This window comes from Musa acuminata, chromosome BXJ1-3, assembly GCF_036884655.1.
Source record: "Musa acuminata AAA Group cultivar baxijiao chromosome BXJ1-3, Cavendish_Baxijiao_AAA, whole genome shotgun sequence".
In the NCBI taxonomy this organism is placed as follows: domain Eukaryota; kingdom Viridiplantae; phylum Streptophyta; class Magnoliopsida; order Zingiberales; family Musaceae; genus Musa; species Musa acuminata.
The window spans coordinates 37,237,880-37,366,984 of NC_088329.1; the positions used below are offsets into that span (position 1 = coordinate 37,237,880).

At 36.3% G+C, this 129,105-nt stretch overlaps 11 protein-coding genes, 2 long non-coding RNA genes, 2 other non-coding genes and 2 pseudogenes across 28 annotated transcripts; 9 read left to right on the forward strand and 8 right to left on the reverse strand.

Annotated features, from left to right (window-relative positions):
- Positions 1-1,696: 1,696 nt before the first annotated feature.
- LOC103979620 (D-3-phosphoglycerate dehydrogenase 1, chloroplastic-like) lies at positions 1,697-3,538 on the forward strand (annotated as a pseudogene).
- A 281-nt stretch (positions 3,539-3,819) lies between these two features.
- TRNAP-AGG (transfer RNA proline (anticodon AGG)) lies at positions 3,820-3,891 on the forward strand. Its single transcript has one exon. It is a non-coding gene; the product is annotated as a tRNA-Pro (tRNA).
- Positions 3,892-4,050: 159 nt separating this feature from the next.
- On the forward strand, positions 4,051-4,122 carry TRNAP-AGG (transfer RNA proline (anticodon AGG)). Its single transcript has one exon. It is a non-coding gene; the product is annotated as a tRNA-Pro (tRNA).
- A 698-nt stretch (positions 4,123-4,820) lies between these two features.
- On the reverse strand, positions 4,821-13,195 carry LOC135627457 (adenine phosphoribosyltransferase 4-like). Of its 4 annotated transcripts, none has more exons than XM_065133574.1 (8): positions 12,703-13,193; positions 12,487-12,597; positions 11,746-11,838; positions 8,900-9,049; positions 7,291-7,349; positions 6,070-6,138; positions 5,899-5,935; positions 4,821-5,070 (listed from the first exon to the last, which is right to left on the reverse strand). In XM_065133574.1, exons 1-6 carry the CDS (start codon positions 12,788-12,790, stop codon positions 6,082-6,084), a joined length of 558 nt encoding a protein of 185 aa, XP_064989646.1. In that variant the 5' UTR covers positions 12,791-13,193; the 3' UTR covers positions 4,821-5,070; positions 5,899-5,935; positions 6,070-6,081. The 4 variants fall into 4 exon arrangements, with proteins under 4 accessions (XP_064989646.1, XP_064989640.1, XP_064989637.1 ...); XM_065133568.1 differs by lacking the exon at positions 5,899-5,935 and having other exon boundaries at positions 12,703-12,893; positions 13,022-13,188; XM_065133565.1 differs by lacking the exon at positions 5,899-5,935 and having other exon boundaries at positions 12,703-13,188.
- Positions 13,196-17,831: 4,636 nt separating this feature from the next.
- On the reverse strand, positions 17,832-18,435 carry LOC135637581 (uncharacterized). Its single transcript, XR_010496331.1, has 2 exons — positions 18,213-18,435; positions 17,832-18,131 (listed from the first exon to the last, which is right to left on the reverse strand). It is a non-coding gene; the product is annotated as an uncharacterized LOC135637581 (long non-coding RNA).
- A 1,961-nt stretch (positions 18,436-20,396) lies between these two features.
- Positions 20,397-24,335, forward strand: LOC103979342 (pentatricopeptide repeat-containing protein At1g62914, mitochondrial). 7 transcript variants are annotated; one of them, XM_065133621.1, is made up of 5 exons: positions 20,397-22,178; positions 22,376-22,702; positions 22,794-22,864; positions 23,428-23,493; positions 23,617-24,335. In XM_065133621.1, the coding sequence occupies exons 1-2, from the start codon at positions 20,447-20,449 to the stop codon at positions 22,384-22,386; spliced, it is 1,743 nt and encodes a 580-aa protein (XP_064989693.1). In that variant the 5' UTR covers positions 20,397-20,446; the 3' UTR covers positions 22,387-22,702; positions 22,794-22,864; positions 23,428-23,493; positions 23,617-24,335. The 7 variants fall into 7 exon arrangements, with proteins under 7 accessions (XP_064989693.1, XP_018679505.2, XP_018679504.2 ...); XM_018823960.2 differs by having other exon boundaries at positions 20,397-22,702; positions 22,950-23,493; XM_018823959.2 differs by having other exon boundaries at positions 20,397-22,702; positions 23,196-23,493.
- A 3,041-nt stretch (positions 24,336-27,376) lies between these two features.
- Positions 27,377-35,380, reverse strand: LOC103979619 (uncharacterized). Of its 2 annotated transcripts, none has more exons than XM_065150207.1 (3): positions 34,849-35,380; positions 28,568-28,755; positions 27,377-28,017 (listed from the first exon to the last, which is right to left on the reverse strand). In XM_065150207.1, the coding sequence occupies exons 1-3, from the start codon at positions 35,246-35,248 to the stop codon at positions 27,556-27,558; spliced, it is 1,050 nt and encodes a 349-aa protein (XP_065006279.1). In that variant the 5' UTR covers positions 35,249-35,380; the 3' UTR covers positions 27,377-27,555. The 2 variants fall into 2 exon arrangements, with proteins under 2 accessions (XP_065006279.1, XP_018678788.2); XM_018823243.2 differs by having other exon boundaries at positions 27,377-28,047.
- Positions 35,381-36,836: 1,456 nt separating this feature from the next.
- LOC103979341 (probable glycosyltransferase At5g20260) lies at positions 36,837-38,716 on the reverse strand. Of its 2 annotated transcripts, XM_018822783.2 has the most exons (4): positions 38,426-38,716; positions 38,205-38,350; positions 37,706-38,060; positions 36,838-37,629 (listed from the first exon to the last, which is right to left on the reverse strand). In XM_018822783.2, exons 1-4 carry the CDS (start codon positions 38,654-38,656, stop codon positions 36,967-36,969), a joined length of 1,395 nt encoding a protein of 464 aa, XP_018678328.2. In that variant the 5' UTR covers positions 38,657-38,716; the 3' UTR covers positions 36,838-36,966. The 2 variants fall into 2 exon arrangements, with proteins under 2 accessions (XP_018678327.2, XP_018678328.2); XM_018822782.2 differs by lacking the exon at positions 38,426-38,716 and having other exon boundaries at positions 36,837-37,629; positions 38,181-38,340.
- Positions 38,717-39,743: 1,027 nt separating this feature from the next.
- On the forward strand, positions 39,744-46,854 carry LOC135627501 (synaptotagmin-5-like). 3 transcript variants are annotated; one of them, XM_065133633.1, is made up of 14 exons: positions 39,744-39,861; positions 39,937-40,062; positions 41,214-41,318; positions 41,408-41,458; positions 41,585-41,705; positions 43,233-43,354; positions 44,080-44,181; positions 44,256-44,330; positions 44,416-44,495; positions 44,589-44,733; positions 44,811-45,041; positions 45,779-46,078; positions 46,155-46,268; positions 46,473-46,854. In XM_065133633.1, exons 2-14 carry the CDS (start codon positions 39,958-39,960, stop codon positions 46,614-46,616), a joined length of 1,695 nt encoding a protein of 564 aa, XP_064989705.1. In that variant the 5' UTR covers positions 39,744-39,861; positions 39,937-39,957; the 3' UTR covers positions 46,617-46,854. The 3 variants fall into 3 exon arrangements, with proteins under 3 accessions (XP_064989705.1, XP_064989701.1, XP_064989711.1); XM_065133629.1 differs by having other exon boundaries at positions 39,745-39,861; positions 44,589-44,739; XM_065133639.1 differs by lacking the exon at positions 39,744-39,861 and adding an exon at positions 40,146-40,528 and having other exon boundaries at positions 39,935-40,062; positions 44,589-44,739.
- A 166-nt stretch (positions 46,855-47,020) lies between these two features.
- LOC135627527 (VQ motif-containing protein 11-like) lies at positions 47,021-48,665 on the reverse strand. Its single transcript, XM_065133656.1, has one exon. It carries the CDS (start codon positions 48,090-48,092, stop codon positions 47,337-47,339), a length of 756 nt encoding a protein of 251 aa, XP_064989728.1. The 5' UTR covers positions 48,093-48,665; the 3' UTR covers positions 47,021-47,336.
- Positions 48,666-50,760: 2,095 nt separating this feature from the next.
- Positions 50,761-62,754, forward strand: LOC135627549 (uncharacterized vacuolar membrane protein YML018C-like). The gene is made up of 8 exons (XM_065133673.1): positions 50,761-51,165; positions 52,532-52,939; positions 53,795-54,012; positions 54,345-54,415; positions 54,512-54,613; positions 56,336-56,453; positions 56,527-56,662; positions 62,252-62,754. Exons 1-8 carry the CDS (start codon positions 51,082-51,084, stop codon positions 62,312-62,314), a joined length of 1,200 nt encoding a protein of 399 aa, XP_064989745.1. The 5' UTR covers positions 50,761-51,081; the 3' UTR covers positions 62,315-62,754.
- A 2,706-nt stretch (positions 62,755-65,460) lies between these two features.
- LOC135587017 (pyrophosphate-energized vacuolar membrane proton pump-like) lies at positions 65,461-71,197 on the forward strand (annotated as a pseudogene).
- A 721-nt stretch (positions 71,198-71,918) lies between these two features.
- On the reverse strand, positions 71,919-75,331 carry LOC135627540 (heparanase-like protein 3). The gene is made up of 9 exons (XM_065133667.1): positions 74,726-75,331; positions 74,047-74,083; positions 73,782-73,965; positions 73,539-73,687; positions 73,093-73,326; positions 72,818-73,007; positions 72,611-72,736; positions 72,369-72,468; positions 71,919-72,283 (listed from the first exon to the last, which is right to left on the reverse strand). Exons 1-9 carry the CDS (start codon positions 75,038-75,040, stop codon positions 71,972-71,974), a joined length of 1,647 nt encoding a protein of 548 aa, XP_064989739.1. The 5' UTR covers positions 75,041-75,331; the 3' UTR covers positions 71,919-71,971.
- A 17,723-nt stretch (positions 75,332-93,054) lies between these two features.
- On the forward strand, positions 93,055-93,943 carry LOC135627557 (uncharacterized). The gene has a single exon (XM_065133681.1). The coding sequence runs from the start codon at positions 93,088-93,090 to the stop codon at positions 93,676-93,678; it is 591 nt and encodes a 196-aa protein (XP_064989753.1). The 5' UTR covers positions 93,055-93,087; the 3' UTR covers positions 93,679-93,943.
- Positions 93,944-98,120: 4,177 nt separating this feature from the next.
- Positions 98,121-101,920, reverse strand: LOC103979616 (uncharacterized). Its single transcript, XM_065152105.1, has 8 exons — positions 101,821-101,920; positions 100,357-100,559; positions 100,086-100,267; positions 99,718-100,002; positions 99,592-99,650; positions 99,399-99,435; positions 99,201-99,272; positions 98,121-99,018 (listed from the first exon to the last, which is right to left on the reverse strand). The coding sequence occupies exons 1-8, from the start codon at positions 101,918-101,920 to the stop codon at positions 98,319-98,321; spliced, it is 1,638 nt and encodes a 545-aa protein (XP_065008177.1). The 3' UTR covers positions 98,121-98,318.
- A 4,585-nt stretch (positions 101,921-106,505) lies between these two features.
- On the forward strand, positions 106,506-109,504 carry LOC103979334 (uncharacterized). The gene is made up of 3 exons (XR_671248.3): positions 106,506-106,675; positions 108,199-108,243; positions 109,020-109,504. It is a non-coding gene; the product is annotated as an uncharacterized LOC103979334 (long non-coding RNA).
- On the reverse strand, positions 106,909-107,506 carry LOC135637591 (transcription factor ILI5-like). Its single transcript, XM_065150216.1, has 2 exons — positions 107,275-107,506; positions 106,909-107,183 (listed from the first exon to the last, which is right to left on the reverse strand). Exons 1-2 carry the CDS (start codon positions 107,374-107,376, stop codon positions 107,028-107,030), a joined length of 258 nt encoding a protein of 85 aa, XP_065006288.1. The 5' UTR covers positions 107,377-107,506; the 3' UTR covers positions 106,909-107,027.
- Positions 109,505-129,105: the final 19,601 nt, after the last annotated feature.

Sequence of the window (129,105 nt, forward strand, 5' to 3'; positions counted from 1 at the left end):
AAATAAAATAATAAAATTGAACGAATTAAAGATCGAGGAGATGAGAAAAATAGTTCTTGACATTTTTTATAATGATTTAATATTTTTAATGTTATACACATTCTATAATAGTTTAGAAGACATCATCATTTTTTATGTCAATTATATATATTAACCTAGAAAAAATATGTATAGTAAAACACGCGGACGGTGGTGGAGAGAGTCGATAGTAGTACTATGCACAAGCAAGAGATATGGAAAAGAAAAAAAAAAGAGAAGAATAAAAATAGAATTACAAGGATTGTAAATAATAAAACATTATTTTATTAAATTTTTAAGAGGTTTTGAATAATAAAGAAGTTGTGAATAATAAGAAAAAGACTCTAAATAAAAAAAAAACGCCTTCGAAAACTGAAAAATGAAAACATCAAGAAGGGAATCCCTACCCTACCCTTTTTAAGGTGAGAGTTGAATTCATGTTTATTTTTTTCCTTTCCATTCACTTTTTTTTGCCTATTCATCTATTTTGTTCCCATTTTTTTATATATATATTTCGAATAAAGGGAGGGGGTCTTATTGGGTGGATTTCTCAATTTTAAATGCCACTGATTCCATTTTTATGTTAGAAATTTTTATGTTATGGTCAACTAATAGGGTTCCATTTTCTAAATAGCATCAATTGGAGGATGTAAGCCAATAAAGATGTATAGAATAGTAGTAGAATTGGCTGAAAGAAGTTTTAAAGGACTACGCTTTTGAGTGTAGGAAAGAAGTCTAGAAATCTTGAAAGGATCGATGCACCCCAAGCGGAGGAGAGATGGCGAAGGGGCTTCCGATATCTTGATCACAAGAGAAGACTTCGATTTCCTTTCTTGTAAGAGCTTCTCAAGCTGCCGTCTTCAAATGCTGATAAGGGGGGGTTTAATCAAGGGTTTCAGAGTTCTTCGATCGTGAGCCGCGAACGTGGGGTTCCGATTTGGTAAGGCACTTTCTTTAAGCACTAGATCGTTTCGTTGCTCCAATCAGAAGTTTAAGAGAAAGGCGCTAACGGCGGTTATGAACTGATCGCTTTGTCCAATTCGTTCGGAGAGAAGAGCGGAAAAAGAACCAGTTTTTCAGCAGATTACGTGTTCACCGAAATGTCGAGGAACATATGACGCAGTAGGTGACTTGGAAATTCCTCCTTTTCCACTACAAATACCACTCTAAAGTACACTGATCGAAATAACTTCTCCTTACATAACCAAGATTGATCGAGGATCATGGCGCTTTTGGCTTCTCTTTAATTTAAAGTGTAACACCCTTGATTAGTCCCACATCGAAAGTGGGCAGGATTAAGATTGACTTATAAGGGTCTGATGAGTGTATTACTATCAACTTCAGCTTAAGCATTTTGGTCAGTGGTTTAGGCCAAACGAAGTTGATAGGCTAGTTAGCCCATCAGGCTCGGGTCATGATATTTGGTATCAGAGCCGACCTAGCATTTGGGCATGGTGAGGGGGCTTGAATAGAAAAGGGTTATCCGTAGACGGAGTCAGAGGACTCGTCACGGCGTGGAGCCCATCAGGCTAGGTTTAGACTAAACGAAGTTGATAGGCTAGTTAACTCATCAGGCTCGAGTCATGATATAAAGCCTTCGATTCAACTTGCTTCCTCAAAGGCATTATGGTTTCCAACTTCAGCTTTCATATCTTAGCATAGTTTGACCAATTCTGACATGGATGGTCGAGTTGGATTGGGATCATCTGAGGGCATAGGGAGTGGGGGAATGAATGATGCACCACTACACATTCCATGTTTCCTCATTGATGATGCCAGCATGTCTACCGGTGCTTCATTGAGACCATGCTGCCACTTCTCGACATTGGAGAGGTGGCTGGGGGAGAGAAAAGATTCCTGGGAGGTGGTGGTTGCATACCGAGTACGTTCTACAATTTTTTGCTGCTGGATTGTCAGTTTTTATTATTTTTTCTTTTATTTTTGGATTCAGTTGCTGGCAATACAACCACAAGATATGGTGCTTTCTTGTGCCATTTTGGTGGCACTAGCCATGATGATGCAAAGCCAAAAACCCTGGTTTAGCTGTTATAGACCTCGAGTAACATCATTTCTCCACTTATCCTTTTTTTTAATTGATGATTTCATCTTCGTCAGCTAATATAAAATTTTTCACTTATTTTCCTTCTCGACATGCCAGGATAAGTGGCAACATAGATCATTTGGTTTGACCGCACCCATTGGATTGTTCCCGAGAAGCATATAAGATGTCAATAGTCATTCATAGTCATGCTTTAGAGGAAATTGCTGCCATAACATCTGAAAGTTAAGAATGACTAATCGTTCATTTTTTTCTTTTGTTATTGCTTGGTTTGATTTTATGTTGTGCATCAATCCTCGTGATCTTCTGATCATTAGGCAGTTGGATTCACTTGAACAAAATGTCCTTTAGAAAATAGTTCCATTCTGGAATATTCTACAGCTCTACAATATTCCTATGATGTGAACCATAAACCATATTTAACAACTGTACTAGCTTGTGGTCCCTTTCCTTTGTGTAGTTTTTTTTAAGATCCGTGATATATTCGTGTATAGGTACTTATAGAGCTTGCACGATATGTTGTGCTGGCAGAAAAACTTGGTCAGCTAGCTGTTCAACTCATGCCATGAGGCAGTGGTGTGAAATCACTGAGGGTGGCATATGCATCTGCTAGAGTTCCTGACAATCTTGATACAAGGTTGATGAATGCTATGATCACCAAGGGTCAGATAGAGCCGATTTCCAGTGCTTTTGTGAATCTTATATATGCTGATTTCAGAGCAAAACAAAGAGGTCCCCGAATGACAGAAGAGAATCATCTTGGATGGTTCCCCTGCGGACCATCTGGAGTTCGTGCAAGTTGACGTTGCCAAAGTGGAGTCTTAATTTCCAATTTCCATGCCAGAAATTGGAGAAATAAGAGTGGGAGGGAGGGTAAAGGATGACACTTACCATCTAACAAAGGTCGGATCATTTCGGGTGGTTGTAAGCTTTGAAGGGAGCTTGATTCCGTGCAGACAGGTTGATCGTCCAGGGATGATTGGAGCCACTGGGAGCAACTTGGCCGAGCAAAACATGACTGTGAGCTCTGCGACTGTTGGGAGGATTGCTCCTCGACAGCACGCAGTCATGGTTATCGGAGTTGACGCGGAACCAAACAGAGAGACTCTTAAGAAGATTGGTGATGATGTACTCATCATTGAAGAGTTTGCCCACCTGCAACTTTAGAACCACTCTTAACTTTTGTCTCAGCTGGCACCAAAAGAATACTCACTGATAATTCGAGTTTCTCGATGCAAAATTTGAATTATTGCTAGAGACATTAGCCTATTTTCTTGTGAAACATACTCTTTTTTTATTGTACGCTTTACAACATTGTTTTGTGCTCTACAAATGCTTGTACTCCGGTATCGAAAAACATGATAACAATGTCTAAATGTAGTCTATTGAGTTGCGAGAATTGATTGCATTCTGTAAATGGTTTTCAAGAATCTTTAAGAGGGGTTACTTTGTGGCTGCTTACTCGATCTGTTATTGTGCCAGACAAACATTGTCTGTTTATAGCTTTTGGCTTTTGGTGCTGAGATTTCTAGCTTTTTTGTTTTTTCCTACAGTGCCAATCAGAACTCGAAAATTAGATAAAGATTATATTTCAGGTTTATACAAATATGTTCGACTCACATATTATCCATTTAATTGAGTGCCCCGAAAAATATCGTATTCACAACCATAGATCTGCGGAATATGAAATGTAGTCAGTTTTAGAAATATATAAATCTTATTATAGACTTCAATCAACTACCGGGCATTTGGTCTAGTGGTATGATTCTCGCTTAGGGTGCGAGAGGTCCCGAGTTCAATTCTCGGAATGCCCCATTTATAAATATTTGTTTTAAATTTTTTAGAACAAAAATTATATTTCATTTCATCACTCTTCCTGCTTTTCATGTAATAATTAAAATAATTTCTTTGCAATGGAATGCGATCATATGTTTAAAGAATCAATTATATGCTTAAAAGAATCGATCACAAGCGGGCATTTGGTCTAGTGGTATGATTCTCGCTTAGGGTGCGAGAGGTCCCGAGTTCAATTCTCGGAATGCCCCATTTATTCATATTTGTTTTAAATTTTTTAGAACAAAAACACATTATATTTCATTTCATCACCATTCCTGCTTTTCATGTAATAATTAAAATAATTTCTTTGGAATGGAATGCTATCATATGCTTAAAGGAGAATGGCAGAGACGAGAGGAGGTTGGGATGTGGCGATGTCGATGACATTTGAGGTTCTCGAGGCATACGGCGTCTGTTCCTTCTCACTCTTGGTGTGGGGGTTGGTTCATAGAACTTGATTCCTCCTGTTCTACATACTTTTACTGATGAGTTACAAGCAAACTCAATTTCTGATTCCAGATATGAAGTTTCAGAGATCCGTATATGCTACATAACATTTACTGCTTAAATACTCTGTCAAGATTTACAATTGAAGCAATCCAAAATCACGGGAAAAGCCGATAATTTTCTGGTCTTAATTCAAAGCCATTTATTCAGAATAAGCATCTCTAAATGCAATGAAGCACCTTAGTGTCATAACTTCAACTCAAATCTCAGTTCATGTAATGGCACAGTTCTGATACAAATCTATCAGCAAGGACATTAGACCCAGTAAATAATTCACTCGACAAGAACTTTTCCTCGACCCAACTGAATATAAGCTGGTTATTCAAGAGATTTTTTGCATGTGGTATCGTCGTCGTATGTATGTTTATTTCAAAATTTTAATGATCCATGTGTGCAGGTGTATGTAAATCCAATTTCTTTGACTGAAAAAGACGGTAGCAATTGAAACGGAACATGCCCGTATTCAATCTCATTTCTTTAACTGAACTCTACAGTGTTCACAGAGAATCCGACTACTGAATCTAGAAAGCGACCTACAACTAGTCTTACCATGCTTCATCAAACCTCGGCTGCTTGCCAGTAATGATTTTATCTCCCTTGCAGCCTTGGATTACAAGCTTGTATGTAAATGTCTCCCGACTGACATCTTCCTGAAACAACACAAACAGAAAAAAAATATTAGAAAAATTTAAACAGATACAAAGTGAAGAAAAACAAAGAAATCGGTATATCGGCGATGATACAGGAAAAGTTCGCTTCCCTGAATGCTAGAATGCGTAGGCGGATATGAGATCACATAACATAATTTTCCTATGTTAGTTTCTTAAATTTTGAACAAAGTATCGTGCAATGTTTTAAAACCTTCTTGAATCATTGCCTACATCATTATGCCAAAAAAATTTTGCCCAGTGAGAAGGATAAATTTTATAAGGATTGATATTCACAAAACATCCAAGTATAAACAACTCTACCTCAATCATGACCTAAAATGTCAATCAGTGACTGAGTATCAGGACTCGTATGCAGATATTGACAGAAACTTATATATGTCCATGATTTACAAGTATTGATGCTTGCAGAATATTCCATAAGACAGGACAGAATCCATCTAAATTACCATATTTTTGTGTTTTTGCACATATATCTCTATATCCAGCTGATCATAGATATGAATCAATATGATTGGTGATGTTGGTTAATATCAAATTTGTTGGAAGTTCCTGTCTAGTTTAAAGACTAAGAGGACAGAGTTAATCAACTTAAACAATCAGATGTTTAAATATCAACCAAATACAGGCTTGTGAGCATGTCTGGGCTATCTTTTACAATCGAAAGGGGGCAAACCCAATGCACGAGGCTCTTCCTAATAGAAGATACAGGGTGGGTCGATAAAGGCGGCCTTAACTCTATATATAGTATTTAAAGATGCTATTTCCATCACAAACATTGATCTCCAATTTGTAAAGAAACAGCCTAACCATTGAACCAAGGCCCGCATGCCCTCTGTCTTGAAATCTATAATGGCAAAAAAATCAAATAATAGTAGATACTAGATAGAATGTTGATAGACATAAAAACATCCATATTAATTGAAACTTCAGATAAAAGTGAAGGTATAATCAAAGGCCAACATAGAAAATGTAGCAAACCTGGATGGCATTTTATTGTCGGCAATCAACAACTACATACACCGGTTTACCATGTAGCCAGCAACCACCCTTAAAGTAAGTGGAATAGTTAAGAAAGCAACTCAAACATATAAGAAACTAGAAAAATTAGTCCCAGAAAAATTTCCTACAGCAAGAATATTATGAAGATGATGCAATCCCTCTTTTGCTTTATTAAGAAAAAAAAAACTAATATATCCATGTGAAATGATCAAAGTGGATAGATGAACCAACATTTCTACAACAGGCAATCTTCTTTGCCCAATGAGCACCAAGTAAAATGTGGCAATACTAGAAGCACAACATTTAAAGCATAAAGTCAAAGGTGACAGACAGTGCCATATTTCATTGGCCTTTTGCTTTCTTTGTGTCTACAAGAGCTTGTTATTTACTTCTTTATACCAGAACTTGGCAGTTGTTCCTTGTTTTAGGCACTAGTTCAAACCTAGAAAATAATAAAATGTTCTCAATGTTTGCATGCACAAAATTAAAACCAATAAGTAAAATTGTTTTAGGTTTTGTTTTACCAAATTTCCTTGACTAGGAAACTGAAACCAGCTTTATAGGTTTATTGTCTAGTTGACAGTTTAAAGACAAAATTATTACATTAGAATCATTCATATTTATTTGTTTCCCATGACCGAGCCTGTCTGATGGAAAAGACATTGATAATGAGAGAAGCTACCAATAGTATGCAACCCTAGATGGTCCAGATTGACAAACCCAAAATCTAGATTAAAATTATTTTTTTTCTAAAGGGTTGAACGTGAATAGAACAGTCTCTGTAATGAACAGAAAGCAGAACATCAAGATTAGACCATGTTTACTGGGATTAGATAACTGTACAAACCATAAGAAAATGAGTAAATCACTTAACAATTTCAAGAAGCATACTTTCCCTGACACTAATATTTGGCAAAATGGTTATTTCTTGAGTTAATTTTAGTAAATAAGATCAAATGATTATCACATTTAGATGGTTCAACTTTATAATAATTTTAATACATTAAGTTCCAGGAACCAAGTTAGGCACAGGAGTAAAACTCACAAATTTCACCAATAATATATGTAAATTGGAAACAAGAACTGAGAACAACCAAAATAAATATACAATCTTAGGTTTACTTCCTAGTTTACCTCTTAATGACTTGCATAGAAAGAAGGATCCAGAGTAACATGCAACATATCATATGGAGAGTGTACCTTAAATTTTGGTAACCCAATCAGACATGCGCATTCAATCACATCAGCTCCAACACGTTCTAGAAATGCAAATTGTTACAAGCACATAAGAATGTGATTAGTCTATACCAGTGAGTTGTGAAAGGAAAGACATTGACAACCACGTGCATAACAGTTAACCTGAGAAAAGTTCCACAGGAAAAGAACCATTTGCAGCAAACAATAAACATCAATAATAACATTTTTGCTTCACACAATAACTTAATCCTTATCCTTGATAAAAAGATTGACTCCAACTTCTTTCCTACTATTCCATCTCCAACGACCCTAATTTTTCTCCAGTATCCATGACTTTCACAGTACAGTCGAACTCTTCAGAGATCCACCACAAAGTAATTATTTTCAAAAATAAACATATCCTGTATAAAGCAGAAAAACTTTGAGAAGCCAATTATTATATTTAACTTGAAGTTGTCAAAAAAACGAAAGACTTGAAGTTGTCATTATGAAGAAGAGAAATAACAAAAAAATTTATAAATTTGCAAGAAGATATGGTCCTAATCACCTTGACTATCGAGTCTATTATTGAAGTTGTGCACACGTAACAACTACTTTTGTCATTAAATATCCTATAGCAAAGGCACAGGAGCCACATCAACCTAGTGAGCACTTTAGCACTTGGTTTGCATGTCTTATAAGAAAATTTTACCATAATTATCTAGTTGGGATGTTTTTTATTTCCTACGTTCCTCTTATTTCTTTAATAACTCTAAAATTTTCTATTTAACATTAAATTCATGTCTTTTGCACTGAAGAATGAGAATACAACAGTTCTTATTGCTATGTCATCCTTAAAACCAAAAGAATTACAAAATTCTGCAAGCACATTGAAGTTCCTGCCACAGGATTTGGTGGCTATAGTTAAATTCACTTGGTCACTAGTTCAGTTTGCCAATCCTATGTGACAGAATATGCAGCAATTTCCATTATTAGACACAAGACATGTTGTCAAAATATTAAACATGAACATATAGAAAATAAGGGTGTCTCAGACTAGAAAAAGAGGAATGAAGAACTTCCTTAAGTTGTACAGGATGGGATGAAGTTTCTTAATTTGCTACAATATTCACTTTTGCACTAAAATTAGCACATAAAATCCTGTAACCATCAAAGCTCTAATAGCTGTAAAACTCTCACCATGTGGTGCCGTAAAGCACAAAAACAAGTTTCTGAGTGTTGCTTTGGTAGTTGACTCAAACTTCAGTGACTACAATTACCAACATGCTTTAAGAACATATACCTAGAGGAAAATTTTGATGATAGGACCATCGTGAAGAAATTCAAAGTTCAACCAAGAAAAATCTTGTCAAAATTGATAGAGCTTACATACAACAAGAACTGATTTATCCACCAACCTTAGTAAACTACAATGAAATTAATACCTATGGAATATCAGTAGGAGAATTGGATTCATACCAGCGATTTGGTGGTGAAAACGGTAAGGAAGCCACAAATAAAATTTAATCAATAAGGTAAATTATGTTTTTTCCTGTAATTTTTTAAATGCATTCAAGTGATATGCACAAGTAATTTGACACATTGTGTGTACAAGGTTCTAAAGAAACAATACCTAGAAGTTTTATTGCAGCACATAGAGTCCCCCCAGTAGCAACCAAATCATCAATGACAATTACACGCTCCCCTCGGTTAACAGAACCAAGGTGCATTTCCAAAGAGTCAGTGCCATATTCCAACACATATGATTCTGAAATAACCTCACCTGCACATTCTCATGAAAAAGAAATTAGAGACGGTTAATGATCTGCGGTAGTGAAAATGCACATGATGAATATAACATGTTACTCTTTTGATGCATAGTCTTTTAGATAAGAAGATGCCAATAGATTATAGATAATATATTAATATAGAAAAAACATAAATAAATATATAAAAAGACATATCATGAGAAGCATCAAGGCCATAATAGTTCTCATGGTTAACTTCAATGTTGTAGATGAAATAGTTGTCAGTCTTTTTGTGTTACCATGCAAAATTCAATCTATTTCATTTATTTAGCTCAAAGGTTAACCTTTCACAGGCCAGAAGACTCCACATAAGATGGGCCAAATGAATCCCATACACCAATGATTTTTTTGTTGGTCCTATACACCAATGAATCCCAATGTCTAATCAGCATCCATCATCTGGGCAAATGCCTTCCGATGACATGATGATCCTTATCATCACACTACATAGTTATGCTACTGATTTAATGGCAATCAGAACCTACATGATATGGCAACGAGGCCCAATCCCGATTAAATTGAAAATGCAGGATGACCTTCTTCCTAAATGGGAAACATTTAAAATCCAAATTGAGTTAGAAGGAAACAAATGAAACCAAACTTTAGTTAAAACTAACATAGGGTTAATTTTACTCTCAAGAGGGTTGAGCTCTTTGGTAGTGGTGTTCAAGTCCTACCTAGTATAAATATTATTGTCTAGAAAGTTTCTAGAATCCGATTTAGAATAAATCGATGTCAAAAATTTTCAGTAAATATTTAGCTGCTAAATATTTATCTAGTTAATCTTATATGATAAGAATTCGAAAATCCTACAATAGGGAATTTGAGAAAAATACAAGATTAACTTTTAAACATCCAACTTCTATGATTATAAACCTCTATTTAATCCTACCTAGAAATACGAGAGGGTAGATTAAGAGTCTATAAACAAAGGTATCACGAGCCCTTAAAGCAAACCCAACATAAGATATCAATAATATTATTGCTAAAGTTTCTATCTCTTCTCTTTCTTTATTCTCCTCTTCTGCCTTCTCTCTCTATATTTTCTTCCTCTTTTTTCCTTTGATGGTTCTCTTGGACAATACCTTCTTCCTTAGTGCAAAGGATGCCTTTATTGTGGGAACTAATCTTCATTGAGAGACCAAGTTCCCTTCAAGTGAAAGAAGAGAGCAACAGGCTCGAACAATTAATATATAACAATCGTTTACTACCTATAAATTTGTGTGGTATTGTTAATATTTATTTACTAATAATGATATCGTAATTATATTTCAACAAATTAGATTTATTATTTTAGAGTTGCAATCTTTTGTTTCACATTCCATTAACAATTTACATTTATGGTTTTTGTTAAAACGTTAGATGTTATATAAATAAGAAATTAAAATAATCTTTTAACAAATGACACTTCCTACTTTTTAAATTTCAGATTATATTTTTTCTTGTGTTTTGTTACCTTTATGATCTTGTAAAACAGGTTAAATTTAAACTTATATTGTTGGATGATGTTAATTTTGACAAAACTCATTGATCCTATCGCCCTCAATCACGATAAAAATCTTGCAAACTATGCATGTAACTAACAATTAAACTATGCATCCATTTATTAGATAATCTTAAAAACTTTGAGATATCTAGAATTTAAGAAATTAAACCTATAATTGACACTTTCAGCATATTTTCTTTTAATAGATGTTCACCTACTACTGATGACAAAAGTGAATAGATGATTTCAGGATTAGTGACTTAATCATCAGTTATTACGCAAATTATTTGACTATTATCTAATTTTTATGATTAAATTATCATCATCTTTCAAGTATACGTAATCTAACATGGTGATTACCTATTTGTGATGAAAAGATGTGCAGATAAGATTACCATAAGACTAATCATTTTTCCTCACTCACCACATGAAGTATTGGACTATCAACTAGGCTTGTTGGTGCCTCGGAACAGTTATCATCTTTCTAGAATGCTTAATCTAATTCTTCTTTCTATTATCTTAAACCCAATTCTTTTATGTGTGTGTGTATATATATAGCTTAATTAATGAAAATGATTTTTTTGCAAATGAATTAGGGACCTGTGACTTGTTGCAATTAAAATTTTGAAGCAAATTAAACTAGGTTTATTCATAATTAATACAATAGATCATATGCTCCATTCTGTTGGTTGGGGATTTGTGCTAAGTCCCATGTAGTTCACTTCCATACTCTCAGTTGCATTTCTTCCTCAACCTGAAGTATTTTTTGCCTGAATGGCTAGATTGCTAGATTGACAGCTCAGATGCAAGTCAGTATGTTAAAAAAAAAAAATTCAGTATGCTAAAATTTCTATTAAAAAAAGATAGAATCTTAAGTGGGCATATCCTGCCAACTGTTTGATAAAAACTAATATAGTCCAAAATCCTGCTCATAATGTTATTCGACAAATTATTCATGACTTGAAGTCAAAGTCGCGACAATTCATAGGGATAGGATATCCAAAATGGAATCTTGTTCACTGTGAAGAATGTAGGAAATCATGGATATTGTAACAATAAGAGGTACTCTTTAGCTGTGAAAACTGCCCTTTCATGTAAAATAAGATCCACCAGAAGCAGTTAATTCACAAGTGAGATGGTTAAGTCAGATCATGCAGAGAAAGAGAGCAGAGTAACAACAAGTACCTGGCAACTTCTTGGGTTTACGCAATGGTACAAACTTTGCGCCAAGCGCTAAAGCAAGTGGTGTGCCAAATATGAATCCTCTAGCTTCAACTCCTAATAAAAGAGAATGACTTAATAATTTTGGTCAAAACTATTACCAACAAAAGAAAAAAAATCATATCCACAAATCTTAATCAGACATGCAAGATTGAAGAAAGTAACATTCAGCTAAAAATACCAAAAAATGTATAGAATTAACATTTCATGATATATTGGATGAAGAAATTATTTAAAATTCCATCACTCTAACTTCCCAAACTCACTCAATCTATCTCGATCTCACTTTCAAATCTTACTTTGATTTTAAGGAATTTGAGCTTCAAACTCAGGTATATATATATATATATATACCTGGTTCGAACTCCCAACATGAACTTCAAACTCCACATCTCTCATGGCAGTATAGCTAGTCAGTACAAGCACTGGCCAGATTGCATCCACAACATGCAGTCTCTAGGTGTGCTCAGCGGTTAGGAAACAAGGTTTTACCTCACCAGTTTGCAAGCATTATCCAAACAAAAAATGTCATTCCAACCAAAGCAAAATTATAACATTTGTTCGTAAATGAATCAAGAATTCTACAGCAAATCTACCAAACGTAGCTATTAAAAGATTCTATCGACTCCGAAATCCAGAAACCAGATCATTTAACCAAAACAAGCAAAAAGGTATAGGGAGAAACAGAACACACTAATTACATACCAGCAACTGCGGAGATGTTCATGTCCCTGTAGCGATCAACGAAGATCTCCACGGCATCCTTGAACACCTTGGGCCGCAGCAGCAAGGTCGTGATATCATTGAACATGATCCCTGCTTCGATCAACCACAAGCATTGGCCAAAAGGGGAAAACAGAACACACGAAACCGAAACCAAACAGAGAAAAGACAGAAGCAAAGAAAAGCAAGAAGAAGAACCTGGCTTGGGGAAGTGGGGAACCACACGGATGGCAGCCTTGATGGCCTGCAACCGCGGGTCTACTCCTCCGTTCTCCTCCTCCACCATGATGACCTCTTTCTCCCCTCCTCCTTCCTCGGCCTACCTTTGTTTTCCCACCTTCGATCTCCACCCGCGCGAGTGCAGCTGCTGCCGATACCGGGCCTCGAGGCTGTAGTAGGCAATAAATAGGAACGTGGGAGGGGTTACTGCTGCCACTGTCGTCCACTGACTGCTGCCGTCGCAGCTTTGAGGTTGTTTTCGGCAATAATTACGAATGCGGAGAGACAGGAGTTATACCGCCCACTGACCGCTGTCGCACCCAACTCTGTCGTCTCCCTCTCTCTCTCCTTCGACCTTTATGCAGTTCCCGAACTCGTCTCTGCTTCTTCTTCGGGACTTGGGAGAGATCGAAGAGGGATGGAGCGGAAAAGAAAGCAAAAGAATGAAGTGGGAGGAGATGCGAATCGGCTTTTTGGGATTCAGAGGATTTGGGCCAACGCGGGCACGACCGAGTGAGAGGATCCCCGCGATTTTTTGGGTGGGCCCTGCTGTAGCGTTGTGCTGCTACCGCTGTGGCTCACGGTGGAAACCAGAGTGGGAGGGGTAATCGCGTATCACGTATGGGTAAAAGAAATAAGTGTCTGTGTCAGTCTGTGTCGAGAACAGGACAGTGCTATTTAGGTTGACTATATTGTCAATAAATAGAAAATAAAAAGAAATATTTGTTTTAGAGGTCATGTCATGACATCTCGGGAGTCATGGCAGTGAAGGGGGTGATTATGATGAACTAAATAGGAATTGATGATGAGTCATTTCTTAAATTGAGATCTTGGTTAATATTTGGACTAATTATAAATTATCTTTTATAATTCATTATTTTTAGTATATTATTTTTTATATTTTTAAAAATTACATTGAGATCCTTATAAGTATATTAATCCTTTATTTTTTAATTTTTAATTATATAAAATTATATATTTTTTTAATTATATTTAAAAGTTTTAATATATAAGTATCCTAAATATAATTTTTTAAAGTGTAAGGACTGAAATACCAAAGGTAGCTAATTATAAGGAATAATCTATAATCAGCCCCTGATATTTATTATTAGATTTTTATTAGGTCTAAAGAATTTTAATTTTTGGCTCACGGAGAAGATGATTAAAATAAATAATAATGAGAGAAGTTAAATTTCTTTTTTTGAAATTTTTACAGTAGGGAATTCATCATATCAACAAATGGATACTTCAAATAATAATGATAATTATAAGATAAACACTTTCCAAGAAGGACAGAGGAGAGTGTTTCTTCTATCTCATTTTGGATAATATTCCTATTTTGATGTTGATTCTGCTTATATGTTTAGCAAGGCAGCTGAACTTTGATCATATAATGCAACATATGTAATATACACCACCACCTATACCTGCCATCATCTTCACCACCTTAACATCAATCATGACATATGTATCACATGTTCTACTACATGTCAAGCCCTAAGATCCTTAACACAAGATCTAGCAAAAGATCTTCCCATACATCCATGAAACATGATCTCATAAACTAATAAACATGTCTAAGGAAACAAGCAAAACACCTATGAGAACTTGAATATTATTTCTTACCTTCCTCAAATAGTTTTTGAACATCCAAAGTGTTAATGTAAGCTAAGTTATTATTATTTTTGAATATATATATATATATATATATATATATATATATATATATATAATTCTGAGAGAGGATTTCTTGTATTTGTGATAATAAATCTTGATGATTTATTGATAATCTCTCAATTACGTCCTCATGTTTCTCTAGTGTTTTACAAAGTACCGACATAATTTTAATTGTATGATGCAAATGTCAATAGCACTGAACCCCACCATCACCATCACCACCACCACCACCACCACCACCACAATCTGAACCTCAAAGGCTAGTATTGCCACCCATTTCATTGTTAATATTATGCACCACTACGCCCACCACACTCTCCTTGGCCTACTTTTCTCCCTTCACTCCATCTCCTCTACCATCTTAGCATCTATCAAAGCCTATGTATCATAGATTTTACCATGTCTCAAGTCCTCAAATCCTTGAGGCAATCATTGAAATCTGATAAAAGACAGATCTCATAGATCAACCAACATACCTAAGGAAACATATTAAAAAGTACACAATAAATAACATGATAGACTTCCATATCTTATCATACATATTAAACATAGTGCATAAGCATACATATCATGCAATTATATGAAATCTATTTACCTTGAACCCACATTAATCCAATTAAGCTCAATTTCATCAATTGACCATCCCCATCCAACACCACCATGTAATTGTTGCAGGCTTACTACGTGAATCAGTGGCTGACACAGGTCCACGCCATCGGCGAAGAAGACAAAGGGTGAGCAGGGGCGTCGGGGCCCTACGATCCGCATCGTACGGGCCATGATCGAGAGTTTTTGTCCCGGAATCGGCCGCTGGTTGGTGACGGTGGTGGTGGTGGCGTGCAGACTCGCAGTCGCCAGAAGGAGATGCGCGAGATCTCGCGCTTTCTTGGTGGGTTATGGTTGTCAACATCGCCGGCAGCTTCTGGTTTCGAGCTCCCATTACTTCACGAAAGATCCCAGAGATCTTTTGGGGGCCATGGAGGAGGACGAGGTCGTCGCCTCGCACCATGGCGGCCTCTGATTGCGCTGCATGAAGCCACACTAATGACCCCTTTTAACTGCTGCATGTGGCGGCAGCAGGCGCCGTTTGATGGGTGCAGGTGGATGGTTGACTATTGATGGAGCAGGCGGTAGGCTGTTTGAGATCGCAAGGACGTATGAAAAGTCGACACCGGGACACTTTAGAGGGCCCACCACTCTTACGACCGATTTAGATGTGAATCTTGACGAAAGAAACATCATCATCATCGTTACTGTTGTAAGTAATGAGTGAGTGAGTGAGGATGGGATTTCATCTTTCTGTCTTACTATCCAAATAGTCAAACTTATAACCAACTCAGTGATCTGATATCCTTATATTTGGATCATAACATCAACTAAAATGCAACTATGGCTATTTTATGTCACTTTTCTGTAGTATACCTATTAATGGAGCATTATAAATTGTATTATTATTTTTGGTATCATCAAGATAAATATGAGACTCCTTATGTACTTCTCGGGCGAAAGAATGAGAAAAAAATATTTCAATAAATATTTTACAGGTAATGTAAAATACAAAGATATATTTTATAAGTTTTGAACGTAATACGACAAAATATCCGAGACGATCAAAAGTCTTTATAAGTGCCCACATAATACTATGGAACAAGATAAGAAAATAGTGCTAGATAATATCTCAAAAGACCTATATAATCATGTGTGTTGAAATAACTGGTTATATGAATAATTTATTTTTTAGCAGCTTTGTTGTTATGATTTCACATAATCTAAATGTAGAAACTAGAAAGTATAAATAACTATAAAAGTTAATTAAAATAAGATTGTTAAACTTATTATATGTGTCATGCATCAATAAAACTAAAAGACATTGATAAATAAAAATATTATAACCAATATATTATGTATAGATTTATCCATGATATAGTTGCCACATGGTGAGCTTCAGTCGAATATTCCTTTCGCATTTGTCTAGATAGGAATGTATCTACATGAATCATGGAATGTTGCATTGGTTGAAGCCCATGGCAATGTGGTTGATGTGGTTCCCAATAAGCCCAAGTGAGGGAAGAGTTAGTCACTGATAAGAGAAAAGTCTTGGCCGATGAGTGTGTATACGTGTAAGAGCTTTGTTCATAAAAGCGTGAGTTCTACTTCTGGTAGAGGCAACAAAAGATTAGTTATTTGTATGATTTTTAACTCATAAAAGGCAAAAGAAAAATACCTATTAGTATTAAGGTGATGAGATTAATGATTCTCTTTTGGATCAAGTAGCGTATTAACAATCTGTGTCGAGCGAATTACAATATCACTAACTTAATTAGAATTATCGTTGGAATTACCTAAATCGTGAAGCACTCTTGCGCTAATATCACATGTTTAGCTGAGATTATTTAAGTTAAGAGATACTCTTGCTTTATCCATCCACAAAAAGTCAGCATAATTATAACATCACTAAGGTCTCATAAAATATATAAAAAATAAATTAATTAGTTCGAAAGTAAACAGTGGACGTGAAGACAGTTTTATAAGCAATTCAGCAAATACAGAGAAAAAATAATAATAATAAAAATTTTAAAGAGCAAACAAACAATTACAAATATACAAACGATTACTCATCGATTATCGGATGTGATAACAAATTTTACTTAACGTGAGAATCTATGAAATCCAATCATGACATAACAATCAAGTAGCATATCAATTAGTTGCTTATTAAAATCAAATGAACTGTTCCATACACACACACATATATATATATATATATATATATATATATATATATATATATATATATATATATATATATATATATATATATATATATATATAGACATCTTGTTTTAGATGAATTATTTTTTCGTCATTCATATTTGTAAAGAAATATAGTTTAAGAAAAAACCCTTTAGAAATTAAGAATTAATTTTAATTTAATTACCATATATTATTTAGAGTTTGAGTTGTAGAAAAGAAGAAAATTAGATATGTAGATGTTAGAAGAGACTTCTTTGGAGAGAAGAGCCGACGACAACACAAACTACCAGAAAACAAGAACGAGCATGATGCACGTGACGGTGTGCAGTCTCGAGAGAGTTTGCGGTGGCGTTCGTCTTCCCCACCTCGTCACCTGACCTAGTGAGGATGATTGGGAAAGCTAACTGAAGTTTCAGCTAAGCAAGAGATAAAAGCTCCATCAGCTGCACTTACTGTTAGTCCCGTATCATCAACATCATCATCACATGCACTCGCAACATGAAACACATCGGCTGGCACTATATTTAATGGTTTCTTCTACCATCATTTTAAAGTCTGCCCAGGTAATTTCATGTACTGCACTCAGATCTATCGCCCATTGTTTATCCTCAACCAGAAATCGAGAGAGAGAGAGAGAGAGAGAGATGGAGATGGGGAGTCGATGAACACCATGAGGATTAAGGAAGAAGCTACCGATTAAAATGGCTGCTGATGAACAGTAGTAATGAAAAGGTAATAAGAATGTGGCGGTCAAGAATTGCACGCGCGATCTACCAGAAGCATTTGAGCATGCTGATGAGGAAGTGGAACAGGTAGTTCTCATCGTCGAGTAGCTCGTCGCGGACGAGTCGCTGCAGGCCGGGGTTCCTCGGCAGCGCGTCGCTGTGGTAGAGTATCGTCGTCACCGACACCGCCGGCCGGCTCACCAACAGCCCCACCAGCCTCACCAGCGACTTGACAAGCAGTGGCGTCAACGACTGCATGTTCCCAACCATGCAAACCCATTACATGCATCCACAGCGAAGAAGAGAAGGGGGGAGAGAGAAGCGGATACATACCATGGTGTGCTGGTTGAGGCAGGAAGGATCGATAGGGGAAGAAGAGAAGTTAATTGGATACCACTTCAACTGCTGGTCCAAACTATATAGTCAAACCTGGGAACCAAGAAAGTTTGGTGCCATGGAATGTGGCCAATTGTTTACTTGGTACGAAACCTGGAAATCTAAAGGTGAAAGTACCGATTACAGCCTCGAGGAGATGGAAAGGCGGGGTGGGATTTGTGGGCGCGGCGACGGAGGAAGCAATCAACGGTGGCAAACAGGTGGCGCCTCCTACGACGGGCGCCCATTGTGCCTTTGGCTTCGCTCTCAACCGTCCTCCCCCTTTTTCGCCGTTGCGAGGACTTGCTTTGCACGCATGTGTTTTGCGGGTGTGGCCGCTTTTTGATTCGTGTTCGTTTGTGTGATTGGTCGTTGGGTCGAATTTGAGCACTCCAATTAGTTTAATCAAAATCAAATATTAATGTAGAATTAGAAGTGATGGACCAAAAACTTTGATCGAGATTGAACCGGTCAATCAGATCGAAAAAATTAGGAATCGGACACTCGATTGGTTCGGTCTCAATTTTTTGGTTATCATTAAAGATGCATGGATAGAGCATCAAGACGTTTTTATAATAAAAATGAAAAGATAAATAATTTAAAATATTCATTACTTTTATAAAATTTTTACTCCTTTTTTTCACTATTAGTGACTATTGTTCTGTTGTTTATTATAAAATGCTAAGTAAAATCTCTAACTTTTTTTTTCCCGTAGAGCCCTTTACTTTGAAGAATATCTTAACAATGTCTATACTTTTTAAAAAGACAATGTTAATGTTGAAAAATTTCACATAGAATTATATCAAATAAAAAATAATTTAATTTGAATAAATACTTTAATCGTACATTGTATTATTTTTGTTTCACGTTTACTAAACGACGTGACATGTGTTATACGATCTTTCATCTCCAATCGTTTTTTATTCTATCATCGTTATCATTATCGTTATGTACTCCACATCATGCATTCGAGGGTGTATATGTTAACTTTATATGTCATTGTGTTTAGGGTCGAGTTCAGTTGCCCACAAGCATTGAGTTTTACGTTGATAACACCAACTCTTTTGAGCTTCTAATTTCGTTACTGCATCAATAAGGGTTCTTAGGTTAAAAGTGTTTACTATTTATAGGGTTCCAAAACTACATGGATAGTCAACATTATTTACAATAGAGCTTCGAGTGTAGTTTTATGAAAAAAATTATTAGAAATTTTGAAATTTTGGTTTATTATGTAACCAGGGTTCTAAGGTTATATTGGTGTTTTAATTTTATTTTTTTAATAATTATAAAAAATTATAAAATATTCATTTAATGTTTTTCCACGTTTGAACTTCTAAATAGGTCAACAATATATGTAGAAAATTTGGTCTAGAAAAAAAAATCCTAATAGTTAATGTACAATTTTTGAAAAAAATAAAAAATAAATAATATCACATAGATGCATTGTTCAAAATAATCTTAAATTTTTAGACAAGCTTTAAATAGGATACTTATAGACATAAGTCATTGATTTTTCATCTTAAATTTTTTTTAGTATTTTTATGAATTTTTGAGCATCTAAACTACATGTCACTTTTCAATTTTTGCCTTGTTTCTTTTATTTCTAAAAATTATAATTCATCCATATAATTTTTTTATATTTAAGCTTCTAAAGAGATCCATAATATACTTAAAAAATTTGGCTTTTGAGAAAAATATTTCCTTATAAGTGATACTCTATTATTGAGGAAAAATAAAAAATAGTGCATGGCATAGATGTACTATTCAAAATGATCTCAAATTTTTAGAAAAGCTAACAAAGTTTAATATATTTATGTGCGTTGAAATATTATCCGAAACATAAATTTTTTATTTTATATGATATTTCGAGTTATTTAATAACCTTTTACTATTTTGTAAATAAAATTGGATTTTGTTTTCACCTTTTAGTTTTATGTAGTTTTGAATGATTTAAGTTGGTCGAAACAAGCATAAAAAAAAGATAAAATAAATAAAAGAGGCAGTAAAATAAAGTTTGTTATTTCGAACGGTAAAGTTATAATATATGTAAAAAAATATTATTTAAGAAAATATAAAATTGATTTTATTACGTCGTGTATATAATGACTTGTTTATAACCAAAATTAATGTGAATCTTTTCCACGTATCCAAGTACCGAAACCTCTCATGGTTTGCCGATCCCACCAAACCCTATGCTGCTCTTACCATGGCGAAGAGCTCACCACGCCGTCGCCATTAACCGCTTCTCCGTCTCCCCCTCGGTCAATCCCCCGTCGCCTGCCGCTCCCGTCCACCCCTCCCCTCCCTCCTTCGAATCCTGTCTCATGTCCCTCGTCGGCTCCGGTATGATCGACGGCGCCGTCGCCCTCCTCACCGAATCAGTTTCCGCGCCCTCCTCCAATCCGCCGCCGACCCGTTCCTTCAACCTCGTCCTCTGTGCCCTGAATAAGTCCCGCCGATTCGATCTCGCCATCCCCCTCTTCCGCTCCATGTGCCAGTCGGGCGTGCCTCCCGACGTCCTGACCCTCACCGTACTGATGAATTGCCACTGCGAATCCGGTCGCCTGGATCTAGCATGCCAAGTGTTCGATCAGTTCGAGTTCTGGAAGTGTTCGCCCAATGTGATCTCTTGCAACACTTTGATCAAAGCTTACTGCAAGAAAGGTCGGATCTTTGATGCGTTGCGTTTTCTAAATGCGATGCGGGAGACTGGGCCAAGACCAAACGATCGGACATATTCAATTTTGATAGCTTCTGCCTGTGGGTCTTCGAACTCTTCGCTGGGTTTGCGGTTGATTGGCGAAATGTTGGGAATTGGGTTGGTTCCAAGTGCGGCAGCATACAACTGTGCGCTCGCTGGGCTTTGTAAAGAGGGACGAATGAAAGGTTCGAGGATCCTTTATGCCAGAATGACTAAGTTGGGGATTAAGGGAAATGCAGTGTCATTTACTGGTTTTATCAGTGGGTTGTGCCGGGAGGGGAAAATAGAAGAAGCAAAAATAGTTTTTATAGAGATGTCTGAGATGGGGATACGTCCGAATGTTATGACGTATACTGCCTTAATTCATGGGCTGTGTTCTCATGGGCAGATTGATGATGCAAAAAAAACTATGCGATACATGGTCCACCTTGGTGTTGCCCCTAATGTGGTTACATACACTGCAGTGCTAGGAGAACTCTGTAAAAAAGGGAGAGTAGAAGAGGCATCGAGACTGCTAGATGAAATGGGTCAACAAGGAATAGATCCTAATGAGTTTACTTACTGTACGTTGTTGGATGGGTTATGTAAATCAGGGAAACTTGAAGAAGCAATGCAGTTCTTTCGCAGATTACAAGGGCAAGGGTTTGGGGATAATATTGTTGCTTATAATACTTTAATATCTGGATTTTGCAAAAAAGGTTTTGTGGATGAAGCTAGTAGACTACTTGATGAGATCATGCAGAAGGGCTCCAAGCCTGATGTGATTATGTATAACACCTTGATTGATGGCTTCTGTAAGGTTGGAAAAACTGACACTGCATACAACTTATTATCTGACATGGAAAGACAGGGTCTAAGAGCAAATGTTGTTACTTATAATACCCTAATGGCTGGTTTAGTTAAGGTGGGAGATCTTGTACGTGTTTTGCATCTGGCAGAAGAGATGGCTGGTAAACAAATAGAACCTGATGTCATCAGTTATAGCATACTTTTGAATGGGATGTGTCGTGCAGGAAGGTTCCAGGATGCAGAAAATATTCTGCATCATGTGGAAGATAATGAGACAGAACCTGATGCAATAATGTATTTATGCATGCTTCATTCATACAGTAAGCGTATGCAATTACAGAGAGCAAAAAGTATAATTTTGAGGATGAGAAAAAGGGGGTTTCAAGCAAATTTCATAGTTTATTCTATAATTCTGCAGGGATTTTGCATAAGAGGTGAGATTGAGGAAGCAATTATGCTGCTTCATGGAATTGTTTTGAGTGGCACTGCTCCATCTACTGTTATTGTATCTCTCTTTCTTGAGTATGTTTGTCGGTTTGGTCAACTTGACAAATTCTTAGACTTGTTGCCAGTCACAGCTGATAAGGATGGGTTCAATTTTATGGTCTGATGCTTACTTTTCACCGTTCAGGTGCCATATGACATGTAGTTCTTTGGAGTACAGCAGCCAGATGAAATTCACATCATACCCTCTTTTATTAAATTATGAGAGATGTTACGAACAGCAGTTTCTTCAGTTCCTGCATTTATTTCAGGCTATTCTGGCTAGAAGACCATTATTCACCCACTGGGACAGATAATTTATCGCTCTTAAAGAACCACCCTTTTCCCCTTTGTCATCCTGCAGTTTATGGAGTACTTAGAGCAAACATGTTAATATGCAAGGCATGTGAGGAGGTTCTAGGTGATTGTTTTACGTGCATTATTAGATCTTGGAGCTTATTTTGTTGGTATGAAGGTATAGTCTTTATGCATTTCCCATATAAAATTAATGGCCATAATTATATTTCCTAGTTTTGTTAATAAAATTCAGTCTGATTATTGGACAGTCTGTAGGTACCTGCCCACAGTTTCTCTCAGCTCACTCTCACAAGAGTCCAATTAAGGTGACAACTTTCTGGTATGTTCATGATTGTTAAATTTCAATTTCGATGGTCCCATTTTGTTCTGTTGTTTTTTGCATTCTAATATAGGTTAATCTGCAGAATTGTTAGGTTAATGGTGCAATTTTATTGCAACTTTTTAAACCTTGTAAGAATGTGTGACTTCCTCAAGTCCAAGGTAGCTTCTACGATAAAGAATCAGATCAGCTATCGCAACATGTGATGATAGCTTGCAATATGACTGCTATTTTTAGTCCTCGTCTTTCAAAGTTAGTTGGCAGTATTAAACTCCAGTTTTCGTATTATATCTATCTGCCACATTGATTAGCTGGTTCCTCGATGATGCAGTTGCAGCAGATGACTCATCCTACAAAAAAAAATTGTTTTGTTTTGGAATGATCTTTATCAAATACTCAAGTTGAAGACAATCAGAAATTTCGATTTTATGCTTATCTACTCATTCAAAAAATTATCACCAAGTCTGATGGAAGTTGTATATGATGATAATACAAGTTGACGAGTGAATACTATGCCCAAAAATCATTATTCATGTCTTTCAGCATTTCCTTTTGTGATCTAGGGCATCGGCGGAGCAGTAAGTGCTGAGACTTTGTTGCAGCTAAAGATGCCGACTATGATTGTGCAGGTTGTGACTCATGTACTAATCAATTGCATTATTTGTATATATATACTCATTACTCCAATGTGAAGTTCCTTCTTTCTATGTTACAAGCTACAAGTCCTGACTCCCAAGTGAATATCTATACAGGGAAGCAAAGACAGTTTGTGTCCACTGGATAAGCTGGAAAGCACCCTCAAGAAATTGAAATGTTCCATATGAGTTGTATGTGATTTAATGGTGGTTAACACGCACTCAAAACTGGAAAGAAGTACCAGCAGTCTGCTGAATTGAATCAGGATGAAGCTGAACGATTTGTGAATATATCTATACAGGAAAGCATATATAGTTTGTCCCCGCTGGAAAAGCTGGAAAGCACCCTCAAGAACATGAAATGTTCCATATGAGTTGTATGTGAATTAATGGTGGTTTAGGCACTCAAAATCCGAAAGAAGTTGCAGCAGTCTCCTGAACTGAATCAGGACAAAGCTGAACAAAGAGTTTTGAAGACGATGGATGACTTTGTCAACAAGTCTATCGTAGAACAGAGTTGATATGTGAAAGCATATGTAACTCTGAAGGTTGATACTTAAAACACCATCAACTCTCTGACTTAATTATAGGATCATCAGTATGGTGCCTGTTGCAAGGGTGTGGCCCTGTAGTTTCCACCTTCTTGTTCTGGATTCTTCTCTGATATTTAGTTAACTTAGCTTGAAGATTTTGTAGACAGATTTTGTTTTCTTGACATTTTATGATTCTGACCTGGTGGCGGCCTAAATTGCAAATCAAATTCTGTTGTATATGTTTGAACCTCTCTTAACTATCAAATCAGTTGTGCAGTTTCCACATTTATTTGCTCTGCTTTATATTTTATTGAGAAACTTTAACCTTCAATTGACTTTTGGTTTGAGAATGAATAACCAGATTTTGCATACCGCAGGCATCCATTGTGTAGATCATCATTCGAGTTTGATTGATTATATGAGAATTGGTTCAGATGCATTAGCCATCTTCTCAATTCCTCCCAGATAGTTGACCACCCACAGTTTTGGACCAAAAGTTAAAAAAATAATTTTTGGTCCTTGATTGGTGAACTTTTTAAACTTTCTGCTTGAGTTTGCTCTGAGGGAAATGATGATATGTTTGGGCTACAGCGTTAGATTTGGTTGCCATCACTCTGGCGGCATTCATCAGGTCAAGGTTTGTACTCTTTCAGGACAGCCCTGAACAAAGCTGACCAACTGATTCTGGTTGACTGCTGCAACTATCTTCATGCATATCATAAAATAAAACTAGAGAGAGAGATGCTACCTTTAAAGTGGACTAATTACATATTATTTTATTTAATTAGTTATCTTTAGTATTTTAATTTTTATATTTTAAAAAATTACATTAGTATCTGTATTATTAAGAAGATGAAACATCTAATTATATTTATCCTAATGGCGTTAGTTTTACTATTAAAAATATAAAAATAAATGATAAAAGATAATCTTAATGTTTTAATTAATGGTGGCAGACGACGACATTTCTAGGAGTGTGGGTGATTGTTATGGATGAGAAGAATGACAATAAGAGGTAAGGGTCGCTCGATAACTATATTGACGTGATGTAAATACAGAGTAGTTCTCGCCTCTCGTTGTCATTCTTCTTATCCACACAACTACTCACGGCACTTAGTAGCATCACAACTAATTGGAACGTTAAAATTATCTTTTTATCTTTTGTTTTAATGTTTTCATTGGTAAGACCGATAACGTTAAGATAAATGAACCTAGATATTTTATTTTCGTAACTATAAGGATGTTAATATAATTTTTAAAATATAAAAATCGAGTGTACATTTCTAATGTATAAAGGGGAGAAAAAAAGATTTGAATGAATATATAGTTACGAAATACTTTAGGTATTTAATAAATAATATATAAAGATTATATTTTAAATATGCATTAATGTAAGTTTTGTTAGATAAAATTATATCTCAAGAGATTATTGAATATTTTATGATAAATTTATTATTTTAATTTTTAAATATTTATTTAAAAAATACATATTTATTTTAAAAATATTTAAATAAATAAATGTAATGTTATATAAAATTTTATAAATATGTTTTTAAAAATAAATAAATTAATTTTTATTTTATAAAAATATATATCATGTTAATTTTTCACTAAATCATTTTGACAATCTTAGCATTTTAGATAAAGTCATAAGCATACAATCAAAATTTAAAAAATTATATTAACATCATACAAATGCTGAAATGTTAATGTTGAAATATTATATTTGAGCATTTTTCAATGCAGCATTCAAGTCAAATACGGTTTTAAAAAAAATATCAAACATAATTTACATTTAAAATATGCATTGAGCCCTCCGTGCATATTTCAACTACGTTTCCAAATGCACACACAGAGAAGTATAGTCTTCCCTAATCGCTTCAAGAGATACACAAGTTGGACCTTTATATTGCTATTTTATGTAAAAAGACTACAACTATTGAAATCTAATTTTGTTGTTGTGTTCAATGCAACTACACAAAAGTTCAAGTGGAATGAAGTTCTAGAATAAGAAATGACAAGACAAGTTCGAGATGCTCAGTTTGATCCAATATGATCCAATTTTCAAGCTAGACTATTAAGGTGGTGATAGGGCATATTTTGGCCCTAGACCACAAACATCACAAACTAGCGGTCATGAATGCAACATCGTATGCTACCGGAACCATGAGGTGCACGCCATCGCAACCATGGGTGCACGTCACGTCAAGTTTCAACCATACAACTATGTGACCTAACCACCCCGAGAGCTTGGGGTGGTGTCGTCTGCTTTGTTACGGTGTCGTCTGACACTGCAGAGGCACACCCTCCCTCCCTCCAGATATGCCATCTTGTCAGAGGGGATATCCCGCCCCCAGGAGGGTCAGCGGCCAGGGGGAACGAGGGCGCAACAGACTCTCGCACGCAGGTGTATATATCTCCAGCCGATCCCAAGGAAAGGGAGGGGAAATCCACACCCATCTAACTTGATCGTCGAAGGGACAAAGTCGGGATCCACCCGACGAAGGCCGTTTTGTAGGGAAGAGATCGTCATCGAGCCGCGAGAGCCTTCACCCCGAAGTCGTCTCTCAACACGTAGAGGAGGGCACATCTATCCTAGCGACGAGAGGACACATCTTCCCTCAAACCGAAACTATAATCGGTTGTGTCCCGTAAGATCCCTTCGAGATAGAGAGAGAGAGAGAGAGATGGTTATCAGCACACACAAAGAGGAGGTCCCTTTTATTATGACATTTGGACCCTAATCGACTATAGCCATCAAGGATTTACCCATCTGGTATTATCAAATATTCCTCGTATGAGGAACCTAAGATTGATTGTCTGGAAGGTGGTTTGGGATTGAATTGAATGAATTTGCAGGGCAAGTCTATATCGATAAGTGGATGTGAAAGTCCTGAAACCCACATTGATAATTCAAGAAAAGAGCATAACACCGAGTGCAAAACCTTGGAATGCAACATGGGACATGTTTGCTAACCAACTTGGGATGAGGATATTGATGTAACAATCAAATAATAATAATGGAGCTTTTGATGAACTGAATTGGTCAGGATTCCATGAAGAAACACTAGTAGACCTGATCAAGCAAGAGTATCTAATGTTATCATTAACGAGATGTAATTTCTACCACCTGCTTTCAATTTGGATACTGTCACACAGGGCACTGAAACTAGGGATATCAAAGTTGCTGTAACATAAAACGAAGTGGTGATGCAGATCTGAATGTTACGTGCAGAAGAACACCTACACTTACCTGAGTATATTTGGTGAACTAAATGTAGTCTGCAACGTGAAGATAATTTAAAATAACATCAGAGTTGAGTGCAAGAAGTATGTGATCAAACTAAAGCTAATCTGATAAAAGAATAACTAGTTACAGAAAAATATACAGTAATGAACTTTGTGTAAAAGTTCTTATGAAAGCTTAGCAGCAGTATGAGCATGAAAATTTTCTTTATGAAGAGAAAAAAAAAAAGAAAAGGAAAATTATGTACGAAGTGGAAACTCTCAGTAATTTTGTCAACTAAAGAATTTTTAGACTTACCAAGTCTGAATCTTCAACCGCCTGCCAATCACCATATTCCTCATCTGAGGGCATCTTTGATTTCGTCATTTCTAAATTTGCTGTGTTTTCCTCACCGGAAGAAACATGTTTCCTTCTCAAGGAACAAGGCGAATGCACCACCTGTTCCGCTGCCAAGAAAGAGTCCATGTGATTCACCATCACAAAAACATTACCCTCACTGGCGTCAACTGAAACATCATTGAATCCAAGTCTTGTTGCATCGGTAGGAGTGTCTTTTGCATCGGGTACCTCACACCACTGATATATGCTTTGTTGTGATCCTGTCCTGGTGATCGATGCATCTTCCCATGTTTCGTTAATGTCCTCTTGCTGGATGCTGACACATGTTTCACTTTTCAACGAGGATATGCTCTCCAAGTAGAGGTTCTGCCATCGAGTAACTGACCCACTGTGTCTCTCCTTTTCCATTGTGCAAAATGAGTCAAAAATCTGTGATGAGTGCAGTAAGATAATAGAAAGGAAATACACCAAAGGCCCAAAACTAACAAGTAATTTGTTACAATATGGTGCTTGTCATGGAGCATTTATTAGGGAAAACCAAGGTGGACAGTAGGAGATGTCTATCGCTAAGCTAAGTTCAAGAATTTAAGCATTCACAAAATAGGTCATTCAGAAAAGGAGCAAATTCTTGCTTGGAAGGGTGTGTCAATAATCCCATTCATCCTTTTCTCAGGAGCCCAAAGAAATCAAATTATCAAAGTACAAGCATGTTTGTCTAAATATCTAAAGAATATATCATCAGGTCAGTGACAATTGTGAAAAATTAGGCAGTCAGTTGAAGTCAGCTAGGCATATCACACAGAGGAATGACCTTGTAAACTGGGAAGAGGACAAGGCTGTTAACAATACATGGTTGGACTAATGTATCAGCAACTGTAAAAATGTAACAGTTGAACCGCCATTCAAAAACTAATATAATTTCATCTGTATTATGAATTAAATCTCTTACCCGATGAGTTGCTAACAGTTCAGAGTCATGTTTGCTCAGCTTGGGATGCAATAATGCAAAGTATATCCTCCAAAAGGATTCCTCACTCATGTAGGTGGGACAAAGGCTTATTCGAAGAGATAATAAATCAGGAATGCAGTCCTCAACAGCAGAAACATGCTCTCTTTGAGTGTGAGACATATGAAACTCTGCAAAATTTGAACAACTTCAGTTATCACTTTCGTTGGTAGTCAACCAGCAAACAAAAACATCAGCATTGTTAATAAGCAGAAGTAGATAGGTAATGATTTTTGCAGTTATAGCAAATTGTTTCTTTCCATCTTTTGTAGTCAAGTAAGCTACTACATCCCTTATGCAGTTTCTGTACATCCTGGAATACTTTGAAGTCTTGGATATGAGCACTAAAAATAAATAATATTGCAAAGTTTTTGAACATGTGAAAAAAAAATATTTAATGAAGAGACTAAATTTAAATTAAGATGGGATCAATTGAAGAATGTATTAAGAGGAAAAATATCTTAGAATCTAGTATAGTTTCTCAACAATAGTAAACATGAGCGGCGATTTTGAGTTCAGCCTTTACATGATCCATATGATTTTGATAGTTTATTTTTGAAACCCAAGTCACTGCTATGTTAAATACGTTTAAATGTTACCATCTATAGCTTTTTTTTAACAAAGAACTATGATATGCTATTATATTTCCAAGAAAAAAGAATACTTGAAAGAAAAATGTATTATTTAGAATATTGATATATGCTGAACATAAGTCCTAGGAGAAAAAGAAAATGATCTTCTAGTTTTGGATCCCCAGATACTAAATTAAAGGTGGAATTGAAGAATGATGTTAATAAAATGTATATTTTATAGATAAGTATGAACTGCTCAGGCTTTGTTGCCTTACCAAGACTTGGAACCTAAATGCAAATGGCATACTGCAATCAACAATAATTTAATTTGTCATCATACAAGGTAGCATGTGCTTCCAAACAACATTATTAACTTCCTTCTGATTGGGTTACCAAAGTAGGAGCATATTTTTTCCTAAGTTTAATGGTAATTTTCTAGCTTGAGCCCAGTCCATCCAAAACTACAACTCAAATTGAAATTTATATTTTTCCTACTGATCCTCATTTTCAACGTTTCCTTTACAACATTGCAGTGCATCCTAGGCATACAGGAAATGATGATGGAAAAGTAACTGACAACAAGTGATGTTAGAATTTTTTTTTTCTAATCCCCCCCTTCAGTGCCTCCTTTCCTAGGATGTCAGAGAAACTGAAATGATACCTTTATGCCTACAAGAAGTCAGGGGTAATCAGTTAGCAGTGAGAAGATGGCCAGAAACATCAACCACCAATAACACAAAATAACAGTGGATTTTTTATTTTCCTTTTCTTTCCGCATTATCTTTAATCTATGGCCTCTTTTGTTGTTACCAAGATACCTATAGTGGAATTTCACTGGCGTGTTGAGCAACCATCAAATGTCATACCCCTAGTGATGTAGAACAAAGTAGAGAGAAGTAGAGAGAAAGCAAGAGAGCAAGATAGGAAGAGAGAAGTGAGATTAGAGAGGAGAGTAAGGGACTAGAAGGGTAAGAAGATGCAAGGTTTTCATTTAAATCTTAAGTGTTTGATCCATTGACAAGCCCCACTATTTCTGGGGTTTAAGAGTCTTAATAAAATCAATGTAGGCAATGTTTCCCAAGAGTTACCTCCTAGGGAACTTGCATGCCCTTTAAAAATCCAAAATGTGACTTCCAGAAAACCTAAATAGCTTTAAGAAAATTTAACACAACTAAGAAGAAAAATAGTGCACTTAATACAAATGTAGAGTCTCAAGGTTCACATTTAGAAAGAACAAAAAGCTCTTTAATTTTTCATACAACTCTTGGAGTTTCTAAGCCAATTAATTGATGGCGTTTTTGTTGATTTCTTTGCCTAGAATAAACTCTTCTGAAATCCTTTATAAAAATAGATGGTTCTCCATCATTCTCTCTTGATGGAAAGAACATGACCCCGAAGAGTGATAATCCAACAAGTTTAGTGCAAAGTCATGAAGTTTCTCCAAAATAATCCGAGTGGCATCAGAAGTTGGACAATCATACCACTTGAAAAGAAAGTGTTTCATGATGCTAGTAGTAGACAAAACAGGGTAGTCATCAAAGACATGGTTCATATTACCGTTCTGTACCGGTGTACTGACCAGTTATCAGTATGATACATACCGAGCTATATCGAGTTGTACCGAGTGACCGACACATAGTATACTAGGGTGTACCGATGTACCGCCCATACTGGTCTTCTGTCGGACTAATATGTACCACCCGTACCGAGTGGTACGTTTCGGTACGTCAAACCTTGATCAAGGATGGTCTCTACGTCATCCATGTGTTGTAAGAGACTGTGCTTTACGAGGATTGTCACATGCAAGATCACTAGTAGATAGAGGAGGAAGCTCAAAAGTACCATAATATGGAATTAAATCCTTCATATTGAAAATTGAACTAATATTTAAGACGAAAGGCAAATGAAGCACACATGCATTAAATCCCAGTTTTTGGATAATAGGGAAAGGACAAATAGCTCGGGCATACAACTTCTTGTATGAGTTTTTGGGGAATCTCTTAAGGCAAATGTGAACCAAGATATAATTACTAATTTGGAACTCTTGACTCCTACAATGTGCATTAGCAGTAAGTTTGTAACTTTTATTACTTAGAGTAATTTTACGTTGAATCTCAACATACAAATCATGGATATGTTGCGCGAAGGAGTGGGCTAGTTCTAAGGCATAATAATCAAGTGGAAGGGGTGCAAGGTCAATGGGTGTGTGAGGAGTCTAGCCGATTGATTGAGTTACTGTATGCATACTTTGTCGTGGATACGGTTAAGTCTTAATTCTTTAGTTTCTCTCAACTAAACATCTAAGAAGATTTCCCAATGAACGATTAACAACCTCAGTTTAACCATCAGTCTAGAGGTGAAAGGCTGAAGAGAATTTCAATATTGTGCCAAGTAGTTTTCACAAGTTCTTCAAAAATAGTTAACAATTTTCACATCCCTATTGGACATTATGGTTGAGGGTAATCCATGTAGCTTAATCACTTCTCGAAAGAACAATTTAGCAATGTGTCAAGCATCGTTGGTCTTATTACATGGGATAAAGTGAGTCATTTTTTAAATTAATCAATAATAATCAAAATAGAGTCATAGTCACGGGTTGTTTTAGGAAGTCCAAAGACAATCTAAATCCACATCTTGTCATGGTGAGTATGGAATGGGTACTGGGGTATATAGGTCAGTATTGTGTTTGCGAGTTTTGGCAAATTGACAAGTGCGACACTGCCCAAGCGACATCTCGTTTTAAGAAAGATGAGTAAAATCTATCCTCGACTAATGCAATGGCCATGTCTCGACCTAGGTGACCTGCTAATCCACTTGCATGCATTTCCCAAACAAATCTCAAAGGCAGGATCGGGGAACACACAATTTAGTAGACCAAAAAAAAATAATCATCCCTAACAGTGAAGTTCATATATTCACAATAGTTTCCATCTTGGATTTCTTGATAAATGTGGCTAAAGTCTATACATTAGATATATTCTTCTTTTGATCGCTCGAATCCTATGACCTTGAAACTCATGGTAGATAAGATCGTAGAAACTCAACTAAGGGCATCGACAACCTTGTTTTGAGTATCAGAATAATGCTTAATTATAAAAAAATATTTATTGAGGAACTTAATCCACTTGGCATATTGAGCATTCAAAACAAGATAAACTCTTGTGGTAAAATATGATATCGTCAATACCTAAGACATTGCATATTTGTGTAGAGTTCTCTAATGCAGGTAGAATAATGTTGTCTTATATAATTGAGTTTCTCATTGAAAAAGGCGATAGGCTGACCCTCTTGACTTGAAATCTTCATATGCTTATAGCAAAGGCATCACAAATGACCTCAAAGAGTTTACTAACGTCAAGGTGCCTAAGAACAAGAGCAATGGTCATTCTTATTTTGATGTCAGCAAAGGCTTTGGTAGCATTCAAGGTCGAAGAAAACTCACCCTTTTTTTTTTTCACTTTTGGGCTTTTTTTTTACAACTTTCAAAGTTTTAAATTTTAATGCTACTATAGTTGTAGTTAAAGGAGAGAGAGAGGTTGATAAATAGGGAAAAAAAAGAAAACAAGGGGAGAAGAAGCAACGAAAAGCACTATCTAACGAAATATACTTTTTTCAACAAAAATATTAGTGAAGTTATCAAAAATTACGTTAGAAGTATTCTACCAAGATCTAAATATTATACCAATTCCATGACAATCGCCCCAAAGTCTAACTCCACATGCAAGGGATTGACGTTAGAAGTATAAGGATATGTGAGTGGCCTCACTATTGATTGAAGCTTTTGCTATTAATTGAGGCTCAATGGAGTACAGGACAAGTTTCCTGATGTGTTTTGATACCAAACTCATGTAGAACAAGGTAGAGAAATAGACAGAGAGTAAGAGAGGAGTGAGATTAGAAATTAAAGATTAGAGATGAGAGAAAGAGACTAGAAGAAAGAAAATGCAATTCTTTTTTATTCAAATCTGAAATGTTTGATCCATTGACAAGCCCCACTATTTATAGGGGTTTAAGAGCCTTAATACAATCAATGTAAGCAATGATTCCCCAAGAGGAACCTCCTAGGGAACTTACAAACCTTTTAGATACCCAAAATGTGAATGATAGAAAATCTAAATAATTTTAAGATAATTTATTACAGCTGAGAAGAAAAAGAGTGCATTTAATACAAAAGTAGAGTCCTAAGGTTATCACCTAGAAAGAGTAAAATTCTCTTCAATTTTTAATACAAATCTTGGAGTTTCTCGGCCAACTAATTAATGACTTTTTTTTCTAATTTCTTTGCCTAGAATAAAGTCTTCCGAAATCTTTTATAAAGCAAGATGGTTCTCCATCACCTAGACTGTATGATATAAATCTCAATCACTGAAGGAAAATAAAAAAAATAAGGAAAACAATCGTGCCAAAATGTTTGTTATAGTTAAGATGTAATGATTATAAATTGAAAAAGAATTAAATTGATCAACACACCTTAAAGTCCACATATCTGAAACATCAAACACAAACACCTAGATTCCCCTCACACAAAAAGTTGATAGATAGAATCTAACTAGGATCAAGATTACATTGAAATAATAAAGACTGGATTTTATTGGTTTCAATTTCAACTTTCAATGTTTCAAATACTTCCAAAGATATTAATCTTGTGAAGTTGTCTCCTGTTCAAGACATAAACAAGTAAATTAAGTGTGATCTTTAAATGTTATTATTTTCAAGTGTTTCAGGGTAGTATTAGATGTTTAGAAAAGATACATGAGTTTCTTATGGCCAAAATCATTTTCTTTAATGAAGAAATTAAGTTATTTTTTATACTTGATAAAATCAAAGAATTTAAGTCATTTCTTGACCTACATTTTGCTTTTTGGTTTAGGATATTCTCATCCTAAATATGTTTGAGAACAACCTTTTTATTTACATAGTTTATCATTAGCTTACAGTGGATAACCTAGGGCTACCATAGTCATGCCGCTAGTATGTCGGGCATGATCAAGGACACATAAAAGTATTACAAAATAATCCATCTCATGAGTGAACTGCAACATTAAATTTTACAAACAACATGAAAGCCATGACAGAAAGTTATCAATTAGGATCTTCCAATTGAGCAGATCTGATTTCTAAGATATAGTGGTCTATCCATCAAGAGAAGAATAAGTTTAACTTATAGGTTAATATAGACAACAATGCTGATATATTTTAATCATATCCATACATCAGACAAGAAGGTAACTATAGTTACAATGAAAAAGTGATTTTTCCTAATTAAACATGTCTTTAACCCTAAAAGAAAATAACAGCAAAATTTATTTCTGAGGTAACCTAGACTAACTGGAAGATCATTACCTTTGTGCAGTTCTGTACTAATATTGGCAAGCCAATAAAATTTCACCTCTTAGTCACCAACAAAAGTTGGTAGTTGATGAAGACTGCCGCAAACACACTCATAGTGGTAAGATTGTAACTAATAGAGAAAGCTGAAAGGAAGAATGTCCTATCTAACACATCAAACTAATGATTCATGAACATAATGTTGAATGGGAAACCTCGCAATAGTCAAGAATTCAAGGAAGACAGAGAATCACACGTAAGATTGTGATCAAACGACATGATAACATATCGGAATCAATACATAGACGAAGATAGGGAATTCACCTTCATCCACAGACACCGGGAAGTCCAGCCACAACTCTGGGCGCTTGATAATATGGCCAACGAATTCCAGGACCTCCGCCGACACCCTAATGGTCCTCACCCCACCCGCCCGATCAGTGGATCTCCGGTCCCGATCGGGTGAGCTCCGGGAGAGGCGAGAGGGGTCGCTGCGGAAAACGCCTCCGTCCTCGCCGAGGTCGCTTAGGATCCCGGACAGGGCCCTCGCGGAGGGCCGCGGCTTCTGCGGCGGCGGTGGCGGCGTGGCGGGGCGGGGCGATGACGGGGGGGATTCCTGCCGAGGCGGGGGCGCTATGGGGCCGAGGAAACAGGCGATGTCGAGGACGCAGCGGCCGAGCTCTGAGAGGTCATCTTTCACGCCACGGAAACCACGCGCCGCCATCGTTAGGGTTTCGTTAGGGTTTCGACCTTGGTAGGGGAGCAGAAGAATAAAAGAGGAGGAGGAGGAGGAGGAGGAGGAGGAGGCGGCGGCGGAGGCGGAATACAACGGAGAGTAAGAGAACGAAATATAAAGCTTAGCTTATGGAGTTCCAGTGAACTATAACTACTTGCTCGGAACGGGAGTCTTAATTGAAACCGGGTAGATCACGTGGATCTTGGACCTTGAATCAGAACAGGGTTTATCAAAAAGAGCATTTGTATTGGTCCTTAGCTATTTTCCGCATTGAACGTGGGTCCTACGTTAATTATTTCCTGAACCCTGTCTTGTTATGACGCATTGGCCCAATCTAAATGAATGAGATTATGATATATATTTTTATGTTTACTGGTTTGTTGTATTAGTTGTTGTAAAAGCCTAAATTAGATCTACATCTTATATTTTGAAGGGTGAACAAATTGATAAAGGAGTATTTTAAATGTATATAGTATATCATAAATGCATAAGACATAGTGGTTAGATTATGCTAATTACGCTCTTTCCTATGAAAAGAAATTAAGATGATTGAGAATAATTAAATAATTAAGATGCTAATTATGATCTCGTATAACAACTATACGTGAATATGTGGATACTTAGAAAAATAAATTAAGATACATGACATCATTGAGAGACTATAAATATTCTTTATCTCCTCTTTATTTCTAAATTAATGTTCATGTCATTGTAGTTTTTGGATCCGACGATTATATGCTTACATATTATATAAAATTTTTGTGAGAACTATCAAAACATACACATCATAAATTTAGATATATATTATTATTTAATTTTAAAGTTTAACATTAAAATCTTTTATATAATAAAATATTATAACTTTTATGCTTACAAATAGTTTGATACAACCTAGATCTAAAGAAGAGTTTTCCATCTATATTCATTACTCAATGGCAAAATGTGCAATGGCATATGTTAAATCAAAACTTAAGAAAAGATAAGTGTCTGTGTAGAAGTTTTTTTCTTTTACAAAGATAATTAAACTAATTGATATCTTTATAAATTTATAAAACGAGGTTTTGGAAGCTTCAACCCTTATAAGCGGTTATTGTACATCATTATTATATTAAAAAATTATCTAAAAATATATTGTTATTTAATTTTTTTTAAATATGATATTAAAAATAACATAAAATTTCAACTTTGTTTATTAAATGATTTTTTAAAAATTCTAACGAGACAAATATATATTGGCACACGAAAAAAACTAGGTTTTAGGAGCTTTGTTATTTTAAAATGAAAGTAATCCTGAAATTATTAGTAAAATCTTTTCCATATATATATATATGTGTGTGTGTGTGAGAGAGAGAGAGAGAGAGAGAGAGAGAGAGAGAGAGAGAGATAGATAGAAAAGAGTATTGTGTGTGTGTGTGTGTGAGAGAGAGAGAGATATATATATATATATATATATATATCTATATATATATATATATATATATATATATATATATATATATATATATATATATATATATATATAAGAGTATTGTATTACATGAACAGTACATGTCATTTAGCTAGGAAATTTATTTAAATATAATCAGAGGACCTTAATTAAAAGATACGTATAAAATTTCCAAAATTCACAACTAAAGTTCATATCATGCTGACTCGAGGAAGAACTAATTGCCTCGAATTATTTCTTCACCAAACTGTGTGCCATATCAATAAGGAAGCCTCACATTTAGCCTTCTCAGCCATATCGAATGAAGCACCATATGGATCATATCATATCTCTTCGCCGGCTGATTCACCACAAAATGCCGCTGCACCTGCGTCACCCTCTTCTGCAACTTCTTGTACCGACTCTCCGGGATCGCTCTCAGTATCGCCTTGATCTCCGCTATCTTCTCCACCGGTATCTGCACAGAGAACTTTCTCCAATCAAGCACATCAGAGAAGGGAAGTGGATAGTCCACAGAGATCGTGACAGGCACACATCCCACGAAGATGGACTCCACGATCCTTGGGCTCGCCACCTCGTACCCGCTGGGGCAGAGGCAGAACTTGCTCTTGCTCATCAGCTCGTCGTAGTTGACTCCCTCGGGTAGATACTCGTGCACCACCACCTCCTCATCCTTCCCTTCCCAATGGTGGAGCAGCATCTCTCTGATGTATCCATGCGAGCCACCAGCGAAGAACGCGAGGATCGTCTTTTCACTGTGGAGCTGGTTTGCAGCTGGCTGCGAGAGCTCGCCGCCGGGGAGATGCACTTCCGGCAGCGTCACGTCCTTTCCCAGCTTGAATCCTTCAGATGTGTTCGCGTTACAGATCACCCGGATGGAGTTCTCGTAAAGGTCAGAGTTCGCATCCGAGAGGTGTGGAGCCTAAATGATCCCATCAGGAAATAGGGTTTGCAGTTACCCACATTACAACATCTCAAGTGGGTGTTCGAAGGCTTACCCAGTCATGGCAGGAGACCATGAAATGGTCGGCACCGAGGCTTCTGTTCCAGTAAGGGTACCTATCAGCTACGACGGCGACGTAGTCCGCTATCAGTCGTTTCAGGGGTCCCCGGTAATCGGTGACGTTAGGTTTGTAGAGGAAGTGCACGATGTTGACTACGCTGAAGGGGAGGAAGAAGACGTGCGCATCGGCGGGATGGCGAGCTACGAAGGGGTTGCGCTCGCGCTCCATCTCGATGATGAAGTGGCCTTCGATGGCGTAGATATTCTTGCTCGGCCCGTCATGGACGATGGGCGGCTCTCCTTCCTTGTATATCCACACCTTGAACCTCTTCTCCATCTCAATGTAACTCCTGCGTCACAGTCGTATCATCAGAGAAGACATCTTCATCGATCTATTAATCTACTTTATCTTCTTCTTGTCTTGCACTAGCAAAACAAAAGCTACGATGGAATTGCGTCTCTACGCCTACAAGCATCAACTGCAATCGCTCAACTGGTGGAAGGCATAAGCATTGCGGTACACAGCTCCTCTGGGTATCCAATCCTGGGCTTCGCTGGAAGTGCGATTGCGAGATAACGCTGCCCTCTTAATGGCCGCTCGAGCCTTGGCAAGACCTTCTTCTACAGTCCCCAGTTTGACCTGTCCATGGCAGCTGGTTGATCACCTGAACTTACATCAGATCATAGATAGTATACAGTGTTTGATTACACTTACTCTGTGAGCAAGTTCAGGTTTCCTGATGCCGAGCACTTGGTGCTCCACGTGATCAGTTACAGAGCTGGAACTCAAGGATGACACTGAGAGAGGTTCATGGGCGTTACCTAAAGGTGCAAGGAAGCTGTGGAAATTGTAGAACAGAGCTTGATCGAAGAAAGCGAGAGATGTGAGCAGAAACAGGAGGAGAGAAAGAGGAGCGAAGTAGGAGAGATAGTTCATGGTATCCATTGATGTTGGTCAGCTCCTGATGGATCGGCATACATCGCTCTTGCTAGATCCCAGTCTTCGAGTATGGATCATGTCGGCTAAAGCCATTGTATGTTAACCACGTGCTCACGTTTTGCGTGTACGCAAAAAGGGATTCATTGGCCAGCTTATCCCATTCTCGATTACAGCGACAAGATTTATGCCTTTTTTTTTGCCACGACTCTCACGTCGCAGAAATCTTGGGAGAATGGGAGTCTCTCTTCCAATTCTCAAGCTATCTTATGGCGAATGGTGCAAATCGCGAGGCATATCCGCGTGTGCGATCACATGGAGCGTCAAAGAGTTACAGTAGCTGGTAAGTGCAGGTCGAGGGAGAGTAGAGACCAAACAAGGAGAGTAGAGTTTCCATTCTCTCTCTTATGGCGCATGATGCAAATCGCTAGGCATATCCCAGTGTGTGGAATCAGATGTTGAGTAATAGAGTTAGAGAAGAGACTGAACAAGGAGAGGAGTGTTTCCACTCTCTTGTTTCTCATGAAAAGGAAGTACAAAAGTTCAGTTTTGACAGAGAAAGATGGCGGAAGACTGACTGGTTGATTGATGTGACTTGGTTCTGATCTGACTTGGGCTAGCTCGACTATTCTGTGTCTATGCATATGATATCAATGTTGGGTGAGGTTTTTTGATGTGATCTTGATGGGTTTCCAACGTAGTCACTTCAATAATTAAGTCACTCTCAAAATGATTTAGGTTAAATTGAAAATGAGATAGGCCAAATGTTTTTCTATCATGTTGATGCTGACATGGCATGATTGATGGCTGGGATTTTTTTTTCTTTTGTCTGACTATTATGCCACTTATAAAGCTCTAATTGAAGATGGATAATTTTCTTATCAAATTTTAATTAATATTTATATAGACCATACTATATAATTATTATATTTTTTAAATAAAATTATCATATATTTTTTATTTTTCGATTTTAGTTATATATTTTAATTTATTCGTTTCTATAAAAATACAAAAAAAGAAATAAGTAATATTTTTTAAATGTCGTTTGGGGAAACGCCGGAAACGAACAAAGAAACGCTCGTGCGTTTCACAGAAACATTCGCTAGTCGCTTTTTGGTCTATCGAAGCTGGCGAACGTTCTCGCTACCACAGTATCATTACGTCGTAATCGAGGGAAGGCGGTTCTCTGTGGCGACCAATTCGAACTAGAAAAGGCAAGTTAGGTCTCGTTTCTCCTCGCCATCGTCAATCCCATCTCAACCTTTCTTGCTCTGCTTCGGTGTTTGCAGTAGACTGAGTCCCAGAGAAGGATGTCCTTCTTCGTCGGGATCGTCCTAGGGATTGCGTTTGGGCTTGGGCTGGTGATCGCTTTTGCTCGATCGGAGACCTCGCGGTCCAAGCGCCGCCGCGAGTTGGTGATTCCTTTCCCTTTCCCTTGTTGTCTGGGTTCCATTTGTTCTAATTTCTACACCGCCTTGCTTTTCCTGTGCTTCTGCAGGTTGGTGATTGTTGTTATGCTTTTCCCCTCTTCTAATGCTACCTGATCGTGTAATGTTTCTTTGATCATCGTTTAGGATCAACCGTAATTACAGATGCTCCATCTGTGACCAATTTCATTGGTTGGTGAAGGATGTTCATCGTGTCGTATTCAATTATCGTAACATGGTGCCTTGACTAGGTGATCAAGGAACCAAGCGAGCTCTGTAAATACAAGTGTCTCCGTTGAGTTACAGTTATAGCTTGTCAAGTTGTACATAGTAAGGGATTTTGATGCCGTAATGGTAACATGCACTTGGGATTCTGATGATGTTAGTGACAGGATCATCGTTGCACTGCATTGGGGATTGTGGTGGCCATGCATGAGGCTTCCGCCAACACAAGGTTTATATAGAGTCAAAGCACACAGTCCATTTGTATCGGAAATATATAACTGAATATTACTTGCGATGTCCTTAAAGTTTGTTATAAATGAGTGATTTTTCTTTTATACATAAGTGTCCTCTGTCAACTAATGTAGTATAAACTAAGGTCTTCTTGGGCCTCGGATCAAACAATAATAGTTTTTCACTACAAGAACAATAATCTGTTACGATGTCTTACTACAATCATTTGATTAAACTATATCGTTGATCTGGTGCTAATTTTTTGAAGTTATTTAACTGAAAATTTTCTGGGAAGTGTTGCCTCAAGTATGTTCAGCTTACTCATTTTCAGTGAAAGAATCTGTAATTCTAATTTAGGTGTCGGTATAATACTCGATAACATAGTGATTATATCAGTTTACTTATATCACATTCATTTTTTTTCTTTGATTTGAAACTCTATTACTTTGGCCTTGGACATATAGGAGTAAGTTAATGTTTCTGGAACTTCTTTAGTTGTTTCCGCTTATATGAATAAAAAAGTTGTTGCAAGTTTCTCCTTGAAGATTTTGTGTTATGAATAAACCATATAGTAATTTTTAATGTCTCAAAGCCTATAATTTTGGGAGCTTGTTATACTGTTCAGTTGTGCATATATATTTTCTAATCCTACATAATTAGCAAAACATTTATTTTTGGTGAAGGCTGCTTCAGTAGCGAGCTTTAGCAAGATGTCATTTCAAGATTCAAGGAAGATTTTTCCAGCTGCATTTTATCCATCATGGGTAATTTTCTCACATCGTCAGAAGGTAATTAAATTATGTTTTGTTTATATGCTTTACTCTTTGACTTGTGAAACTTTGGTTGAATGGATAATGATACTGTGTTATTCTTTCAGTTAAAATGGCTTAACCATGAGCTGATTAAAATCTGGCCTTATGTCAATGAGGTTCTGTGCTTTTTTCTCTACAGCATCTCATTGTCATTGATAGTTTTCAGTTGGTTTTCTTGGCTGGAGACTGTCCTGCTCTTAACTGGATAACTTCCACCTTGTTTCATTATGTGGTTGCTGCAGGCTGCATCTGAGATTATTCGGACTTCTATTGAGCCAGTTCTTGAACAATATAAATCAGCCATCTTATCATCATTCAAGTTTTCAAAACTAAATCTTGGAACTGTTGCTCCCCAGTTTACAGGTGGTGCCTTGTGAATACTTGTTTGAAAAATCATGCAATTTTTCGATAGATTTTATATCTGGTTGGATGATCACCTCATTAATCATGATTTTCAGAAGCCTTATATATACTGACCAAAGATATCCTGCAGCATTGAAGCAGAATCTACATGGCAATGAATGCATATTAAACTTAAATTGTATTCAAGCAATTATAACCAACCATTGGTCCTTTTACATGATATGTTTTTCTTATTCTTCAAGCTGTATATTGGAGTTACAGAAGATTATATAATGTTGTTCCGACTTATTACTTCACTTACAAAATTATTATCCACTTCCATTGCAGAACTTTGTCAATTGTTTTATTTATAGTTGACATTGTTAATATTGTGACTGATTCAAGCCGATTTATCCCATGAAAGAGGTATTTGGAAATTGCTTATTGGAAGTGTGTAATGACTTGTATATCCATATCATATTGTACACATCCAATCTCATACTTTATGGAGTTGCATATATTTCTGTTACTTTAATCCCAGATGTTCTCACTCGATCCTCTGGACCTCTAGGATCTCTTATAGATTGTGTGATAAATAGATGGAACTATTACAGATAGTTACAACTAATCAAGCAATGGAATTAAAACCCAGTCTGTGCTATATACTGGTATAAAAATGGTATATCACTATAGTAACGTAGATTCCTTTCTGAAATATCAGGTTGTGTTGGTACGGTTAGTCTAAATCATGTAAGTCAGTGTACAAATCACTCTTTTAATAAAGCTGTCTATATAGCTGAATGCATCACTAAACTGAAACATGTTGATTATATATTATAGAAATTAGAAACTCTATCTAAATATGTTTAATCGTTGAATGTCTAATATAAACAGTATAACAGACAATTTTATGAATGTATTTGCTGAATACGGATGGTGTAGAAATCCATTGGGAAAGTCAATAAGGATTTGAGCATAGGCTTTACTGCTGTCAGTAAGGTGTCATCACCATATTGCAGAAAACCTTACTTTTCTTTCTCTTTGTATCTTTCTAGGGTCATAGACATGTGAATAACAAACACAACAGATATTCTGGAAGTATTCTTCTTTTATAAAGTCTATGTGGATACTTACTGAAGAGATGAAATTGTTCAGTATAGAATGCGCTCCATGAATTATGAGATGCAGAGTTTAAGAATGCATATTTATTTAAAATTGTAAGAATTCTGGAGTATGCTGGTTGAAATGAGTGCGGAAGCGAGATATAACATTGCACCAAACAAGTAAGAAGTTGACAACAGTTAATTCAAATGAGACCAACATAAGTAACATTCCTGACAAGATTCTTAGGGTGGCTGTAAACAAGAGTCATTAAGTTTTACAAGAGTCGGGAGCAGAAAAGCAAACATGAGGGATAACCATAAAGGGAATAAGCTTTTAGATGGCATCAAAGTGTACTTTCTCAATAAATGTTTTTTTTCTCTTATACTTCTATAGTTGATTGTGGTTAGTTAACAGACTCATATATGATTATGTCATTCTTCGTAGGAGTTACAATAATCGAAGATGATGGGTGTGGGATTACCATGGAGTTGGACTTGAATTGGGATGGTAATCCAAACATTGTTCTTGATATTCGAACAAAACTTGGTGTTGTGCTTCCTGTACAGGTGATTCTTTTCATATATTCTATACAGGAAGTGTAGATATTCTGTTGTTCGAAGAAATTAGTACATCAAAGGCTCAAAGAACTCTTTTGTTTGAGTCAGCTGGTTGGTTATTTATGATCCGTTTCTCTCCAATGTAATCATGATCAGTGACATCCATATTTATCTGAAAAGTGCACACATAAAAAGCCTAATGGTTTCTTGTACTTGTATAAAAGAGTAAGGCAATATAGTTCCATGATCAAAACTTACCATCATGTTTTATCCTCTATATTCTGCTTTTGATATATGGTTCTTTATTTGCCAATGACGATTGAGACCTGTGAGACTGGTTGGAGTGGATTGATGAGGTCAAAAATTGAGTTGAGAATATATTTTTAAGATTTAAAATAAACCATTATAAAAATACTAAATTAAAAAACATAAAATATGGATAACATTTTCTGTCAATCATTTTAACACAAGTAATAAATATCATGTACTCATGGATCACAAGATCGATTTGAAATGCGGATTGACTACAGAACATATGTTAAATTGTTTTTCTTCTGTAATATGTGTGTTAAAATGTCTGAAGCCTGAGGAGCTATAATATATTATTGCTAGTGTCTCCTGTTATTCTGTGAGTTAGATTATTATGCTTGTGAGTTTTCTTGTTTAATATTTTCAAAGAGTGGAATCATTAAATTTTCTAGTGATGAATCCTAACTAACCAATCTTCATTGTAGGTAAAAGATATTAGCTTCACAGGGGTTTTCCGTGTAATATTTAAACCGCTCACCGAACACTTTCCCTGCTTTGGAGCTGTTTCTTATTCTTTGAGAGATAAGGTACAATATTTATCCTTAGTTACTTGTTACTGGTATACTATTTGCAGAATAAATATATAATACTTTGGTTGTAGAAAAAACTGGATTTCACGCTAAAGGTTATTGGTGGAGAAATATCAACAATTCCTGGAATTTCTGATGCTATTGAGGTTCCAGAGTTCCCCACCCTATTCACATTCTCAATTTCCTTTATACATAGTTGTTCTTTTACTTGTAATGCTTTGGTTAATTCAGGAAACAATTCATGATGCAATTGAAGACTCTATATCATGGCCAGTGCGTAAAGTTGTTCCAATAATACCTGGGGATTACAGGTAGTATAATTTTTTCCATGATTTTAGCAAAAACTATGGTCTGGTTATATTTCAGAGTTAATCAAAGGTTTTTTTTTCCTATATGTTATCTAGTGACCTAGAACTGAGACCAGTTGGAATATTGGAAGTAAAGCTTGTGCAAGCTAGAAATTTGACAAACAAAGACATAATTGGAAAATCTGATCCATTTGCTGTTCTGTATATACGTCCAATACGTGCTAGAATGAAGATAAGCAAAGTAATAGTAAGTCTTCCTACAACTTATTTTAAATTTTGAAGCTTTTTTGTTCTCTATTAATGTTATGACTCTGACAGAGCAATGATTTGAATCCTATCTGGAATGAGCACTTCGAATTTGTGGTTGAAGATGTACCCACACAAAATTTGGTAGTAAAGATTTATGATGATGACGGGGTCAGGCCACCTGAACTAATTGGTTGTGCTCGAGTCAGATTGAAGGACCTTCAACCTGGTAAAGTAGAAGATATTTGGTTGAAGCTTGTCAAAGATTTGGAAGTGCAAAGAGACAAAAAAGACCGGGGTCAGGTCCGTTGGCCACTTTAATTATAGATCATTTGAAAGTTCATGTTGCTCTATCGTAGAACTCCATAATTATGACATTCTTTGTACTTGGACAGTTAAGTACAATACATCATTGAGAAGTGTAGGTATTATGCAATTTACTCTGAAGTCAACTAATTTGTAGGGTGATTAAGAATAAATAAAAGGAATAATTAGTAGTGTTGTCAGGTTTACATTCTACTGCACAAATCCTTTCCTATCGTGCTATAGTTTGTACTCTTCCACAACTTGGACAATTATGGTGAACTTTATATTGCTTATTATATTTTTCCAGATGTACCCTTAAGTTCATTTTTTTTTACAAAAGAAGAAAATTAGTACTATCATGTTTTTTTTACTTCTTTTACTATCGCAAAATTTTACATATATTGAATGTTGGAAATCAAGGAAACAGCAATTGGACCTTGTTATGTACCTGGCTATGTGCTACTTATTATGGAGTGGAATTATATATTGAGGGTAATCTTCACTTTGTTAAGCCTCATGATACTCCATCTACTATTTGCCTGTTTATGTGAAGAGTTATGTCACTAGTTCATTTTCATCTGCAGTACTAGATCATAACATCCTTTTTTAAATAACTATTGGAAAAAAATCTTTTAAATAACTAGCCAGACTGAGGCCATCAATGTAATACTAAAGTGTATATTTTTTTTCCTGAAATCTTAATGTCTATCTGATTTTGTGACTTCTTAATACAGGTTCACCTTGAGCTTCTATACTGCCCATATGACATGGAGGATGAGATTGTCAATCCTTTTGCTCATCAGCTCTCTATGACTTCTTTGGAGAAGGCTCTCAAATCTGGGAAGAGTAGAACTAAGGCCAGTCAAATTCACAGGACACCAACAAACAGGAAGCGAGATGTTATTTTGAGAGGAGTACTTTCTGTTACTGTCATTTCTGCAAATAACTTGCCTGCCATGGATATGAGTGGAAAGTCGGACCCATATGTTGTGCTTAGTATGAAAAAAATGAGCACAATCAACAACAAAACAAGAGTAACTTCCTGGACTATAAGATTTGATTCTTTTGTTTCTTTCAAGTTTGGCTTCATAATTATATGACAAAATGCAGGTTGTGAATGAAAGTTTGAATCCAATATGGGACCAGACATTTGACTTTGTCGTGGAAGATGGGCTGCATGACATGCTAATCTTGGAAGTTTGGGATCATGACACATTTGGCAAGGTACCTTCTTTCATCGATTAATAAATATTGCCGTTACAGAGGATATGATGAAAACTAAGAACAGGTTCTTTTAGTTGCATCTTGGATTTAGTATTTCACTAACTTGGAAACTTCTAAATGACATGGAGGTTCTCGTCTGTTTTTTGGCATTTGTACAGTAGAGTCATTAACCAATCATTTTATTGATCATTCTGGTGATCTCAGGATTATATTGGCAGATGTATTCTGACATTGACAAAGGTAATAGTGGAAAAAGAATATAGCGATAGTTTCCCTTTGGAGGGGGCAAAATCTGGAAGACTCAATTTGCATTTCAAGTGGACGCCACTGCCAATCTACCGAGCTTAGATGGAAAAGGCATTGCTACAATCTCCTGCTGAAGGTCTAAAGCATTATTTTCTACAACCAATCGTCAGGTAAAATCCACTGTAAATCTCATTTTGTTCTGTTATCTTATTCTTTTGATGTCGTCTTTGCTATAAACAGTTTGTGTGTGACCATGCTAGAGCATCGAATGATAGATATCTATCATTGTTCATTCAATAATTCATATGCATCATAGACTTCAACTCAGCAGTTTTGGTTACTATACTTCGATCCATAAATAACATTTCCTAGTCCATTACAAATGTGATGGAAGTATTCATAATCTTGTAACGTATAGACTTAGTGATGTTCAGTATAGAACATCTTTATAGGATTCAACTAAGTTGCACTGTGACCAGCTAATTGTGGACGAGTTTATGATTACTTTGCCTCTTCATATAAAGTTTAATTCATGTGATTCCTTGTCGGATTCGGATCCAGATAAAAAATGAATCTACCCCGAAACCCACCAGGTAACACCGGCCCATATTGTTTCGTTAGATCATAATTTGGGCATTTTCCCCTCAAAGCCAAGTCAGCCCGAATTACCCAAACAGCAAGACTCAGCACACATCTTAAGGCAACGTAGCACAACTATTGACGTGATTCCTTCTGTGACTTCTGTTGCACTTGGAACAGTCGTGAAGATCACGAAACTTGGATGACAGCAACGATAAGAATAAGAAAAAAAAAAAGGGGCAATCACTCCGAGGAAGAAACGGAGTTCTTAGGAGAATGGAGAGGGAACAATGGGAGAAGCTTTGGTGGATCGCCGTTGTTACTCCTAGGAGAAGGGTGCAGATAGAACCCCTTCTCTGCGATCGCTCTATCTTCCTCTTCATCTTTGGTGGCAGTGGTTGGAGTCGCAGAAGAGGCGAGCAAGCAAGAGTCAATGGTGGATATCGGAGATAGCAGGAGCCCTACCTCGTCTCCGTTCTGCCGACTTAGTGTTGTATTGGAACAGTGGTGATGATGAGGTCGGTAGCAACGAGTCGTCGTGCTGGCGCGGTAGAGAGAATGGCCAATGTCGATCTCGAGTTTGGTGGAGGCCCGCCTCCTCTCCTGAAGCTTCTGCCTCTTGGACCGCACGTTCCGAGCGGCGGCGGGACTCGCGACAGGCAGCTTGTGGACGGAGGAGTAGTTTCCAGCGGGGCCGGTCAGCCTCTGCACCAAGGCTCGGAAGTTGGCCGGGTCGGCGTGCACGTAGGTCGTGTTATCGCCGGCGCTGCCAGTGACGGCGGCGGAGGAGCAAGAGAGCGCATCGGCGTCTAACTTGTCGGTGCTGCTGTTGTTGTTCCCGCTGCCAGGAAAGAGAGCAGCCATGGAAGGTGGTAAAGAGAAGCAGAAAGAGATCAAGGCATGAGAAGGAGAAGGGCTGAGAAGCAGCGCGTGTGGAAGAAAGGAGACGGTGGTTTGCTTTATACTGTAGCCCGGAAAGCTGCAGTAATATCTGCACATTGCTCCTCTCCGTTTCCTTCAATTCACATCTTTATGTGCATATATATCTTGTCTCTTTCATCCCACTCCCTGACGGACAATAAGTCTACAGTATTAAGAGAGAGATGGTACTGCTGAGACTGCTCACAAGGAGAGGGATATGAAGAAGCCATTTCCCTTTCCATTCCCTGAAGGCACGTTTTTCGATGAGACGCAGCGACTGTCTCTCATCTCTGCAGTTTGCAGACTCCCTCGCCGAAGCTGGCGTTGCGTGAGGAAAAGAAGAGGCCTTTTGTTTCGTGGCTTAGAGTGATCAGTTGCTCCGCCCGCAACACGGTAGACGGTTTTAATCGTCTCCGGGAGCGGAGATGATTCGCGTTTCGATACGTGGAGCGGCACTGTTTGATAGAAAATGCTGGTGGCTGATTGCTGTGGTTCAGCCGAAGGTTAGGCCGGCCGGATGGGTGTCGCTTATGTAGCGTCAGTTCGAAAAGGTGGACTTTGAGCTCTTCTCATGCCGCGAGGTATAGTGCATGCTGTCTCGTAACCTGTCGATATCTGATTCGTCCTGAATGTGGGACCAACCCATGCGGCTTCTACGTGTTTCTGAGGTAGTGTTTGATGATCAATATTGGACAAGAGTATGAACTTGATATTGACTATTTTATTTATGTTGATGATACTCGATATAAGTAACTAATGAATTCATAAACATAATGACAAGGGAGGCAGTGTTGGTCTCAAATGAATTCATAAACATACTCGATATCTTGGATCAATATCAAGGTGAAATATCTATCATGATCCATCAGTGATATCCGGCGATCAAGTGATCTTAGTTGGACAATGTATGATAAGAAGTAGAACATGTCCATATAGCATGAAAAAAAGGCCCTAATGTGCCATGATAGGGCATTTTTATAGCAACATTTATATGTTTTAATTACTATCATTAACGATAAATTTAAAGGCATATTTCCTTTGGATTTGTATTTTGAGAATTTTGTAATGATCTTTCAGAGAAATTCTGTTAGGTCGATCAATCATTTTTTTCTTTCTTTCCACAACCTCTAAAACATATGATTGGAATTGTTGTACTAATATTTTTTTTTTCTTTTCTCCAAAAATTCCTCCATTGATATTTACATCATTAGCTTTAGATAAGACTTAGGAGATGTTAAATTACATATTAAATCATATTAAATCGGTCAATTAACTATCGTTGTTCTAAAGAGAGAACATAAGCTAGGTTTTTTGGTCTTACTATAAACATCTAAAAATGCATGTTATGCAATGCTCCAATGAAAAATGTATATTACTTGAGAAAAAAGTCTATCACATGAAAAATAACAATTTTACTCTTCAAAAGGGTAATTTTTTATACTTTCAAGGGGAAATTCTTTAACATTTACCTTTCTCCCATAATGCTTTTCTACCTTCTCCAACATGATGAAATGTTTCCAAATGTTAGGTGGGGATGGAATAACATCTACTTGTGGTTAGGTTGCCATCCATGAATTAGGTGTTGCTCTCCATCAAGTGTCATGTAATGTGAACCCCACTTGGATGGCATTTGTGTCTCCCTCCCATCACATTGGCTCTTCATATTCCCAAGACAGGTAATTGCAATAAGATTAACACCTTTTACGTGAAAAAAAAGAGGAGAAAATCTTCTTCTACCTAATTCTAATTTGCAATGAGTCCATCACCCTTCACAAGGAGGAAAAAAAAAAAGGAGGGATAAGAAGAAATACAAAACTACTTACCTTCTTAATAGATAATGCTAATTAAGCATATCCAATAACTTATTATCTTAAAGAAAAAGTTCTAATGCACAAGACTTCATCAATGAGTAGTAGTATTATATCTGATATATGTATAATATCTTATTCTTCTAAATTTATGTTTGGCAAATATGTATTAGAAACTTATGCTGATTTGACCGTTAATTAAAGCTCTATTTTCCATCAATACTCTTTAAAAAGCATGTTATAATCGTAAAAATATCAAGAGGGTTTTATGTGTTTATAATTATATTATTTTCTAATTCAAATTAGCTATTAGCAACCTAATTAGTAGTGATTAATCTAAGTTTTTAATATTAAACTAATATAAGAGATATATATATTCTATTAGTTTAATATTAAAAACTTAGATTAATCACTACTAATTAGGTTATTAATAGCTAATTTGAGTTAGAAAATAATATAGATATAAACACATAAAACCCTCTTGATATATATATATATATATATATATATATATATATATATATATATATATATATATATATATATATATATATTTGCCAAACATAAATTTAGAAAAATAAAATATTATTCACATATAGTAGTATATTAATTTTTGAGGAGATCATAAAGTCCTTAGATGGAGAAATTATTATGGCACATCATATATAATTTCACATTCGAAGTGATTAGAGATATGGATTTAATGGGGATATTATCATTAATATGAACTTATATATTGGAATGACATGGTTTTAGGCGAAGCCAAGAAAGTTGGATGAGAAGATATATGGAAATCTTATTTAAATTCCGCCACACCGACGCACAAACCGCACTCGCTATTTGGACGATACGTCCTCGTCAATAGCCACTGCGTTCGCAGGTGGGCGCTTACCGAAAGGAAGCCACCAAAATGGTCGGTGCCGTGTCTGAATCCGAGACAGGTAGCGAATCGCCCACCTTACTCGGCAACCTAACGCCTCTTCTTCCTCGTTCCCGCATTTGTTGCCTGGATCCCGTCCCCGCTTCTCTCCCTCCTCCTCTTGCCGACACGAGGAGTATAGAAGGAAGAAGAGAAGAGGAAACTGGGACGTCTTCTTCTTCTTCTTCTTCTTCCTACTCCTCTGGTCTAGGAGGGCATGGGGACGGATCGGACCTGTATTGGCGGGAACATGCGAGATCTTGATGAGCAGACGGGATCCAATCTCTAATAGAGTGTGGTGGGCTTAATTTCCTGCGCCGGATCGGAGGAAGAGGAGGGAATGGCGACCTGGAGGTATAAGGCTGGTTTGTTTCTCATTCTTGCGGTGGTCGTCATCTGGGTCGCCTCCGCCGAAGTCACCCAGGTCTAACCTAAACTCCTCTTATTGGTTTGGTTACTAAATAAAATCGGTTCATTATTGGATCTGTCTTCTCAAATGTAGTGCTGAAAATTGGTAAAAGATATCACGAATTCATTTGGCTTAAAATTGATTATGACATTCTGTCCTTTGAATTTCTATCTTACAAATTTTTTTTCCTTTGCTGTGTATTTAATTATCGAGATTACTTTAGAAAATGTCTCTTAGATTCTCGGAAATTTTGAGGTAACATGTCTTTTGTTTCGAGGGAAGTGAGATTTTAGGCATGGTGAGCTATTTTAATTGAATTTCTAGTTATTTATGCAAAACACCACAAGCATGAATCGCAATGCACACGGTTTTGCACTTATTTTATTATTTCTTTATCTCTTTTTACTACTTTTGCATGTGTTGTTCTCTATTAGTTGGTAAGATGATGCTCTTTCAGATCCTTCTTTTGAGGCCTATTGTCAATTTTTAATTAATTAGACATTGTGGCTAACTAATAGGTGATATTTCACTACGTTTTGCTCATGTTTTTTTAATCTTTTGACCTCTTCTTCTTATTATTTTTTCTTGTGTCTGGTCCCTAGAACTAACTATCTTCTGTCCATTATTAGTACTATTAATTAGAAATCAAGGCTAATTATATATGTGATATTCTTACTGGATGTGTCCGTTACAGAAGAGAGATTGGCTGTTTATATTATTTGGGTACATAGATGGAGAAAAGATCTCTTCTATTGCTTTCTCTTCCAAAACTTCTAAAACTCCTTTTCTCTTCCTTCCTTGGCGATGCTGTGCTTCTGTCAGGGGTTTGATTACATCGTATCGAGTGAAAATTTTAAAGGAGATGATTATAGTGTCTTGAGAGAGAACTAATGAGCACCCATGCAACTTTATGGGGCATGTTTCTGTTAAAAGTTGACATACCTCAACCAAATGCAATCTTTCTAACCCTTATTTGTTATCATCATCTAGTATTGCTTGTTATTTTCAGCAGCAATTGCCAGCTAACCAGAATATATAACTGAATGAACAAGTAACAACTTTGTTTGTTGATAATAAATAGTTACTAGAGAAAATGAGTACTAATGACTGCTTGGTTCCTCCCGTTCCTCATCTGATTTGTTTATATTGTAAATGCACTTCAGACATGACTACCATCTTGATTTTTGTAGTAAAGTACATTGTTATCTATTGTTAATGACGGTTAAGGGGGATAAATATTAAGCTAGTTTGTGAGCCAAATAATGCGTTTAATTGAGTGCATGTAGCAGTCCTAATATCTGGCTTACTTTGTGAACTTTTTTATGGAACTAAAATCAGTTTCCTCTTATAACATCTAACTTTCATGAACGCTGTGATACAGGGTATATTTACAGACTACAAACAACCTTTTGCCATCACTTACTTGGGAGCCTCCCTTATGGTTATATATCTACCAGTAGCTTTCGTAAAAGATTGGTTATGTAATCTATTGAGAAAGAATTCTTCTAAAAGTGCTAGAAGTCCACAAACTGTCAACAACCCAGGACCTGGAATTAATTCTCCTGTAAAACATCATGACGTTCAGAAGTTGGTGGAAATGGAATCACAAGTACTTTTAACTAAGAAAGACAGTGACCTTGATCTTTCTGCACAAGAGGAGGAACACTCCCTCATTTCCAAAATTAGAGATGAAATTGATTCTGAAGTTTTGAAGGAAAAAAGATCATTCACTGCTAAGGAGATTGCAACATATGCATTTTATCTTGCTCCTATTTGGTTTGTCACAGAGGTGAGGTTCAACCATTGTTTTCGTATATTCCTACCATGTCATATTCTGCTCCTAATGATTCATATGGTTAATAACAATATGTTTATATCACTTGTTATTCTGCTCCTGATGATTCATATGCTTAATAACAATATGTTTGTCCTGATGATTTCTCAAACTATAAATGGTCTTGAAAGTTTTACTTGTACTTTTATTTTTCAAAAATTTTAAGACTGCATATGGTCCTCCAGAATTCTAACATTTGCTGTATATTTCTTTCACTTTTCTTTCTGCATCATCCTAATATTAGTTTCTACAAAACTCATGTTTTTTGTTTCTTTATGCTATAACTATATTTGTTAATTTTTTTGTAACTTAAGGAAAATATCTCAATTTGATGTTAATGAAGCACTTGTATTTTTCTTTTCTTCTGGATATGAAGCTATCTTTGAATAGGTTACAAATAATTCTCAGTATTTTCTTTTCCTTATGGACAATGTTGTCTAACCACATGTCAATGCGCATATTCAGGATTTGCATGGGATAGTTAATGAAGATTTGGACTTTTTGCAAGAATACAGGCATGGTTGAAATTTTTGAATATTGAAAATAACATAAGGACTGTATGAGTACACCTATACAAGTATGCCTTTCCCTTATTCAAGTCAAGGGGTGTTCAAGCATGTCCTAAAACATAGCTAATTCTTTGAATGCTTTTCTGTTGCTTTTACTGGTTTCATAAGATTTTTCTTATATTATTATTCAAAGCAATTTTAGGATGTCACACTAGGTAAGAAGAACACCATTATTTAAAACATAGCTTCTTGTTATTAATCTCAGATCATTATTCATTTTTCTTTTATTGCATGGATGCAGTACTTATCAAATGCAGCACTTGCAAGGACCAGTGTGGCAAGTACGACTGTGTTATCTTCAACTTCAGGACTCTTTACTCTTTTTGCTGGTGTTCTTCTACGGCAAGACACCTTAAACATGGCCAAAGTTGTTGCTGTTTTTGTTAGCATGGCTGGTGTTGTAATGACAACTCTTGGCAAGACTTGGGCGACAGATGAGTCACAAATAAGCTCCACTAGGTACAATTTGTTGCGTATGTGTTGTTTCCTTTTGTGTTTGACTTGGGATAAACCTATTTGTTTACATGTATCTTTAAAGTATTAACTCAAAACATTAAGCTTGATTTGCAAGAGGGCCTTATGATAACTTTCCTTTTTCAATTTTACTACTTCATGCATTACATCATTACATAATATGGACACTATACACTGATAATGGATCCTGAACTCCTATCCTCTTGACTGCACACAACAAGCACCTTAACCACTAAGATGTGCTTTTTATCATAAATCTTATCTGAAGTGTATGGTAGCCTTTATTTCTGACCTGATACAAACTCTAATGTTTGCAGTAATGGAAAGCGATCACTTGTTGGGGATCTTTTTGGTCTTCTTTCAGCAATGACATATGGTCTATTTACTGGTTCGATGACATCTCTGATTCTTATTATTATTTTGGTATAAGCACTAACACTATGAATTGCCAACTAAAGTTAAATATATAACATGAACATTGCAGTGCTTCTTAAGAAGTTTGCAGGAGAGGAAGGAGAAGGAGTTGATGTTCAAAAGCTGTTTGGATATGTTGGACTGTTTACACTTGTATCTTTGTGGTGGCTTGGTAAAGACATTCTTAAGCTCTTCTACAATTTTAATTTTATATTACATGCTATAAGATTAAGCAGTTAGCTTTAGTTGCCAAATTGATGAATCTTTTAGCTGCTCTAACAAACTATATTAAAAGAAGTAGAAATATATTTGTTTCCAGGTCTGCTCTTAATTTTTATATTTATTTTAAGATACATATTAATCATATTCTCACTATCTTCTATTAAATCTTCTGTCTGTCTTTTGCTTTTTTTTCCCCTTGATAATTTCAATCTGTTGCTTTTGGAACTGATATGTTTTCTTATTTATATATGAGCTGGTTTGTATACTAGAATTATTGATAAATAATACTTGATGCCATATCTATATATATCTTCATTTACTTGGTTTAGTTTTAGATGGTTTATCTTTTGCATAATATTGCACATATTCCTTAAAAAGAATGGGAAAAAATTGATACAATTATCATGCCATGTGTACTGATACAATTATGGAATATGATCTTTCAACAATAAGCATGACTTGTATATGCTTACACAGATACAATTTTCATATTCAGATACATGTTTCAAATTTGATTGTAAATATTATACTTATATATAAAGTTATCTGTTTCCATAGTCTGAAATCCGTTTGTAAAAGAAGAGCCACAATGAGGAATTTAACTTTAAGATCTGACACTCTCTTAGTAGTTAGTAATAGATCTCTCCAAGTACTATATCGGCTAGTATGTGCCGGTTCAGCTGGGCTCTAGAACTGGTCTATATTAAATTTTAAACCTTCATCACACTTAAAAAGTAATACTTCTTTGCTTTATCCTACATGCACTAACTCTTGCAACTGCATTGGTTTCAAGTGACTGTGTATGCTGGTCATTTATGTTCTGTGTTACCTAACATTAAAAAGTTACTTTTCTTAATATAAGAGAAATCTTATGGCAGTTAAATTGAAACAGCTTATCGAAGATGAACCATGACTTTAGGTCTTTAACACTGAAGTATTCATTTTCTTAAGACTTGGAGAGAAAAAAAAAAGGTTCAGTAGGATATGTGATTCAATGAATTAAGCTAGAAATGGGCACCTTTATCCAAGTCTGATTGGGAGCCTTCCACACATATATTAATAAATTGGGCTCAACCTGGCCAACTTTGCCAAAGGAAGGATCCATATTGTGTGGGTATGGTTCAGACTCAACTATATAATCATCATTCCCTAGATTGATCTCATCATGACCACCTAGGTTGGGGACACATTTCCAGTCCTGTGGAATGCCCATTAATTATGATTGGTTCCCATGAATGAACTGGAAATGTTTGCGCATTGGATTAGGGACACATGTTGCATAACAAGGTTAAATCATGAACCCTATGGCTATGAACTGGAAAAGTTTCTCACTTAAGAAAAGCCAGAGAAAGGCTAATGGCACCATAGAATTGCAGAACATGCATATTGACCTGCTATTAGATTGGCTTGTTTTGGGTTCTGTATCATTATAGGCCTACGCATGACTTCAAATACATTGGTTTATGAAAGGTTCATATGCACACCATCCTTTTCTCATGTTACCATGATTCGAATTTGGCAAAGATTACCCTACCATTAAAACATAAATATATTAGTTTTCTTTTCGTTTCTGTAAAGAGTGATATAGTGTATTCTTAATAACCATGCTTTGGGCTATCCATTAACTTGCTGGAGGACATTTGAACATAGTTGTTGTTTTTTTCCTTTGCAGTCTGGCCATTAACTGCATTAGGAATTGAACCCAAGTTTACAATACCTCACTCTGCTAAAATGGAAGAAGTAGTGCTTGCTAATGGCTTTGTTGGAAGTGTACTCTCAGACTACTTCTGGTATGTGTCAAACAAATTGCAGATTAATTGAATGCTTGGAATTTGTATTTGATTTAGAATACTTTCTATGCAGGGCATTATGTGTTGTTTGGACTACTCCATTGGTAGCCACCTTGGGCATGTCGCTTACTATACCACTTGCCATGGTAGCTGATATGCTTGTTCACGGTCGTCACTATTCAGCAATCTATATCCTTGGTTCAGTTCAGGTAATCTAACTTAATGGAAGTTGTTTTCTCTTGATTTTTTCAATCATTGATCATAAGAACATGCATCTTTGCAGACTTTAATTGTCTTATTAGGCAAATGCATTTTGCATTGACTTGGATAGTGAATTGCATTCTGGTTGTTAGGAAATCATAGGGCTTACCAAGGAATAATCGTTTCCAAAGATGTGTTCTTAATATAATTAGAACAATATAGAAAATAATTGTGATTCAAGTATTTTGGTTAGAAATTCTCTAAGAGGAGGGAAGGAGAGTTCACTGTTGAAATAGACCACAACACAGACAGGTTGTCAAGAACTACATGCCCTCTCTTTCATCTGTTCTTGTCATTTTTAATTCTTTTCTCATCTCTTACAATTCATATCGACAGACAGATTCCTGATGGTTGCCTATGGCTTTAAATTTCAATTATAGAAGGCTAGTGTTTTCATAAAAGGGATACAGTTTTTTTCCTAAGGAAACCATATGAAGGGATACACTGTTTTTTTCCTAAGGAAACCATATGAAGGGATACACTTTTTTTTTCCTAAGGAAACCATAAAAGGGAGACACTGTTTTCATAAAAGGGACACACTGTTTTTTAATTCTTTTCTCATCTCTTACAATTCATATTGACGGACAGATCGCTGATGGTTGCCTATGGCTTTAAATTTCAATTATAGAAGGCTAGTGTTTTCATAGAAGGGATACACTGTTTTTTTCCTAAGGAAACCATATGAAGCCATCTAACATCATCCTCCACCTTGGCTTCTATTGTCAGGATAATCAAAATTTGTAATGCAAATGTCATACCTGAATGTGAGATAGCTAATCTTGTGTCGGTCACTTGTCCAAATGTGTAAAAAATTGATTTATTTTTTTTATTTTTGTTATAAGATACATCATAGCTTAGCCTATGTCTTTATTCTTCTATACTCCTGATGAACCAAATTTCTCCATTCCCATTTTCTCATGACAATACTGTAAATATTGGTTCAATATCTGTTTTGCTGGCTGGTCGGATCGTCTGTTACCGGTTTATAGACCCATACTATTCGATATTGTTGAATAAAATAATAAAAAAATAAAAGGAAGTATACCTACTAGTATCAAACTATATATTTAATAATAATAAAATAAATGAATAATATTCTTTGGCATCACATATACATTGTGTTGTACAATTGTGTACCATTATAATTAGCATCTCCGTTTTTACTATACTTGTCTGTCTTTACATGTGACTTGAGACCTATCATAGTTTTCCCATATTCAAAAAAGATCATAACCCTTCAATTAATAAAGATCTGTATGCTTAAAATTTCAAAGTAACAGTTACAAAACTTACACTACATCTTCAATAAAAAATCAACGTCAAAACAGTCTGCCCTCTTGTCTCTCTCTTTCTTTATCTCCCTCCCTCTCTCTATCCTCCCTCTTTCTCAGCTCGTAGGAAGAAGGCTATTTTGGTGGTTGCAATCAAGGTTCCTAATCTTGACCATACTAGTTGGTATGTGCTGGTATTTATTAGACCAAGTACCATTATTGAAGCATATATTATTTTTTTCAACAATATCAAGTGATATAGGTCATCATACTACGTAATATACTAGCACCATATCAGTTTGATAGATGATCAGAATTGATACCGACCAAGAATTAAATCCTTGGCTGTAACTGTCACGCCCCCCGAATTTAATTCTTATTTAGGAGGTGTGAACCTAATTCAAGATTGATAATATTTAATTCAACAAACAATCCAGGATCCAATCACACATTTGAGGTCACTAAGAAAAACATTCAAGTCATTTACCTCTACAATCCACAATTCACAAAACCTGTGCAGTTTATAATCATACATCATGTTACTAGATGATTCTTAAAATCCAAAAGCAACTTAACTAAACCATAACTATATTATAAATCCATAAGCGCGGCAATTAATGTAATCACAAAACCAACATGTACTACATGTTTATATCAGTACACAGTTTAGACTTAACATTTCCAAAATCCTGACGTAAGAGGTACTTTTCAAATATTTGTAAGATACATCAATCTAGATTTGTCATTGATATTTCATTACACCCAAAAAGAACTTATACAACATCAACATATCAAGTACAAAATATTTGCCCCAAAATCTTCTAGTCTTCCACTGCCTCAACCCAATTTACACATTTTAGTGAGCGATAAGCTATCCTGAAAAATTTATATAGCAACGGGGTGAGCATATAAAGCTCAGCAAATGACTAACATATCCATAGCAAAGAGGACAGTTTTCAAACAAATGAGGTATCAAAATACAAAGCAGAGATACAAGATGAAACAGTAGCGTGTTTTGTTTGAATGCAGAATTACAATATCATATCGTTCGAAGCACGTTTTATTCATACAATCGAGGAAAGGTAATTGGAGCATATCATTGGCATAAGGAGCATATCGATGACATATGGTAGTTTTCAAGGTATAACAAAGACTTATAACATTACGGAAATATATCAAAGAACAAAACATGAATAGAAGCTCAAATGTCACATGACGATGCATTCATTTCATTCTTATCCAAAGCATGCATAGAAACATAGCCAAAGCTTTGGATATCATATCAAACACATAGAAGGTGAAGTGAGATCATAATATAATATGGTCCATCCATTTCTGAATGACCAACAAACATAAGTCTCTCACGTCTGGGAGCTCCATCCACCCACGTCTGAGTGAAGTCATAGGGGGCCGGCAGAAGCACATGCGGAACAATTAAATGTACATATGCCTTACGAGTCAATACGATACAAACATGATCTTTCACAAATGTATTCAGATTTGAAAGGAAGCAAAAGCAAGAGCATACAAGGATTTCAAGAAATCACATATAGCTCAATTGAAATAAGAAAGTTAGGTGAATTCAATGGCCAACGAAATGAAACTGGAAGAGACACATTTCGAAAACAAATGCGGAACAATGGGATGCATGTGCCGAATCATTACGATGCAAACATGAACTTTAGATGATAGCTGTAGATATACAAATAAATAAAGGACTAAAGTATACAGGAATTTAAGGTAATAATGTAAAGCTTAACTGAAGTAAGAGTTTTTGCCAAAATCGATTTCCAAAGGGAAGTAACAAGGAAAGCCGAAATCGACCAAAGCTCGATTCTGGCAGAATTTGATAGGAACATTGTATGAACTATTTGGATAACCAATTATGCTCCAATTTATACAAAATAGGTGTCATTAGAAAGCTTTGTCAATCTAGTTTTATGCAAATCAAGTTTTACAAGATTTGGAATTTACAACCGGGAGTTACAGATAATTTCGTAGCGAAAGGTCTGAAAATATTAGCTCTGTTTTACTGAATCCATAGGGTCGATGAAAGCAGATGTTTCAGTTAGCAATTCTAATCCAAAAATTTCAAATCAGGTATATACAGAAAGCATTTTGAGTCTATCTTCGAATAAATCATACTTTGTATGAATCTGAGTTCACAGCAGAAAGTTATAAGTAGTTAAGCAACAAGAGGTCAGAAATTTCAGTCCCTGTTTTGCAGAATCTGTAGGGTTAATTTAGACAGAAGTCTTAGTAGGCATTTAAACTCCAAATCATTCGATCTTTATATCAAAATAAAGATTTTCTTGTCTACTTTCAAATGGAATAGGTTTTGTCTAAATCAGAGTTTATTACAAAATGTTATGACCGAAACATTGCATAGAGGTCAGATTACCGAAAAATTACAGATTCCTAGCTTTATATCAAAACGAAAGATGGTCTGGTTCTCAGTTGAAATCTTTCAAATTTTGCAGAATAAAAATGGAAACAGAGATTAAGGTTACTGTGGGATGGGGTTAGAACACTTGCCTTAAAATTATTTGAATCCCAAATGTGAGAAAATTGATGAAAAACCTCAAGCTCTTCTTCTTCTTCTTCTACTTCTTCTTCTTCTTCTTCTTCTTCTTCCCTTCTCTTCTCAAACTCACGTTGGCTGCAACTCTTCAGGTTTGTTTTCTTTAACCTTTCATCTAATTATTTGGGTTTTGGCTAATGCAAAAGTTGCAATGTGTCATGCATGCATGAAAAGGGCTAGGTGTCATCTTTAGAGTGAACATAAGTGGCACCCTTAGGTTAGCTAGTGACACATGTCCACTATATATATATATTTTTTAACTTAAATCTGAATCTTTCATAAATTATATCAAACTTCTAATATTTACTCTTAGGTCCCTAGCCATAAACTTTTAATATAATATCATTTAATATAAAATAATCATTAAATAATCCTTATTTTTACAAATAAATCTTTTACGAAATTTTTAAAAAAATGGGGGATGTTACAGTAACAGCCTAAAACCATCCTTTGCTCCCCCACATTCTTAAGCTAATCTAGGCCTTGAGTTTTCATACTCAAGGTTGTGAAGAATTTCGTGGCCACCACTAGTTTTGCATTCCTCACACGGTCATCCATTGTCTCCATCTGGTGTCCGTTCTTAAACTCGTCGATTTGATTTGACCTTGGCATAGCCTATATGCCTATGGCCCATGTGAAGCCCACCACTGTCAACACTATGAAGCTTTTGCACTTAAAAGAATAGGCTGTGGTGTGCAGTTTTTGTTTTTGTAAGTCAGCTTTAATATTCTAGGTCTCTCCATAATATAGGTCCCCTTTACTGTTCTTATTGCTTTGATATCAGATATTGGGTAATTTTATGAATCAATTAGGACCTAATCCTACTCATAGAAGCATATGTCACACTATAAGGACAATAGTAAAACTGTAAAAGTAATCAAGGACTGTAATAACATGATGCATGCGATTTGTGTGGTTCACTTTGGAAATCTACATCTTTGAAGGAGCAAATATCAACATCTAAGAATAAAAAATGCAAAGCTTTTCCAAGATTTAATAGGAAATAGCACTAATTATAATTACTTTTTGCTTCAAGAAATTATAGCTCATAAAAGGAATCAAGTGCAGGTCGGACCGGTACGAGATGAAATAGGCCAGTATTAGTAGATATTAATTGCTTTATTGTTTTTCAGTGATATCGGTCAATTCAGGTTGATATGTTACTTGTTTAACCGTTTTGCCAAAACCAATATCGCACAGAAATTTAAATTCTTAGCCATAAGTGGAACCGTGTATGCTGCAAAAGACCGGTAGAAAACTATAGAGTCTCTTTTTCTCTCTCTTCTCGTGGCACCAAAAAGAGCTCTTAGCACATATTCTTACCAATGTTTGATCTCTCTCTATCTCTCATGGCACCAAAAACAACTCTTAACTATTATGACCCATAGCTACTTTTCCTTTATGCAAAGGTGTACATTATTTTTTCTGTTCTCATAAACCAAAGGCCTACATCTTCCTTTTGACTTGGAAGAGTCCAAGATCCAAACGAAAAACAGCCTGATCTGCTGGTGCAAGGCCACCTGTGAGAACCATTTGCCTTAGGAGGAAGTTATATCATGAAAAGAACTCTGCATCTATGTTCTATTTCATTTATATATGGAATTCAAGCATGTCCACATTTCATCCTCAAGCAAATGGATTTGCTAACCTTGAGATATTGTTGGTCCCGTTGTTCTTGTTTGCAGGTATTTGCTGGGTTTGTAATAGCTAATTTGTCGAACCGTTTGTCTCGATTATTTGGCTTCTAGCATCAACAAACAATTTGCAGTACAGTGATTCTTTTATACAAGAATTCTTTACATTCATATTGGAAGTTGATCAACCTCAGAGACATGCTGGGCATTAGTGGAAATTCGACTCATGTGAGTAGATCTCTGTGAGAGATGGTGGGCTCATCATGTTTTGCCCTAGGTGCTCTGTAGATTCGATAATTGATTAGCTGCTTCCGATACATCTTTTTTTATTTGTATCTGTTGTAAAATGTCTTGTCAAATGTGCATAGTTTTCCAGTTTGTCAGCTGTTAGCCACGGTCTGACTGCAATGGTTCGAGGGACACTGTGTGTGAGTGCACCAATTTACCAATTCTTGCTAGAGGAATATTTAAGAGTTCCAAGATTGTTTAAATCAACACTTTATGCAGTTTACCAATTGGTTTATTATATCTTTATTCATTAACGGTAGTGCTCATATTACCTGATCCTATTATTGATTGACCGGCTAATTTGGTCTAAAACTTAGAACTGGGTCTGTATGACTAGATGAACATGCAATTTCATTTGCATTTGCTTTTTCATCAAGTCTTTCAAACTTGAAGATGTCTGATGTTAAGGGCAGTTTCTTGATGCAGCAGCGAATATATTAATTGGAAATCAGGTAAGCACTGCAACGCTACTTTCTGTCAACTTGTGCATGCATTCCGAACTATTATATTCTTACAGGAAGCATATCTTTTCTTTGGATTGCCAATTGCTATTACATAGAAGAATGTTCCAATCAGCCTGTTGTCGACATCATGAGGTTGTATTGGAGGAGGCAGCAAATTCCCATGAAGACCCAAATCGAAGGTAAGGTCCAAACCTTTTAGTTATACAAATCGAAAGAAATAATTCTCTTTTATTTTAAATCATTTCATTTACAAGTTTTATGATGCATGTATTTAGCCATTGATTGACATTGACATATAAGTCATGCTATAATGTTAAATTGATGACAATTTCATCTCTATGGCTATGGAAATCCTTCATCTGTTCCATTCAAGTTACAATATTCTTTTCATATCTTGATCTCCCTCCTAATTGTATGATCTCTAGTACCTTCAGAATGAACTCAACTAGGACCAATTGAGGGACTTCCTACACTGAATTCCCAAGTGGAAATGCTACTAAAATGAAATGAATCTGCTACAGTCCTACTATTTCTCTCTTTAAATATATCATTTTGAGCGCTCAACAAAGATGAGGATTGAGAGGCACTCTCTCCTTCTCCTTTCCCTCCCTCACCATGTAGATAGAGAAGATAGCAATGACAAAGGTCATCACCACAAGTGAAGGCCACAATCCAACTAAAAGTGCTCATCCAACCAAAACTGGAGCCCCCACATCCTCCCCTTTCCATGTCCACCACTCTCCCTACTCTACTGGTTGAGGCTGAGTCCATGGAATCAATACAAGAAAAATAAAATAAAAATCTCCAAGAGAGAACACAATACCAGTAGCTTTGTCCACATTCACATTCATTTGTTTCTTATGATACTATCAGTGAATCAAATTTCATGAAATCCAAATTAATTGAAACCACAGAAGATTACAGTTTTGATCCCACAGTCCAATGTGATTAATCTAATTGTCTGACCAACAATTTAGGATTGGCTGAGTTATAGTTCATTTATGACTAGATGTTATCCTTTATTAATTTGTATCACCTATTAATATATTTTTCCCTCTCCTGCATCTTGTTTTTTAATTTTTTTTCAAGAATCTATTATCTACCAAGTTAGCATTTTTATAACTATAATGAGTTTTTTATGATATGTTTTAAAAAAATTATTTATTTTTCATCTATTTGAGAGGTGATATAGCTTTGTTTTGTTTTGCGAGAAGACGTAAATGAACTATTTTAACTAGTAAAGTTTTGATTTCTACTCCGAGGTATAAAATATCTTAAGATCATCTTAATTACTATCCCCATTCCTAACAAACATAATTTTGGTTGTCTAATAATTAATAACTGATATTTTAATAATAAATTGTTTTATTACATTTTTTGAATTTCTACTAAAGGAAACCACATTTTGACAATAATTTGGTAATATGTTATTAATTCTTTATTAACAAAAGGATAATCAATTTTTTTTTATCAACAGTTAATAATAAACTTCCAATATTTTTTATCTTGCTCCATGTATTCCAATGAATATATCAGAGGACAATTTATCAATATGTCCTAATAAATATACTAGAGGTCAAAATATTTATAAAAGCTTAACAACAACTTAATGTTACTTTATATAACTTTAATAGATAAATTTACTCCCATATTTAAGTCATATTAAAGATGATAGTATCTCATTATTACAAAATCGAACGTGAGAAGTGTGTGAAACAACCACTCAAATGCTATCATCTTTTATCTAAGATTGTCAATAATAATGTGCTGAAATTAGTGTTTAGGCTAATCAAAGACATGGACTATTTTTTGCCAAAATTACATATATATGTATATATCCTAAAAAATGTCATCTATCCGTCTTTATAGATTATGATAATTGAAACTTCAACTAACAATAATAGCCTTCAAATCTATTATATATATATATACATATAATATAACTTTTTTTAGGTATTTCTCTAAATTTATTTTTAAGAAACAAAAAATAAAATAATAGGTGAAGTAAAAAAGAAAATTTTGAATATCAAACTCATTGATGATTACGATTAGTAATGATAAATTTGAGTTCATTGGAGGTATGCATGAGAATGGTAAATGTAAATGATATATATATATATATATATATATATATATATATATATATATAATATTTAAATATTTTAAGGAATATATATATGCTATATTAAATTTGTAGGGGCAAATATCTTAACATGTAAAACCACAATGGTTATATTTTTGGCTTGATATTGCAAAAAGGACCTCTAACATTATGTTTTTACATTGTAGTCCTTGTGCTCTCTCCCCTCGCTCTTATAAGCAGCGGCGTGGAGTCGCGGAAACGGCATTCCACTACGAAGGGAGCGAGGCGAGCACGAAAGCCTCTAAACCCTTGCTTGGCCGCCGCCGTCCGGTGAGGATTAGCGCCGATAGGTGCGGCGATACTGACAGGTCTCTTGACCGAGATCTTGATCCCGGTGGCTGCCGTGGTGCAGTGGCTGCTGGTCTCCAAGGTGAAGCTCTCCTAGGAGAGGCCCGGGAGTAACAAGAACGGGGTGTCCGACTACCTCATTGAGGAGGAGGAAGGGCTCAATGACCACAACGTCGTCGTGAAGTGCGCCGAGATCCAGAGCGCAATCTCGGAAGGTGAGAAATTGGGCATCTTTAGATAGTTGGTCTTGGTTTTGCCAAAAGCAGGAAGGTTTTGTAGAAAGAAACTCCTAAAGGGAAAAAAAAATACCGGATCATTTTGAATATGAAGTTAATATTTTACTTCAACTGTCATTCTTTTTGAAAGAGCGATTCGTTTTTGGCTTAATGATTTTGTTTTCACTTACTTAAGAAGTGTCATAAATAAACTGTAGACTATGTTTTTCTTCTTAATCAATATCGAGAAATATTTTTGGGAACATATATTTGATCATGCTATTTTAATGCACTTTTATACATTTTTTGCTGCTTGTTTTTGTGAAAAAAGAGGATAAATTTTGAGGGTTAAAACTTTAGTTTGGACGTTTATGTGGCTATAATGTTTCATTATGCAATTTTGTGGCTGTAATACTTGAGATGAGTTTGAATGGGAGAAATAGCTTCAATTGCTCTCATATTGTTCCTTCGTATAATACTAACACTGTAGCTTTATAATTTCTTCAAACTTTATAAAGAGTTTTTATGTAACCCCCGATTAGTCCTACATCGAAAGTGGATAAGACTAAGACTGACTTATAAAGGTTTGATGAGTATATCACTATCAACTTGAGTTTAAAACATTTTGACCAGTGGCCTAGGCCAAATGAAATTAACAAGTTAGTTAACCCATTAGGCCTAGGTCGTGATATTTGATATTAGAGCTGACCTAATATTTTGGTATAATGAGGGAGCTCAAGTAGGAAAGAACTACCTGTGAATGGAGTTAAAGGACTCGTCATGACTTGGAGTTACCACTGGGCTATGCCTCACATACATCATACTAGGGTTTGATTGGGCTATCCCGATTAGTCCCACAACGAAGATGAGTAAAACAAATATTGACTTATAAGGGTTTGATGAGTATACCACTATCAACTTCAGCTTAAGTATTTTGATCAGTGGTCTAGACCAACCGAAATTGATAGGTCAGTTAATCCATCAAGCCAAAGTCGTGACATTTTGTATGCTATTTTTTGATGTTGGAAGGTGAGTTTTATCTTCTTAAAACCGATTCACATGCTCACAACTGCTTGGCTATCTTAGAAGGTGCTCTTTCGTCGGTCTTCATTATGCTTATATGCTTATGTTTACCTTTTGGAACGATTCTTTTTTAATGCAAATTTGGTACTTCTTGTCGATAACACAATTTGTTAGGTTACAAGGACGATGAGAATTGGGAAGATTCACTTTGTTGTTTAATCTTTTGTATGGTTTTACCCATTAAAAAGCACCCAGAGTCAACATTGGGAACAAAAGGAGCAACACAGAGCATGTTAGAGCTTGATTTCGAAATGTCCATCTTTGTAAATGATGCAATTCACATGTCTTAATTTTCTTAGCTAAGTGTCACAATTTCATGACAGTCAATGGAATTTACAGCAAAGGAATTCTAGAAACTTATGCTATTTGATCTCTTACTTGCCAAAAAGGATATTAATATTCACCATTTTTCTTCAAGAGATTATCTCAACATATATCATTTATGTCTCCCATTAATTATATGGAATTCACCTTCACTTTTGAAAGTGTAGCTGCCTTCTATAGATACTTTGTTTATGACAATATTAAATTTATTCCTGACAATGTTAAACTTTTCAGAGCAAATTGCTCAATGTGAACAATTGATAATTGTTTTTGGTGTGTTATCTATAAAATGTTTATCTTGCATATTGGCAGGCATATTAGATGAAAATGGTGTGTTAAATTTTTTTTATTATAGTTATTCGTGGAATGGTTAGTATCAATCGTTAGAGGCAATCATAATTACCAGTTATATAAATATCATCGTTTATTGGAAACAAACTTACAGTTAGCACTCATTAACTACACAAATTTTCTGACTCTGATTCAGTTGATTATTTTCTTGCTGCACCTGAATGTCAACCATAACACATTGGTAGACATGATACTTTGCAGCTGGGATTTGCTTAAATCTTTTCTTCTTATTATTATTTCTGCATCTTAGTCTTTTCTGTTTTGATCACCTTAAGAAATTGCAAATACTATATACACTGAATGCTGATCTCCTATGGATGGTAATCTGATATAAAACTCCCTATGCATGTGAACAGGAGCAACTTCATTCCTTTTCACTGAATACCAGTACGTTGGAATCTTCATGGTTGCTTTTGCAGTTCTGATCTTCCTCTTTCTTGGTTCTGTGGAAGGCTTTAGCACAAAAGCCCAGCCATGCACCTATAGCAAGGATAAGTATTGCAAGCCAGCACTTGCAAATGCTGGCTTCAGTACCATCTCCTTCTTGCTTGGCGCAACAACTTCCCTGGTTTCTGGTTTTCTTGGGATGAAAATTGCGACCTTCGCGAATGCAAGAACAACTCTAGAAGCTCAGAAGGGTGTTGGAAAAGCTTTCATCACTGCTTTCTGGTCCGGTGCAGTCATGGGCTTCTTGTTGGCAGCAAATGGCTTGTTGGTTCTTTACATTGCAATCAACTTATTCAAATTATATTATGGTGATGACTGGGAAGGCCTTTTTGAGTCTATAATTGGTTATGGTCTTGGTGGGTCTTCCATGGCACTTTTTGGGAGAGTTAGGGGGTGGAATTTACACAAAAGCTGCTGATGTTGGTGCTGACCTTGTTGGTAAGGTCGAGAGGAACATTCCTGAAGATGACCCTAGGAATCCAGCTGTAAGTTCCTCTAGTTTTTATGAAAATGCATGTTTTCTTCCTATGTGCCTTTGTGATAAATCACTAGATTTTTTTTTTGGGGGGGTGGGGGGGTTCAAACCTCGTGCTTTTATCTTGTGCTAACATTTTGGCATTATCTGCTAGATATTCCAGATTGATATATCCTGTTCATATAAATGTCTTCTCTTCCTCTTTGAACTTATAGATATATCTTATAGGTGATCGCTGATAATGTTGGAGACGCTGTTGGGGATATTGCTGGGATGGGATCTGATCTTTTTGAATCATATGCTGAATCATCATGTGCTGCCCTTGTTGTTGCCTCAATATCTTCGTTTGGAGTCAACCATGAGTTTACTGCAATGTGCTATCCTTTGCTCGTTAGCTCCATGGGCATCATAGTTTGTTTAGTAACTACTCTCTTTGCAACTGATTTTTTCGAGATAAAGTCTGTAAAGGAGATTGAGGCTGCTCTAAAGAAGCAGCTTATAGTCTCTACTGCACTTATGACAGTTGGTATTGCAATCATCAGTTGGATTACTCTCCCTTCGACATTCACAATTTTCAGTTTTGGTGACCAGAAGCAGGTCAAAAACTGGTTAGTATCATGTTCCTTTTATTTCACTGAATGGTGAGATTTTAAGGCGGTCTAATCATCAGAGACATTCAGGGAGTTGTTTTTCTGTGTTGCAATTGGATTATGGGCTGGCCTGGTTATTGGGTTTGTCACCGAATACTATACAAGCAATGCATATAGGTAAGAAATTGGTTTTTCTATATTTCTTAACATGAGCTACCATGATCTGGCTTTTATAGAATGTGCCCTGTTCTTACTATTTTTGCAGTCCTGTTCAAGATGTTGCTGATTCCTGCCGAACTGGGGCCGCTACTAATGTCATTTTTGGACTGGCTTTAGGATATAATTCTGTCATTATCCCAATTTTTGCCATTGCTGTCAGCATATTTGTTAGTTTTAGTCTTGCGGCCATGTATGGTATTGCTGTTGCTGCTTTAGGCATGCTGAGCACTATTGCTACTGGTCTGGCCATTGACGCATATGGGCCCATCAGTGACAATGCTGGAGGCATTGCTGAGATGGCTGGAATGAGCCACAGAATTCGGGAGAGAACAGATGCACTTGATGCTGGAGGCAACACCACTGCAGCCATAGGAAAGGTATCATAATTTTATTGCTAAAATAGTTTTCTGCATTCTATTAACTATGTTGGAGCTGCTAGAAGCTTAGGGAGGTAACCTGTGCCTAGGATGTAGTGACCAGAACCTTGGTACAATGTATATTTATTTTATTTTAGATGGGTTGATGCACACTCTGGTTAAAGATGATGTTTACGTTGCTATGTTAATTTAGAAATTTGTTTGTAACTGCTGATGCAGATAGCAACAGTGGTAAAACTGCAACCCACAAATTTCAGTGCTGTTTGTGTTGGCTTTTTTTTGCCATGTAGAACACTACTTGGGAAAATATGTTGAGAAAAAGCTACTTTTACAAATTTTTAAAGGCTATTTGCCAAAAGTCATTCTAGATTTAGAAGAAGTCATCTGTTCCAGGGATGATGCTTGTACTATTTTAGTTGATATTCTAGGTTTATCTATTGGTTGCATGTCAGAAAGGTTCTGTTGCAACTGCAACTGCAATTGTTTGATTGTCATTATTGCTTGCTATTAAGATTGTATTCGGATCGTTACTAATTTTATTCATCTTGAGTCTTGTTTATAATTTTCATTCATATTTTAATGCCTTCTCCCAGGGCTTTGCCATTGGTTCAGCTGCCTTGGTGTCTCTTGCACTCTTTGGTGCTTTTGTCAGTCGAGCAGCTATTTCCACTGTATATGTTCGTTCTAACACCAAAGGTGTTCATTGGGTTGATTGTTGGTGCAATGCTTCCTTACTGGTTCTCAGCTATGACCATGAAGAGTGTCGGCAGTGCAGCTCTGAAGATGGTGGAGGAGGTCTGAAGGCAGTTCAACACTATACCGGGGCTTATGGATGGCACTGCTAAGCCTGATTATGCCACCTGTGTCAAGATCTCCACTGATGCCTCAATCAAGGAGATGATTCCACCTGGTGCTCTGGTGATGCTTACACCTCTGATTGTTGGAGCTTTCTTTGGCGTGGAAACCCTATCTGGGGTTCTTGCTGGGTCTCTTGTTTCTGGTGTTCAGGTAAGTAAGAATTTGCTTGCTGATGTGACCAGTAGAATTTGTGGCTGAAGGTAATGGTCGTTCTTTGTCACAGATTGCTATCTCTGCATCTAATACTGGTGGTGCATGGGACAATGCTAAGAAGTACAGCGAGGTAAAGCCACTCTTCCTTTCTCATGTTTTCTTTTGCATGCTACTGTGTTCCTGAGGCCTGATTTTTCCATACATTCATGATCCTTTCTTATTTAAAATAATGATAAATTGCAAGATAGCAAAATTGTACTTGCTTAAACTTTGGTTTACATGAGGTTAGGTGTCTTAAATTTCTCATAGTTCCACATCAGAATCTGTAGTTACCTAACACAATTATTCAAACTGCTAATTTTGGATGGCGTTGGTAGGCTGGGGCATCAGACCATGCTAGGAGCCTCGGCCCTAAGGGATCTGCTCCTCACAAGGCTGCTGTTATTGGTGACACCATCGGGGACCCTCTCAAGGATACATCCGGGCCATCACTTAACATCCTTATCAAGCTAATGGCTGTGGAATCTCTGGTGTTTGCACCATTCGTTGCAACTCATGGAGGTCTCCTGTTCAAGATCTTCTAACTTGATGGCAGTGAGGAAACTCAAGGATCATTGTTCTTTACACTGCTCAAATCTCCATCGATCTCAATATTTGATCAGTAATTGCAACTTGTTATTTATTTTTCTTTTGTTTTTCCTGTCATATTTTCTATTCATCTGTCATTAGTTGATGTTATATAGGTCAGCATCCATGGACCCATTGTGGGCAAGGAGGTCGACAAAATTTTCTTATGTTTGAAGATGACAATCATTGTGGTGAATTGACTGTTGTCACTCTTGTGAGATTAAGAAATTTTACCATACATCTTTGTGTTTGAAGTTTGTTGGCACTCCTGCTGGATCTACTACTAATTTACTTGTCAAAATTGAAAAATTGTGTGATTGTGGAAGCAAAAGTAAACATAAGGCAAGCAGAGATTTGTTTCATCCTGTAGTTTGTGAAAAAGTTAGATGCAAGGACTAGTGGAAGACAGAAAAGAAATCCAGATGCAGGAAGATGGAGGATTGTGTTAGGTCATGATAATCAAATCTCATAAACATATGACGACCCAAAATAGTTAAGATTTATGATTTTGTTGTTATTGTTGTATAGAAGGGGGCAATGAAAGGTTGATTTTTGTGTATGAAATTAGTTATCATATTCTTTATAATTCTAGTTGAAGGCAGACCTTAGGAATATAATAAGGTTATTATGTTACTTGCATTTCTAGTTTATTTTGAGATCTTGATGTGTCAATCATGATTTTAAATAAAATAATCATCTCTAATTTCAGCTTTAATCCTTAGCAAGTTCTTCAATAATTAGACAATTTTGGTTTACTTCCTTTATTTCACTTATTATTTGATCAAACATTCTCAGAAAAAGAACCACAACCAATCATGCATGAATGGACTACTTTGTAGTCCATCCTCCATGAATTGAGCAGCACAATATTACCTACAAGCCGGAGCATGGAAATAAGGAATGTGGGCAAAGACAATGGAGAATGGGTCAACTGTGATGGGCTCTGATGCTGCAACTTTCACAGGTTCAAGCTCTGGAATATGGCCATCTGAGTCCACAGCCAAGATGTGGCCATTCAACAGCATGGTCTGGCTGTGGATGTCCCCATCCTTGGCTGTCAAGTGGTACTCCTCCCTTGTGGATTCAGCTGACTTCAGAGCAGAGTAAGCAGTCTTGGTGGTGACAAAAACTTCAGTGGTGGTGTTGCCACTGAGATTGATCAACAGCAGTGTGATCCCTTTCTGCCAATGTTGTTTGAAGCAAATGCATCAAGGCCAAGTTTTGAAGAGGCAATGAAACAGTTGTGACATGGTGTCGTCTACTCACAGATTCTTTGGCACAGTGTGAATAAGCCCTTGTCATTCTGCTTCCAGTGAAGTTTGTCCACAGAACTTGTTTCCCCATCAGCCGGTGCCACAAAAGAGCACTGCATCAACAAACCAGATCAGTTTCTGTTTCAATTCAAGGTTCAATTCAAGATTGTTATGTTTGGCAAAGAACTCTGGCATGGAAGTCAGTTGATTCATCGAACGAACGATCAACTTCTACTTCAAAGTGTTGTGGTTCACCTGTAGTAATCAGGATTGGGATGGAAAGTGGTGGTGTTGAGGAGACCATAGTTTCCTCCAACCAGTGACTGCCTGCAGTAGGTCTTGGTGTTATATGTGGATGACATGCCGAGCTGATCCAGGTACCTGCCAGTTCATGAAGCAACCATGGTGATCTCCTCGGAGATTGTTATGGACACTCAGAAGTGGTGGAACTGTCTTGCTCACCAGAAGCTGAAGACAAAGGAATCAGTCACCAGATGATGGCCACTGTTGTAAGCTCCTCCTGCTTCACCAACCCAGGCAGTGGCAGAAGTGCCTCCACTGCTGAGGATTCCTTGAAGAGAGCTGAATGTGGCGGCTTCACCATCCAGATAAGTTGGATCAAGAATTTTCTCAACCAAGTGCTGATCAACACCTGAACATAGTACACATCTTATGTAAATCATGTCACTAAAAAGAGAGTTATCTGCAAGAGAGAGAGACAGCTGCAGCAATTATACCTGGACCAAGATTATAGATGTGGTGAGTGATCACATCCAGTGAGTTGGGTTTGGTCTTGTTGACTAGTTCAGTGAACCAGCCTGCATCAAAGAAGCCCCCTGGTGCCAGTACCAGTGGTTTGACTGGGAAGCCTTGGTAGATGTCATTGATGATTGATTTGAGGGTGATCACATCTGCAGCATACTGGTCTGCACCAATTCTAGCTCCAACTCCAGATCCACTTAGTTCATTGCCTGAGACAGATGAAACCAAACCTTCATCCTTACTGGGGTAAAAGTTCTGTGCTGATCAATGAAGATAAACTATTCAGTGGTTGAGAAGTCCCAAATGATGATGTTAACAAGTAATTGTTGGCATGCTTTCTGACATTTCAAGCATTAAAGCAATGATGTGAACAAGTTCCAGTCTTTTTCCAACCTGCAATTCTTGATCAAGGTGGACTTACCAAGCTCCCAACCATGGATGGTGTAACCCTTATCGACTGTATACCGAATGAGAGAAGCGGCATTGGTGTAGTTCCAAGGTCCTCCTAGTGAACCATCACTCTCAGGGACCCTTCCATTGAGGGCATTCAACCCAAAAATGATGAGTGCCCTGAAGCAAAGATAGGATGAAGTTTCTGAGTGATCTCAGAGAGTGAAGTCATTCGTGAACAGTAAAATCCGAGCATGCTGGAGAAAATTTCTACCCTGCTTCGTCGAAGAACTCATTCAGCTCATCCCATCTGGACATGGGTAAGCATCCTTGAGAGAAACCAAACATCTCAGAAGTGTTCTTGAGGAATGGCACACATGGCCGTTGTGGATTTCCTGTGTCGTATATGACCTTATCTTGCAAGGAACCCCCGAGGCGAAGTTTCAGTGGAGAGAATGCTGTAAAAGAGGAAGAAGATGATAGCGAAACAAGTGAAAAGAACATCAGAATCATTCATCTTCACAAGTTCAGAAGTTCACCTTTCACTGCATTCAACAAGATGGGGTTGGATAGATCCTGCATGGAGTAAAAGATGAAACACCTGTGTCAATCATGATGTATGAATCAATGCTGTATTCAAATTCAAACTATGACAAATGCACAAAAGGATTATAGAATTACCAAATGTACACATCATAGCTCAAAATATATAGATCATTTTCATCAAACAAAGACTTAAAACTCTGCTGATTATTCATGTTGTTTTGTCATATCTACAGTTAACATTCAACAGAGTTCCCTTGTGATCCACAGTTTTTCCATTGAATCATTTTGTAGCTTGGACATGTTTCTAATCCAAGTGATATGATAGATTTCTATCATGTTATCTGAACCCTAATGTAACAGCAGAGTTGCAGCAAAAAAAAAAAAAGATCCAACATTTAGATAAGAAATGTAAGAAATATTTGTGAAGGTCAAGATAGATAAAGCAAGAATACACAATTTATGGCCCCCCCCCCCCCCCCCCCCCATTTCCTAAACCCTTGAAGAAATCCCTCAAAAATGATGCTGTCCTCAACCAGAGTACCCCCAAAGCCTCAATCCACCTCATGATCACAAGAACAAACAAAACTCAATAATCCATGGTTGACACAGTCCAGATCTTGATGGTAGTCAGAACCTTAGTGCTAACACTGATAGAAGCCAACCCAAACTCACCAGATTGAGCATGGAAGCCAACCCCCAGCTGCATGTCCCATAGTCACATTTCTCAGGTGGCCACCAATCCAGAGTAGCACACACAAAATCCTCATCTGTCACGGCAATGGCTGCCGCGCCGTCCACAACCACGGCCGCCTTGCCCAGTCCGCCGCCGGAGTACGCCGCCACCGGCCCAGCCAGCCACAGAGACCCCCAGAAACAGAACCCAAGCAGCTGAGCCAGAAGAGCGCCACCACCCATCTCCCCCCGCCTTCTCCTCCTCTCAGTACTCAGACAAACAAAGCGAGGCTCAAGGCAAATATAGCACTCCATTCTAGAGAGAGAGGGGAGAGGAAGGAAATATGATGGTTTACTGCTTGGGTTTGGTGGAGAAAATTAAGTTTGGAATCTCTTGGAGAGGGAATGGTAACTTTTGATTGCTTTCCCTGAGGTCATTCTACCCCACTGGAGCATCACTGTTGCCACTGACTGCTACTGACAAAAGGTACCAAGTTTCCAAGAGGATTTGGCTCCGCTGAGGAGTTTTAAGGAATGTCAGTAGTCAATGGTGAGCATCTTCAGGGAAGATGGATTCTTAGCTTTTAATCCTCTCCCACAGATGGATAAGAGATGCAACCTCTGAACAATGCAGTGGCCTTCTTCCAAAGAAATCTCTTCATGTAGCTTGTGAGTGCAGAAAGAGAGGGTGGTTAGTGGTTTGGCATGAGAAAGAGACAACTCACCCATCACAACCACTCAGTTGGCATCCACAGGTTGAAGTGGCAAGAAGGTTGCATGCAAGTAAAGACTCACATGAGATTTCTTCCTCTCAAGAGGGAGTACCTAAGCAAGATGATGACAGGGGCAGGTTGGAGCCTGTGGAATCCATCTAAGTCAGGCTTTTTCTTGCTTGTGGTGTGCACTTGGCAAGGGAACAGAGGCTACCAACTGGAAGGGCCCAAGAAGATGAACAACACTGCAATGCAACCACTTCTTTGGGTTAGATAGATTTGTGGGCACATGAAGGCAGGTCAGTGGCATGAGAGAAGACAAAATAAAGTCTAATCTCTGTCTGTGACTAATCAAAACAAATCTTTTAATTGGAAGAAAAAATAATTGGAAGGGTCAATTCTGGATTGACAAGTTATGTTTCAACTTGGATTGACTTCCTCTGCCCCCTGCCTTTAGAAAAGTATTAGGAACATGAGTGAGCATATGTGGCTTTATGTCTGCATATTAGGCTCTATATCATGCAGATCTCAGTTGGATTAGATGGAGCTTTATGTGAATTCCTATTTTAGTTAACTGTGTTCAGCCTAAGCATGGTCATTGATTTCAAGTCTTGTTGACCTATTTATGAACAGCTAAATTGGGGAATAATTAGCAATCTTGGCAAGGATTTCTTTTTCCCTTTTTTGCAAGGTCTAAAACCAGCCAACATTTGTTTACTAGGCTTTTAGTGAGTTAGTATAATAAATTACTGCATATGATTACTATGCAGTAATCAGTTTTCATAATATTACTACATACAGCATTTCACAAGTAAAATCAAACACATGTAGAAACAATTATTCATGTGCACATGTCTGCAAGATTCAGAGTAAGACAAAGCAATTGGGAGTTTGAGACAGCTGAGTTGATCACTGGTGAAATCCATATCTTGACTCAAAAACTTGACATCTGGCTTACAGATAAAACTAAAATTATAGGCCAACCAGAATCTGATCCCATCTCAACTAGCATAAGAAGTAATAAAATGGTGTTGACTTTCCAGTCTAAAGCTCCTCCAATTTGTAGCTATTTAACAGTTTAAACCTTGATGTCATGGTGATAGAAGAGGACTGCATTGTCCCATTAGTGGACCAAATTAGAATCTTAGTTCAATTTACTTAGTAGAAGAAGCCACAAATGGATCTTGAACTGTCCAGTTCTTTAAGCTCTATTATTTGGCTAGTTACAGTAGGTGAGACAGAGAGGACTGCAAAACCAAACCCTAAACACCACATTTTAGCTTCCATCATGGTGATAGCTGAGAGCTGCATTGTCATTAGAGTGAACCAAGAAGTACTTCTTCCTCAGGCTAATCCTACTTGCAGATGGATTTTATTGGTTCCTTGCATTAAAATTTGACAGCAGGGAACTTTTAGGAAGTCACATCAATGTCATCAAACTAAAGAAGAAGAAGAATTGGGTGTCCTCCAAATCAAGAACCAGATACAAGAATCAATGAATCAACCATGTGTGATTTCTTCCAAGACTCAGAAGTAGTCATGATTGGCTGTATCAGCTAGCTAATCTATTTATTCCTCAGGCTGCATTGCTTGAATACTGTGGGTGGTTTCAGGGTCATGTGGGAACAAGAACTATTCAGCTGAAGTGATTGCATACAAAGATAAGATATGATAGTGTAGGAAAGGGCTGTGTTGACAGCTTTTATGTGTTGCTGTTCACCTAAACCATAACATAATCTACCAAAAAGGTTGACAAATCTTATCTTCAGTTTCAACTGATGTAGAGGTCAAACTGACATGTGACCATATGGTCAAACATCAACAGATGCTATCAATTCCTAACTGGATCCTCAAAACCACCAAAAGTCTGTCTTGTAAGTTGCATTTATTCTTTGTGCAAGTGAATCAGACTTGTTTACCAAAGCCTTAGTCTATGCTGAGCATTTTCCCTACTAAGTGTTGGATTGCACTCCTTGCCTTTGTCTCTTCTCTTGCAAGTCATCTATCATATGTATCAAGCCATATGGAAGCTCTGATAGTCCTCAACAGTGGAAAGTTCTATACCAAACTACACATTTACTCCTTCCTCATGCCATGATGAAATCATTGGGGTGGTGGCTTTTAGACTGGTTGAGACTTGCTTGATATGACTATCACTGTGTAGAAGATAACATCTTTCTTTTTTCTTTGATGCAACTATAAGAAGTGCATTTTTCTCTAGTCCTTAATAGCATCAACTCTAGATTGGTAAGTGATATTCATCCTATCAGGATCTTCAAATGACAAATGAGGTAATCGGATCGACTACAAAAGTAAAAATATTTTTTGATTCAAAAATAATTTAAAATATTTCTCTAGCCGTAAACGATTAGGGATTTCGGGTTATAAATAGGGTGTGATGACATAGATTCTTCTTCTCGTCTCATTTCTCCACTTCTTATATTTATATATTCGGTATCAATAACTATATTTGATATAAACATGCTATAAATATTCATTTGCTATGGATTAACTTGTTGATCCGATCATTCATTTGAATATAAAATTCTTGATTCAAGAACCCACCCCCATGTTGCATTCATTCTTGAATGTAATCACATGGTTGATCTTGAAGTTGGCAGCAGCATGAACTCATATCCACTTCAGAACTGATGCATGCATGCATGCATGCAGGTGACAATGGACTGCCTTGGATTGATAAGTTCAAGTGACTGAATTAGAAGACCACAGTTCCCCAACCACACCTCTCTAATCTAATTTCTTTAATGACTTCTGTGGATGATTACTACTAATGATTTGATCAGGAACAAAAAATGCAAAAGACATTTACAAGCTAGCTTGGTGAGATCTCGAATGATAACCTAACCCAAAAACAAAGCTATGTGCACTCAAAGAAGTCAAATTGAGCAGTCATTCACATGCATGCGAGCTAGATGATCATGATACATCGAAGAATGAAGGATATAGTTGATCGATCATCCACATCCCGCATTGAGAATGCTACAAATATTATTTGAATGATCATGATCCATGGTGTTGTATCTCAAACTGTAATGGTAAGAAACTACTCACGGAATCCATGGTGTCGAATTCGAATAATGTTTATGATGCATGAGATGTGGCATAGGCTGAGACTTGGGCCCAAACCAAATTGGACTAACAGCTACTCTTAACGATACCACCATTGATCAAAGCACCTTCTGATAGTGGATGATTGAATCGTACAATTCTCGTTGTCTATGTAAATTTAATGTAATATATATATGTCTTCTAAGATCGAGCTTAATTGACGATTGGTAGATATTACATATGTTAATACAGATTTTGATTGTCTGATATGTCTAAAATTCAAAGCCAATATTTATTCTCGTTAAAGCTCAGTATTGGGATATGGTTGGGTTTGGTAAAGAGTTATGCGATAAAATCTCTTCGATACTAAATAGAATAAGCATGAAATTAGAAGGTTTAGAGAGCTGAGAGTTTATATAGAGTATCTATTATATATAGAGAGCAGTGTCTGTGGGACCATTGTATTAGGCTTCAGCAGTCTTCAAGAGCAAGTGCGAGTTAATTCGTGTGAATGGTTGGTTATATGGAATCGTAGAGCATTACTACTTGTAAAAGGTATCGAACCATCGTGCATTGCATTTATATTATCATACGTTGTGCCAACCATATAAGGTGTTTGGTTAACATATCGATAGAACACTCGAAAGGTGTCAACCTAATACTAGGGCTAATTATATTATTTATTGTAGTTAGACTTTATTAGTATCATAATTTTTAGACTTAAAATATTTATGTTTATAAAAATAAAATATTTAATCCTATCTATCATAATATCATCGGTTTTATCGACGAAAAACATAGCACATGATAATATGACATGAAAATGATGGTAAAAATATAATTTAACATCATAATTACGTTTTTATTAGTTATTTCTTAATTAAAACTTCTTAGTCGATTATTATAGTGATAGCCGATAGCGACGCCATCGAAGGCTGTAAGTGGATGTTGTGGTGGTGGTCAATGAGAATAATCTAATGGTTGGCATTGCCGATATCGATCCGAGCATTGACGACTGAGGTAGGGGTTACAATCGTGACAATAATGGAGCTTGAGGGACTTCTTACAAGTGAAGGAGGAAGAAGTGGAGAGAGAATGGTGGAGAGATGTGAGGCAAAAGGAGAGGAGGAAAAGGACATAGACATGGACAATAGCCGCTCATCATCATCTTGCAACTATGTAGACGTCACTTTGTATCTACATCGACGAGAGGGTAGGTAAAGACCTTGTGTCCCATCGATGTAGATGCCTCACCTCTTGTCAACATATATGCATAGTATTGCAAAAGGAGGAAGAGGAGGGAGAGAGACAAGTGGAGGTTGTATCGATCAATGTCCTCCACCGATCTAACCATAGAATGTCCGATTGAATGAGACCACAAGAGCTTCACCGATCACCACCTGGATCACGATCGAGTTGTGTTGAATATCGGATTTTGATGATGAAGTCAATTGTCATTTGTTGTCTAATGTATGTGTCGAGATAAGTGTGCAGGATTAACTACGATGAAAGTAAGACATGCAGTAAGAGTTGCGCTGGAGTCATGACAATGATCACGTTGGGAGTTCGAGAGCTCGACGGAAGTTCGGATAGTCGTCGGAGGTTCTGCGGGAACAAATCCGAGAAGTCCAGAAGCTTGCCAAAGGAGCCCGTCGGAACTTGCCAAGTGGATCGTCGCAGTCCAGGAGTTTGCCGGAAGTCCGTAGGAGCATCACCGAGGGTTCATCGGATGATCGATGGAAGTTTGCCGGAAACTCGCCGGAAGAAGCGAGTGACGCACCGAAGTAAGCTGTAGAATATGTCTTAGGAAATAATCGTAGTTAGCACTTTGATTAAGTTAGAAATGGGAGGTGATCCCATTAGCTTAATCCTGGGGCAATTGGGCCCCTGAAGAACTCAAATTGGGTCGAATGGTTCAACCCATTCGGACCCAGGTTGCTGTGGGAGGTGCAACCGCCTAGGCAGGGAGGTAGCACCGCCCAGGCTATGTCTCCCAGCGAGACTGGGCGGTGCAACCGCCCCAGCCAAGAGGTGCAACCACCCAGGGCTCAGTCTTCGAGCGAGACTGGGCGGTGCAACCTCCTTTGTCAGGAGGTAGCACCGCCAGAGCTCAAGTTTCGAGCTCTGCCAGGCGGTGCAACCTCTCCAGTCAGGCGGTGCAACCGCCTGAGCTCGGTCTTCGAGCTCTAGCAGAGAGGTGCAACCGCCCCTGACAGAGGTGGCACCGCCCAGAGGCTCAGTCTTCGAGCTCTGCCAGGCGGTGCAACCTCTCCAGTCAGGAGGTGCAACCGCCTGATCCCGGAATTCCGGGATTTGATCGTTTTGAGCTCCAAATTTGAACTGGGTTGGAGCCTATAAATACCCCACCCATTCAGCACTGAAAAGATACAGACCTACACCGAATTCTTGATCTTTTCTGTGATTCTAAGAGCTCAAATTTGTGTAAAGTTCAAAAGTTCTCCTCTTTCTGTTCTTCAAGTCTTGAGTTGTAAAGAGAGGAGAGAAAGGTTCTGTAAGGGTTGTCTCCTGAGCCCGTCAAAAGGAGTGAAACTGTAAAAGGGCAGTTGGCCTTCGCCTATTGAAGGAAGGCCTCTAGTTGACGTCGGTGACCTCGTCGGTGGAGGAAGCCAAAAGTGGAGTAGGTCAAGATTGACCGAACCACTCTAAATCTCTGGTTTGCTTTTATTTTGAGCACTTTATCATTACTGTAAACCTCCTACAAGCTACTGCTCTCTGCGCTTTTACGAACAAGTTTCTAAGTTCTGATCTTTCCGAATCTGCATTCTGACGTAAATCGGTGTTTTCGTACGATCTTTACATTGCAGTTTACATTTACGTTTTGATTCTATTTATAACTGCAAACTGTCTTCTGCGCTTTTACGAACGAGTTTCTTTGCAGTTTACGTTTACGTTTTGATTCCATTTATAAACTGCAAACTGTCTTCTGCGCTTTTACGAACGAGTTTCTTTGCAGTTTACGTTTACGTTTTGATTCTATTTATAACTGCAAACTATCTTCTGCGCTTTTACGAACGAGTGTCTAAATTCAGATCTTTCGGAATCTGCGTTTAGATGTAAACTACGTTTAGATGTAAACTACGTTTAGACGCAAACTGCGCTTAGACGCAAACTGCGCTTAGACGCAATCTGCGCTTAAATGCAAACTGCGCTTAGACGCAAACTGCGCTTAGACGCAAACTGCGCTTAGATGCAATCTGAGCTTAGACGCAAACTGCGCTTAGATGCAAACTGCGCTTAGACGCAATATGCATTTAGACGCAAACTGCATTTAGACGCAAACTGCGTATACTACGCTTAGACGCAAACTGTGTTTAGACGTAAACTGCACTTAATCGTAAGTAATCTTAGAATCGGCTTTTGCATCAAAATAGTTTTTATCGAACGAACGCAGCTTTCATTTTTAATCGCTAAAAGATTTCCGCTGCACTAATTCAGCCCCCCCCCCCCCCCCCCCCCTCTTAGTGCTCTCGATCCTAACAATTGGTATCAGAGCCCGGTTAACTCTCAAACGGATTAAAACCCAAGAGAGATGGCTTACGTCGGAAACCAAGAGGGTCATTCCATTACACGTCCACCCATGTTTAATGGGACGGACTACACCTATTGGAAGACCCGAATGAGGATCTTTCTTATTTCTATGGACGTTGAACTCTGGAATCTTGTCGAGAATGGTTTTTCAAAGTCTTCTCTTCCAATGATCGATTGGAACGATTCGGAGAAGAAGGCTTTCGCTCTTAATGCAAAGGCTATGAATGCCTTATTTTGCGCACTTGATAAAAACGAGTTTAATCGTGTTTCGATTTGTGAAACTGCATTTGATATTTGGCACACACTCGAAGTGACTCATGAAGGCACAAGTAGAGTGAAAGAGTCAAAAATCAATCTTTTGTTACACTCTTTCGAACTTTTTCGGATGAAACCGAGTGAGACTATTGGCGACATGTTTACCCGTTTCACGGATGTTGTCAACGGTCTAAAAGGACTCGGAAAAAGTTTTTCGGATTTTGAGCTCGTAAATAAGATTCTAAGATCCCTTCCTAAGAGTTGGGATCCTAAAGTCACTGCTATTCAAGAGGCAAAAGATCTAAACAACTTCTCTCTTGAAGAACTAATTGGGTCATTAATGACCTACGAGATGACTTGCAAAGCTCATGAAGAGCAAGAAGACATTCTTCCAAAGAACAGAAAGGATATGGCACTTAGACTTTGGAAGATCACTTGAAAGAAAACTCAAGTGATGTGGACTGTGATGATGACTTGGCACTTCTAACAAGAAAATTTAAAAAATTCATTAAAAGAAACAAGTTTAAGAATGACACTAAAAGTAAACTTGAACCCAAGAAAGACCAAGTTATTTGCTATGAGTGCAAAAAGCTGGGACACTACAAGAGTGATTGTCCCCAAGCCAAAAAGAGAACAACAAAAAGGAAGGCGCTCAAAGCGACATGGGATGATTCGAGCGCGTCTGAAGAAGAGGAGTCTAACACCGAGCAAGTTGCTCATTACGCCTTAATGGCCATCGGAGAGGAGGTAACGAATTTATTAGATGCTGATTTATCTTTCGATGAATTATTAAATGCCTTCCATGACTTATTTGATGAATGCAAGATTATCAATAGAAAATACAAATTGTTGAAAAAGGAGCATGATAGTCTTACTTGTGATTTTGATAAGTTAAAAATTGAATATCATGATAGTTTAAATTCATGTATCAAATGTCATGATCTAGAAACTCTCCAAAAAGAAAACCTGCTACTCAAGGACACCTTAAAGAAATTCGAGGTTGGTAGCAAGTCATTGAACATGATCCTTGCAAACAAGGGTCACGTTCCAAAAAGAAGTAGAATTGGATTTGTGAGAAGTCCTCACCTAAATCCAACCACCTTTATAAAAGGCCCCATCTTACATGTTCAACACCAAGCAAAATGCAACTTTTGTTGCAAAATTGGACACAAGACACATTATTGTCCATTCAAGAAAATTAGTCCAAACAAATTGATTTGGGTTCCTAAAGGAACCATGATAAACTCTATGCAACATGATAAACAATGTAGATCTATCTTTGAGGCACCCAAAAGCAAATGGGTACCTAAAAATCATCCTTTCTTGTAGAAACCCACACCATCGCAAGCTAGGAGCAAGAGATGGTACCTTGATAGTGGATGCTCAAGGCATATGACCGGAGATCCATCTCAATTCTCTAAGCTCACTAGCATAGACGAAGGCTATGTCACCTTCGGAGACAACAACAAGGGTAAAATCATTGGCAAAGGAACCATAGGTAACAAATCCAACTTCTTTATTGAAGATGTTTTGTTAGTTGATGGTTTAAAATATAACCTCTTGAGCATTAGTCAATTATGTGATAAAGGATACACTGTCAAATTCGAATCTAATGCTTGCATCATTGAAAAACCACATAAGAACATGTCTATGATTGCATTAAAACAAAATAACGTATACATTATTGACATCAATGATTTATGTGATGAAATGTGTTTTGCGGTTATGAATGAGGATGCTTAGCTATGACATAGAAGATTAGGTCATGCTAGCATGAAACTAATCACTCAAATATCATCTAGAGAACTTGTAAGAGGAATTTCTCATATCAAGTTCATCAAAGATAATGTATGTGATGCTTGCCAATTAGGTAAATAAATTAAGGGTAGTTTCAAAGCTAAGAATCAAATAAGCACCTCTAGTCCCTTACAATTGATCCATATGGACTTATTCGGACCAATCTCTACATCAAGTCTTGGAGGTAGTAAGTACGCCTTTGTCATTGTTGATGACTATAGCAGATATACATGGACCTACTTCTTAAAACAAAAAAATGAATGCTTTAAATATTTTACCAAGTTTTGTAAACTTGTTCAAAATCAAAAGGGTTCTATGATTTCGTCAATTAAAAGTGATCATGGTGGAGAATTTCAAAACCATGACTTCCAAGATTTCTGTGAACTCAATGGATACAACCATAACTTCTCTACTCCAAGAAATCCTCAATAAAATGGGGTAGTAGAAAGAAAAAATCGAAATCTACAAGAAATGGCAAGAACCATGTTGAATGAACATAGCCTACCCAAATATTTTTGGGCCGAAGCCGTAAACACTGCATGCTATATTTTGAATAGAGTTCTAGTAAGATCCTTACTCACCAAAACTCCTTATGAGTTATGGAATAACAAAAAACCCAATGTCTCATATTTTAAAGTCTTTGGGTGTAAATGTTTTATCTTAAATGAAAAGGATAACTTAGGAAAATTCGATGCTAAATCTGATGAAGGAATCTTTCTTGGTTATTCTTCGGTTTCTAAAGCTTTTCGTAATTTCAATAAAAGAACTTTAATTATTGAAGAATCCATCCATGTTGTTTTCAATGAGATTTCCGAAATTAGAAAAAATGATCTTGACGATGATGTTAATTTTGATTCTTTGAATTTAAACGCAACCCCGTCTCTAACTAGCAACTTGGATGCATCCACTTCCCAGATTTCCTTACCCAAGGATTGGAAGTATGTAGATGCTCATCCTAAGGAGCTAATCTTAGGAGACACATCAAAGGGGGTTCAAACACGATCTTCTTTTAAAAATTTTTGTGCCAACGCCGCCTTTCTCTCCCAAATTGAACCCAAATGTGTTGATGAAGCCATGAAAGATGATTCATGGATTATCGCAATGCAAGATGAATTGAATCAATTTGAGAGAAATGAGATGTGGACGCTTGTTCCTAGGCCAAATGACCATTTAGTAATTGGTACTAAATGGGTCTTTAGAAACAAGCAAGATGAAAATGGTATCGTGGTTAGAAACAAGGCTAGATTAGTGGCCAAAGGTTTCAACCAAGAAGAAGGTATCGATTATGAAGAAACCTTCGCTCCTGTGGCTCGATTGGAAGCCATAAGAATGCTCCTTGCCTACGCTAGTAGTAATAATTTTAAATTATTTCAAATGGATGTTAAAAGCGCTTTTCTTAATGGCTTTATTTCCGAAGAAGTCTATGTTGAACAACCTCCTGGATTTGAAAATAATAGTCTCCCTAATCATGTGTTTAGATTAACTAAAGCTCTCTATGGTTTAAAACAAGCTCCAAGGGCTTGGTATGAGAGACTTAGTTCTTTTCTTATTGAAAATAATTTCATAAAAGGCAAGGTTGATACTACATTATTCATCAAGAACTATGAAAATAATTTTCTCATTGTTCAAATTTATGTTGATGATATTATCTTTGGTTCTACGAATGAATCTCTTTGTGAATCCTTTGCTAAAACTATGAGTCTTGAATTCGAAATGAGTCTAATGGGAGAGTTAACATTCTTCTTAGGTCTACAAATCAAACAACTAAGCAATGGCATCTTTATTAGTCAAACTAAATATGCTATGAGTTTACTAAAGAAGTTTAATATGAACAACTCAAAAGCTATTAACACTCCTATGAGCACCTCCACTAAGTTAGAAATTGATGAAAGTGGAGAAAGCTTCGATCAAAAAACCTATAGGGGTATGATATGAAGTTTACTTTACCTCACTACAACTAGACCAGACATAATGTTCAGTGTAGGACTTTGTGCTAGATTTCAATCAAACCCTAAGATATCTCATCTCAAAGCAGTTAAAAGAATACTCAGATATCTTAATGATACCACAAATCTAGGATTATGGTACCCAAAATCAGAGAAGCTTGAGTTAATTGCTTATACTGATGCGGACTTCGCTGGTTGTAGATTAGATAGAAAAAGCACATCAGGAACATGTCAATTCTTAGGACATGCCCTTGTTTCCTGGTCATCTAAGAAACAAAACTCGGTTGCACTATCAACAACCGAAGCTGAATATATTGCAGCAAGTGCATGCTGTGCACAAGTTGTTTGGATGAAAAATACCTTAGAAGATTATAAAGTTCATCTTAAAAATATTCCCATTAAATGTGATAACACAAGTGCAATATGCCTAACAAAAACCCTATACAACACTCAAGAACAAAACATATTGACATCAGACATCACTTTATACGAGATCATGTTACGAATCATGATGTAATCATAGAATTCATTGATACGAAACATCAACTAGCTGATATCTTTACAAAACCTCTAAGTGAAGAACAATTTGATTTCATAAGAAAAGAATTAGGAATGCTGATGTGTCCAAATACTTAAACTAGTTAAAATTATTTTTCGGACGTTATTGATTACTATTACATGCCTTGATATCACTTGATCAAATAACATGTTGGAAATTATGTGATAGATGTTTTTGAAAATCAGTAGCTTACTCATATCCGAATGCATGTAAGAAGTTCATCTTATTTTCGGTTTGAATGCTAAAAATAGGATTTTCCTGTACACTCTTATGAAAACTTTTTGAAAAATGAGTTTCCTCCTTCAAGCAACGAACTATAACATAACAAGGAGAAGAGATATTCAAAGTATTATATGTGTCATGCCTTCCTTTATGTGCTTGATAACCTGCTGGAATCACATCTACCATGTTTTTTGATAATGCTACCATGCTTTTTGTTGATGACAAAGGGGGAGAAAAATATGAATTGATATGGTTGCTATTACTGATGTTATGATTAGGCCATACCTGCTATCATTGATAATGATATGGTTGCTATTACTGATGTTGATATGGTTGTTATTACTGATGCTATGATTAAGCCATACTTGCATCACCAAGAAATATATGATTGTCATATGCCCTGTATCAAGATATCAAACAAAAAATTGCATCGTACGAACTGATATCTTACCATGTGATGCAATGCTACACTTGCTAAAATATTCGAAATGTGTACATCATGTAATGATATCAAAATCTTGCTTCACAGCTTTACATGTCGATATCTTACAATATGATGAATTGCTACAATAACCATTATTCAAACTTGTTATATTTGAAAATGAATGTCAAGCCTTGACATCATCTTCAAAGAGATACATTATGATAGGAATCATGATGGGAATATGTCTCTTGAATTTATAAATTCAAGAAATATGGCATATAGACAGGGGGAGTTAAGGTTAACTCCATTATCAATTGATTGTCATCATCAAAAAGAGGGAGATTGTTGAATCTCGGATTTTGATGATGAAGTCAATTGTCATTTGTTGTCTAATGTATGTGTCGAGATAAGTGTGCAGGATTAACTACGATGAAAGTAAGACATGCAGCAGGAGTTGCGCCGGAGTCATGACAATGATCACGTTGGGAGTTCGAGAGCTCGACGGAAGTTCGGACAGTCGTCGGAGGTTCTGCGGGAACAAATCCGAGAAGTCCATAAGCTTGCTAAAGGAGCTCGTCGGAACTTGCCAAGTGGATCGTCGCAGTCCAGGAGTTTGCCGGAAGTCCGCAGGAGCATCACCGAGGGTTCATCGGATGATCGATGGAAGTTCGCCGGAAACTCGCCGGAAGAAGCGAGTGACGCACCGAAGCAAGCTGCAGAATATATCTTAGGAAATAATTGTAGTTAGCACTTTGATTAAGTTAGAAATGGGAGGTGATCCCATTAGCTTAATCCTGGGGCAATTGGGCCCCTGAAGAACTCAAATTGGGTCGAATGGTTCAACCCATTCGGACCCAGGTTGCTGTGGGAGGTGCAACCGCCCAGGCAGGGAGGTAGCACCGCCCAGGCTATGTCTCCCAGCGAGACTGGGTGGTGCAACCGCCCCAGCCAAGAGGTGCAACCGCCCAGGGCTCAGTCTTCGAGCGAGACTGGGCGGTGCAACCTCCTCTGTCAGGAGGTAGCACCGCCAGAGCTCAAGTTTCGAGCTCTGCCAAGCGGTGCAACCTCTCTAGTCAGGCGGTGTAACCGCCTGAGCTCGGTCTTCGAGCTCTGGCAGAGAGGTGCAACCGCCCCTGACAGAGGTGGCACCGCCCAGAGGCTCAGTCTTCGAGCTCTGCCAGGTGGTGCAACCTCTCCAGTCAGGAGGTGCAACCGCCTGATCCCGGAATTCCGGGATTTGATCATTTTGAGCTCCAAATTTGAACTGGGTTGGGGCCTATAAATACCCCACCCATTTAGCACTGAAAAGATACAGACCTACACCGAATTCTTGATCTTTTCTGTGATTCTAAGAGCTCAAATTTGTGTAAAGTTCAAAAGTTCTCCTCTTTCTATTCTTCAAGTCTTGAGTTGTAAAGAGAGGAGAGAAAGGTTCTGTAAGGGTTGTCTCCTGAGCCCGTCCAAAGGAGTGAAACTGTAAAAGGGCAGTTGGCCTTCGCCTATTGAAGGAAGGCCTCTAGTTGACGTCGGTGACCTCGTCGGTGGAGGAAGCCAAAAATGGAGTAGGTCAAGACTGACCGAACCACTCTAAATCTCTGGTTTGCTTTTATTTTGAGCACTTTATCATTACTGCAAACCTCCTACATAGCTACTGCTCTCTGCGCTTTTACGAACAAGTTTCTAAGTTCTGATCTTTCCGAATCTGCATTCAGACGTAAATCGGTGTTTTCGTACGATCTTTACATTGCAGTTTACATTTACGTTTTGATTCTATTTATAACTGCAAACTGTCTTCTGCGCTTTTACGAACGAGTTTCTTTGCAGTTTACGTTTACGTTTTGATTCCATTTATAAACTGCAAACTGTCTTCTGCGCTTTTACGAACGAGTTTCTTTACAGTTTACGTTTACGTTTTGATTCTATTTATAACTGCAAACTATCTTCTGCGCTTTTACGAACGAGTGTCTAAATTCAGATCTTTCCGAATCTGCGTTTAGACGTAAACTACGTTTAGACGCAAACTGCGCTTAGACGCAATCTGCGCTTAGACGCAAACTGCGCTTAGACGCAATCTGCGCTTAAATGCAAACTACGCTTAGATGCAAACTGCGCTTAGACGCAATCTGCATTTAGATGCAAACTGCATTTAGACGCAAACTGCGTATACTACGCTTAGACGCAAACTGTGTTTAGACGTAAACTACACTTAATCATAAGTAATCTTAGAATCGGCTTTTGCATCAAAATAGTTTTTATCGAACGAACGCAGCTTTCGTTTTTAATCGCTAAAAGATTTCCGCTGCACTAATTCACCCCCCCCCCCCTCTTAGTGCTCTCGATCCTAACAAGTTGCTCGTCTCTGGCTTCTAATCCATGCCAATTCCATGGTTGCCTCCATTTGCTCGTCCTCTTTTGTCACCATCATTGTGGATCAACGACGATGGCAACATGATCCTATGGCGAGGCAACGATTTCAGGTCGAAGACCCGCCACATCTATAGTATAGGTGACTACAGGTAGCAGGTCAAGGTTGTCATCGATAGCTTGCTCAATGAGGTTGGCATGACAAATGAGACAAGTTATGTGGGAGGTGAGCCAAGCATCAATGTAATCCAAGTGAGAAGATGTAACTGCAACGAGGGAAGAGGTAGAGTTTCCTATCATTCTTGAACTCACTTAGGTACATTAGACACTCGACCATTTCCTTCATTACCTTCAGCCCTTTAATCTCATAGTACACCAACATGAGGAACATCTCGAGGACCCGGGGGCTCAACCTCTATTACTACCAAGAGTGGGCTACACCATCAACAGTGCAGCAATGCCACCATCTAACATCATCACAATAGGTTTTGGTACAACCAAAGAAAACATAATTGAGATATTAAAATTATTTTTTTATCCATCATTTTTATGTTATTGTTGTACATGTTATCGTGTGCTATATCTTCTGTTAGTAAAATTAATAGCTTTAAGATAAATGAAGATAAATATTTTATTTTGATAATTATAAAAAATTTAATATATTTTTTTTAAAATTAAAAAAATAAAATAATAAAGAGGTAGGATAATGTATAATTATTCTCCGACAATAATACGATGTTCAAGGGTCCGTTTGTCTAATCTATGTATCAAATCATCGACGCGAGTGATGGTAACAGTAAGTTAATTTGAAGGACTTATCAATATGTAATCTATTGATTCGCAGCTAAAAATAGGCATAATAATTTGATTAAAACATTTCATAGAAAAAAATCATGGAGACTTTTATATGCCAAGTGTGATTCTCGAGCCAAAAGTGATAGAGAAGCCTAAGGATATTATCTGAAAGAGAGAGAAAGAAGAAAAGAGAAGAAAGCCAAAAGGGACCTGTTTTCTTCGTACCAACTTAAATGGCTCGTATTTTGTGCTTGTAATTGGCACTGAAGTTGGTAATGCGTTGAGACCAGGCGTTGACCTCAAGCTTTTGACCTCCGGGGTCATTGGAATGTCATCGTTGACAAAAGAAATTACTATCGGGTCATAATGGTTGGTCTTTGGCCACTTGGGAAGCTTTTAGACCAATGAAAAGAGACTCATCCACCTCCTCTATAAATAAATAAATAAATAAATATTTAAGTCAAACTCAAATTATATTCCTCAAATTTTACATAATAATGATTTTCATGTTTATCTCTTTGTTAAGTATATATATATATTCATTGATAAGCATGTACGAAAGATTTGATTGCTTGGAAGCATATAAATATGTGTAAAATCTAATGTTTTGGAAGAATGTATATTGAATATCAAAATATGAAGATGCAAATATGCTGTTCTTAAAACTCTAAAGGATTTATATGTAATAATACTCTCTGTTTTTTTTAAATGAGAATTAAAGAGTTTTGGTTTTTTTTTTTTACACTAATTGCTTTCCCTTTTTTTTTTATTCCTCCTTTCTCCTCTCCTTTAATGCTGCTTGTCCTTTGTAGGTATATATTAATATTCAAAAAACATCTCCTTCAATCGATAATAAAAAATCATGTTAGTGTCATACTCATAAGCAAGCGTAGGGTTAGATCAAAGAATTCGACCTGTCATGAGCTTAATGTTGGACGATGATCGAATTCGATAGTACTAAATTATGAAACTAGCATATCAAAGAGAAGCTCTTTCAATTCACAATAATAGTAAAAAAAATAAGAGATTTAAAATATAATATTTTGATTAATTTTATGTTAAAAGTAGATAAGACTAAATTTTAGGTCTGATCGATATATTATTATCAATTTCAGTTTAAACATTTTGAATAATCAATATCAGAATCGAGAGCTCGCGTAGAAAATATTACTCATAGTATCAATACATTACTGAGCTATATATATATATATATATATATATATATATCGTACTAAGTTTTAATGAATGACATAAATAATTAAATATACTCTTACTTATAAAATAATATATTTTGATAATCATCAAAAATAAATATGAGTTAATTAAATATTACTCGGATGTGAAGGATCGTCCTAACTATAATAGAAACATGATAGGTCCGAAATATATTTTGATAATCATCAAAAATAAATATGAGTTAATTAAATATTACTCGGATGTGAAGGATCGTCCTAACTATAATAAAAACGTGATAGGTCCGAAATATATTTTGATAATTATCAAAAATAAATATGAGTTAATTAAATATTACTTGGATGTGAAGGATCGTCCTAACTATAATAGAAACATGATAGGTCCGATTTATATATAAGAGGAAATATTAAGACATATAGTGGTTAATAGATCCTTTCTGAGGATATGAGACACAGATGCATGAATGAAATGGTTGATAGGACACTGTTAAGATATGCATATCTCGTGACGTTCACAAAATGAATTTGTTGCCTACAAGTTTCTTTAATCGACAAGCTTGCAATGGTCTAAAACCTAAAGTGCTCGATGACCAAACAAAGGGTAGAGTGTCCCAAACAAATTGCTAAGCCACGAGAGAGACAAAGACAAAAGGGAGTCCATCCCATGAGCATGAGCATGAGCATGTGGCAACCATGTGCTTTGATGGGTAATGTATTTTGGTTATATTGATTTTAGAATCTAAATAATCTATTTTAATTTTGTTTCTCCAAATATCATTTAATTAATTATTTATTAAATTATTTTTTTTAAAAAAAATAATCGTTTGAAATCGATCAAAATCATCGATTTTGACTTTGATTCCATGTTTCAAGAATCAATATCAAATCATTAGTAATGGAATCCGCTGCTACTTTTCTATGGGGTGCTTACCAAATTGGAGCTTCTTCTGAAGTGTAATCCATAAGGTATTCTACACCACCAGATTAAGACAAAAACTAAGTTTAAAGCTTCCTGTAGTCCGTCCTTGTGTCACAATAATAATATGCTATGACGTCGATATAACATATATGTACAACAAGAGGAAGGTAGATTTCATGAAATTAACTCACATTGGAGTGATACATTTATATATTTGCAGAATAATATTAATGCCTTCCGATAACTCCGGCCTTCACACATCCCAAGAGACAGCTCATAGGGTGCCCTGTTCTTTCGTCCTCGCCCGGTGGGTTCACCGCCTCTGGAGTTGACGCGTGGTTTCTTGTAGCCGTCGGATTGGCGAAATCTGTGAGAGATCGGTTACCGTCCGCCCGCTGTTTTAAACTACCATCTTGTTTTGCTATTGCCCTCACCAAATGTCCTTATTTACGGCGTCACCCCTCCCTGGCTTGCTATAAATAACTCGCCGGAGTCGAGCTAGGTTTGCCCAATTAGCCAGCCGACGCCTCTCTCTCTCTCTCTCTCTCTCTCTGTCTATGTCGTCGTGTTCAAGAAGATCGAGCCGGCCGGTGCTACATGCTCAGCGATCGATATCGCCGGGCGGCGGCTCGTCCGCCTTCGCGTCATCTTCGTCTCGCTTCACCGGCCGGTCTCCCGCCTCCTTCTTCCACCACTACGAGCATCACCGCTCCGCTTCTCCCACCCGCGTCCACCTCGTGAGCGCGGCCCCTTCTCAGAACCCGGCCGTACGCTTCTCCCTCGACCGCTCAACCTCCCCCGGCCGATCCCTTGCCGCCGCCGACAAACGCTCCCCCTCCACGACCGCCGGTCCCGTTCGACGCACCTGCCTCTGCGCCCCCACCACCCACCCCGGCTCCTTCCGCTGCAGACTCCACAAGGGCCTCCACATCCACCACGCCGCTGTTTCCTCGCCATCTAACCGCCTCAACGCCCGCCGCTCGGCGATGACGAACTCCCTGGTCCGGATCGGGGCCGTGGAGGGCGAGTGGGTGAAGCGTGCCCTCGCCGCCCTCATCCGCCCGTCCTCCCACCAGCAACGGCGGAGGGCCGACTTCCATCCTCGCCCTAGCCGCCTCTCCCGCATGTCCAAGGCCGACGGTCCATAGATCCACCGATCTTGAATCAGGTTCGTAAACCTATTCCTTACCGTCACAGCGAGAATCGCCAGCAACCGTCTGATCCCGATCAGAGAGCATTCCGGAGCTCGGATTTTTGTAGATTTCCGTTTTTTGGGCATTTTTGTACCAAGAAAGGCAGGGAAAAAAGAAACTGGTGGTGGAGAAGAAGTCAGATCCGTCAGTTTGTACATAAACTGTTGCGGCAGCTGTTGATGCCGCCAATCGAACAAAGACATCGGAATTGAACTCAGAACACCACCTTCCAATGGTTCTAAAACTAATCTCACTATCAAGTGTGCAAGACTAATCACTCAATCTCAAGTGCAGTTGAATTTGACGATGTGTTGCTCGTTATGAACTACAGAAGGGGGTAAAGTTTTCCGTCTGTTCCGTTGTGATCCCGTGATGCTTGCCTCTTGGACTCCGTCAGTGTCCGCCCAAACGGCGTCAGTACCATCGCGCTTTGGATGCTCGTTTGGTTTATTCCGTCGAGGTAATGTATTCCGTTTTATTTATTATTTTTATTATTTTATTTATTTCTTTAACCATCTGTTAGTGTATCCTTCGTTGCAGGACCGGCGTGGAATTTGGACTCTATAAACTTCTCGATGCAAGACAAACACATCAACACGAAATAATTAACATTAAATTAAGATTATATAACTTAATTATCATTGCATTTAAAAGGAAGGACAAAAGGTGGGGGGGGGGGGGGACTGAGGACCGGTGACAGCTGGAAGCCATTATTGTTGGCTAAGTTGAAGAATATTTTACCTGTAAATATGGGAAAGAATCTGAGATAAAAGAGAGCTCAATACAAAGCTTTCATGTGGACTCCTTGGAACAATCTTCCAGATTATAGAAGGCAAGGCTTGATGACGAAGGGAAGCAGTGAAAGAAAAGGAATCAGATCTGACCCATTTAAGATTAAGAAGAGGACAATTGGGACAATGATCGGCCAACTAAAGTTGGGAGGAAGACCTGCCAACCGGAATCTTTCACATCCAGTGGTAATGGTACAAATTCAACTTTTTTTTTCTTATTAAACTATTTTTAATTATTTTTTATTTCATTTAATAATAATAAATTTTAATATTTTAATTATTTAGGATCGAGTATATGATTTTTTTATCTTTAAATATTTAAATTATTTATTATTTAGTAATAATAATAATCTATCTAAAGTTTTTAGGTAATTTGTTTAGGTTTCTATCTCTTGTAATAGTTAAATGTTGGAGGATAAAAAATATTTTTAATTATTTTAATAAATTCACATAGGTATTTTTATCTTAATAATATATATTTCTTGTATATACTATTTGTTAATATCCATAAAGTATTGGTCTAACGATGATTTAAAATATTTTTTTCCTGATATATAAGACACTAGTTGATCATATGAGATATGTCGCTCTTCATCTTAATTATTTAGTTTTTATATCTAAAAGATATTTAAATATTATGATATTATCTTTGATTTATATAATAAATTATATCAATGTAAATTTGGATTTTAATTCGTCTTTGTCATGCGTCTAATTCCTATCCCGTATTTTTTTATATACCAAGTATTATTATTATAGAGTTCACCATTGGTTTGGTATGCTCATCCAAATTCTTATCCGATAACTGACGATAGAGACAGATGCAGTCGTTCCACCATCTTTTACGGGGAAATGACTAACTTGAGATTGTGAGAATAAATGGTGAGGGATAAGGATGCAGTGACTCCGTTAATAAAAGCGTACAAGCACCGCCGACAAGTGTGTGGGCTACATTAGTGGTTAAAGTAAAGAGTGTCCAATTAGAAGATTACAAACGTATGACGCTAACATGACTTCATCCACGGGAGACTTTGGAGACAGTGACACGAATGCAGAAGTCCATACTACCATATAATGGAAACAGCAACAGCATGGCCTCGTCGACGTCGGCTCTACGGGCCAAGTCTACACCCCACTCATCTGCAAGTCCGGAAAAGATGACCTCGGTGCGTGACCGCTACTCGTCCTTGGTTTTCCTTGTACTTTATTTCTTAGCAACAAAGTTGGGTAGGTGTGATAGCGTCGAGTGTGGGGGCCAGCCTTGTCATTGAGAATCCCTTCTACGCTAAATTACTTATACCCATTTAAAATATTTTTAAATAAATAAATATAAAAATTATCAGATAATATTTTAAACCTCAATATCTAATAAAGAAGACCAATGTTTTAGGTGTTTAAATAGATTTGATTATGGCAAAAAATTAAATTGTTTATAGCTTGTAGCAAGTACACCTTCCATTAAATTCCTATATATTTTTGGTAGACTTATATGTTCGATTGCTACTCAAAATTGATTTTAAATATTTTGCTTTCATCTTTTATGCCCTTTGCACCTCCTAAGTTGCCCCTCTTTTCTGTATACTTTATATTAGTTGCAATTACAAGTAATTACTTTATAGATTGATGTCCAAACAACCATTTAAAGTATTTATTATTTTTATCCATAATTATTATTTATTAAAATTAATTTTATATTTTAGACGTTATTAAGTACTAGAAAATAGTTTAATCATTGAATGGTTGATCGAGCGGCTCATAAATCTCCATCGTAATATTGTGTGTCAATGATGAGATCATCGATATAAACAACGAGGTATTATTAACACGAACGATTTGGATGTTTACATGGATGCTGGCATGGACGTTAGCATGCCAACCCATGCATATTACTATTTACGGATATTTCTATTAGCACTCACTAAACAAAACATGCTAGAAAAGGAAAAAACAAATCTCACGATGCTTAAAATGAATCACCTAAACGTATGTTTGACACTACAGGGATTCATTCATAGCCGAAGACCCAGAGCAAACATGCAAATGACTTCTTCATCACTAGCTTTATATATGCTACTGCCTCAGCATCAACACCTATCGACTCTCCACTGCGTTCTCAAACCACAAACCCTACTCCATCAACTTACACCCTAAACCAACATGGTGCATAATTAATGTCACCATTTTCCCTCTTTGACTTGAGAAAGAAATCATATATCCATTTCATAGAATTCTCGTCTTAGTTTATCCATTTGCTTTTTGTTTCAACAATAATATGTTATACCTTGTAATAAGGTATATTTTGGCCCCAAGACACGTCAGGTCAGAATCCGTACTAAGGTGTTGCTTGGCACGTCACGTCTCAGGAATCTCGAGATGACACCACCCTCAAGACACGTCAAGATAGAATCCGTACCAAGATACTGTTTGGCACGTCTATCACACCAATCCGCATATGACCAACCCATATACAGTAATATAAAGACCTATGGTCGGCATCTGACCCGAAAAAAGAAAGGAAAAATCAATTGAACACTCTACTAACTTGCTCGTCGGAGGGGCCTCATCGGGAATCACCCAACGAGGGTCATTTTTCAAGAAAGCTGTCACCCACGACCTGCAAGCGTCTCAACCCTGAAATCGTCATCTAATGTATGAAGGAGAGCAGTCAATCGACCTAGATCCCGACCAATGTCAACCAGCACACCTTCCCGAGGGCGCGACCACCTCAAGAAGATGAGCCGCCAACCACCCCAGAGACGGAGAGACTCAGCTTGGCATATACGGTGCCCAGATCGACACACCAAGGAATGCTGATCAACACCCCGTCGCGAGGGTCCGGATGACCTCGGCATCCATCTCAATCAATAAAAGACTCCCGATATTGACCCATGGACCAAGTCATGCTAACTCATCAGCGATGATATATTTGTTCACCAGCACCTTGAATCATCACCTCAACAGGTGCTTTTCTTTCCTCTCCGACCCTAGTCTTTAATTCGAAGCTTTTGAAGCTTCAAAAAGTCTCCTATCTGTATCTCCCCCACAACAGAGGGAATTCCCAGCTATTCTACCTGAGGTTGACATAAGAGTGACATCAAAAGCAGTTTTTCTTGACCTCATTCATGTCCTCTCTAGTGGTTCTACTGAAGTAGACCTCTGTGGAAGAGCCTTGATAAATAACAGGCAATAATTTCTTTCAACAAAATAAATGATCGTCTTTATCAAAACCTAAGATGGCCGCCATCTTCTTAGATATTTGATTAAAGTTCGCTTGACCTTTTTTTCTTATTACTCCTATGTCAGAAAAGATATTTTTCTTGCGTAGGTTGCTACACTATAGGGAAGCCGATTTATAATCGACTCAAATTATTTTTTGATCTTCTAAAAATATTCATATGAATATTTTGATGAGATTATTCCTGTGAATATTCTGCATTGAAAGTAATTCGATAATTAACCCGAAATGTCTTTTGAGTTTCTGCCTTAATGGATAGGAGAATGTTGATCTTATATTGCTTGACATGATGAAAGATGACTAATTAATTTTATATTTTTATTAATATATAATAGATTAGTAAAATCTCATAATATAACACATTCTTGCAGCACTTCAAATATGGCTTTCTTCTTTCGTGGCAACGCAACTTTACTGGTATCATCCAAAACCTAGAGCAAACAAAGAACACACAAAGCGCTTGTTTCATGTTACATCATCATCATCATGTACGTAGGCACCATCAACCATGCAGATGATCGCTTCATGAAGAAGGCACCGCCCAACAGCTACCCAAGAACTCGAGGGTCTCAGAAATCCAAAGGCACCCTCTCTCGACCACTGAGCTGCTTGTTGTACTTGCGGTGCCGCCGCTCCCTGGCGTAGACCATCCAAAATGTGGAGGAGAACATGACGGCGGCCGACAATATGACGAGACCCACGAAGATCCATTTGCTGTAGAGGTCCAGGCCGGGGCAGTTGTTGCTGGCCAGGTCCGCGAAGGTTTCGCGGACGAAGGTGCAGTCGGCCAGCTGCGCCAGGAAGGGTCCGTAGTAGTACAGTCCGTGGCTCACGTTGGTCGCCGCCGTCATCTGGTAGTAGATGCTGGGAGTGATCCGACCCACGGTGGTGCACACGTCGCTCCCGCCGACGCGAGCAGTTTGGCAGACGTGGCCTTTCCATACCTTTGATGCGCTGTTGAAGTCGACCTCCCCGGGGAGACAGGTGCGGTTGGACATGTCGGGCAAGTAGGGGTTGCAGAGAGGCGGCGCCGGCGGGCCGGACTGGTTGTAGTAGAGAGGCGCCATACCAGGGGGAAAGTCGGCGTTGGAGATGTTGACGATGACCTGGTTGACCAGGTTGACCAGCTGGAACGTGACTTGCTTGCTTCGTTGCATGGATTCATCGGCAGTGGCGACATCGACGCAGGGAAGGATGTCATCCAGAGCTGTGTGCGCGTGCGGATGATCCACCCACTCGTCCATGGCGACGCAGGCGTCCCCGACCACACTGGTGCATCAAATAGTTCGTGTTGTGCATGATCATCAGTAGATTTGATTCTCGATAACAAGTAAGACGAGGAAAGATAGACGAAAGCATTAAGAATAATCTCATCAAGTTTGACTCACTCCTAATATTACATCTAAATGTCAAACATTTAGTCAGCCGCAGAAGTAGAAATTTCGACTTACTTGTGGATAAGAAGAAAAATGCCACATAAGATAAATGTGCCTGCTACTAAAATCCACGCAACAACCACTAAGCTGCATTATGTTAGCAAGAGAACTAAGGGTCAAATTCCCATGGAATATGATATATGTATACATACCCAATAAAATAAAGTGATGCACAGAAAAAGATAACAATGGTGAAAAGATCATCTTACATACATAGAGACAAGGAATTGCAGTCCAAATATAGAGAATACTGCATAATAAACATAGGAAATCAGCAACTCAGTGATATAAGAAGAAATTGACTTAGGAACAAAGTTGAGTCAGTATCTATCACAAAATTTACTTCAAGTATCAAAAACATTGTAATCCTATTTGAAAGCACGTAAGTGATGCGTTTGGTGCTCACCGAATCCGAGGAATGCCAAAAGCAGCATCACTGCAGACACGATGATCAGATTCCAACCCCTGCAGGCAGATCATATTATTATTGTGAGTATGGATGGATGGATGGATGGATGGATGGGACACTCACACTGCATCTAACACGCCATGGATACTCTTGGAGTTCTTTGATGTCTGAGTAGAGAGAGCAGTGGCCGAGGTGTTGATCTTTGTGTGAAGCACATCGATTTTGCTCTGCATATCGGTAGGAAGAAAGATCTGATCCACTCCGATGTTCCGAGCATCAGCCAAACTGCTGGAGAACTTCTGCAGATTGTCCACTGTCAGATTTGCTTGTCCCACAACGTAATCCAGTGTTGCCGATGTGCTCTTGTGAAACCTCCCCTGTCCGTCGTACAGGATGACAGATCCAGCGCTGCAGCACCAGAGAAGCTATGGATTCATGGAACGAAGTAGATCGAGATGGAAGAGGAGCGGAGGAGAGAGGTTGTTTGGTACATTGCAGCGCAGGTTAGTAGTACGAGGAGAATGAGAGAGATGACATCGGCGGCTCGCGAGTAGGAGTGCTTCCGCCGTCGGCAACAGCAGTAGCAGCAGCAGATGAGAAGGAGGACGATGCCGAATCCCAGGAACCAAGCTACGGCAATGGCGAAGAGTGGCATGGCGGTGAAAGAAACGGACTGCGGGGAGATGCGAGGAGACGGTGAAGGGTTGCGGGGGGGAAGAAGAAGAAGAGACGGCGGAGGAGGAGAGGATGAGAGGAGCTCACAGCCCAGTAGTGTTGGTTCCTGATGTTCCAGCCGCCGGTGTAGCGTTGGTATCCGTTCATGGGGTCTTGCCTATACGTCCTCTCCGCCGCCAGCACGAAGGTGCTGTTGTGCACCGTGGCGTCGCCGGCGGACGGCACCTCGGCGACGAACCTCCTCCATGCGCCAAAGCCGTCTTCTTCAAGCTGTTTTCTACCTATAAATTAAGCTCCAGCAGTTCAAGAAAGGATGAAGACGAAGAAGAAGAAGAAGAGACCAAGAAAGCATAAATGCGCTCAGAATCTGCTTAAAATCACATCAAAATCGTGTCTTTTTCATCGAAACAGAAGCTGTGCTATGAAATCGTCGCTTTTCCGAGGACCCAAGCCGTCGTCCTCAATTAAGCCTCTATAGTTCAAGAAACGAAGAAGAGAAAGAGACCAAGAAATCGAAAATGAGCACATAATCTGCTCAAGAACTCATAAAAATCGTATCTTTTCCACCGAAAGCAGAAGCCGTGCTAAAATATCGTCTCTTTTTCCAAGGATCCAAGTCATCTTCGAGCCCTCTACCTATCACTAAACCTCGATAGTTCAAGAAACGATGAAGAAGAAGAGACCAAAAAATCATAATTTTGCACAAAATCTGCTCATAACACATCAAAAATCATCTCTTCGTAGTTCAAGAGACAACAAAGAGAAAGAAACCATAAAGATATCATAAATGTGCGCAAAATCTACTCGGAAGCACAGAAAGATCGTCTCTTTGCTACCAAATTCAGAAGTTGTGGTCAGAGATCGTCTCTTCTTTAAGGACCCAAGTCATATTCAAGCTGTCTACCAACATATTAAGCCTCAATGGTTCAAGAAAAGGTGAAGATAAAGAGACCAAGAAATCATAAATGTACGGAAAGTCTGCTCAAGAACTCATAAAAATCGTTTCATTTCCACCAAAAACAGAAGATAAAGAGACCAAGAAATCAGAAATGTGCGGAAAATCTAATCAATAAAGATCGTCTCTTTTACACCAAAAACGGATGTTCTGATCAGAATTCGTCTCTTATCCATGGACCCAAGCCATCTTCAAGCCCTCTACGTGTAAATTTAACCTCAAGAAACGATGACGAAAATGAGACCAGGAAATCTCAAATATGCACAAAATCTGCCCAAAAACACATCAAAAACGTCTCTTTGCCGCAGAAAACAGAAGTTCTGCTAAAAACTCCTCTCCTTTCCGAGGACCCAAGCCACCTTCAAGCCCTCTTCCCACAAATTAAACCTCAATAGTTCAAGAAACGACGAAGAAAAAGCGACCAAGAAACCATAAATGTGCCCCAAATCGACTCATAAACACGTAAAAAGTCGTATCTTTTCCACGCAACAGAAAAAAACAGAGGTTCTGCCCAAAAAACACCGCCCTATAAATGTAAAGAGACGATCTTTTTTTCCGCATCAATCTTTTGTCGAGCGCAAGAAAGGCGGAAGAACCTGAAACGGGCGCCTTCTGGAGCTCTACCGAGGCGATGGATAAGGGAAGGAAGAGAAGCGTGAAAGACAGGACGCAGCATGGTAATCCGGAAATCTCCATGCCTATTCGAGCTCGGTTGCGCTGCCCCCAGAGAGGCCTTGGGGATACCAAGAACAAAGCCAGGAATTGGTGAACGGGAGAGGCCTCAGGGGAGGGAGACCCTCTGTTTCCTTCCTCCTATATATACTCCCTCTCGCTCCGTCACTTTCTGCGCGTCGAAATCTAGAGATCAGAGGTGGAAACCAGCTTTAATATGCGTGCATCCTATAATTAATGTGTCGTACTGCTCCTTTGATTGTTGCTCTGCTTTTGTTTCCTTCTTTTAGGGAGTGTCTAAATGGGAAGGCAAAACAGAGCGACGTTTATTTTAGATTTTCTTTTTTTTTTTTAACCTTTTGTTTTCATAAATAGGTTTGTTTGTTAATTTAAATTAAGGTTTAAGATCTCGATCATACTACTATTCTTTTTTTATTTTATTTACGTTATGTAATATTTGTAGTTGATGTGATGAGAGTTTATGATTAGAATTCTCTCTAAATATTTCATTTATTCTAAAAATTTTATTTATTAAAAATGACTTGACTAGATAGTGAGTATGATAATTTTAATTATTTAGGATCATAGATTTATCTTTAAAATAATTTTATTATTGAGTTTTTAGTTATGATATATTTTTTCATCATTTTGATAAAAAAATGATCCTTTTATAATAAGTTACAATTTGTTTAACAAGTTTTAAAACAGAGTTTAGTATAATATATTTTATTTGATTTTTTTTATATAGTAAAAAATTATTTATTTATTTTTATTGATTTAGAGATGAATCGTTAAACCATATATATTTTATATTAACTTTTTTAGGTGAAGCATGAAAAAAATCTTTTGAAATGATTTTCTATATGTTATTATTTGTATATAATGAAGAATTTAATTGATCTTGAAATTGTTTAGCATGATTGATCCGATAGGTAATTGATCTTGTAATTTCATCGAGTCTAAATCATTAATTTAAAATATTTAATTATATTATTTTCATAATTCTTAGTGTAAGATTATGTATACTTGAAAAATTAACACTACTCGTAACTCTTTTTCTCTATTAGAAGGATAGAATGATCCAAAGGAAAGGAAAGATCGAAACCTCGTTTTTGTCGTTCCTAATTATTGATTTTTTTTTAAAAAAATTTAATGGACTTCGATAGCGAAAACAATAAAGAAGAATAGAGAAACTCAAAAGTAAAAGAAGATTAAAATAAGAAGATCATATTTTAAGAAAAAAAATTAGTAAGTGGACATCAATAAATCATAGAGAAGAACTATAAAGTGTGATATTTTTGACCTCAAATACTTTTTTTTCCTCAAAAATAATAAATGAAGATGGGATTCAACCACATTTGGAGAAAATTTTCAACAAAATATCTATGGTAACCCAAAGAGGGTGAAAATGATACCAAGTAGATCTATATATGTTACAATGATTGGAACAATCAATTCCAAGTCGGAGCTCTTTCCACGATGTTGCTAATACAAATTAAAGGTTATCTCTTATGTTGGTCTAGCAATCATAATCTTCTTGCCATATGTTGAAATATCAAAGAGTACAAAATTGATTTCGCATAGCATCTCATTCAATGAGTGTATGCATCGATGAGTTGGATGGAAGAAAAAAAAGACAAAGGATGAAAGAAAAATATTTGAATTTGTCAAAGGAATAAATCAAGCTCCAAATAAGGTTAAGAATTAATGTCTTCATTTTGATTATTATCATTTTTAATGTCGCATAACTTCTTGTTTTGATATTTAGGAGTATTTATCGTAAATTTTATATATGAACAAATATGAACTCACAACCATCTCTTCAAATTGGGAAAAAAAATTAAAATAAACAATAAAAAATTACAAATATACTGATTTCCAAAATTAGATTAGAAAAAGTTAATTTTCATTACACTAACCCATATATATTGTGTAACAATGCATCAAGTTCGTTACATGATTATTTTAATATTAGAACATACTATTTAACTGATTATCTTTTTCTTAATAATACCATCATCTCTCGTATATCATGCGATTATATCGAAAATCATTACCCATGATGGCTCTTAGAGGTGACACAATCCAAATAGTTCTCATTAATCCAAATAATAAGGATCTCCACTGATTCTTAGAGCTTACCCAATCCAAATTTCTCATACATATCTTTTTCTTCTTCTTTCTTCTTAATTCTATCTTTTTTATTACGAGTTTTCCATGCTTTTCTAAAAGTAACACCTCAATTGTTCCGAATGATACCAAATATTTATTTGATTGATATATGTCGATCGATATTAATTTCAAAAAAAAAATACGATATACAAAATTGAATATACCAATTTTGAAAATTAAATTAAAATAATAATACTTCTTATATAGATAAGATTGTTTATGTTATTATTATTAGCATTATTATATGTTAACTTGTCATAAACCCTATATGACAAAGTCAAGATTTTTACATATGTGTATACTTAAATTTCAAATATCTAAGAGACTAACAAAAGAGGAGTGGTGTTGGGCAAAACATCATCTATACAATCTATATAAAACACTAAAGGATTAGCCACATGAAGGCAGAAACACAAACAATCAAGCAATAAGACAGCTACAAAACTTAGAAGATGCTTGAGCTTACATTGCTATACTTGGTTTTCTCTTTCTCTATGCAGGATTAATGTGATGTCTTAAACTCTTACAATGATGTCCACATAATAACAACAATAACTCATATATATATATATATATATATATATATATATATATATATATATATATATATAGTTTTCTCTCTTAAATTTGTAACATATGCATTAATTCTTCATTCTAAAAGACAAATGTACCACATAGCTTATTTCAAATGAAAAATTTATTGTCAACAGTTATCCATTTTGGCTTTCCAAATCATCATGGCACACAATTTGGTATCCTCATTGTTGTTCTATGGGTTTCTATATATTATGACCTCCACTGTTTTCTCTTTGTATGGTGTGGCATATGATGTGAATGGGGTTTTGTATCTAAAGATGATCATCTGAGATACATAGTAATAATGCAAGAAGACACCTATCTGAAAAGTGCCTGTTTATTCTTCAACTTATTCCTATGCAAGACTGATTAAAACTGATCTTTTTCTTTCAATCATTCTCTCACTTTTATGTTCAATGGACATGGTGGGATTTTCACATAGGAACATGTCATGTTTATGTGCCATGGTCATGCTAACATGTAACATCCAGGGCATCCCATCATGTTTGTATATCTCATCCATGATGGGCATGACACTGTTTACTTGTGTGCTTTCTTTTCAGAAATCCACAATACTTCTTACCTTATATAAGAAACTGAGTAATATCAATATCTATTTACTTATGAATAAGGAATATATTATGTTTGTCATGACTCATGAGGAGGTATGTTTATGTCATGGTGTTGGACATATAGAAGTCATTACCTGTGTTTTGTCATTACTACATACACTTTGTAGAACTTGATGCAAAACATGTGAATTTGGATCCTCATTGTGTTTGAAAAATCTGTAATCATAATTATTTACTATAGTAGTGATATCCATAGATTATATTATTTTATGAATTTGACCTCAATTCATCATTTGGAATTGATAAATATATTTAATCTCATATTAATAGAGGAGTAGACCAATCATAAGTATTAGAATCACTACTACCCTCAAAAGTATTTTTTTTGGAATTCATACAAAATTATTTATTTGAAGTGAATAATTTCTCATTCTGATAATTTAATTTAATTTTACAAGATCGACATGATGTAGATTCATTATTCTCTTAGAAAGATAATTATATTCTAAGAAATAAATTAATTATCAAATTCCTATATTTTGTGAATATTGGTTTAAAGTGTTATGCTACACAACATAAATGGACTATGCATTCTATGTCTCAGACACAAGTTAATGTTGTTTAGAATGATGTAAGAACATCCTCTCCCCCTAAATGCTGTCATGTCCTTTGATTCTTTGTATTGTTGTGGGAATGAAATCATTATTTGGACTGAATATTTTTTTAAAAAAATATTAATTAATAATATAATTATATTAGGAAAATATGGAGGAAATTTTTATTTGGTCAACAAGTAATTTTTATTTTAAAAAGGATTCTGCTTGAAAAAAATCTTAAAATTAAAAGTTTTTTTTTAATAATATCTCATGTATTTCATACTATTTTTTTTCTCTAGTAAACTTAGAGAGATCACTTAGAAAATTCTCGACATACGAAGAATTCTAAACTTAGATTTGAATTAGCTCGAAAAAAAATGTTTTTGTTACTTATACTTTTATTGATTTCATACGATGAAGAATTATTTTTAGATAAATATTATTGAAAAATATGAATATTGGATGCACTATTTTTACAAAAAAAATATGCCCTTAAATTAACCTATTTAATCATATTAATACAATTGGTGGGTGGTATGATTTTATGATCATCTCGGCGCTTCATCACGACTCAGCAAATCAGGACCGTAGATTTTCAATCGGAAGCAGTATGTAACTCACCGATGTTATCCACGTGTCTTTCTACTACCACTGCGAAGGTCGCGTGCCGTCAACGTAACGGCAATTCCCGCCCTCCCTATGACCGCCCACGAATTCCCGTTTCCCCTCGCCGAACCAAAAACCCCAATAGAAGCGACCGCATGAGGCGGCGAAGGCAAATATGCCCTGATCGGCGACCCACGAAGCCGGCGCTGCCGTCTTCCCCGACCCACAACGACGTGGCCCCAATAGGATCGAATTAGGTTCGTTCTCTTCATGGTCTCTCTCTCTCTCTCGCTCCCTCTTTTTTGAGGAGACGCAGTTCGGTGTATTCTCCCTGTCGTCGAGGTGTTCGCTTAAATGCCTTATCCTTCATCGATGTGCGTACAAGCACACATTCACGCACGTAGCTCAACCTCACCATGCCATTCCCCAAATTGCCAAGATTGACCTTCGCTCTGGCCTTGAGGTAGCGTCACCCAAGTGCTTGACAAAATGAAGGGAAAACTACTGATGCTGGATCTGATTTCTAAGCTCATAACAAGTTACATTGTGTTCATATCTATGTAGATTTGTAGACGTAGAACAAAGGAAGGCAGTTGAGGCTGAGCCGGCTCAGGACCGGAGGAGGCTCCGGACCATCTCGGCCTCGGCGCTGCTGCTGTCCATCGTCGCCATGATGGCCGAGAGCCGGTCGCTCAGGTCGTCCACGTCCCGGTTGAGGCTCCTGATGTAGTTGCACGTCTCCTTCAGCAGCTTCGCAGCTGAAGCCTGCACAACAGGAACAGGGACACAGCGATTAGATCAACGGGCATAGAGTTTCCATTGCTGAGTAGCAGCCTGAGAGCGCGTGCTTGCTTACCCTGCCGGCGCCTCGTTGGCGGGTCTCCGGCAGGAGAGACTGGAGCTTGGAAACGAGCCTGTTGATCTCTTCCTCCGAGACTCGGGACCTCCTGTTCGACATCTTGTCGTAGGCCGATGTAGAAGCGATTTAGGGAATGAGGAAGAAGGGAAACTGGCGTGAGAGAGACGACGAGGGAGGAAGGACTTTATAGGAGGGGCGAGAAGGCAAGGGAGGAAGAAGAAGGTGGACATGGGAGTAGGAAGTTCACAGGAGGCCCACATGTTCCCCTGCTCTCTTGCCGGGGTCCCACCGGCCTCCTGTACACTTCGGCCAATGGGCTCTGTGTGTTCCCAAGTCGCCACGAGTCAACGACATGGCATTAGGACATGCCGCTCTCTCTCTCTCTCTCTCTCTCTGTGCCCATCATGGCATCGAACTCTCTTCTCCTCCTGTGATGCTTGTGACGCTGTCCCCCTTGTCTGAGATTGAGGAACTTAGGCATACTATTCTGTGTCTGCCAAGTAACAGAACCTGCATCTAACCATATAATTAGGCGAGTCCTTGGAGATTATGGCACATCATTAGAATAACAAGCTCGAGATTTGGCAGCATTTATCAAATGCATAAATCACGCTAAATTTCGTGCTTGCATGCACAGTGTCAACAGGAGGCTGATGGGATAGCCGACATGGTTGGTATTGGCTTTGTGTCATTAAGGACTTCTGTGATATCTTGTAGCATTTTTGAGGCCATTGGAGATGGTGATATTACTATGTTTTAGTGAAATGGAAGTCCCTTTAGAAATAAACATCAAGTATGATTCCTTGTCTAATAGAAACATTTAAGTGGGTCACTTGATGTAGGGAATACTTGGTTATGATTTTTATTTTTTTGCCTTATCTACTATTGAAACCCTTGTTAACTTTATTTTCTTGGCTATAGGTGAGGAATCCTTCAATACCATATGCAGCTTTTTCCTTATTGGTGGTAAGATTTTCTCTATTAATGATTCATTGACCTCAAGTACCCATTTGGGTGTGACTTCATGAACCTTTCTATCTACAAACTTGTGTATGACTAAGGCACTTATGTTTGGTTTTTAGTTAGGTTAGTGAAGGAATGCCACATGGCTCAACCTATAAAATTGTGACAACTAGTGTCAGAGTTGATAAGTGAGAAGGATGTCGAAGCAACATGAAGATACAAATTGCTTTTTTATGAGAGAATAGACAACTGGAATGATTGATATAAACAAAAAGACATTGGAGTCACAAAGAGAAACATCCATAAATAGATGAACTGTTCAATGATAGTGCAAAAAAAAGTCATCTAACATCTCAAAGAGAGTTGACATACCCATGAAGCAATTCACACTAAATTTTTTTGAGAATACTCACATGTCACTGGCTATGAGTTTTTGAAAATTTTGGTTAAATATATGGGATTGACACATGCTAAACTTTTTTAGAGTAATTATACAAATTTGTGATAGTTTATGCTGAGCAGATCCAACATTCATGATCTATCTTTCAAATTCTAAAAAAAATCCACTTTATGTGCTAAAGACAAGAATTATTTTACTCACGGGAATATTTAATTCTTGAGGTATTGTTAATGATTATTCAATTTTAACCAAAAACACTAAAACTGATATAATTATAACTCTTAGGGTCGTCGACTATTATCGGTGTTTCATTACAAAGTATACACAAAAAAAATCATACCACTGAGAGATTTATTGATTGATCTTTGCATTTATGCAGGTTAGTGAAGGAATGTCACATGGCTTAACTCATAGGAGAGCAGATAGGTGAGACGGATGCTGAAGCAACATGAAGATATCGATGGTACCACATGGAGAAAATATGGGTTGTTTGCATAAGAGGAGGCACAACTACAATTATGGTCATAACCAGAAGACATCGGAATCACAAAGAGAAGATGATGGAACTCCATATCTGATTGGTAATGGTCAAGGAGAAGATATTGGAGTTCTAAATCTACAATGAACACATTGTGAATGTGGAGACAGACCATATATCAATAGGTAAATGCATCTATTGTATTGGCAAATACTAAAAGTAGTAGCATGAATATATGGTAGTTTATGTTGACAATTTAGAAGAGCACATCCAGCATTCACAATCACTTTATGTGATGAACTTTACCCTTGAGAAATTCTATATCTTATGTATTGTAAACCCCAACAAAGTTGATAGAATTATGATCCTTCTTAGGTTATCAACTATCATTGGTGTTGTAAAGTGCTTACCAAAACCATATCATTCCACCATAGAAATGGTTAGAGAAGTGTAAGTGATTTTTGAAGACCTAAAATGTATGATGATTGGGTGATAAAAGTGTTACAATGTTTGACTTGATTATTGCTTAAAAAATTAAAAGCAAATCTTCACTTGTGTATGTTTGAGCTCATCATAAGTTTGATGTCAAGACTTGAGACGGTTCAGTAGCCGATCATGCAAACACTAATATGTCAACTAAAGCCTTTTTATAGAAGCTTGGGTGATTATTGAAATTAAGTGAAGAATTAATCTATGAGATAGCTATGCGGAATTATTGGCTATTACTGTATGTATGCTTTTGATAACGAGACAAACGACACTTTGACTAACATGTCGAGATGAGTGAACATCCAACATGGGATTGATGTGGCCTCGACGTTCGATCGATATGTCAGGTCGATGCAATATGTGATAGGATGTGATGTGGCATCGAGTTGTCCACATGTCAAGACCCCTACTATTAACTTAAAAGCTAGAGAAGAGTCGCAAAGAGATCCATGATAATGACTCTAAATGACAACGCTACAATGAACTATCAAATTTTCATATGCTTTGAATTCGATAATATGATTTTGCTATGAATAATTAAGGTCTTTGTCGACTAACTAAATTGAAATTAAGTTACGAACCCGTATTAGAAAAATCAGATTGTATGGTGTAAGAAGGCATCGACAAAGACGTCGATAAGATTGAAAGGTCATCGAGGACTTTCATCCTACATTATTATAATGATACAATGTCGACAACAAGATATTAATATTCATAAATATCTTTTAGTTTGCATCAAACGTGAACTTTGGATATGAAATTTTTTCCACGTTTAATAAATGCATCTCTCTATTTATCAAAGAAAAATAATTATTATCTGTATTTCTCGTTTATCTCCTTGACCTATCATATTATATTATATAATTTATATTCTAAAAATATCAAACCTAAGATTCGATCGGTTTAACCACTGACTTAGTAATCCGATTAAGGCAAATTGGACATGTTAGGGTACGATGGCAATTGGGTGAACAAGACGTGATGAATCCCACATGGTGGCACCCACGAGATGGCACCTAATCCTTGTTCCATAGCAATAGGAAAGAGACCCAATCCGAGGCAGGAAGGCAGGCGATGTTGCCTTTGTGTGACCGAGAGAGACAAGACACTGAGCCATGCATGGAGATGGAAGGCAGGAGCAGCCTCTTCTCCCAACCCAACATCTCCAACATGCCCCTTGACTCTCCGTTCGTCGTCATATGACTTACTTCATCCAACATGTTAATGCTTTGTGTCCAACCTCGCGATAGCATCACCATACGTGCATGTCATATGATGGGGGTTGGCGCAGCGTGTCCGCCATGCTCCATGTTGGGATCTTGTCATGCAGTGGGCATGCATGTGGGTATGATGCGTGAGGCAGGCATGTGGATGCTGCAGACTCGGAGGATGGTGAGCTGGAAGAAGAGATGGAGAAGATACATGGACTGGTGGGCGGAGAGAAGTCAGGTGGCTTTGGATGGCGAGAGGGTGCACGGCAAGTGCAGGTCACCTGTGGGACGTGATTGCATGGGGGAAGGGGGAAAGGGGAAAGGGGAAAGGGGAAAGGGTTTTGGTGGAGAAGTGGCGGGATCGCGTGCAGGCTTTGCATGGCCCTTCTCCCGGCACGTTGCTTCTCACTACACATGGTCATGTCTTTGGTAGGACTAATTTTATATTATTTTATATAATTAGATATTTTTTGATAATTTAATTTTTATATGTTTAAGAATTATATTATGATTTCTGAAACTGAAACGTTTAATCTCGTTTCTTCTCATATCATCGATAATAAAAATATTATATGTAATTAACGATAAACTGATATTAGATAAAATTAGTATGTGTTCAATAGTAAATCGATGACATGAGGAACAATAAAATTAAATATTTTATTTTTATAAGTATAAAGATATTTATAATTAATTCCTTTGGTATGCGTAAGACTTAGTAAATAAAATACTAAAATTACTTATTATTAGCATTATAGTTGAATATTACAGGTTGTTTCTTTCTCATTATTAAACATGAATTATGAATTGTTATACAATATGATTAAAGACTGTTCTTTGTGAGTTAAATAGGTGATGATTTTTCATTTGATCACTTTTTTTGTGGTGTGATTGAGGTTTCCTAAAGAAGTTATTTTTAAGAATACTTATTAAGATAAATAGACATGAAATTTCTAGTATCAATGATTATTTTGCTAATGTTTGATATGGTCATCAAAGATGTCATTTGTTTCCGCGTATAAGATAATGTGGTCATTTGGAAGAATACTTCTATGATTTTGTCGATCTCTCACTAAAAGAAAATAAAGATCATAAAAAGATGTCAACAAAATCGAGAAAGCGTTTAAGTTGGATTCGACAATTAATCATTTTATTAAACACTTAATATATAATATAAATTAATTATAAATTTCATAAATTATAAACACTTAATAGTTGAAAAAGGTATATCTTTCTATAAGTATTTTGGTCAATGGTTTAGACCAAACAAAATTGATAGGCCAGTTAGCCCATCAGGCTCGGGTCATTATATTTGGTATCAGAGCCAGGTTTGTTACTACAAACTTAATCTTGCCCACTTTCGATATGAGACTAATCAGGGATGTTACAAATTGGCCTCTGGTTTGTCGTGTCGATGAATCAGAATGGTAAGTATGCTCTAGAAATTCATTTATCTCAAAAAGATGACATTGGAAAAAACAAATGCCAGTCATGCATTAAAAATATAAATAAATGAATTTATGTATTTAATATATTTATTATAGTTTGTTTGACTACGTTAAGAATGTTCAGATAAACGTTTAAAGTTACTAGGAAGTTAAGAAAAAAATATTTTTATTCATAACAATCAATCAAGTATCATTTGAATAAAAGATAAAATGAGAGAGAAAGATAAAATGAGAATTTATAGTTACCTCGTAATGATAAAAATTTGTAGTTACCTCATAATGATAATGATAAGAATTTGTAGTTACCCCATATTGATAAGAGAAGAATTTATAGTTACCTCATAATGATAAAAATTTATAGTTATCTTATAATGATAAAAATTTGTAGTTACCTCATAATGATAAAAATTTGTAGTTATCTCATAATGATAAAAATTTGTAGTTACCTCATAATGATAAAAATTTATAGTTACCTCATAATGATAATGATAAGAATTTGTAGTTACCTTATAATGATATGAGAAAAAATTGTAGTTACCACATAATTATAATGATAAGTTAAGAGTATCACATAGAGTTGGGAAACACACTTGAGTCACCTTTTACAGTAAGATTTTAGGATTATTACTCGCGAAGTGGTGCATTAATATTAGAATAGTTACACATTGAAATTATGTATTAATATCAAAATGGTTACCTCATAATGATACTCTCAAGTCTTAATGATAAGAGAAGAGTTTATAGTTGCCTCATAATGAAACTATCATTACCTCATAATGATACTCTCTAGGTCCTAATGATAAGAGAAGAATTTGTAGTTACCTCATAATGATAAAAATTTATAGTTACCTAATAATGATAATGATAAGAATTTGTAGTCACCTCATAATGATAAGAGAAGAATTTATAGTTACCTCATAATGATAATGATAAGAATTTGTAGTTACCTTATAATAATAATAGAAGAATTTGTAGTTACCTCATAATAATAAAATGAGAATTTATAATTATCTCATAATGATAAAATGATTAATATTAGTGATAAAAGAAGAAACAGAGATAAACTTAAAATGATAGATAAATAAAAGTTTAAATATTCTAAACTAATCAAACATATGACTTTTTACTTATCTCGATAAAAGATCCATATAGTTACTTAAAATAGTTAGAACTTACGACTTTATTATTATTATAATTTGATTGTGAATGTATCAAACTCACTTGTTAAGGTTGATGGTTCAAAGCCTTTTTTGATAAATCTAAGGTTATTAAATGTTGTCGTTAAGAAAAATTTTATTAGATTAAGAATCAAAATATGCCTTTATCACTTACATGCCCTTTATAAAAATATACTTATTTATATTCATAGGAGATATAAATAATAAATATTTTAATTGAGCTTAAAGAAATATAATTGATGTGAGTACATACAAACACTAATCTGTCGCTATCGTTATCTACTTTCATAAAGACTACTCACTAAGGGCTAATATAAGACTACTGACCAAAAAAAAAAAAAAGAGTAAACGAGATATAATATAACACTTAAAACCTATAGTCATAAAAATAAAAGATTCTCTTGTGGATAAATAAAAGAAGTAATTTATAGTGGTCGACCTTAATCTTGGTTCGTGTTCCAAGTTAATGAATGAAGCATCCAAAATAATTTAGGTAATTTAAGGAGAAAAGCCCATCACAATCGTTTTTTTTATCGGTGTCGCACATAATCGTTTTTATATGGAATATATTTTTTATAAATGAATAAATAAACCCTTAATTGACTTCGGTGAATTACCCAAATACTCGAAACCTGCCACAATATTTGGGGTTATCTTTTTAATTACGGTGGATTCCAATCATGATTCGAATTCGAACGCTGGACTGACCACCGGACCGCTGTTGGGCATGCGCTCGGTCGTACTTCTTCATTGAAACGTCGGCGCATGCTGCTCACATTGTCTACCTGCTTTTCAATTGGAGAAGCAAGGAGGCCCGCAAGAGAATTCTTGCGGTTGTTCGAGCGGGTAAGGTCTGTGCTGCTACTTCCCCGTGTCATCTCCTATGACGTGTCACCAGTTAGAGTATGACGTCCTGCGAAGCTTCGATAAGGAAAACCAGTTTAGAATGGGGTACTCGTCCACGTGTATGGTGGGACCCTCTGTCTGTCCAATCACAACGTAGGAATGGTTTACTGCGCCTTGCCTGAAGTTTCCATTACTGACTCCAAACTCTCAGAGTATATACTGCTCGAGACATCTCCGCCAACTTTCGTCTCCTCTTGGTCGCATGGAGTTATCCACAGATCTGATGGACGTAGATGCTGCAGATTCCATGGTCAGCCGGGACGAGACGCCGTCGCCGCCACCTTTGCCGCCGCCTCTGTACCAGGTGGCCTTTGTACAAGGGATGAAATTTCTTGTAGAGTATCAATGATTATTTTGCGTGTATAAGATAACGTAGTCATTTGGAAAAGAACATTTCTATGGTTTCCTCGATCTCTCGTTAAAAGAAAATAGAGAACATATATAAAAAGAATGTAAGATCATAAAAAGACGTCAACAAAATCGAGAAAGCGTTTAAGTTTGATCCGATAATCAATCATTTTATTTAAATATTTAATATATAATATAAATTATAAATTTCATAAGTTATATATGATTACGTGATAAAAGTCTAAGATAATTCGTCGTGGTCAAAAGTTTCCATGATTGTCCATGTGATAATGCTACGATAAGATAATAAATCAACCCTATATACTATCTCAAAAGTCCATTTAATCATGTGTCACCTAAGTAATACTAAGGTATTATGCACTGATACTTCATACCACTATATGTAGCTAAAAACCGTTAAAATCACTATTTAAATGATCTCTCATTGGACAATTTTAACTCATATGGGATAATTACACATAATTTACCAACGTCCAATACTTGATTAATATATATATATATATCCCTTTAAATATAAGTTTAGCATATAAATTATCATGAATTAATCTTCACCTATCAATAAAATGATCTTACAACTCAAATGGATATCACATAGTTTTACGTTAACTGACACTCTGTACCAATGTAGCCAAAAACCCTTAAAATCACTATTTAAATTAGATAATTTTACCTCTATGTGATAATTACATATAATTTACAAACATCCACAAAAGCTAACACTTGATTAATATATATATCCCTTTAAATTTAAGTTTAGCATATAAATTACCATGAATTAATCTTCACCTATCAATCAAATGATGTTACAACTCAAATGAATATTAATATCCCCTTCAAAAATATTAAAAAATATAAAAGAACAGTCATGATCAATAGTAGCTAATTTAAGTTAGTTGAATATATAAGTGAAAAAAATAATGAATGCAAAACCAAAATGTTTGGAGACAATCCACACTAAGCAAATGGGATTCAAATTCTAAATGGGTGTCATATTGTACCAAAGCTTATGCGGATCTAACTTAAACGGATCGGATAACACGGATACTAGTAAAAGAATCCGATCCGCTATTGACGGGGGTTACTTCCCTGGTCTCGTAATACTGCGACTGTCTTCGTCTGATTCATTGTGTACCTTGGGAGGGTGGAGGACCGACATTGCGGCAGCGGAAACCCACTCCAACGTGGTTCGCGATCCTCTCCCTCGACCTCCTCCTCATCCTCCTTTTTGTGTTTCGTGGTTGCTTCTCTTTCCCACTTGTTTTCGAATCGATTACAACCCTCGATTACGTTTTCCACTTGAGCTTCGGGTTTTGAGGTGTCTTGCGATGGAAAAGTGTCTCCTTTCTTACATCGGTGCCTAATTGAGGGCCAAAATAGCTGCAATTTCTTCTTATTTTTTGATTTTGTTTCTGAACTTACCTTCTTTTTGTATAGATTGAGTTGATTCCTGACCTAATCGTTTTGTGTGATATGTCTTTTGTGTTGTGGATCTTGTTGCTTTTGGTTTGTAGTTTCAATTTATCGTTGTGTATTTGATTGTAAATCTGGCTTTTTGTATAAATTGAGTTGATTCTTGATCTAATTGTTTTGTGTGATGTGTCATGTGTTGCGGATCTTGTTGCTTTTGATTTATAGTTTCAAGTTATTTTCGACTAATTGATTGAAAATCTAGTTGTTTTTGTTAAAATTAGATGACCTCTACGGCAAGGGAGAGGGTTTTCAAAGGAAATGACCAACAAAGAAGAAAGTCCACAGCTCTCTCTACTCCCGTAGCTTTTCCTCTTCAAAACAAAACAAACTAATCTAAAAATTTACAAATTCTATCAAACATAATAGTTGGAAAAGGTACCTCCTTCCAGATGACATGATACCACGAGTTTTTGTTCATCAATTGGCCTCTGGTTTGTCTTCTAAGTGTCAATGAATCAGAACGGTAAGTATGCTCTAGAAATTTATTTATCTCAAAAAGATGGTACTGGGAAAAACAAATTCTAGTCATGCATTAAAAATATAAATAAATGAATTTATGTATTTAATATATTTATTATAGTTTGTTTGACTACGTTAAGAATGTTCAGATAAACGTTTAAAGTTACTAGGAAGTTAAGAAAAAAATATTTTTATTCATAACAATCAATCAAGTATCATTTGAATAAAAGATAAAATGAGAGAGAAAGATAAAATGAGAATTTGTAGTTACCTCATAATGATAAAAATTTGTAGTTACCTCATAATGATAATGATAAGAATTTGTAGTTACCCCATATTGATAAGAGAAGAATTTGTAGTTACCTCGTAATGATAAAAATTTATAGTTATCTCATAATGATAAAAATTTGTAGTTACCTCATAATGATAAAAATTTGTAGTTACCTCATAATGATAAAAATTTGTAGTTACCTCATAATGATAATGATAAAAATTTGTAGTTACCTCATAATGATAATGATAAGAATTTGTAGTTACCTCATAATGATATGAGAAAAAATTATAGTTATCTCATAATTATAATGATAAGTTAAGAGTATCACATAGAGTTGGGAAACACACTTGAGTCACCTTTTATAGTAAGATTTTATGATCATTACTCGCGAAGTGGTGCATTAATATTAGAATAGTTACACATTGAAATTATGTGTTAATATCAAAATGATTACCTCATAATGATACTCTCAAGTCCTAATGATAAGAGAAAAGTTTATAGTTGCCTCATAATGAAACTATCATTACCTCATAATGATACTCTCAAGTCCTAATGATAAGAGAAGAATTTGTAGTTACCTCATAATGATAAAAATTTATAGTTACCTAATAATGATAAGAATTTGTAGTTAACTCGTAACGATAAGAGAAGAATTTATAGTTACCTCATAATGATAATGATAAGAATTTGTAGTTACCTCATAATAATAATAGAAGAATTTGTAGTTACCTCATAATGATAAAATGAGAATTTATAATTATCTCATAATGATAAAATGATTAATATTAGTGATAAAAGAAGAAACAGAGATAAACTTAAAATGATAGATAAATAAAAGTTTAAATATTCTAAACTAATCAAACATATGATTTTTTACTTATCTCGATAAAAGATCCATATAGTTACTTAAAATAATTAGAATTTACGACTTTATTATTATTATAATTTGATGGTTCAAAGCCTTTTTTGATAAATCTAAGGTTATTAAATGGTGTAGTTAAGAAAAATTTTATTAGATTAAGAATCAAAATATGCCTTTATCACTTACATGCCCTTTATAAAAATATACTTATTTATATTCATAGGAGATATAAATAGTAAATATTTTACTATTTATATCTAATAAATAGTTGAAGGATGGTGAGCTGGAAGAAGAGATGGAGAAGATACGTGGACTGGTGGGCGGAGAGAAGTCAGGTGGCTTGGATGGCGAGAGGGTGCACGGCAAAGTGCAGGTCACCAGTGGGACGTGATTGCATGGGGGAAAAGGGGAAAGGCGGGTTTTTGGGGGGGGGGGGGGGGGGGGGTGGGGTTTGGTGGAGAAGTGGCTTTGCATGGCCCGTTGCTTCTCACTACACGTGGTCATGTCTTTGGTAGGACTAATTTTATATTATTTTATATAATTAGTTATTTTTGATAATTTAATTTTTATATATTTAAGAATTATATTACGATTTTTGAGAATTGAAACATTTAATCTCGTTTCTTTTCGTATCATCGATAATAAAAATATTATATATAATTAACGATAAACTGATATAAAACAAAATCAGTATGTGTTCAATAGTAAATTTTACGATATTTTCATCAATAAAATCGACGGCGTAAGGAACAACAAAATTAAATATTTTATTTTTATAAGTATAAGGATAATTTATAATTAACTCCTTTGGTATGCGTAAGACTTAGTAAATAAAATACTAAAATTACTTATTATTAGCATTATAGTTGAATATTACAGGTTGCTTCTTTCTCGTTATTAAACATAAATTATGAATTGTTATATAATATGATTAAAGATTGTTCTTTGTGAGTTAAATAGGTGATGATTTTTCATTTGATCACTTTTTTTGTGGTGTGATGATTGAGGTTTCCTAAAGAAGTTATTTTTAGGAATGCTTATTAAGATAAATAGACATGAAATTTCTACTATCAATGATTATTTTGCTAATGTTTGATATGCATCTACAAACTATTATCATCAAAGATGTCATTTGTTTCCAGCTTATAAGATAATGTGGTCATTTGGAAGAATACTTCTATGATTTTGTCGATCTCTCACTAAAAAAAAATAAAGAACATATATACAAAGAATGAAAGATCATAAAAAGATGTCAACAAAATCGAGAAAGCGTTTAAGTTGGATCCGACAATCAATCATTTTATTAAACACTTAATATATAATATAAATTATAAACATAAATTTCATAAGTTATATATGATTATGTGATAAAATGTCTAAGATAATTCGTCGGAGTCAAAAGTCTGATAGTGCTACATGATAAGATAATAAATCAACCCTATATATTATCTCAAACCCATTTAATCATATGCCACGTAAGTAATAGTAAGGTGTTATGCACTGACACTTCATACGAAGCCAAAAACCCTTAAAATCACTATTTAAATGATCTCTCATTGGACAATTTTAGCTCTATGCGATAATTACACATAATTTACAAACATCCAACACTTGATTAATATATATATATATATATATATATATATATATATATATATATATATATATCCCTTTAAATATAAGTTTAGCATATAAATTATCATGAATTAATCTTCACTTATCAATAAAATGATGTTACAACTCAAATGGATATCACATGGTTTTATGTTAATTAACACTCTGTACCAATGTAGCCAAAAACCCTTAAAATCACTATTTAAATTAGATAATTTTACCTCTATGTGATAATTACATATAATTTACAAACATCCACAAAAGCTAACACTTGATTAATATATATATCCCTTTAAATTTAAGTTTAGCATATAAATTACCATGAATTAATCTTCACCTATCAATCAAATGATGTTACAACTCAAATGAATATTAATATCCCCTTCAAAAATATTAAAAAATATAAAAGAACAGTCATGATCAATAGTAGCTAATTTAAGTTAGTTGAATATATAAGTGAAAAAAATAATGAATGCAAAACCAAAATGTTTGGAGACAATCCACACTAAGCAAATGGGATTCAAATTCTAAATGGGTGTCATATTGTACCAAAGCTTATGCGGATCTAACTTAAACGGATCGGATAACACGGATACTAGTAAAAGAATCCGATCCGCTATTGACGGGGGTTACTTCCCTGGTCTCGTAATACTGCGACTGTCTTCGTCTGATTCATTGTGTACCTTGGGAGGGTGGAGGACCGACATTGCGGCAGCGGAAACCCACTCCAACGTGGTTCGCGATCCTCTCCCTCGACCTCCTCCTCATCCTCCTTTTTGTGTTTCGTGGTTGCTTCTCTTTCCCACTTGTTTTCGAATCGATTACAACCCTCGATTACGTTTTCCACTTGAGCTTCGGGTTTTGAGGTGTCTTGCGATGGAAAAGTGTCTCCTTTCTTACATCGGTGCCTAATTGAGGGCCAAAATAGCTGCAATTTCTTCTTATTTTTTGATTTTGTTTCTGAACTTACCTTCTTTTTGTATAGATTGAGTTGATTCCTGACCTAATCGTTTTGTGTGATATGTCTTTTGTGTTGTGGATCTTGTTGCTTTTGGTTTGTAGTTTCAATTTATCGTTGTGTATTTGATTGTAAATCTGGCTTTTTGTATAAATTGAGTTGATTCTTGATCTAATTGTTTTGTGTGATGTGTCATGTGTTGCGGATCTTGTTGCTTTTGATTTATAGTTTCAAGTTATTTTCGACTAATTGATTGAAAATCTAGTTGTTTTTGTTAAAATTAGATGACCTCTACGGCAAGGGAGAGGGTTTTCAAAGGAAATGACCAACAAAGAAGAAAGTCCACAGCTCTCTCTACTCCCGTAGCTTTTCCTCTTCAAAACAAAACAAACTAATCTAAAAATTTACAAATTCTATCAAACATAATAGTTGGAAAAGGTACCTCCTTCCAGATGACATGATACCACGAGTTTTTGTTCATCAATTGGCCTCTGATTTGTCTTCTAAGTGTCGATGAATCAGAACGGTAAGTATGCTCTAGAAATTTATTTATCTCAAAAAGATGGTACTGGGAAAAACAAATTCTAGTCATGCATTAAAAATATAAATAAATGAATTTATGTATTTAATATATTTATTATAGTTTGTTTGACTATGTTAAGAATGTTCAGATAAACGTTTAAAGTTATTAGGAAGTTAAGAAAAAAATATTTTTATTCATAACAATCAATCAAGTATCATTTGAATAAAAGATAAAATGAGAGAGAAAGATAAAATGAGAATTTGTAGTTACCTCATAATGATAAAAATTTGTAGTTACCTCATAATGATAATGATAAGAATTTGTAGTTACCCCATATTGATAAGAGAAGAATTTGTAGTTACCTCATAATGATAAAAATTTATAATTATCTCATAATGATAAAAATTTGTAGTTATCTCATAATGATAAAAATTTGTAGTTACCTCATAATGATAAAAATTTGTAGTTACTTCATAATGATAATGATAAGAATTTGTAGTTACCTCATAATGATATGAGAAAAAATTATAGTTATCTTATAATTATAATGATAAGTTAAGAGTATTACATAGAGTTGGGAAACACACTTGAGTCACCTTTTATAGTAAGATTTTATGATCATTACTCGCGAAGTGGTGCATTAATATTAGAATAGTTACACATTGAAATTATGTGTTAATATCAAAATGATTATCTCATAATGATACTCTCAAGTCCTAATGATAAGAGAAGAGTTTATAGTTGCCTCATAATGAAACTATCATTACCTCATAATGATACTCTCAAGTCCTAATGATAAGAGAAGAATTTGTAATTACCTCATAATGATAAAAATTTATAGTTACCTAATAATGATAAGAATTTGTAATTACCTCGTAACGATAAGAGAAGAATTTATAGTTACCTCATAATGATAATGATAAGAATTTGTAGTTACCTTATAATAATAATAGAAGAATTTGTAGTTACCTCATAATGATAAAATGAGAATTTATAATTATCTCATAATGATAAAATGATTAATATTAGTGATAAAAGAAGAAACAGAGATAAACTTAAAATGATAGATAAATAAAAGTTTAAATATTCTAAACTAATCAAACATATGATTTTTTACTTATCTCGATAAAAGATCCATATAGTTACTTAAAATAATTAGAATTTATGACTTTATTATTATTATAATTTGATTATGAATGTATCAAACTCACTTGTTAAGGTTGATGGTTCAAAGCCTTTTTTGATAAATCTAAGGTTATTAAATGGTGTAGTTAAGAAAAATTTTATTAGATTAAGAATCAAAATATGCCTTTATCACTTACATGCCCTTTATAAAAATATACTTATTTATATTCATAGGAGATATAAATATTAAATATTTTACTATTTATATCTAATAAATAGTTGAAGGATGGTGAGCTGGAAGAAGAGATGGAGAAGATACGTGGACTGGTGGGCGGAGAGAAGTCAGGTGGCTTGGATGGCGAGAGGGTGCACGGCAAAGTGCAGGTCACCAGTGGGACGTGATTGCATGGGGGAAAAGGGGAAAGGCGGGTTGGGGGGCGGGGGGGGGGGTGGGGGGCGGGGGGGGGTTTGGTGGAGAAGTGGCTTTGCATGGCCCGTTGCTTCTCAACGTGGTCATGTCTTTGGTAGGACTAATTTTATATTATTTTATATAATTAGTTATCTTTGATAATTTAATTTTTATATATTTAAGAATTATATTACGATTTTTGAGAACTGAAACATTTAATCTCGTTTCTTTTCGTATCATCGATAATAAAAATATTATATATAATTAACGATAAACTAATATAAAACAAAATCAGTATGTGTTCAATAGTAAATTTTACGATATTTTCATCAATAAAATCGACGGCGTAAGGAACAACAAAATTAAATATTTTATTTTTATAAGTATAAGGATAATTTATAATTAACTCCTTTGGTATGCGTAAGACTTAGTAAATAAAATACTAAAATTACTTATTATTAGCATTATAGTTGAATATTACAGGTTGCTTCTTTCTCGTTATTAAACATGAATTATGAATTGTTATATAATATGATTAAAGATTGTTCTTTGTGAGTTAAATAGGTGATGATTTTTCATTTGATCACTTTTTTTGTGGTGTGATGATTGAGGTTTCCTAAAGAAGTTATTTTTAGGAATGCTTATTAAGATAAATAGACATGAAATTTCTACTATCAATGATTATTTTGCTAATGTTTGATATGCATCTACAAACTATTATCATCAAAGATGTCATTTGTTTCCAGCTTATAAGATAATGTGGTCATTTGGAAGAATACTTCTATGATTTTGTCGATCTCTCACTAAAAAAAAATAAAGAACATATATACAAAGAATGAAAGATCATAAAAAGATGTCAACAAAATCGAGAAAGCGTTTAAGTTGGATCCGACAATCAATCATTTTATTAAACACTTAATATATAATATAAATTATAAACATAAATTTCATAAGTTATATATGATTATGTGATAAAATGTCTAAGATAATTCGTCGGAGTCAAAAGTCTGATAGTGCTACATGATAAGATAATAAATCAACCCTATATATTATCTCAAACCCATTTAATCATATGCCACGTAAGTAATAGTAAGGTGTTATGCACTGACACTTCATACGAAGCCAAAAACCCTTAAAATCACTATTTAAATGATCTCTCATTGGACAATTTTAGCTCTATGCGATAATTACACATAATTTACAAACATCCAACACTTGATTAATATATATATATATATATATATATATATATATCCCTTTAAATATAAGTTTAGCATATAAATTATCATGAATTAATCTTCACTTATCAATAAAATGATGTTACAACTCAAATGGATATCACATGGTTTTATGTTAATTAACACTCTGTACCAATGTAGCGAAAAACCCTTAAAATCACTATTTAAATTAGATAATTTTACCTCTATGTGATAATTACATATAATTTACAAACATCCACAAAAGCTAACACTTGATTAATATATATATCCCTTTAAATTTAAGTTTAGCATATAAATTACCATGAATTAATCTTCACCTATCAATCAAATGATGTTACAACTCAAATGGATATTAATATCCCCTTCAAAAATATTAAAAAATATAAAAGAACAGTCATGATCAATAGTAGCTAATTTAAGTTAGTTGAATATATAAGTGAAATAATATATGAATGCAAAACCAAAATGGTTGGAGACAATCCACACTAAGCAAATGGGATTCAAATTCTAAATGGGTGTCATGTTGTATCAAAGCCTATGCGGATCTGACTTAAACGGATCGGATAACACGGATACTAGTAAAAGAATCCGATCCGCTATTGATGGGGGTTACTTCCCTGGTCTGGTAATACGGCGACTGTCTTCGTCTGATTCATTGTGTGCCTTGGGAGGGTGGAGGACCGACATTGCGGCAGCGGAAACCCACTCCAACGTGGTTCGCGATCCTCTCCCTCGACCTCCTCCTCATCCTCCTTTTTGTGTTCCGTGGTTGCTTCTCTTTCCCACTTGTTTTCCAATCGATTACAACCCTCGATTACGTTTTCCACTTGACCTTCGGGTTTTGACGTGTCGTGCGATGTAAAAGTGTCTCCTTTCTTACATCGGTGCCTAATTGAGGGCCAAAATAGCTGCAATTTCTTCTTATTTTTTTATTTTGTTTCTGAACTTACCTTCTTTTTGTATAGATTGAGTTGATTCCTGACCTAATCGTTTTGTGTGATATGTCTTTTGTGTTGTGGATCTTGTTGCTTTTGGTTTGTAGTTTCAATTTATCGTTGTGTATTTGATTGTAAATCTGGCTTTTTGTATAAATTGAGTTGATTCTTGATCTAATTGTTTTGTGTGATGTGTCATATGTGTTGCGGATCTTGTTTCTTTTGATTTATAGTTTCAAGTTATTTTCGACTAATTGATTGAAAATCTAGTTTTTTTTGTTAAAATTAGATGACCTCTATGGTAAGGGAGAGGGTTTTCAAAGGAAATGACCAACAAAGAAGAAAGTCAACAGCTCTCTCTACTCCCGTAGCTTTTCCTCTTCAAAACAAAACAAACTAATCTAAAAATTTAAAAATTCTATCAAACATAATAGTTGAAAAAGGTACCTCCTTCCATAACAAACCATTTAATAGAGATGACATTATACCACGAGATTTTGTTCATCAATTGGCCTCTGATTTGTCTTCTAAGTGTCGATGAATCAGAATGGTAAGTATGCTCTAGAAATTTATTTATCTCAAAAAGTTGGCATTGGGAAAAACAAATGCTAGTCATGCATTAAAAATATAAATAAATGAATTTATGTATTTAATATATTTATTATAGTTTGTTTGACTACGTTAAGAATGTTCAGATAAACGTTTAAAGTTATTTTTATTCATAACAATCAATCAAGTATCATTTGAATAAAAGATAAAATGAGAGAGAAAGATAAAATGAGAATTTGTAGTTACCTCATAATGATAAAAATTTATTGTTACCTCATAATGATAATGATAAGAATTTGTAGTTACCCCATATTTATAAGAGAAGAATTTGTAGTTACCTCATAATGATAAAAATTTATAGTTATCTCATAATGATAAAAATTTGTAGTTACATCATAATGATAAAAATTTGTAGTTACCTCATAATGATAATGATAAGAATTCGTAGTTACCTCATAATGATATGAGAAAAAATTGTAGTTACCTCATAATTATAATGATAAGTTAAGAGTATCACATAGAGTTGGGAAACACACTTGAGTCACCTTTTATAGTAAGATTTTAGGATCATTACTCGCGAAGTGGTGCATTAATATTAGAATAGTTACACATTGAAATTATGTGTTAATATCAAAATGGTTACCTCATAATGATACTCTCAAGTCCTAATGATAAGAGAAGAGTTTATAGTTGCCTCATAATGAAACTATCATTACTTCATAATGATACTCTCAAGTCCTAATGATAAGAGAAGAATTTGTATTTACCTCGTAATGATAAAATTTTATAGTTACCTAATAATGATATTGATAAGAATTTATAGTTACCTCATAATGATAAGAGAAGAATTTATAGTTACCTCATAATGATAATGATAAGAATTTGTAGTTACCTCATAATAATAATAGAAGAATTTGTAGTTACCTCATAATGATAAAATGAGAATTTATAATTATCTCATAATAAAATGATTAATATTAGTGATAAAAGAAGAAACAGAGATAAACTTAAAATGATAGATAAATAAAATTTTAAATATTCTAAACAAATCAAACATATAACTTTTTACTTATCTCGATAAAAGATCCATATAGTTACTTAAAATAGTTAGAACTTACGATTTTATTATTATTATAATTTGATTGTGAATGTATCAAACTCACTTGTTAAGGTTGATGGTTCAAAGCCTTTTTTTTGATAAATCTAAGGTTATTAAATGGTGTAGTTAAGAAAATTTTTATTAGATTAAGAATCAAAATATGCCTTTATCACTTACATGCCCTTTATAAAAATATACTTATTTATATTCATAGGAGATATAAATAGTAAATATTTTAATTGAGCTTAAAGAAATATAATTGATGTGAGTACATACAAACACTAATCAGTCGCTATAGTTATCTACTTTCATAAAGACTACTCACTAAGGGCTAATATAAGACTACTCACAAAAAAAAAAAAAAAGAACGAGTAAACGAGATATAATATAACACTTAAAACCTATAGTCATAAAAATAGAAGATTCTCTTGTGGATAAATAAAAGAAGTAATTTATAGTGGTCATCATGATGGACCTTAATCTTGGTTGGTGTTCCAAGTTAATGAATGAAGCATTCAAAATAATTTAGGTAATTTAAGGAGAAAAGCCCATCACAATCTTTTTTTTTTATCGGTGTCGCACATAATCGTTTTTATATGGAATATTTTTTTTATAAATGAATAAATAAACCATTAATTGACTTCGGTGAATTACCCAAATACTCGAAACCTGCCACAATATTTGGGGTTATCTTTTTAATTACGGTGGATTCCAATCATGATTCGAATTCGAACGCTGGACTGACCACCGGACAGCTGTTGGGCAAGCGCTCGGTCGTACTGAAACGTCGGCGCATGCTGCTCACATTGTCTACCTGCTTTTCAATTGGAGAAGCAAGGAGGCCCGCAAGAGAATTCTTGCGGTTGTTCGTGCGGTTAAGGTCTGTGCTTGCACTTCCCCGTGTCATCTACTATGACGTGTCACCAGTTAGAGTATGACGTCCTGCGAAGCTTCGATAAGGAAAACCAGTTTAGAATGGGGTACTCGTCCACGTGTATGGTGGAATCTTTGTCTGTCCAATCACAACGTAGGAATTGTTTACTGCGCCTTGCCTGAAGTTTCCATTACTGACTCCAAACTCTCATAGTATATACTGCTCGAGACATCTCCGCCAACTTTCGTCTCCTCTTGGTCGCATGGAGTTATCCACAGATCTGATGGACGTAGATGCTGCAGATTCCATGGTCAGCCGGGACGAGACGTCGTCGCCGCCACCTTTGCCGTCGCCTTTGTACCAGGTGGCCTGGTACACGAAGAGAAAGCGATCGAAACGTCGTCCCTCCGGGGCCTCCGCCTCGACCACTCCCGCTCCCTCTATCGCTATCTTCCCCTTTCCCGTAGCCCCAGATAAGGATTCTGACGTTTACAGCCGCTTCACCAAGGATGAGATCGACTGCGCCATTGCTCTCATAATGCTTTCTAGCAGCACCGCGGGTGGTGGAGGAGCTTCCTGTTAGAGCTAGCCCCAGGAAATTTACCACAAGATAATTTTGGCAAACTGACAAAGACAATAAAGCGGAAGAATAAAAGAAGCAACAAGAACACCAGATATACGTGGTTCGGTCAATTGACTTTGACCTACATCCACAGACGAAAGAGGAGCAAATTACTACTGCAAAAGATGGACAATTACAAATGCCTTAGGAAGATGTTCCTAGGTCATAAAACACCCGAAAATACTAAACAAGAAAAACCAAACTATAAGTCCAAACTATTTAACTGAGTATGAACTTAAACCAAGCAAACACTTAGGTTTTTCTTGTGGTGCATCTGACTTCAAAGCCCAGGCCCTTATTTATAGTTCCAAGACGAGACAACAAGTCTGATTTTCCCGATGTGGGACTATGAGACTTGCCAAACTAACAAATCTCCACCTTGGCATGTCCCAACAAAACTTGCTCCACCTTCTTCATAACAACCCTAACGGGCAATCACCAACAATGAACACCAACCAAGTCCAAGCACTGCTTGAACTTGTAAACCGGAAGAGGTTTCGTAAACATATCAACTGGATTGTCCTTCGTATGAATTTTCTGAACAAGGACTTTTCCCTCAGCAATGATATCCCGAATAAAATGAAACTTCACATCGATGTGTTTTATCCTCTCATGATACATCTGGTCTTTAGTCAAATGAATAGCACTTTGACTATCACAGTAAATTGTAGTAACACTTTGATGCAGACATAATTCGCTAGACAAACCTCTTAACCACTGTCTTGGAGGCTGCTTCAATCCATACAGGGATTTCTTTAATAAGCAAACATGGTCTTCTTTTCCATCAACTTCAAATCCATGAGATTGCTCCATATAAATTTGTTCTTTAAGTTCACCATGTAAGAAAGCTGTCTTAACATCAAATTGCTCCAATTGCAAATCATACATGGCAACTAAAGCAAGCAAAACACGAATAGAGCTATGTTTAACAACAGGTGAAAATACGTCATTAAAATCAACACCATGTACCTGACTATAGCCCTTTGCAACCAATCGTGCTTTGTACCTTGCATCTTCAACCCCTGGAATACCTTCCTTCCTTTTGAAGACCCATTTGCATCCAGCAATTTTCTTACCCGAAGGCGGCTTAACAAGATCCCAAGTTCTATTCCGATGGAGAGATTCAATTTCTTCATTCATCGTGATCAACCACTTAGCGGAATTATCACAAGAAACTGTATCTGAGTAGGAAGTATGCTCACCAACTTCACTTGTTTCTTCTGCAACAGACAAAGCATATGCAACTAAATTTGCACATCTTTGTGGTGGTCGAATATCTCTCCGTGGTCTATCATTGGCTATGGAGTATTGCTCTTCTTCTGGATCATCTGCATCAGTAGACTCGGGACCATCTACTGGCATTCTTTGAGTAGAAGAGTTCGACTGAAAATAA

Excerpts from the sequence above, each read along its gene's own strand:
- LOC135627457 (XM_065133574.1), bottom strand. The coding sequence starts at position 12,790 with ATGGTGGAGGAGGAGAACGGAGGAGTAGACCCGCGGTTGCAGGCCATC. Across the intron at positions 9,050-11,745 it reads TAAACCCAAGAAGTTGCCAG|GTGAGGTTATTTCAGAATCA; the intron begins GTACTTGTTGTT and ends GAGAATGTGCAG. Across the intron at positions 6,139-7,290 it reads TTGGGTTACCAAAATTTAAG|GGTGGTTGCTGGCTACATGG; the intron begins GTACACTCTCCA and ends ACTTACTTTAAG.
- LOC103979342 (XM_018823960.2), top strand. The coding sequence starts at position 20,447 with ATGCTGCTCTTACCATGGCGAAGAGCTCACCACGCCGTCGCCATTAAC.
- LOC103979619 (XM_018823243.2), bottom strand. The coding sequence starts at position 35,248 with ATGGCGGCGCGTGGTTTCCGTGGCGTGAAAGATGACCTCTCAGAGCTC. Across the intron at positions 28,756-34,848 it reads CCCGGTGTCTGTGGATGAAG|AGTTTCATATGTCTCACACT; the intron begins GTGAATTCCCTA and ends CAAATTTTGCAG. Across the intron at positions 28,048-28,567 it reads AACTGTTAGCAACTCATCGG|ATTTTTGACTCATTTTGCAC; the intron begins GTAAGAGATTTA and ends CACTCATCACAG.
- LOC103979341 (XM_018822783.2), bottom strand. The coding sequence starts at position 38,656 with ATGGATACCATGAACTATCTCTCCTACTTCGCTCCTCTTTCTCTCCTC. Across the intron at positions 38,351-38,425 it reads AACCTGAACTTGCTCACAGA|GTCAAACTGGGGACTGTAGA; the intron begins GTAAGTGTAATC and ends TGCCATGGACAG. Across the intron at positions 37,630-37,705 it reads TGGTCTCCTGCCATGACTGG|GCTCCACACCTCTCGGATGC; the intron begins GTAAGCCTTCGA and ends GGGATCATTTAG.
- LOC135627501 (XM_065133629.1), top strand. The coding sequence starts at position 39,958 with ATGTCCTTCTTCGTCGGGATCGTCCTAGGGATTGCGTTTGGGCTTGGG. Across the intron at positions 40,063-41,213 it reads CCAAGCGCCGCCGCGAGTTG|GCTGCTTCAGTAGCGAGCTT; the intron begins GTGATTCCTTTC and ends TTTTTGGTGAAG. Across the intron at positions 41,459-41,584 it reads TCTGGCCTTATGTCAATGAG|GCTGCATCTGAGATTATTCG; the intron begins GTTCTGTGCTTT and ends TGGTTGCTGCAG.
- LOC135627527 (XM_065133656.1), bottom strand. The coding sequence starts at position 48,092 with ATGTGCAGATATTACTGCAGCTTTCCGGGCTACAGTATAAAGCAAACC.
- LOC135627549 (XM_065133673.1), top strand. The coding sequence starts at position 51,082 with ATGGCGACCTGGAGGTATAAGGCTGGTTTGTTTCTCATTCTTGCGGTG. Across the intron at positions 51,166-52,531 it reads CCTCCGCCGAAGTCACCCAG|GGTATATTTACAGACTACAA; the intron begins GTCTAACCTAAA and ends GCTGTGATACAG. Across the intron at positions 56,454-56,526 it reads GTACTCTCAGACTACTTCTG|GGCATTATGTGTTGTTTGGA; the intron begins GTATGTGTCAAA and ends CTTTCTATGCAG.
- LOC135627540 (XM_065133667.1), bottom strand. The coding sequence starts at position 75,040 with ATGGAGTGCTATATTTGCCTTGAGCCTCGCTTTGTTTGTCTGAGTACT. Across the intron at positions 73,966-74,046 it reads CTTGTTGAATGCAGTGAAAG|CATTCTCTCCACTGAAACTT; the intron begins GTGAACTTCTGA and ends CCTCTTTTACAG. Across the intron at positions 72,284-72,368 it reads CACACTGTGCCAAAGAATCT|AAAGGGATCACACTGCTGTT; the intron begins GTGAGTAGACGA and ends CAACATTGGCAG.
- LOC135627557 (XM_065133681.1), top strand. The coding sequence starts at position 93,088 with ATGTCGTCGTGTTCAAGAAGATCGAGCCGGCCGGTGCTACATGCTCAG.
- LOC103979616 (XM_065152105.1), bottom strand. The coding sequence starts at position 101,920 with ATGGAGATTTCCGGATTACCATGCTGCGTCCTGTCTTTCACGCTTCTC. Across the intron at positions 100,560-101,820 it reads CCAGAAGGCGCCCGTTTCAG|AATTTATAGGTAGAAAACAG; the intron begins GTTCTTCCGCCT and ends CTGCTGGAGCTT. Across the intron at positions 100,268-100,356 it reads GGAACCAACACTACTGGGCT|TCCGTTTCTTTCACCGCCAT; the intron begins GTGAGCTCCTCT and ends ATCTCCCCGCAG.
- LOC135637591 (XM_065150216.1), bottom strand. The coding sequence starts at position 107,376 with ATGTCGAACAGGAGGTCCCGAGTCTCGGAGGAAGAGATCAACAGGCTC. Across the intron at positions 107,184-107,274 it reads GCCAACGAGGCGCCGGCAGG|GCTTCAGCTGCGAAGCTGCT; the intron begins GTAAGCAAGCAC and ends CCTGTTGTGCAG.